General features: G+C 43.7%; 4 protein-coding genes across 4 annotated transcripts in view; 2 read left to right on the plus strand and 2 right to left on the minus strand.

Annotated features, from left to right (window-relative positions):
• NCAPH2 (non-SMC condensin II complex subunit H2) overlaps positions 1-10,562 on the plus strand; it is a 30,056-nt gene extending 19,494 nt beyond the window's left edge. Inside the window, exons 15-21 of the mRNA XM_066592214.1 lie at positions 863-933; positions 1,411-1,513; positions 2,115-2,189; positions 3,356-3,411; positions 3,788-3,889; positions 6,837-6,986; positions 8,014-10,562. Coding sequence (XP_066448311.1) covers positions 863-933; positions 1,411-1,513; positions 2,115-2,189; positions 3,356-3,411; positions 3,788-3,889; positions 6,837-6,986; positions 8,014-8,160 — 704 coding nt within the window. The 3' untranslated portion in view covers positions 8,161-10,562. The remainder of the gene's footprint in view (positions 1-862; positions 934-1,410; positions 1,514-2,114; positions 2,190-3,355; positions 3,412-3,787; positions 3,890-6,836; positions 6,987-8,013) is intronic.
• Positions 10,563-19,839: 9,277 nt separating this feature from the next.
• Positions 19,840-22,025, minus strand: SCO2 (synthesis of cytochrome C oxidase 2). Its single transcript, XM_066592215.1, has 2 exons — positions 21,909-22,025; positions 19,840-20,918 (listed from the first exon to the last, which is right to left on the minus strand). The coding sequence occupies exon 2, from the start codon at positions 20,915-20,917 to the stop codon at positions 20,090-20,092; it is 828 nt and encodes a 275-aa protein (XP_066448312.1). The 5' UTR covers position 20,918; positions 21,909-22,025; the 3' UTR covers positions 19,840-20,089.
• Positions 22,026-49,775: 27,750 nt separating this feature from the next.
• LOC136610057 (protein tyrosine phosphatase domain-containing protein 1-like) lies at positions 49,776-81,331 on the plus strand. Its single transcript, XM_066589324.1, has 12 exons — positions 49,776-49,847; positions 52,696-52,895; positions 56,291-56,371; positions 57,497-57,615; positions 59,094-59,231; positions 63,897-64,444; positions 64,781-64,900; positions 67,632-67,754; positions 75,264-75,362; positions 77,777-77,854; positions 80,714-80,824; positions 81,164-81,331. The coding sequence occupies exons 1-12, from the start codon at positions 49,776-49,778 to the stop codon at positions 81,329-81,331; spliced, it is 1,857 nt and encodes a 618-aa protein (XP_066445421.1).
• Positions 77,973-106,052, minus strand: TYMP (thymidine phosphorylase). The gene is made up of 11 exons (XM_066592216.1): positions 105,484-106,052; positions 103,516-103,546; positions 100,778-100,903; positions 98,700-98,902; positions 96,054-96,152; positions 94,860-94,989; positions 91,696-91,814; positions 91,450-91,612; positions 90,191-90,403; positions 83,506-83,646; positions 77,973-82,760 (listed from the first exon to the last, which is right to left on the minus strand). Exons 2-11 carry the CDS (start codon positions 103,544-103,546, stop codon positions 82,606-82,608), a joined length of 1,380 nt encoding a protein of 459 aa, XP_066448313.1. The 5' UTR covers positions 105,484-106,052; the 3' UTR covers positions 77,973-82,605.
• Positions 106,053-144,179: the final 38,127 nt, after the last annotated feature.

Genomic DNA, 144,179 nt, shown 5'->3' on the forward strand with positions numbered 1-144,179 from the left:
GGAGATAAGCCGCTACTAGAGCTACTGCCTACCACCCCTCTTAATGAGAACACATTCAAGCTTGGCCAAACCAAGGGTGCATGTACAGTGGTGATGGGAAGAAATAGCTGTCGGATAAAATAATTTTGTTTTTGTGTTCCTATAATCTGAAACTCAGAAGGGTGTTAGGGTGTTGAAGCCTCATGGTTCGTTAACGGGTAAAGGGGTGCAAGTTCCACCCATCACGACAATCAATGTACAGATGAGACTTGGAACAGCACACCAGAGTATAATGCTGAAGTGTATTTATTGAATCCACACAAAAAAGCACCCCTCAGTGAGTTGTTCTTTTTTCTAAAGTTGCGTAGCATTTTTGTTGTTCAACCTTTTGCCAGGCATGAAGCAATCGGGGAGTAGTAGGCTTGGCCGAAGCTCTAATATGCAAGTAGAAATACCAGTAAAGAATTGTGCTAAGCTGTCATAGGTGGGAAATATAATTGGAAACCCATCAATTTTATATATTTTCGTCAAGCAAAGCTGTAGAACAGCTTTTTTTTTTTTCTTTCTTTGTTTTTCTTTGTATTTTTGGGGATATACAGCTCTGTGATCACCGTGTGTGATAGATAATGCACTAGTTTTATATTACAGGACTTTACAGATACAGTCCCAATTTATGTTTTTTTAATGGGGAAGGGGTGTGTTTTTTGCTAACTACAGTGCTATGCTGAATATTGCAGCTAGAGCTTGCATTGTGATATGACTTTGGGCTTTAATATGAAGCCTAGATCTGAGTCTGGGGTTGGCATTTAAGTTCATCGTGTCTTTGACAGTGAGTGACATGATTAATACTCTTGTAACCCAAGCCTATTGTGTTATCTTGCAGATATGGAAGTGTTGTACTGGAAGCATGCTAAGGAACGTCTTGCTGCACAGAGACAACTCCAGAAAAGAATGGTAACTGTTCTGAATACTGGCTGAAAAGTTACAGTGCAGTGGTTATATATTTTCTTTGATTTTCTTATCAGAGTGTGTGTTGTCTTTGACTACATTCACCCTTGTGAACCAGCCGCTCTCTGCTTTCCGTTGTTCGGCTCCGTCTTTGGAGCCAAATAGCTAAAATACTGAATCTCAGAGGCATAGGACAGACCCCATAAGGGTCGAAATAGTGCAGCTGGTTTTGCTGTTGCGTCTGAGTTCTTATGCTGGAGGCTTCAAACTAAGATTTCAAGGCAGATGTGAATGTAGCCTTGATCAGTTTAGCAGTGAAAATATCCCTGATTTTATTAGTGGGTTAAACAGAAAAGGGATTACACTGACAAGAAATAATGCACCCCTTTTAAATACAAACCCTACCACTATATACCATATAATATATCCTAGTGTAGGGTTTTATTTACATGTGATTTTCTAATAACCTCACATTTTTCTTAGGGACCACAATTTGCAAAGGTGGCAGAATTGCTAGCTGAAGACCCAGTAAATAATGTAGAAGAAGTACTTGATGCAGACTATCTGGATCATGATGATGGTGCAGGTGTGTGTGTGTAAGATTTAATATGGTCATTGCTGGGGGCTGTTGCACAAAATGGGATACGGACTTGGGGTCAATTCATTCTGTATTCATTAGACGGCACACACCACAATATAACCTACGAGCCTATTCACATGAACAATTTTTAACACTAACCAATGATGCATGTGAAAAAAAATATATCACTGCCTGCCCTATTCTTGCCTGTTTTTACAGACAATTAGACCGTGCAGTGTTCAGTGTCCATGGAGAATGGACAGCCCAAGGATGGGTGTCTGATGCAAATTGTACCACAGTTTCTCAAGCACAACTCATGTGGCCATGTGAATCCAGCCTTGCTATACTAAGCTTGTACAGTGTATATATACTATAAATGCTGTCTAAACCCCATTAATCGGTCGCTACCCGAAACTGTGTAGACTGCTGGGTAATGATGGGGAGAATGTATAGGACTGCATGTAGAATATGCATAAGTGTGGGCTCAGAAAATATTTTACAAATGGCTTTTACTAGAATGAAGTATTAAATGGTATCATGAAAACCATGCTTATCAGATTGAGCATAAATAACCTCTCTTTGTATTGCACACTTTTCATTTCGGCAGATCTCTCAGACCATGAAGATTTAGGTCTGAATGTTCCAGCTAGTCTGCATGAAGAGCCAGCTTGTGCGAATGTCGGTAAGGCATAATCACATTGTTCGTGCTAGCTATCTTCAGTATTATGTGACGGTCTTCTATGGTATAAGTGAAGGGAGCGTGCTAATATAATTTAACCAGCAGTAATGGCAATAGTCCTAGTTTAGCACTACAGCCAAGAAGGGAGTACGGCATCAGAATTTAGACAGTATATTGTCTAAAAAGCTGCACCTTTTGCGGTCCACATGTTTATGGTATTATTTAACTCTTCAGTAGAGCTGAGCTGCAATATCAAATGCAACACATCGAGTGGAGCTGTTTTATGGAGGAATGTAGCCATGCTTTAGGGTATGTCCACACTGGTTTGCAGTATTCAAAAGTACACAGCAAGAGAATTTTTTGATATGCCTCCAATGGGTGTCACTGTATACAGTGGCACCTGTCGTCTGTAGGATCCCATTGTTTAAAAAATTGCATACTACAAAGTATACACTTCTTTTTGCTGGATGGTATATTGCATATGGACATATCTGCCTGATATGTTGGATTTTGTAGCTAGAAATCTCAGTATGCTTCCACCGGAAACTGCAGGTTTACAGGTATAAAATGGGGCTGCGCAGATTTTGTATGGGTGCTTTTCCATTTTAGCTCTGCTTTTGAGGCATTACATGGTATACATACTGAAACCTATAGGGACACTGAGATGAGGCTTGGAGACAGCATAATAACTTCTTGATTGCACCTGTCTCTAGTGCAGCAGCTGCTAATTTAGGTTGGAAATGGATTATAAAAACTTTTGCTAGGTCTTTAGACTATTTTAGTTTATATTTGTTTGTTTCTTTCTAATTTGATGAATTTTAGATTTGCTTCTCCTGGCTGTGATATACAGTAATGCTGCCTGCCCACGGGCGTAGCGATTATCCCACAGCAGAGCTGCCGCCAGGGAGCAGGAGACAGCTGACTGTTTCCGCACTGAGCCTATCTCACAGATAGGCTCACCACAGCAAATCGCAGCATGCTGCAATTTGAATCCCGCAAGCGGAGAATCTCTAGGATTCTCCGCTTGTGGACGCTGCGGCTGCTCTTTCCATAGCAACGCTATGGAAAACTTCAGACAGCGTGATTCGCCGGCGATTTATCGCTGGTGGAATCACGCCCATGGACCTGCAGCCTAAAGCTGTAAATGACAGCACTTTGTCCTTTTGCAGATCCAATGGACCTCCAGGACCAGATGACGTATGAGGATCTTGTGAGAAGAAATGTGGTAAGTGCAGTATATTATGTGAACTTCTGTATAGGGATAAATGGATTACTATAATAACCTTCTCTGAAGGTCAGGGACTTTGTTAGCTGGTATTTTAGGAGGTTTGAGAAGTTAATGAATGCATGAGGATGACCTTTTTGATAGTCTATTTTTCATTAATGGCTCAACATATTTAAGCAGCTCTATATAATGCAGCAATGCTTTTGTAAATGCTGCCTTAGATCTAATATAGGCTTTCAAGCTGCATTTTTTTAATGAGCTTAGGTGTCTTGGGTGTAAAAGAGGTTTTTGTTCATAATGGGACTTTTTTGTTAATTTTTGGGATGGTTCCATTTAAATGTTACTGAACAAAGTGATTTCTATTTCATTATTTTAGGAGTTATTTATTGCAAATTCTCAGAAATATGCACAAGAAACAGTGCTTTCCTTGCGTGTGCGAGAGTGGGAGGATAAAATGGGACCGCAACTTCAAGAACAGGTATTGCCTAAAGAATGAACTGTCTTTACCTCAAACCCAACTTCGGTGTTGTAGTTTACATTTTTAGTTTTAACAACTTAAAAGTTAAAGCGGAACACGCCTTTCTATTTGTATGTAGAAATAGGCAGTTAGAAGCCCTGGGGTTGCCTACAGTTTTGTAACCCCTTTTACTTGAGATTTCAGTGGCTCTTTTCTCTCTCAGGCTGGATTAACCATGGCCGAATTACCTTGAACAACTACTATGAGGCAGAGAGAATTAAAGAAGTAATCTTTGTCTGCTATGCATCGGTCTAACTGGGCCTCCTTGTTAATGTTTCCCCTTTGTAGCCCAGGGTCACAATCTCCTATCCATGATGGCTAAATTAGGGACTTGCTGGCTGGACTATTTCACTATTACTATGCACAGTGGTTTGCTTGTGATATGGTCCTCTATGCCCATCGGCATACCCAGCTACATGGAGAACTGCTGCTGCAACCTGTTTTGTTCTGCAGGTTTTCTTTCCTTTTAGGGCTCATGTCCACGGGCAAAATATGATTTAAGATCCGCAGCGGATCTCCCGCATGCGGATCCGCATCCCATAGGGATGCATTGACCACCCGCGGGTAGATAAATACCCGCGGATCGTCAATAAAAGGGATTTAAAAAAAAATGGAGCATGGAAAAATCCGGACCATGCTCCATTTTCGTGCGGGTCTCCCGCGGGGACGGCTCCCACGGGCTTCTATTGAAGCCTATGGAAGCCGTCCGGATCCGCGGGAGACCTAAAATAGGAATTTAAAGTATTTACCATCCGGCGCGGGCGGGGAAGGTCAGCTGTTCCTCACGGCCGCATCTTCCTTGCTTCGGCTCGGCGGATGTGCCCGGCGCATGCGCGCGGCACGTCGGCGACGTGCCGGCGACGTGCCGCCGGCGTCAGGAATTCATCCGCCGGCCGAAAATGAAGATCCGGCCGTGAGGAACAGCTGATCTTCTCCGCCCGCGCCGGATGGTAAATACTTTTAAATTCTTATTTTCAGCGCTCATGTCCGCGGGGCAGGAGGGACCCGCTGCAGATTCTACATGTAGAATCTGCAGCGGATCTGATTTTCCCCGTGGACATGAGGCCTTAGGGTTTTCCTCTCTCCTGACACCCCTTGTATAAATGTGAAGCTTGCTCTGTCACTTTCCTACATGTGCAATACAGGGTTTACTAGTGAGTCTTCCCATAACACAAGAGATCACTGGTCTATCCCTTTATGTTGCAGAGAATTTCCTTTTATCAGCTAATGGTTGAGATAATTAGTCCTTTCCTAGAATGTACTCTGGGGGACCCTGTTAAACGATGTCCTATATTTCAAGCAGTTCAACAATCATCCATTGATTCTGTGTTTGCAAGAAACTAACCTGGTAGATGAGACTTAGCATATTGTCCACAAGGCTTGGGTGGGACACGGTTACCATGCCACACACAGTATTTAAGGGCTGACAGTATATTGGTTCATAAATCTATTTTGTTCCAATGTTGTTCCAGTAAACTTGACTCAGAGGGATGTTTTGTATACTTGCATTGTAAAGTGTATTATTGTTAGCCTACTAATCTCTCTACAACCTGCGCCCTTACAATAGTGGAGTCATGAGACAGCTCCTGGACCATATGGGGTGACACCAGGCATTCCTGTCTCATTCTGTTGTAGATCCATTCGGGACAGGCTTCCTGTGGCTGATATGTAGCGGAGCACTCTTTGACTCCTCTACAGGACATACTATTTGATTTATGGCACGTTAGAAACATTGGGGTTTGGCAATACTCCTGTAATTGAGTACGTGTACCACTCGTTATCCTGCATAGACCTGGCTGGGTAATGACCTACCATACAATAGTACGACAGTGGTTGCATTGCTACCTCACTCCATCTCTGATTCCCCCCGGTTGGTAGAACTGCTGTCGCTAACCTGCGCAGTGAACTCTGGTAATCAAATGCCTTTTGGCTGAATGTGATTAGCATTGGCAGTGTTACTGTGTCTCTAGAGGAGTTTGCTATAATCCTTGTTCTACTAATGGATTGAATGGGATGTTGTGAAGGCTTATCTGAGAGGTATTCTAATCCAGAGCATTGCCAGCACTAAACGTGCACGGCGGTGGTTGGGTCGTGAAGTACAGAAAAGATTGGTAATGGAACATGCACACATACAGAATGGCACTCCTGAGCCGTCAGCACTGCAGGGAGGCCCAGGAGGCTCTAATACAGTAGGATTTGGAAACGGATGTTAATAAAAGGGGATTTATAAAGAAACACTTCTAAGCGGGGTGGGGGTGGGGGGGCATATTCCAGCTACTCTTGGCACACCTCAGATGGGCTCTACGTATATAAGAGGGCTGCAGGGTGTCTCAGGGAAATTAATATAAGTCCCGCTGCCAACAGGAAGATTTTACTACTTTTACACCTCTTTATATTCCTCCAGGATACAGACCAGTGCAGATCAAAACTGACAGCACTTAAGTAAAGGGATTACTTAGACTCACCAATAGCTTTAGAAGAACTACATGTGAAGTCTATGGCAAACAATAAGGCTTTGGGCTCACAGCCAATAGTTATGTAGGTTAGACTAGACCATAATACTGCCTGCTGTGTACAAGAATAGAACTACTATACTGCCATCTTGAGTCCTGACAGGTGAACCATGTTAAGTGTGTAGCTAATAACCACACTGCAAAACTGCAATAAAAGCATGTGATCTTGCTGTTAGGCATACGAACGCTATGACTGAACCCTACACCTCCATTGACCCACTGTTTTTCAGTGAATTGTAAATTATGACCTTTCATCTGCAATCTTGCCCTGGAGATGAAATTCTGATCACCGGGGTTCCTGGCAGTGGTGTCCTATAATCACATCCATACAACTTCTAAACTGACTTTCAAAAACTTGAGGTATACATTTCACCTTTTTATGTATGTTCTTGCAGGAAGAACAAGGTGCTTATGATATTCATGACTATGGAGATCGTCTGGTGTCACAATTCAGTAAAGTGGGAGAATGGAGATCCTTTGCAAGTCTAATGGCACACAAGCAGCCCTATGAAGTTTGCCGATACATGTTGGCATCTCTTCAGCTGGTAAGTATTCACCATGTCCTAACAGCGTAAGGGCTTCCTACACACTTGTGTTTTTCCTGTGCGTTTTTTTCACACGATATCGCTGCGTTTTTTTCACGCGATTGTCAATGGGACTTTCTAATGTTAAAAACGCATCGCACAAAAATTGCAAAGCACAAACTTGTGATGTGTTTTTAACATTAGAAAGTCCCATTGACAATCGCGTTAAAAAACCGCAGCGATATCGTGTGAAAAAAACGCGCAAGAAAAACACAAGTGTGCAGGAGCCCTTATAAAATGATGTAAAACAGGCTTTTAGTTTAAACAGTACAGCCATACTTTACAGGTGCCACAGGACTTGTAAATGGGCACTTTTAATTGGCATTGCTCTAATGATCCAATGTCTTACCATCAAACCTGTGTAATCTTAGCCCATAGATGCTCCTCATGTGCAGACTACAGATAACATTCAGCCTGCTAAATTTTTACCTCTTTTAAGACCATATATTTTTCGGTTTCTCATAGTATGATGCATATGTAGTTTGTGTGCTTTTGCATAAAATAGTTAAACTTATTTGAGTATTAATAATTTTGATTCCACACATTAGGAAATATTAGTGCCTTACAATCAATAACCCTAAGGCTGGATTCACACGAACGTATATCGCCCTCGGAGAGGGGGCGGGAGCTCAGAGCACTGCTCCTGGCTCTTCCAGCCTCCCCCTCTGCAGAGAGAGACGCCGTATATCGGCTCGGCGTGAAAACCCAGCCAATATACAGTCGTCTGAATCCACCCTTGGATACGGATTATGAGCAGATTCATAAAATGGTGTTGGCCAAATTGTCTCTGCACCATTCTCTGGCTTTTTTGTTAGCCTGTGGACAAGTTATAGACACTTAGCTATGACTTGTTGACTGGCTGAAATATGTGGGTAATGGGGATCCCCATTGGCTTCCCTGCTGTGTGTTTGTAATCGCTTGTAAGGTGCACAATTTACTTACATGCAATGCAATACTGACTGTTAAATCCCCATGTTTGTCTTTCTAGGCCAACGATTACACAGTAGAGGTGTCTCAGAAGCCAGGGCTCCATGAAGGACTGGATACAATGTCCCTACGTCTTCTCAGTCAACAGAGGGCACATGAGAGATTCAAGACGTACACAGCTCCATCTCTTGCTGGAGAGGGACAGTAAAGATGCAAAAGTCCATTACACATCATCTTACATCTGAGTCCATTCTTTTACTATTTTGTTACTTTATCATAGACTTGTTTATATAAGACAGACTGCATCTAACAAAAAAGTGATGCTGCCAGAAAACACCGAAAATGACAAAACACACAGCAAGCGGTGAACGGACGTGCGGGAGACTCGGTGGTGTATTTCTGCTTGCTGAAGCCAAGTAACTTTATGGATGACGACTCCTCTTGCCTTTCAGTAATGGGAGGTGATTTCAGTAATTTTGTAATTTGGTGCAGTGCCATGTGCATTTTACCAAAGAAGCAAATGTTTTTATTACATTTATATTCTGTACATACTTTTTAAAGTCTATTTTGTACAGTCGTCTTTACTGTCCCTTTTTAAATTTATATATAAAATGAATCTCTCTGCTACTGTTTTTGTTTTTTACATCATGAAAGTAGCTTCAGCATAACTGGACATAGATCATTTTAGGAAAAGTAAACGGTTTTACATAAGTATATAATTCTAACCTGGGACCATAAAAAATAGTCGGAAGAGGTGTAAGAAGTATAAATTGATTCTAAACACTTCTTCCTTTTTAGCCCTAGCAACAACATATACACCGTACAAAGTGACCATCTGTTTCATGGCAAAAACATATATGCTTTTTTTTTTTTTTTTTTCAGCACTGTTTTTGATGTGCAGTTGGTATTGCTATGGTGTTTTTTGATGTGTACGTTATGTTGAGAACACACCCTTAAGCGGAGGACAAAATGTGTTGACATAATTTTCATTATGTTGATCACGTTCCGTCATCAGCCGAACACTCAGGATTGTTCCATTCTGACAAACTAAGGAACTTAAAGAAAATAGAGATGCAGTCCGCTCGAGAAGTATTTGGACAAGACTGTACATCGGCTGGGTAGTTGGTCAGAGGCTAAATGAGAACGGAGTCCCATTTTGGTGGGGTCAGTAGAAATGTACCAACTCCAGCATATAAAAATATAAATTTTATTATATAATATGGTAGAATTAATTTAATGCAGAATTTGTTGCTTTTTTTTTTTAGCAATTTAGGAAAAGCCCTATAAATAATGTTCATCTAAGTCCATGTTTATCCAAAACATTGATAACTAGGATGTAGATTTATTATTTTATCATCGTGATGAAAAGCCTGATGTTGCTATTTAATAGATGTATCACATAAAATGAGTCCTATATGAAGGAGTCAGTCTAGGAAAATTTAAAGGGGTTTTCCAGGGAGAATAGTACTGGTGACCTATCCTCAGGACAAGCATCAATAGTTAATCAGCTGGCTTGCTGTCAGCGCCGCAAATACACAGAGGTCGGCGCGGAAGTCTCCACGCCGACGTCTGTTTAGTGGCCGGTGCTTGTAACTGCAGGCATGGCTCTCATTGAAATCAACTCGAACTATGCTGAGCAACAGACCCCAGCCGATCAACTATTGATGACCTGTCCTGAGAATAGGTAATCAGTAGTAGTCTCCCTGGAAAACTCCTTTAAGGAGTTGGAGGTTTGGCTTACTGAGTCCATAGCCCTGGGTTCATAACAAAGCCATTAAGATAAAGCTAAACCCTACACTTCCGTTGTATTTCAAGGGGGTTTAACAAAAATATTGTATTAACTGTTAAGGCATTCCAAACTTATTTTGAAGAGACACCTGTACGAGATGAGAGAATTAAAAAAAAAAATGCATGTTACATATTAAGGGCTTTTTAAAGTGTTTTTTCCCCCCATTTACTCAAAAGCCAGAAAATGATGACTTTGAAAATATCAAGGATCAAAATTATTTGGACAGCTGACTTACCGCATTTGAATTGCACATGTTGAATTTGCATTTGGTAGCTGCAGAACTTTTGATGCAATAGAATGAAGTCATTATGAGGGCTTATTCAGACGACCGTATATCGGCTGGGTATTCACGCCGGCCGATATATGGCGTCTCTCTCTGCCTCCTCTCCACCGCCTCTGCACTAACTGCAATGAGAGGGGGTGGGGCTAAGTGCTGGGAATTGGCTCCGCCTCCCCTCATTGCAAATAGTGGAGAGGGGGCGGGAGCTCAGAGCACTGCTCCCAGCTCTTCCAGCCTCCTCCCCCTTAAGAGAGGGAAGCCGTATATCAGCCAGCGTGAATACCCGGCTGATATACGGTTGTCTGAATAAGCCCTGAGGCTGTATTCACAAGTGTGAGTGTGATTTTTGGTCAGTGAATAACCTTTTCATACTACTTTCATGCGTGTTTTTGCTCTTTTTCCCTCTGCTCTGCACTTCCTGGTTCTTCATCTTGTCCCCAAAGTAACCTGCATTTAAAAAATTTAAAAAAAAGCATCGTGCTCACACAAAAATTGCATGGTATGTGATAGGGATGGTTTTTTTGTTTGTTTGTTTTTTTTAAATAAACCCTCCCATAAAAAAATAATTGACTATTTTTTGAACTTGGGGTATCTGAGATAGAAGTCTCTTGTAAATGTGGTCTTTTCCTGTGCGAGTTTTGTCCTATGAATCCTCTGGAACTCTCACAAGAAAGTTTTCTGTGTGAATACACCCTTGGGCTGAATAAAAAGGCTGAAATTTTCAGAGTATATTTACATGTGGCACACTTGTTAGAGAAAATCGTCTCCCCTCATCTGATAAGGGCGGCTTCAGACAATCATATATTGGCTGGGTTTTCACACCCGGCCGATATATGGTGTCACTCTCTGCAGGGGGAGGAGGCTGGAAGAGCCAGGAGCAGTGCACTGAGCTCCAGACCCCTCTCCACCCCTTTCTACTAGTTGCAATGGGAAGGGCTACATTCCAGAACTTAGCCCTGCCCTGTCCCGCCCCCTCCCATTGCAAATAGTGGAGAGGGGGTGGGAGCTTAGAGCACTGCTCCTGGCTCTTCAGCCGCCTCCCCCTGCAGAGAGGGACACCGTATATCGGCTGGGCATGAAAACCCAGCCGATATACGATTGTCTGAATAAGCCCTGAGGTTGTTTCAGTGTGAAGAACATGGACTCTGTAAACACCGCTCAAATGAATAAGACCGTTTCAGAAACAACTGCATGTGAATTTACCCTTAGGCTTGTTTCACATGCGTGGATTTAATTCATGTCTATATTACAATTTCTTCTGTATAGGACCTTTCACAGATGCAGAATACTCCTGCACAACGCACCTGAAGACTTATACATGCAGATTTTGGTGTAGAATTTTCAGCATGCGCAAAACGGAGCTGAAAACCGAAGCAGCAAATCAAGCTGTCTACGTGTATTGTGGAAATATTTTGCCCATGTGAAAAGTCTCTAGCCATATTAGTGATGGGTCGTCTTCTAGACAGGGAACTGAGCTTCATAAGACAGCCACTTTGAGAATGGTATGAAGAAAGAAAAGACAGGCGTGATCTAAAGTGTGCCTTGTCAAACAGTGGAGGCAGTGATGTGGCTTCCAGTGAAACTGGGTCAGTCACGGTTTAATGTGAGTGTGGCGGCTAGATGTAATAGGAAGAGTTATGAACTGGATAGAACTCAGATTTATTGAAATGCTAGAAAACTGATAAGATGGCGATTCACCATGTGAACGGATAACAGCCCGAAACATACTGTGGAAACAGAAGAGCTTCTTGAGGCAAAGAAATGGAATATTCTCTAAAGGCTGGGTTAGTCACCTGACCGCAGCTTGATTGAGCATCCTTTTAATTTTTTATGTCAGCAAGGGCCACAGCAACAAATTTGAAGTCTCCCTATGGAATACAATTTTTGCAGCCATAATTTGAGTGCCTTATGTTGCGAGTACATTTAGCTTTTTAGAGTAAATGTATATTTTTTTTGTTACTCCTGTAAGCCTTTGCCTGCTGCCTCTGACATGCCCTATCTGAAACAATATTTTTAAGGCCGCTTTCAGACTAGCATATTTTAGCTCTGTATTCTGTCCATGTTTTGTGGACCAGGATACAGAATTAATGTAAATCAATTTAATCACATGGAGATATTTTTGACTGCAGTTTTTTTTCTGGCTTTTGCGTCCCTCCTATCAGGGTAAATATGTATCCGTATTACTGACATGTTACAATATGCTTGTCTGAAACTGGCCTAAAACGAGACAACTTGTGTTTCCGCCTTCTATTTTACGCAATCCACATCCACTATTTTGGGGTACTATTTGACTCTGATCTTCCATTTACTCCCTATGGTCATTGACTTGCACCTTAAAAAGATGTCCAGAATCTGCCCCGTTTCTTATTAAACTAGAGACAACAAAAATGCACTTTAATTATTTTAAGAAAGGGAAAAAAATGTCAAACTACCCTAATTTGGGGTCGAGAAACATAATAATAATAATAATCTTTATTTGTATAGCGCCAACTTATTCCGCAGCGCTTTCAGGCATGGATAAATGCAAAACAATACAACAATTACAATGTGAGATACATTGGGTTAGACACAAATAGGTTGAGGGTGGTACAGGAGGTGCAGGGGTTGGGGAACATAGGCAATAGGAAATTTTATGTACAGATCATTTATCAGAAGGCAAACAGGGTGGAGCACCATAGGGAGGGGCGGGGGACTAGGTCAGGAGATTTTGTATGCTTCCCTGAAGAGGTGCGTTTTTAAGGCACGTCTGAAATTTCGTGCATCGGGAATTGTCCGGATGCCTTGGGGTAGAGCGTTCCAGAGGATGGGTGCTGCTCTGGTGAAGTCCTGTAGGCGAGCATGAGAGGTTCGTATTACAGGGGTGTTTAGTCTGAGGGTGTTAGCCGATCGGAGTGAGCGGGCTGGGTGGTGTACTGACAGGAGGGAGGCGATGTATGGTGGCGCAGCGCCATGCGGAGCTTTGTGAGTGAGGTAGAGGAGTTTAAATTTAGTTCTGCAGTGGATGGGCAGCCAATGCAGCGACTGGCATAATGCAGAGGCGTCTGAATAACGACTGAATAGAAAAATGAGCCTAGCTGCTGCATTTAGTATGGATTGGAGTGGAGCGAGTCTAGTGCGGGGGAGGCCAATGAGTAGCGAGTTGCAGTAGTCAAGCCGGGAGTGGATGAGCGCAACCACGAGCGTCTTTAGCGTGTCCGTGGTTAGGAACGGACGTATTTTAGCAATATTTCTGAGGTGCATGTGGCATGTTTGGGCCAGAGATTGGATATGGGGGGTAAAGGAGAGGTCAGAGTCCAGTGTGACCCCAAGGCATCGGGCATGCCGTCGGGGGGTTATGATGGTGCCAGACACTGGAATGGAAACATGAATGTCATTAGATTTAGTTTATTAGCTCTCTTTTATATATACTAATTTCAAATCAAAATGCAAAAAATACGCTTTGAGGTTCTTTCTTTTCTCAAAATAATTAAACTACCCTAATTTTGGGTCCTGGAAAATGAATGACTTTAAATTTTGTTTAGTAGGCCTAACTCAGTGTATCTATAAAACCAAACTTCAAATAAAAGGGCTTAATCACGTGAATGGATTCTCTTTGCTAGTTGCTTGTACTCCTTTTCTGGAGTGTATCTTGTCAATGTCACCTCACCACCCACGTAACAAAAGTTTTCTCAAGCGTTTTTACAATTACTTGACATTCTGGATTCTAACCTGAAATTGCGGGAGATAAAAACAAGTTTGAGAACACTTAACTGCATTTTTTTATTGTAGTATATACATATCACTTCTAAGATTTAAGCATAACTGTATCTGATTTACATTTTAGTTCAACTATTGTGGATCTGAATAAAGGTGCATATAATTAACTTAAATGGGCTACAGAGCAGAGCCAAAGTTTTCAATGTCATTTTTGTATCTTCCATGATGAAATGATTAAATACCTATTTTCAAGTTGGACAGATTTTCACTGTTGTCCAGTGTTATGGAAGCAGCTCAAACACTTTTTTGGCCTGATGCATTCTCTTCTTGATTACTGCAACTTACTACTGATTGCTCTTACCTTCACTAAACTCTCCTCTCTCCAATCCATCCTAAAATCAGTACCAAAACTCCTTTTTGTCCAATTGCGTCACCGATGCCTCAACCCTCTGCTGGTTGACTATCCCCTATAGCAGGGGTCCTCAACCCCAGTCCTCAGGGACCACCAACAGGTCATGTTTTCAGGATATCCTATGATGAGTACACCTGTGGCAATGTCTGAGGCACTGATAATAATTACATCACCTGTGCAACACTGAGGAAATCCTGAAAACAGGACCGGTTGGCGGTCCCTGAGGACTGGAGTTGGGGAATCCTGTACTATAGAATACAATTTAAAGGGAACCTGTCACCTCCCCTGCAGCACTATAAACTAAGGTGACAGATGCGTGATTAATTTATTTTTATTTTTATTTTTTTAAATACTCCTCTGCTCACTAGTTTCAGTGCTATCACCTGGTGAAGATGACGTGCTGCATGGCTGTGTGGCACTACTCCGATTACCCAAAACAAGGCAACATGACAGCATAAATAAGTGCAAGAAGATATAGTGAAGTTTGTTCTCCCATACCAGAAAAAAGGATAGCTAAGTTTCAACCTGATAGGTCTTTGTCAAGCTAGAGCTACAGACTACAATAAACCTAAAAAAAGAGAGGAGCCTAGCAGAAGAGCTTTCTGCATAGACAGTCCAGAAATAAATTTTAATGTAGATTATTAAAAGTTAAGTTTAAGAATCCTAGAATGGTAGAGTTGGAAGGGACCTCCAGGGTCATCTGGTCCAACCCCCTGCTCAGTGCAGGATTCACTAAATCATCCCAGACAGATATTTGTCCAGCCTTTGTTTGAACACTTCCATTGAAGCAGAACTCACCACCTCCAATGGTAACCTGTTCCACTCATTGATCACCCCCCTCTGTCAGAAAGTTTTTTTCTAATATTTAATCTAGGTCTCCTCCCTTTCAGTTTCATCCCATCGCTTCTAGTCTTTCCTTGTACAAATGAGAATAGGGCTGATCCCTCTGCACTGTGACAGCCCTTCCGATATTTGTAGACCGATATTAAGTCTCCTCTCAGCCTTTAATCGTTCCTCATAGGACATGATTTGCATACTGCTCACCATCTTGGTAACCCTTTTCTTCGGTGAATGCTGTACTAGGCCTCAGGTCCACAAATATATCTGTAAACCAATGTTTGTAATAGTGGGTCTGCCAGCAGAGAGCGCATATGCTGGCAAATGCACGGCACATGTCTGTGTATCATGCAGTGTGACTGTTTAAATTTATTTTTAATTCCCCACTGTGTTTCAGAGCAGGGTTGCGTATGGAAAAACCCAACCTATACGCAATGTATTGCATGTAGACAGTGTTTCAGACGCTGCCTATACAATGTATAGAGGCTCACACCGCATCATACGCAGAGAAATAGAGCATGCTGCGATCTGTTTCTCGTGCATATTGATACAGTGTCCGCAGAGCAATGAAAGGCCATTAACTCCTTTCACTGGGTGTCACACCCTAAGTGAATGAACCAATGATTATTTTTATATCTGCAGCAAATGGACAAAAAGCAAGTGATTTATTGTTCATTGTTTAATAAGTGGCTGCATCTACCCAAAACTATTATCGCTCATTTCCACAATAGTTGTTACGTGTAAAAGTACCTTAAATTCCTCTGTAGTCTAAGCAAACAGTCTCTTAACCCTTTGCAATCCAATTTTGAATTCAGGGTTTCCTAGGGGGCTTTCTCTTTCTGCCATTATACAATGGTGCCATCTGCTGGCTAGAGCCAGTACTGCAGTATGTAACATGCTGGAGAGGCCCCCGACAACAGAGCGGCCAGTAAGCTACAATAAGAATACCCTGCTGGACGTCTTCCGACATCGGTGCTGTACAGCCTTCAATCAGAATGTCTTTAGACATCAGACAGTGGATTGGAAAGGGTTAAGGTCCATTTACACACGATTATTGCTCAAAATTAGCTTAAACAAAGAAAGTGAGCACTAATCGTTTAGTGTGAAGGGGAAAAAAAATCGCTCACTTCTTGTTTGCGGTTGTTTAAACAGGTCAGCTTTAAAAAACTTTGTCAGCGCTTGCTGGCAGCTCTTCCTACTTAAAAGCTCCCCGCACAGCGCTTTACATGGGAAGCGAGAAGGCAGTAAGTGGCCGGCAATTCTTTGTATTGGAATGCTCCACATGAGTGCCGACTACCTGAGAGGTGACATCAGCGCTTGTGCAATCATCCAAATGACTGTTGGCCCGTGTAAAAAAGCCTTAAGACTTTGCACAGAGAACTGTGGAGCAGCTCAGATAATCAATTTCATCCTCAACATCGACAACTAAACATGTCCCATGATGACAAATGGTGTAACCAACAGAAGCATCTCTTTAGGGAGATCTATCGGAATCCTGAATCTAGCTCTTCCCCATTTATCCTGTTTCTAAACTTGATCACAGTATGGCATCATACACATAGAGAGATATTGGCTGTGATCGGCTCATATAGCTTTATGCATACCACCTAATTTATATAGGATGGCCTGACCATTGTACAGAACGATAGTTTGTGCCCTCTGTTCCCTCAGACTGTAAGCTCTTGTGGCCAGGGCCCTCACCCTTAACGGCTGGTATACACGGGCCAATGATCGCTCAAATAACAGTTTAGGACCCATCTGAGAGCTTGGTCACCTGGACGTTGGTAGATGGTATATAATTTGATCAAATTACATTGGCCCAAGAACCTTGCATTATTTAATGTGGTCAGAGTATCGTTTATAGGTATGTATACCTCTGATAGTAAATTTATTAAGCATGCCTTTGCCATTTTTGGTTTCTGCTTCTACTGTATGTTGCAGCCACAGTTTAACGTGCACCTATACATTTCTATTGGGATATATTTCCATTGGGTAGTGCTGACCTATTTTATTCTTTTTTTGTACAATGTTGTGGAGGGTCCTGTTACCCCCTTGCTGTGTGCGGACGAACATTATCCTGCTGGAAAATGTCTTGTGGAAGCCACCATGAGAGGAACACGTGTGGCTGCAGGATGTCCTGAACATACCACTACTAGGGGTGACCGACTGTCATATGTGATGGCTCCCCCAGACCATCACACCAGCAGGAGGCAGTGTGCTGCTCCACAACAAAGGCAGGATGGAGGCGCTCACCTCTAGGTCTCCAGACACAATCACAGCCCTCGTGAGTGGCCAAACTAAACCTGGATTCATCACTGAAGACAACCTGGTTCCACTCCGTAGCAGTTCAATTTTGTTGCTTACAACATCACTACAAACAGAGGCGACAGTGGGTGTTGAAGGCAGTACACGTAAAGGGCGCCGTGAGACCAAATGTCCTTCACCTAAGCACCTGGAAATGGTTCCAACAGACACAGGAGGTGCCACCTGTCTCTGGACGGCAGACAACAAAACAGTTGGAGCTGCTTGTGCTTCTCAAACAATTGTTTCTAGGTGATTCGAGGGTATCCTGGGCCCAGTCACCTTGTGTGCATGCCCTCATGCATCCACTGGTCCCAACACCTCCTAACCATCTGGTCAGAATGGCGCAGGTGACGGTAGTTCTTCGAAATGACCGTCCAGCTTCTCACATTGCAATAATGCATCCCTTTTCAAACTCTGTTAAGTGGGTGAAATCACTTTGATTACGTTGTAGAATACAGATGCTCCCCTACTTGCGAACAGGTTCCGTTCCAGGAACCTGTTCGCAAGTCCGAACAAATGTTTGTATGGAGCGGGATCACGAGTGAATCCCTCCACATACGTCGGGCCGCTGTCAGAGGGGTATTTAAAGTGTTAACAGTTCGGACAAGTGGCGCGGCTCATCGGAACTGCTGCCGCCGGGTGCCCGCTGTAAGAAACAGCCGGCACCCAGCATTCAGGGGGCCCGTACAGCGTCCCATGATAAGATCGCCGGGACACTGCGGTTGCTAGGCAGCCTGGGGCCTTTTAAAATGCCCCAGGGCTGCCTATGCAGAGTGCCCATCAAGCGCACGGCTTTATAGGCGCTCTGCATAGACAGCTCTGGGGCCTTTCAGAAGGCCCCCGGCTGCCTAGCAACCATAGTGTCCCGCGATCTGACCGGACAGGCTTCTATCAGGCTTGATAGAAGCCTGTCTGGTCCCTGCACAGTATGACGTAATGCCATAGCATTACATCATACTGTGCAGGACAGATTGTTCGCATCTTGTGAAGTTCGTAAATTGAACGTTCGCAAGACGGGGACTATCTGTAGTGTCTAAAGGCCTATTTAGACACAAAGATTTTCGCTCAAAAGCCATCTTTTGAGCGATAATCGTTGGGTGTAAATGTGTCCATCTTTCACTTTTCTGCTGAATGATGGATTTCAGTTTGGTATGAAATCCATCATTCGGCAGAACAGCTGATAAGATGGACCACACACTGTGCTCTGCCTGGCGAGCGCTGATTACATTGTCTCAGCTGTCAGCCCCGTGGCAAAACAAAGGGAATGTATTCAGAGAACACTCACTACTAATTGGTACTAATAGGCCTTAGTACCAAGTAGTAGTTTATGTACAACGATTGCTCAAAAGCCATCATCTTTTGAACGATCATCTTTGTGTCTAAATGCACCTTAATGGTCAACAAGTGGAAAAAGGTCCACTTCCCACATGTAGCATCGGAGAGGGCCTCAGGTGACAAGACTGTGCATCTAAAAGTAAAATGTGTCAGCAGCACAACATATGAGTCGATGGGAAGTGTTAAAAAATGCACGCTCAGTTGCAGGATTAGGGCTCCAAAGTCATTCAACAAAGTACCACTGAACAGCATTTAGGCCCCCTGCACACGGGCGGAAATTCTGCGGGAATTGGCCGCTGCGATAGGATTGCACTAGAAAACGCAATCCTAGGCAGACAGCTACAATTAGTCTGCGTGAAATCGCACGTGTAAAACAAATCACGGCATGTCCTATTTCTGTGCGGGTCTCGTAGTGATGGGCCAGCTCCTCTTCGCGCGTGCGCCGGCTGGGCGGCAGCCGGCACACAGCGCAGAGAGAAGATGCCGGGAGCGGGTAAGCTGCCTCTTGATTGGCTGGAATCGGCACACATGACGGGGTGGAGCTACGTGATGACGCGTAGAAGGGGGCGGAGCCAAAACGCCACTGCTGCCGAACAGACCCGAAGGCAGAAGACCCTTCTGCGCAAGCGCGTCTAATCGGGCGATTAGACGCTGAAGTTAGACGGAGCCATGGATACGGGGACGCTAGCAACGGAACAGGTAAGTGAATAACTTCTGTATGGCTCATATTTAATGCACGAGGTATATTATAAAGTGCATTAATATGGCCATACAGAAGTGCTTAACCCCACTTGCTGCCGCGAGACAACCCCTTTAATCACAAAAGTTAATGGGACTTTTTAATCCCATCGCAATGCGCGTTTGTTGCATTGCAATGCAATAAAAAGAAACCTCCACAGGAATACAAGGGAGATGAAAAACAAAATGTTGCACATTGCAGAAAGATAGAGCATGCCACGATTTTTTATCTTCTCAACACCGCATCAGTGAAAATATCGCAGGTGGGAAAGAAACATTAGTAAAATATTGGTTCCATAATCTGCTTTTTTTTACTGACTATCGGATCAGGTGACAATCGTGCGATTTTCTTGCCCGTGTGAAACCACCCTAAGAAAAATAAGTCTGACATGGTATTCCCATTTTTTTCCTTTGCTTTTTTCTTATACATGGTGGCTGTATTGCCATATAAGGTTGTGCACATGGGGCATTATACATACATGATAAATACACTGACAAACATCTTCAACCTGTCATTTTATTGCCATCTTTTAGCCACAAACAGCATAATTTATGAAATTGGGACCATCAAGGTATGTAAAAAGTGTAGTTAATTTCAACTGAAAAAGAAAATAGCAGTATTAAATGTCTGAGTAGTTTATGGGTATAGATAGACCAAAACCAAAAATCCCCTCAGGCTTTGGGCCGATGTGAATAGAACATTAGAAAGGTTTACAGTTCGGCACAAGAACTTGCCAAACACAGAGTTAGCTGAATATTGACTTGTAGTTCTTCATATGTCGTTTTACACTCTCAGCTATCTCCTGATCATTCTTACTGCGGTCGTAATAATCTGTGAAGAGTCCATCAGGATTCAGCAAATATATGAGGATAGTGTGATCAATAATGTAATCGTTGTCCTCATCCGCAGGTCCGGCACTGTAGTACACACGATAGCCTTTGGCTACGGCCTTGGTCTGCTCATCCGTGCCGGTCAGCCCCTTGAGACGTGGATGGAACTCGCTAACATACTTTGCTAGTGCTGCAACATTATCCCGCTCTGGATCCACTGAAATAAAGACCGGCAGCACAGGGGGCAAAGCGGGGTCCTTGTCCAACAGGGACACTGAAGAACTCAACTTCTGCAGTTCATCTGGACAGATATCAGGACAATGGGTAAAACCAAAGTACATCAACACCCAATTACCTCTTAAGTCTTTTTTAGAGCAAGGCTGGCCTGTATGATCCGTAAGACTGAAGTCTCCCTGACCAACTGCTATGGTGCGAAGCTCCTGCATGCGCTCCAGCTTCTTAGTCTCCTGCTTCTCCCACCGCAGGTATTGCCAGATTCCCACCGCAGCTCCACCAATAATGGCGCCAACAAGCAGCCTTGTTCGTAATGGTATTGGGGCCTGGGAGGATCCCGGTTGTTGGGATTTCTGTAATGGAGGGGATGTGGATATTTCTCTTGCAGCAACCAACCATTTTACCTTATTTGCGTAGTCCTTTGGGGTTGTACTGATTGGAGGTATGAGCCCATGATTTGGGAAGGGACATGGAGAGGATTTACAGACACGCTGTATATGCCGCAACATCCTAGAGACAAGAAGATATCAGGGTTATACTAAATATCTGAAGGGTTTTCCTACTGATGGGCTATCCTCAGGACCCCTGGCTGGGGTCCACCACGTCACTGATGGAGAGGGACCAAATTAGGAGGTCCAGTGAGGCCAGCAGAGAGTTTGAGAAGGACCTGACGTAGAAATCAGCTGTATATGGGGGGAGAATGTGGGGGTGGGGGGGAGAGAGAGAAGAGCCGCAATTGTGCTGTTAGGGCTCTCTCCACACGAGCAGGTTTTACGCATGCAATACGTGGTAACTTTACATTACCTTTAACGATGCCTTGCATACATACAGTAGCGCACTGGGGCACAAAACAAATGATGTGTCCTGTACTATCTTGGCACGTATTACGCATGCACGTCCGCCAAGAAAGTGTATAGGGATTTGTCACGCACATGGCTCACCGTCAGACATGCGCAGTACAGGTTGTTTGTTTTTAAATCCCAGCTTTTCCCGCAGCCTGTCTGCTATGTAAATGGCGGATGGGCCACGGGTCAGACGGCTTCTATTGACTTCAATGGAAGCTGTCCGTGCGGGAAACACACCGAAATGGAGCATGCTGCTATTTTTATCCGTGAGCGGAAACCGCATTTGGTTTCCGCTCATATACATGAAGAATTGTTTTAAAACAGCATGCTATGGAAAGCTATTGCTGCAGAATCCAGAGGCAGACACCCGCTCCACATTCTGCTGCAAAAATCTGCCCATGTGCATGAGGCCTTAATTGATGAATTGGCTCAGTTCTGCGCAGACAGGAGCTTTATGAATGTTTTCACACCAAATGCCCCATTTTTCAATGTCTTCTCCATTAAGAGTTGAGAAATCTTCCAGTTTGCACCCAGCATATAATCCCCAGTGCTAGGTGTGCTGATGTTACCTAGGTGAGGGGGGTCACAGAACCACACCCCTCTTCTGCTGACCAGACCCCCAGCATAGGTAACAGCTCAGCGATCAGGTACCAACCTCGTGTTCCCAAGGTAGAGGCTAAATCCTAGTGGGCTAAAGGACCCGTGATGACGTCACGCACACGTGACCAGACTCTTCCGTGAAAGAAGAGTTTCCTGGGTGCGTATATCTATATTCCACAACACTTCTGCTCGATTCACAACCTGATTGGTTGTTTGGGTTGGCTGATTCATCATTCCAGCAACCTGATTGGTTGCAGCACAGACGAGTCATAATAGATCCTGTGAGCTTAAGGACCTGTGTGATGTCACGATCATGTGATCAGTCACATGTGCTGGGCGGGGCCAGCTGTGTTGCTGTAGTAACCGGGTGTCTGTTTGTAATGACGTGGGAGAAACAGCCGCGCAGGGCAGATGTGGCGGTAGTGAGCTGTCACGTCCGCACAGGTCGTCACGAGGTGACAGCCGGGAGGGGTGCTGGTTACACCCATGGCTGATGTTGACACCACCCACACGTCAGCAGAATGTACTGTGCCAGAAATTTATAATAATGGGGACATTTTACATGTCTTGTTCTACCATTGGCGCAGCTGGATTTTATGTGTGATCCAGCGCTGTTCCCCTCTGAAGTTGGTGCGGCACGAAAATCTGACCTTTCAGAGCCCAGTTTGCCGTTGACCTGTGTAGGAGAGCAAGCACACGGGAATAGGAAAAGAGTGCATGCGGGAGACCCGCAGTGGATTTCGGCTGTGAGCCCGGCGGGTGACCCTGCGTAACTGAGTTTACTGCGATACGGATGACCGTGGCGGCTCGCTGTCGGTCATGCACAGTATAGTTTTTTTGTTTAATGTTTGTATTTCTTAACAAGGACATGGTTACCTGCAGCCCATCCGCAATGTTAATTGTGTATGGGCCACGGATCGGACAGTTTCCATTAACCCATTTAGCACCAGGCACTGTAAATATACGGCGCCTGGTCCCGAGCTTTAAGCCCAGCCATATGTAACATTATGGCAGGGATTAAAGCCTCCTGCTTCTGCAAACAATCAGAGGAAGGAGGGTTGTCAGCTGTTAATAACAGCTGATAACCCAGAGGAGAAGGCAGGAGGGGTTTTTAACCCTTTCTGTCTTCTCCTACTCAAGTACACTGCGCTCATCACTGTGTATTAAAAAGTGAAAGTGGAAGTGTTTCTTCCACTGTGGGAGCGGGGGGTTTCATGTGACCTCCTGGATTCCCTACCATAGCAGAGCTGCCCAGCTTTGCCAGTGACTAGTGTCGGTACAGGGGATGTTTTGCCCTGTAACTGGGGCTCCTATGGCTGCCCAAGCTACAGTGGGAAAAATGTCAACCAAAAATTAAAAAAAACGTTAATGTCCCCCAGAGGTCTTATATGACGTCATCAGGGTGATAGTAAAAAATATAATTACATTAAATAAAACAACATTATATACATAACAAAAGAAAATAACCCAAAGCCGAAGCCAACCAAAACCGTCACCGTATGCGCCCTGTAATCCAAAACCATACATATTATATATCAAAACGTCCGAAGCAAAATGAGGAAGCCATTCTTTATTTTAGCGTAAATATACTAGTGTAAAAAAAAAGGAATGTAAAAAAAATCTTTTTTTTTTAGCTTTTTACCCCTAATCAAACAAAAACATTGCAGAAAAAAACAGAAAAAAATATTTTTAAAAATCGCCCTATATGTCATAGAAAAAAGAACGCAGCAAAAATAATTTTGGTAGCTAAAGGAAAAAAAATAGGGCAATAAAACCACAACATGAGTAAAATCCGTAAAAAGTGTCTGGCCCTTTAGGCCTCCTTCCCACGAACGGATTTACGCCGCGTAAATCCGCGGCAAAAATCCGCTGCGTTGCACCATGCTATTAGGTTCTATTGAACCTAATAGCACAATGCTCACGATGCGTAATTCCACCGCGGAATTACGCACCGCGATTTCTCCCGTCCTCACCCGCAGCATGCTCTATTTGCTGCGGGTGAGGACGGGCTGTACGCGCTGACGGCTTCCATTGCAGTCAATGGAAGCCGTCCGTTCACGCTATCTCCCGCTGCAACCAGCGGAAGATAGCGTGAAAAAACGCTTCCCCGCCTACCGCCGCGCGTCATATGACGCGGCCGGCGCGTCACGTGACGCGGTGGGCGTGTCACATGACGCGACGGCGGTGGGCGGGGAAGCGTCTTCACGCGATCTTCCGCTGGTAAGTATGGGGTCTCTGGGGGGCGCCGTGACGGGCTTCACTGCGGAATATTACGCGGCGGAGCCCGTCACGCTCGTGGGAAGGAGGCCTAAGGTACAAGACAGCCTGGTCCTTAGGGGGTTAACTTCAATGGAGGCCGTCCACACGGAATTTAAAGCAAAATAGAGCATGCTGCAATTTTTCCTCTGTTCACAGAATACACAATTTGTAGTCATGAGTGTGAGCGAAAAAGTGAATTTACACTTTTTCAATGCCATGGATCCTCTGTGCGTACACAGATAGCGGACTCCATTATTGGAATCTGCCAGTGTGAGCCCGGCCTAAGGGCCCTTTAACACTTGCATTTGGGCTTTCCATCTGTTTGTTTTTTGAGCAAAGAAGTGGTATTAAAACAACAAAAAAAACTGGATTTTTTTTCCCCATTGATTTCAATGGGGTTTCAAAAAAAGGGAAACCTTTCAGTTTGCTGATGGTTACTATTTTTTCTTTAAGCACAAATAGGGCTGCCGACTGCGCTATTCACTATGTAAGAAAACGGAAGCCAACCAGGACAGAAGCAAACTGAAAGCTTTCTGTCTTTTTGAAACCCCATTGAAATCAGTCCTGCTTTTTTTTAAAGTTCTAATTCCATTTCTTTGCTCAAAAAACAAAGAGACAGAAAGCCCATCTTCGGGCATCTGCTCTATGAACTGATGTCCAGAACTGAACTGCAGATTCCATATTAACGTTCTATTATGCGTCTAAGGCTGCCTGTCCACGGGCGCTGCGGTATCCTACGGATCTCTGCCGCGGGAGCCGCTGCCCGGAAGCAGGAGGCGGCTGACGGATCTCCGTGGTGAGCCTATCTGACAGATAGGTTTACTGCGGAGAATGGCGGCAGTTCGCAGCATGCTGCGTTTTGCCGGCCGCGAGCGGAGAATCGCTATGATTCTCCGCTTGTGGACACGGGGCTGCGCTCTAAACCGATAGCACGGAGAAGAAGACTTCTCTTTTGGAACCTCTGGCTGTCAATGAAATGTGAGGATGGAACAAATCAAAACCCAAAACATGTCTGGTAGTTGAAGCGTTAATAAGCTGATCTCAGCTGGGTAATGTAGATAAGAATATAAGGCCAAAAGCGGATGTAAAACCTATCCATATACATAGCCCCACCGACTTCCATTAGAAGCCGCGTATACCCGTTCACTGCTTACTATAGTGGAGAAAGCAATGTGGACAGAGCTGGGGAACTGCTAGACTTAGGTTGATTGTCCACGAGTGGGACGGAACATCGCGAGCGATATTCCGCCACGGGGGAGCACTAATGTCACAGTGATTTTCTGCAATGAACCTACCTTAATGATAAGTTCATCGCGGCATGACGCAATTTTTAGACACGAGCAGAAAATCGCTTGCGATTTTCCGCTCGTGTGCATTGGGCTGCGCTTTCCATAGTTATCCTATGGAAAGCGTATCATGCGTGCTCCGCGTGCGATTTATCGCCACAAATCACGCTATGACAAATCGCCAGTGGACAATCGGCCTTATAATGTTGGACATCTTGTTTTCTAGTACAATTATATGGTACATTAAATTGTACTATTAAAAATACAATTCGCATCACAAAAAACGGGTCCTCGGACAGCTATATCAATAGAAAATTGAAAGAGTCGTGGTTTTATTTTTTTTTGAAAGTGGGGAGGAAAAAACAAAAATCGAAAAAGAAAAAAGGGCAACATCTCAAGGAGTTAACAACTCCACAGCTACTATACGGCTATATATGTCCTAGCTGCCTACGGTCAGTGCATATATAGGACATATATAGAAGTCAGCGGTATATGCGGTAATCGGGCTGTGTCTGGTACCTCTGCTCACTGACTGGAGCCATTATAAGAGCTATTATTGTGAGGTGCAATAATCAAGGAGTAAAGGCCCCTTTACACAGAATGATTATGGTTAAAAAAAAATCAGATTGTGTGAAACTGAATGATAGTTGTTCAGTGTAAACACAGCCAATGATTGAACAACGGACAATTAGTTCGTTTATCGTTCGTCGTTCACTTTATGAAGTCATAAAAATCACCATTAAGTAATTTGGAAGTTCTTACATGTAAAAAGTGATCAGGCGTTCCAATTTCCTGAGAGAGAGAGACTCCCTCCCCTTTCTCTCCTCCTCTCTGCCCCTTGCCGGCTGTTTGCAGTGGGATGGGGCTGGAGCTAATTGCTCAGTTCCCGCCCCCTTTCCTTGCTGGCTGCCGAGATGGGGCAGGAGCTTAGCACACTAGCTCCAGCCCCGTCCCGCCTCCTCCCCTTGCTGAGAGCCGGCGAGGGGTCGGAAAGGGGAAAGGCAGTTTAGCAGAGTTAAACTGTCTTCCCCTGCCCGATGGCAATCTTGGTTTGGCATATATGCGCCAGGCCCGGGCCATCTGAACGGGCGCACAAATGACAGATTTGTGCGCCCATTTGTGCGCTTTTACGGCACCGGCAGGCGCACGTTAAAACGCCTACGCCCGTATAAAAGAGCCCTTAAGATGGACATTGGTTTTTCTGCTTCTCCTAATCATACCCTAGTACTTGATATGGATCTGCCTTTTCAGTCATCCAATTGTTCAATATGGGTCTTTTATTGTCCTTGTTTTTTGAAGGAACATTTATACAGTACAAAGAAAAAAAATGAATTACTATGCAAATTCAAAGAAGAGCAATCAGAACAGAAAGCTAAAGGAGAATTTCCAGAATATCAGAAAATCAATGCAGCAGAATAAATAGTTGCACAAATTCTTCTGTAATGCAGAAACTCCTTTAATGTTTAATATAAGCAATAAAAAAGAAACCAGTGATTCCCAGCCGAGGAAACATATCTAATAACAACCAAACAAACCCCTCCCATGGTGTGACTGCCAAGCAAAATAAGCCACGATAAGGCCTCCAGCATTCCTGGACAGGATAAATTAGTCAGATGCACTTAGTACAGTACTAGGGCAATCTACCCAACGGCCCAACACCTTATCAAATTTGTCAGGACAAGCTCCAGCCATACATGTCAGTGTGTACATAGATACAACATTGTTAATCTCACATATCCAAGAAGCGTTGCTAGGTTTCTTAGGATACTTCCAATTAAGTAGTATTACTTTTTTGGCATAAAAGAACAACAATTTACATAAAGTATGAGCTACATGAGCTGGAATGTCTCCTACAAGGCCAAAGAGGCACACCTTAGGATGCAAGATGTGTGCAGAGGAATAAGACCACTGTAAGGAATAGAAATAGACATTTACAAAGTGGATACTGTATGTGCTGTCATGTACATTTCTCTTTGCAGCATATTATAATATTAATGGATGTCGATTTTTATTTATATTCTATTTTTATTGTAATTTTTAGATGGTAACATAAAGTCATAAACTAGACCAGTAAGCAAACACATCTAAATGAGACTGAAATGACAAATGCAAAAAAACATGGCATAAGTTGCAATGGTATTAGGGAAAATATAGTGAAGCCAATAAAAGGGTGAAACAGATCAATTATAAAGTACACAAGAAGAAGCATGCCATGTCAAAAATAGCAAAAACCATATAAGGAATATACTGAAGACCCGAAGGAATATGACAACTAGTGAAGTAAGGCTTGGGTACAAGATGTGGATGTAATGAATACAACAAAAGGGAAACTACCAAATGTTAGGGGGAAGAGCAGATAAAATAATTGTGTGAATGGGTATAAAGTGGCTTAAAGGGGTTGTCCCGCGAAATCAAGTGGGGTTATACACTTCTGTATGGCCATATTAATGCACTTTGTAATGTACATTGTGCATTAATTATGAGCCATACAGAAGTTATTCACTTACCTGCTCCGTTGCTGGCGTCCCCGTCTCCATGGTGCCATCTAATTTCAGCGTCTAATCTCCCGATTAGACGCGCTTGCGCAGTCCGGTCTTCTCCCTTCTGAATGGGGCCGCTCGTGCCGGAGAGCTGCTCCTCGTAGCTCCGCCCCGTCACGTGTGCCGATTCCAGCCAATCAGGAGGCTGGAATCGGCAATGGAACGCACAGAGCCCACGGTGCACCATGGGAGAAGACCTGCGGTCCACCGTGGGTGAAGATCCCGGCGGGCATCTTAGCAAGGTTAGTAAGAAGTCGCCGCAGCGCGGGGATTCGGGAAAGTACTATCCGGTTTGTTTTTTTTACCCCTGCATCGGGTTTGTCTCGCGCCGAACGGGGGGGCTATTGAAAAAAAAAAACCCCGTTTCGGCGCGGGACAACCCCTTTAAGGTCTAAAAGGGGGCATTAAACAACTGTAATAGAACACCCTTGTGCAAGGGAGGATAGCAAGTGCATGTGTGACCAAAAAACATCGTTATCAGGAAATTTTCCCTACATGCAAGTGACATTCTACTTTATATTGAGCATGTTGGTCCTTCCCTGGCCGCCTTACTTAAACATACTGCTAATTTTGACTCCCTTTCTGGTCGCAGCATTCCCCTTTATTAGGTCCCCATGCAGAGGCGTAACTTGAAGCTTCTGGGCCCCGATGCAAAATCTGTAACAGGGCCCCCAACTATAATGCTTTTTTCATAGTACTGGGCTTCCAATATGGAGAAGAGAGGCCTTAGGGTCCCCCTAAGGGTCCTGGGCCAGGGTGCAACCGCATCCCCTGCATCCTCTATAGTTACGCCCCTGTCCCATGCATCTCTAATGTCCCTTACTGTTGATTTAGGCCTCATGTCCACGGGAGGGTCGGGTTCTATGGGCGGGAGCCCCGCCGCGGGATCCCACCCTGCCCACGGCATGAGGATATTCTGGATGCATGTGGGTCGTCTGGCGTCTCCTCCGTGCATGTGTGCGGGGGCCTGCCGGCCAGCACGCCGCCCCCCGCATTTGCGCAGTGGCATTCTCCTGCTTTCCAGCGTGATATTGATATAGGAGTTTTTATATACAATGTCTGGTCCTGTCCTAAACTGTCTGGGTTCTGGTCTGAGATGGTACTCTTTAAGTATGTCCATTTGAGTTCCCAAGGATCCTATTCTGCAAGTTAGTCTTTTAGGGTTCATGTATAAAGTAATCGAGGGCTCATGTACTAGACTTTTCTTTTGCGTACTGCTCTTCTGTGTCTATAAGGTGGTAATAGTGGATTAGAAGTCAACTCATGCCCCATTGTTAACCCACAGATTGTATTTGGTTAATAGTTGGAAATGTATATGCATCTGTAGCTACATACAACTGTTCTTATTTTACATTGTATTTAACCTCTGATATTATTTGTGTTACATCAATATATGGTGTATTTGCTTCTGTCAGTGATCACACATCAGTCGCATGGCAGTTAACATAAACCCTTAAAAAATGCTGCCAATAATCCGAAATAAACATGAACAACAGAATATTGCAAGATCCAGAGTCTTCTTTGATTTTGTAACTCTCTATTTTTGATGCATTTGGAATATATTCCAGAATAAAGGTTAATTGGGATAAGACTCGCTTGTTAGCAGTTGACCCATCCAAGGCCTCTCTAGCCCTACTTGCTCCCTTGGGCTGTGTGCATAGGGTGATTTATTTTGGGATAGTTGTATGGGGATCTGTTGATCACTTTTACAAGAATTACCATGCCCTATTGGTGTGTTGGGCAGGAGAATTAGTGAACCACTGGGCTTTTCTCCCATGGATACTAGTAGGACATGTAAATCTGATAAAGATGAAGCTACTCCAAAGATTTCTATTTGTACTTCATAATTTTCCCATCCTGGTCTATAAGTGCTTTTTTACCACTCTTGGCTATTGGCTTTACCTGAACGTTTCCTAATGCCATTGCAATTTAAGACATCTAGTGGCCTAGAGTTGGGGTCCCTCCAGCACTTAAGAATCTGTATGTTTTATGTGTGTCTCATGTCACTGGTAGGGCTCCCGTACACTGGTGAGAGCGATATCGGGATGTGATTGACGCCACGATATCGCTCTCGCAATCCCTAAGAAGCCCTGGATGCGAACCGTTTCCACAGGGAAACAGCCTCCCATCCCAGCAGGGCTGAAGGAATCTCCTGCCGTGGAGGACACATAGTGATTTTCTCCCATTGATTTCAATGGGGGCAGTAGCAGCAGCGCCGGTCCCATTGAAATCAATGGGACACGATCGTTATCCTCTGCCACTGCTGTGACAGCAGTGGCAGGGGACTCTCCGCGACAAGGATTTTTGGGGGGTCTTAAAATATAAGTCCTACCCCGAAAATAATCAATAACCGTAATAAAAAAAAATGAAAAAGAACACACCACCTGGAAAGTGCTGTCATCTCTGGCGCGTCTTCTTGCAGGTCCCACCACTCTTCTGCTGCTGCTCTTCTGGCCGGGGATTGAAAATTCCTGCCTCCTGAAGCGCTGCCTCTGATTGGCTGAGCGCTGTGACCAATTAGAGGCAGCGCTTAGCTGTCATTAAATGCTGAGCGCTGCCTCTGATTGGTCATAGTGCTCAACCAATCAGAGGCACTGCTTCAGGAGGCAGGGATTTTCAATCCCCGGCCAGAAGAGCAGCAGAAGAAGAGTGGCGGGACCTGTAAGGAGCGCGCCAGAGATGACAGCACTTCCCAGGTGGTGAATTCTTTTTTTTCTATAGATATTGATTTTTTGGGGGGGTGATAGGTGGGTGGGGGGCTTATATTTCAAGCCCCCCCCTGAAATTGCTCATCGTGGAGAGTCCCCTGCTGTTCTCTTCCATTGTTTTTAATGGCGCTGGCACTGCATCGCAAGCGTTAAAACATCGCAAATGTGCATGGAGCCATTGGCTTCATTATTTTGCAATTTTTTTTTTCAGCGTTGGGAAATCATGCGATTCCCTCGCAAGTGTGAAGCCACCCTTATGAGTGTTGAATGGTACAGTATTATCTGTCTTAACAGGGCATGAATGAGTTAATGTCTGGAAAATGTATAGTTCTAAACTAGTTATGTGTATTGCGTATCTTAGGCCTCATGTCCACGGAGAAAATCAGGCGGGTCCCTCCTTTCCCACGGACATAAGGCCTAAAAATAAGAATTACTCACCTGTCCGAAAGCTGCAGATCTTCCCTCCGTCGCAGCCGGATCTTCTTTCTTCAGCCTGGTGGATGCACTTGGCACGCCAGTGGCGTGCCGCGCGAATGCGCCGTGCACTTTTTCATTTTTTAAACTCCTGCTCTCCCGCACTCCTGCGCAGAAATTCAGCTGCGGGTGTGCCGCGGATCCGGGCGACTTCCATAGGCTTCAATAGAAGCCTGCGGGAGCCGTCCACACGGGAGACCCGCACTAAAATGGAGCATGCCGCTGGTGTTTTCCCACACATGCAATCCGCGCCTCAGGGTAAAATGACATCCACAGGTATTTAATTACCTGCGGGTGTCCAATTCATCCCTATGGGGCACGGATCACGCGTGCGGGTGATCCCCTGCGGATACAAGCGCTGCGGAATAAGTTGGCGCTATACAAATAAAGATTATTATTATTATTATTATTATATGTCCCTGTGGACATGAGGCCTAATTCTTCTGTGTGCATGTCCCTTCAATAGGTCAGGTGTTAGGGGGAGGAGTTATAAAGACGTTAGTGGGGGTTGGAATGAGGAAGAGAATGAAGATGGAGAAGAGAAGGGCTGCTCCTGCTGGGGCTGAGCCTGGACAAAGTCTCCTCTCGTGGGAAATTCATCCCCTTTGGGGATAGAATTGCCAGTCATACAGAGAAGGAGTTGGCGTGAGAATGTGATACCACCCGCTCCCCTGCTGAACTGCAGTGTGAAGAGAACAGTAAGGAAATGGTCTAAAGTTGTCATTAGAAAGAACATGTATGAAAGAAATGTATTGTTTTAAGTGTGTGTGCCTCAAGAGGAGCGTGCATCAGATCTCTGAAGGCTCACACATCCTCAGCCACAGTTAAGAACTGCACTTTCATCTGAGCGGCTTAAAGGAATTGTAAATGCTCAAAAGGTTTATTATGAAGCACTAACTGCTGTATTTTGCCAAGCTTGAGTGAACTGTTTGTACTTGCAAGTTTCCATGTTAACCGTGAGTAAAAGAGAAACGTGCCCCCGGTTTCAGAAAAGTCTTTTGTTATGGATTACACTTTATTCTGGGTGAGTGCATTTGTCACTTATTCAGGGGCACTGGCATCACGATGACAAAACAAGGACACCGTTTGCATAATCGGGTAAAATCCCCTTAGTCTCCCCCAGCATGTGACTGGGCTACCCTTCGGCCATCTTGGAAATAGGGAAATGGCAGAGCAACCGTGAGCCGTCTGCTAAACTATACCCTGCCGTCCCCTCAGCTGAAGGCCTGGTCCTTGATGGCTGTATATGTCTTACTGTATTTGTCATTTCAGCCTCATTTAGATGTATTTGCTTACTGGTATAGTTTATGACTGTATGTTACCATGTGAAAATCCCAATATAAATAGAATAATAAATAAATATATAGCCATTCATATTATAATATGCTGCAAAGAGAAATTTACACAAAAGCACATACAAAATCCACTTTCTATGTATATTTCTATTCCAATGTTCCTCCTTACATGGCAGCTTCTGTTGGAAATCTGCAAGTACTAAAATGCTTTGAACTTCACAATCAATCAATGCAATCAATTTAGGAAGCATTAAGGTATTGTCACATCTGCAGGACACACCTCACTACAGCATGTATGCAAGGTGATGTTCACACAGAACACAAAAAGAATACACAACACTATGCTGGACAGTGAACACCACTCAAGGAACCATAAGATGTAAAAATCTGTCCCTTACGTAACAGGGAAGTGAGGAGCCCCTGCCTAGAAGCAGAGTAATTGTCCTGATAAGGACAGCCCCATTGTCCTCTCTTGGGCCCTGACTATCCCTTGCAGGAATCCCCGGAGAGGTGCACTGACACAGCAAAATGAAACAATAAAGGTAACAAAAAACAACAGAAATGAACATCAGTACTTATCTGAATTTGGAAGTATTTCACCCAGCATAGAGGCACCAAAGTACTCCAATTACTCTTCTAAAGAACTGAAATCAACAGCAAGGGGGAAGAGGGCATGGTAGGAATATAAAGCTCTCCACACCCGCTGATAGGAAGAGCAGCTAAATAACCACATCCCAAACCCTCTCTAAGCTATGACTGATAGCTAGTATACAAATATGCAGTAAACTGAGAGATAGCAGCCAGCAATCTCTGCACAACATGCATTAACCCTTGTCCTGCATAGTAACAGGGTGACGGGTCAGACCCTGTGTCATCGCCACCATGCCACGACGCCATCGTGACTGACAAGCCATGAAAGGTATGAGTGATAATGGTATTTTATGAAAGTATTACAATAACATTTTACTCTACATGTTAAATTTACTTTGCAGTCTTCATATTAATTGAAATCTAAATATAATGCAGTTTGCTCACTGAATCCACCTGTTTGTGTCTTTATGATTTATGAGCATCCCATATGTTTAGCTTACACAAACATTAAAAGGACATTGTCATTACCTGTAAGCCCCATAAACTATGTTATGTGGTTCAAAGGTGAGGGAATGGGGAGTCCGGGGAGCTGTGTTTCATCCTCACAGGGTGCCCTGTTCCAGCACTGTGTCACTGCAAAGTTGGCGTGTGCCAGCAGCTTGACTCTTTCTGCACACACATCTCTCATTCATGTCCATGGAAGGTGCATCCGCAGAAAGAGTCAAGCTACTGGTGTGTGTTAACTTCACGGTGACACAGCGCTGGAACGGGGCGCCTTGTGAGTATGAAACACAGTTTCCCAGACTCCCCCGTTCCCTCACCTTTGAGCCCCATAAAGTAATTTTTGGGTATAAAGTTGATGACAGTGTCCCTCTAAAGAGGTTTCCTGATATATTGTGACATTGGTGGCTGTGGGGGAAGGGGACCTAGATAGAAAAAAAAATACTTACCTCTCTGCTGCTGTACTGCTCCCTGTTGCAACCCCTGTCCTCTGATGCTTTGTTTATATTCTGCCTGCAGTGGTCACGTAGTTGTTTACCCACATAACCACTGCAGCCAATAGGAGGCCTGACAGGGACGTCATCAGTGGTATCCCATAAACTGACTGGTCCTTCTATGTTAGAAACCCACATGACAGGTTCATGGGATGTTACCAGGCTAGAAGATACTATGACATCACCTGTCAAGTGTCATAGTGACAAGGCAGCGCGCAAGTGCCTTGTCAATAAAGCATGGTTTAGGGCAGTGGGGAAAAAAATTTATAATACAAAAAGCAACTGAGAAAAGCTTTTTAACAACAATAATTGTGTTAAAAGGTAAAAATAATGTAAAAAATGCCAGGGACATCACTGCGGTTTCAAAAAAACTTGGAGGAATGAAGTCCTTTACACAAGCGATTTATTGATTTATTTTTTCCTGCATAAAATCGCAATGTGGGGTAAAAAAAGCGCAGCATGCGCTATCTTTGCATGTCCCTCGGAACACATCACCCATTGTATGGGTGGAGGTGGTAACTTCACAGAAACCTGTGGTATCCCGTATACAGGCTAACTGCAGCCTGTAAACCAGTGTTTCCCAACTCCGGTCCTCAAGGCACCCCATCAGGTCATGTTTTCAGGATTTCCTCAGTGTTGCACAGGTGATGTAATTATTGTCAGCGCCTCAGACATTGCCACAGGTGTTCTTACCATAGGCTAGCCTGAAAACATGACCTGTTGGGGTGCCTTGAGGACCGGAGTTGGGAAACACTGCTGTAAACAGTATCATAAGGGAGATTGAAGCTGTGGGGTCAAGCGAGGTAAGTATAGAATGTTTTATTATGTCTTGTGATGGGGAGCAATAATTTTTTTTAAAAAAAAGATCACTTGGTTATTTCCATCACCTGAAACTAATGGAGAGGTGGAGAGCATGCGCGACCGTCTCTCCATTTAATTTGACATCACTGAGGGGCGGTGCAGAGATCCCGCAGTGACAGGAAGGAGAAATTGGCTCCCCGTTCTCGAGATCGGTTGGGGTCCCAGCAGCCAGACCCCGCTGATCTATCAGTTTCCACCTATCCAGTAGATACTTCTTTAAATCATCTAAATAGTAAGGTATGCTTTAACTTTACATTGTAGTTCAACGGCGCAGGAGCTGCATACTCCAGCAACTGACAGTAAAGTTCCAGCAGGACACGGAGCCCAGTGCTCTATCTCATAGGCATCTGTAGCCAGCAGGGATCTCTACTTCAAAGCTTCTATGGAATATAATAAGTGCAGAATTGGAGGCCTCCTGCTGAACACAAAAGCTAGAAGAAAGAGTACAGGTATCTGCTGCTGGAGCTCTCCAGTCAGTAGCAGGAGTGTGCAGCACAGGTGTCTGTGCTGCTGGAGCTGAGAAAGGTTGCCAATCTGGCCACTGCACAATGTTACCAACGTAAAGCTTATTGTAGGGATTGCAACATATGATTGTTCATTTATATTTGAAGGTACATTTAAGCTGCACTCATTTAGAGTCAAGTAGCCAACTCTGGAGATGAGTATAAGATAAGCAATATCTTTCATGCACTGATATATTTGTTGATATGAACTGTTTCATGGTTCTTGTTTTATTTAATAAACAATTTTACAAAATCCTAAGTGTATGGACATTGTGTTATAACAAATAACGTAACCAGATACAAAATACACTACTTATGCTGTGTCTTTTTCATAACGTTTGTTGTATTTAATAATGCTATTCTTTCTACTGTAGTTCATTTATGTGATATCTGACATTGCCTCGTTAAAGTTTTTTTTTTACAGGGAAATACAATTAATGACCTTTCCTCAGTATATGTCACCAATAGTCGATTTGCTGGGGTACGCCACATGAGACCCCTGCCAATCAGCCCTTTCGGTGCCTGCTGTCATTGCTGCAACACAGAGGGATATGGAGTGGTATCTACTGCTCCAACCACGCTGTAGTGGGCAACGCTTGTAACTACAGGTGCAATTCTCTTTGATTTTACTGGGAGCTGCACCTGCGGTTACAAGTATCAGCGAATACATTGTGGTCAGAGCAACTGCTTCTGCTCCATAACCTTGTTTGCAGCAGCAATAACAGCCGGCGCCCGATCAGCTGACCAGCTGGGATCCTGAGCGGCGGACACCCACCAATTAAATTGATGACCTATCCTGGTGGCAATCATAGAGAATAAGATGAGATCACTGATTTAATTGATATATTTGTATTTATGGATTGATGACTGTAATAACATTTTTTTTGATGTGCATCATTTTGATTGTGGTTGCCCTAACTGCTATTCTTAGATAGATCTTATTTGTATGGATCTAATGAGGTTTATTACTAGATGATGATTTTTTTTCTCTACAGGTTAATTTATCATTAGATCCCCTATATATGTGTATATATATCTATATACACACACATTGTATTTTTGGGTTCGTTTCCCCTTTTGTTTTAGATGGACAGTACCCTTACATTTATTTAGGCCTTAGGAGCCCTTTATTTGAAGAATGTTGAAGGCTTAGATTGGTAACAGTACACACTACCATAGTTGTATGGTCTTTTTAGACCAATTGCTAAGGAAGCACTTTTTAGTTCCCATGAGCTTGTGTTTGATTGGTCCTGCGAGGAAGTGAACGCTGATATAGGTGTTTCCTGCATCATTGATCCCCCAATGTTGTGAATGGATGTCACACATGCATAATTGGTGGGGTAACTGGTCTCTGGTGCGATTTGTTGGCGCCATGTTTGAGCACCTCAGTGACCGCAATCTAACGGCATTGATTTCCCAAGTTTGTGCGGTTATAGAGCAGTGATGCTGCTAGGAATGGATGGCGCCATGTTTCTTATACACGTAGCGATGGTGTAAGTACACCGGGTTTCCTATTGGGAGTGGTTTGTTTGTCTAATGCTTTTGGGTTACTATGTATATGAGATGAGACACATGTACATTTGTATGCTTGACAAAAATCTTTTAGTCGAAATGTTGCTGCTATGTTCTTGGAAGAATAAAGACTTTTTAATATTTGCACCCAGAATGCTGTCACATTATCTTCTATAATTCCAGATTAAATCTATGGGTTCTGGTTCCAGGTGACTATACATGTGTTGCCTCACGACTGAAGTTTAATGGATTGTGTTGCTAGCACCTTGTTTGTTATTCTTTTCTACATCAATAGTATTTACTTGGAAAACACCTTTAATCACAGTATTAGGTAAATACAATATTCACTAATCTCACAGAGAAAGAAAACTAAGCTTCCAAGCATTCAATTTTATTCCATTTAGGAGCAACAAAATGTGTTTCTAGAGCAGCAATACCAGAGGCCATCAATATTGCAATACAACTCCAGGCCAGATGAATATTCTGTTATGATTTCCATTACAGATGTCAGCAGTTGGCAGCCTGGTAAAAAGTTAGGCTGTTCATATGAAAATAAAAAGTGCAGTAGGAAGAACTATATTTGCCAACTCATTGAAAGAGGTACTTTGTTTTTGTAAACTGTTCATTAAAAGGGTATTTTCATCTTACAACTTAATTACTGATATGTGTGGGTCCCACATCTATCCAGTGAACAGTCTGCATTGCTAGTCATTCCTTAAAAAAAAAAGGAATCCTAATGGAGCAGAAGTAATCTTACACATTTCCATTTTTTTAAGCCCATTGAAATTAATTTTGAAAAAATTGAAACGCTTAATTCCATTCTTCTGCTCCGTTATAGAGCAGAGGATGTGGCACTTACGCACTTCTTACTCCTTTCTTTCATCTAAATCTGGTGGCTGGGATCTCAGGAGTGCATGCACACTAACTCCCAGCCTGACCACCATCTACCATTGTGCTCTGCCATTTAGAGTAGCATCTGTCCCCTCAGAACCACAAAGATACCCAATTCTTCAAACCACGCCTTTCCTGGCGGGGGTGCAAGAAACCAAGCCCTTCCCGGTGAAGTCCTCCTCTGCATGAAGTGTAGTCATCTCCAGCATGTTAGGGACATTTGGTTTGCTCAGGGAGATTGCTCAGATATTCCTGGGTGCACAAGATCGTCTCTTCAGGGTACGCTATAGATTTTTGTTCTTAACCCAAAGTGTTCTTTCACCTCTTCCCCACCATACGACCCATTCCAGTACCTTCAAGCCATTCAAGATTTACTCGACCAAGGTGTCATCATCTCTGTTCTTTTTCATGAACCTTTTACCAGTTTTTATTCCAATTTTTTCGTTGTTTCCAAAAAGGATGGATCATTTCACCTGGTCCGAGATGTGAAACTGCTGAATTGCTATATCAAGGTATGTAATTTTTGGATGGAATCCATCAGAATGGTGATTGCTTCTATGGAGCCAGGCAAATGGCTATTGTCGATAGACATCAAGGACACGTACCTCGACATCCCGATTTGCTAGTCCCACCAGCGCTTTCTTCAGTTTGCAGTCCAGTCAAACCATTTCCAATTTGGCACCATGCTATTCGGCCCAGCAACAGCTCCCTGAGTGTTCACGAAGGTCGTACTAGCTGTTGTGGCTTTTCTTAATTTTTCGGGGATCATAGCAATTCATTGTCTGGATGCCATAGTGATCAAGCCTCCAGCCTCTCGCATTCCAAAAACGCGCCCCCTCTCAAAGTCTGTTAACTGGGTGAAATCTCTTCGATCGCTTTGTACAGGCATGTCTAGTGGTCAAAAAGCTATATACAAGTGGAGAAGAGGTCCACTACACACAAGTAGCCTCTGAGAGCCAATTTAAATGCCTAAGTGTTTCTAAAGGGTAGAAACACTTTTAGGACCTTTAGGACTTTAGGTAACAAGACCGTTCATCTAATTATGCCACATCTCTAATCATTTGCATATCTGCCTAAGATGTAACTGCATGCTTAGTTTTGCAGCAAAATGACAGCTCCTTCTAGGTGCTTGATTATTATTTTTGACAAAGAGTATATATTTTCCAGTAGTGGCTCATATAATGCATTGAAAAACTTGAAACAATTCTAAGAGGGCTAAAATGGAAAAAAACTGTAACTCTGCTATTTTGGGGGGGCTTTTGCTTTGGTCAGGAGGACATTTGATTAGTCAGAGCAATAGAGCCCACAGCTCTCTAATTCCACATCAGCTACTGTATGCTCACATAGCATTTGTTTTTTTGTTGCAAAATCTGCATGGATTCCATAGCAAATCCGCATCCCATAACTTTTAATGTGAATCTGCACGCTAGTCTATAGTCTTCCATACATGGATTTGAAATCCGCTAGCAGATATAAAATAAATGACATGTCACTTCTTAATGAATATTCTATATCGAATCCACGTCAGAAAATCAGTATGCGGATTTCCCATAGAAAATGGCTAAATCCATGTGTAGTACTGCAGGTATACAAGTCATATCCAACTGTGGATTTCTGCTATGGTTTTTTAAAATGGAATCTGCATGGAAAAATTCAATGCTGCTATCACTCTGTAAACATGGCCTTAGAGAGAAAGTGTGTATTTACAGAGATAATGAAAAGGAAAAACTCAAAAAGCAAACATTTCTGGCAGTACTATATCTAATACACATCTACATTTGCCTGACGAAGGAGTTGTGATTTTTTTTTTGTTATGACAAGCATCGCCTTTTAATACTATTTATTCCATTTTTTGTCCAAAATTTGTTCGTGTTTAATTATCAAAAAGCTTTATAGTGGACAGAGCTCTGTTTTATCATAAGAGTAACAAGTCCCCTACACAGAATTAAAGGGCTTGGCCACCTTGTTTGGACCTTTCACATGGGATGGAATTAGTCCGCGAGGACATTTCTACATCACAATGTTTTTCCTATGGAATTTGAATTTCTCAATTCTGTTAAATACTTGTGTTTTTACTTCAAAACCACAAGATAAAATTCCACAATAGAAAAGCTTTCTGCTGCGGAATTGAGGACGTCTTGCGGAATTATTGTTGCAGATTTATAACATACAGGAGACGTAATTCTGCAACTAAAGTCTGTGCAAAAAACACAAGAAATTCGGCAAGATGTTCTGCAGAATGCAATCTGCAGTTGAAAATGCAACAAAATCTGCTAATTAACAAATTCTGCATCTGTGCTTTGTGTTACAGACAATTCCAGCCCGTTTGAAATGTCATCTATACTGCCTCACAGAAAAAAATGTCATGCCACGAAAAAGTGCTTGAAATGAGACAAAACTCAACACACAGAGAACTACCGGTATGTTCTGAACAAATGATTTTAATTTCAAACAATTACAGTGGCCCAATAACCAGAATGACCAGTTCATAGTGGAGCCACCATGTTGGATTATACAGTCATTAATGCAATGTGACATTGGTTCAGTGAGTACTCAGATACTGTCCTGGGGTAGTATTGACCATGTGGTATCGACCACAGTTCATCTTCATTACGAGGCACTAACTTGATGTCTAACCATGTCCCTTAGATTCTCGATTGGAGAGAAATCTGGGGATCATGCTGGCCAAGGAATCACCTAAACACCTTGCAAAGAATGTCGGCTAATGTTCACTGTGTGGGGCCGCGTTATCCTGTTGATTGCTAGAGACAAATATGGAGTCACCACTATCAGCTGCATAATCAGGGCTGTAACAAGAGTCTTATGGGAATCCGACTTTTAGACTTAGGCCCCACTCCCTGAGCTTGTAGCTTGCTTGATCGAGCACCATTGGAATTGCTAGGCTATATAAAGGCACACATCACCCCAAGAAAATAATTGAAATTATATATATGTAATATATATTATTTCTAATTTTTTTCTTGGGGTGATGTGTGCCTTTATAAGACCTACCAATTCCACTGGTGCTCGAGCAAGCAACCTGCTGTGTGGGGTACTATTATCATGTGTGGCCACACCAGTTGTTTCCCAGAAAGTAATAGTGCCCCTCATAATAATAGTGTACCCGTTGTGCTCCCATATAATATTAGTGCCCCTGTACAGTAATAGTCCCTCATATAGCTGTTACAGTTTACAGTCGTGGCTGCTGATTTACCCATTCTGGTGGCCATGGCGCATGTGCAGCTCTCCTTCTTAGCAGACTTCCAACTGTGGTGTCTGCTCACTCATTGACAGCAAGTTAGAGAGTCAGTGGGCACCTAACACATCCTTCCTCTGCCAATTATTTTCTAGCCCTGGCTAAAACAAGCATCCTCTCCTATGGAAGTTACGTGAGTATTGTGATCTTTTCGGTCCTACTTCAGGTCTAACTTCAGTTTGTCTTGATTCTGTGGTTCCCATCTGTAGTGGATATATACAATATCTATATTTCTGGGACAGTGAACATACATTTCATATGTAGTGGACAGTGGACCTGTAGTAGACAGTTTTATGTATATTATGCATTCTGTATCTTCTACATACCTATGACAGTATTTTTCCATCTTTGTTTGCTTAAACACAAATATATATATATTCTTTATATATCCAATATATCCACTTCCCGATCCCTAACAGACTGTGGCTAAAATTAGTCAGACACACGGAACCGCAGTCTATAACATTACCGCTTTTAGCTAACGCACTAGTCAACACAAGCAGTTTTACGGGAAACTTATGCAAATAATAGTTTAGGTCAACATAAACAATTTACGGGGAAATCTATGCAAATAATGTTCAAGTCATAGCCACCGATCATACCGGACCATCCACACGTGGTGCCCAAGACAACCCACTCATCTCGTCCTGCCCTCTCCGGACTGATACCACGTGACAGACAATAACAGATGACCGGATGAAGGAAGACGCTCAAACAATACGTTGTATCGATGTAATCTTTGGCATGCCCATATATGTTAAACTTTATAAAAGAGGCTACGCGCCCACAAATAAAGCAGAAATGAGGACGTTTTCTTATACTGAACTTGTGTCAGTGTGATTGCTTCTGGCTGTGCTCACAGTCTCATAACATTAATTTGGAAGGATGCAAACATTCCTATTGATTACGCCGTGGACCCCCAAAGGTCATCCATGACACATCTGTGCTTCTGGCTATGGCTCATTATACTGGCTACCCTTCTGTCTGCTGCCTGCCCCGAGCTGTGGCCTGCTGTACCAAACTAAACCTGTTCTATGTGACCCGACCTTTGGCGTGTTCCTCATTCTGAACTTGTGCTGCTTGCTCTGACCTAGACTGTCTGACTATGCTGCTATTCACACCCTCAAGTACTTTGCCTTGGTCTTTAGTAGCAGCCACATTACTGGACCTCTTCCAGAGTATCAGCCTGAGGACCCCACATCAAAGCCCACATTTTGATTGGTGGGGCTATAGGGTGTAGACCAGGGTACTTCATTTGTCACCTCTGAATTTGGCTCTATGCCAAACCAGTGTGTGGTACAGTGAATCTACATCCACTGGTCCTGACAATAGCATTGCTGCCTCCACTTAGTAGTGATGGGGTACCCTAATATACCAATAGTGCCCTAATTGTTTCTCTATACAATAATAGTGTCCCCTAGTCATCCATATAGTATTGGAGCCCTTCATATAGTAATAGTACCTCAATCGTATTGAGGTCCCCTTTGTGCCATTAAAATAAAGAAAAACTATAATTCAGCTGCTCTGTTCCTATGATGAATGCAAATTTCGGCCACAGTCCTGATTCACATAAAAGTGATTCTCACCTGGGGATCCATGCGGGCCCCCTTTCCTTCTGGGCCTATTTGCTTTTGCACCCCCTGTAACTGTGATCCTGATGCCCCTGTATATAACCATGTTCTTATCCAAATGTATGCATTAAGTGCCATAATGAAAAGATTTATTGGTCTGCAGACAACAATATTTGATCATATGTAATAGGATGTGAAACTTGAATTTAGGATTTTGCACAAACAAATGACATAAAAGACTCTTGCACAATATAAACAAGCGTATATAAACATTTCCTTTTACTAAATGTGCGGCTTATTTACTTGTATATGTTTCTTTACAGCTATTATACCTGCCTCAGTACTTTCTACATGGAAACCATTCAAAACCTTAAAATATTAAACTGCACATCAGCAGTGGTGCCACTCTGATTCCCAAAAATCTGCCATCTGATTTAATTATCTCAGATCTGAAATGGTTACTGCAAGACATCTTTGGTATATTTGGAAACTTTGCACTTAGCCCAGCATCTGGAACAAATAAAGAGTATTGGAGTTCAGAGGAAATGCTGCTTCGCACTTGACAAATGATGACATAGACAATGAAAATATACTGGATTTATTAGAAGCATTTTTAAACCACAAGAAGGTTATTTTATCCGGATGGCTGATAATGGAGGACCGAAGTGACATTGAGCATGTGAAAATATGCAAAGTATTGGATATGAAGGAGGTAGAAGACTGCTTAGCCATTTTTTATGGTTCGTCTTCAGATCCAGGTTATGTGTATGTTTGAAATAGACAGAAACAAACCTGTAGTTACAAAGGCTCAGTTGTCTGTTGAGGTTTTAAAAGACAAGAGAATTTTTACTTGATTGAGGGTTGGAGAATGAAGAATGCAGAGAGACACTGTTAGCATTTAGTAGAAAAGATGGGAGAGGAAGTTGAAATCCTTCTTAGGAATGAGCATGAGCATCACTATGAGATACTTTCAGGAAGGCATCCGCTGCACAGATGGTCCCTGGAGGGACTCCTAAGCCGCCACCGAGTACGTGGCACCGCCTCCTCTTCTATCAGCCGCGTGGGCGGCCTGGACCGCCGTGGCCACCTCTCCCATTACTCAAGTCATCTGGACACCACTGCAACCCCGCTGAGTGCCTCTGACACTTGCTTCAGCAGCTAACCAGTGTCATGGATAGTGGCAGACGCACGTAGCTCCGCCAGCATTGCCTTGATGTCTGCCATAATGTTAAGACGCAATGTCCTGAATACACTGAGCTGCACTCTTCTCTCTTCTTATCCTTCCAATATGACATTCCCACTCACCAACACCCCTTTTTTTTAGCCTACACGCCCCCTGCTAACTACATCATTAAATCCTCATCTCCTACCCTAGCTAACTTAACCCTTACGGCTCCCTAACCACCCAATCATGTTGGGCTTCCCCTACAGGCCCCTACGGACCCTTCGCTCCAGCCCCCTTCTTTTTCTTCCTACAGAGCTACACAATGTGGCTGTCACTTGTGAAGTTACTATGTCTGTAGGCTTTGTCCAGTCAGCAGGTATACTATAGTGGAGAAACATAGTAGATTTACTTTAATCTTGGAAACCGAAAAGAATGCACCCCTTTATGGTGTTCCAACAGCATGACACAAGAATATTGTCCGTTTTTGGAATGAAATGTAGCACACTTGGACTTGAAGGTACTACACTATCGAACACTTTGCGGTTTGCTAGACACCAAAAGTCCTGTAGAAGTAAATTGGAAAAGACTGGGAGAATTGCTTAGGAAAGTATCTATCAGTACATTGACAGAGATTGATGAAGAGGCAGGAAACAGAGGACTGCCGCCTACCAACCTTGTACAGTAAACCCTTGAATTACATTGCTCTTAAGTAAAGCTGTTCTCAACTTAAAGGTGTTGTCTCAAGGCCACAGTGATTTTTTTTTATTGCCCAGTCCCCCTTCTTAAGCATACATTACTATGCAGCAGTGTAAACAGCTTTTAAAGCAGGTTTCTACTCACAGTTCTGGTGTTTCAGCAACTTATAAAACTTCTTCCAAAGATGGCCGCCGGTTCTTTTCCCAAGGATGCACTGCGGTTTTCTCCCATGGTGCACCGCGGGTCTTCTCCCATGGTGCACCATGGGCTCTGTGCGTTCCATTGCCGATTCCAGCCTCCTGATTGGCTGGAATCGGCACACGTTATGGGGCGGAGCTACGCGATGACGCGTAGAAGGGGCGGAGCCAGAACGCCGCTCGTGCCCGGACGAACCAGAAGAAGAAGACCCTTCTGCGCAAGCGCGTCTAAAAAAGCAAGAAGACAGCGAAATTAGACGGAGCCATGGAGACGTGGATGCTAGCAACGGAGCAGGTAAGTGAATAACTTCTGTATGGCTCATATTTAATGCATGATGTATATTACAAAGTGCATTAATATGGCCATACAGAAGTCTATAACCCCACTTGCTTTCGCGAGACAACCCCTTTAAGTCGATGTGTTAGGGCAGCGGCGGTCCCTCAAATAAAGTCGCAATCCTCCGATAAGGGTGTCGACCGCTCCATGACCCCGGGCGCCGCTCATTGAGGTGGCGCGCAGCTGATGCCGGTCCCTTTCTGCTTCTCCTGCATCAGGGCGTGCCTACTCCTCCCCCTCCCCTCTCCACAGTGCACAGTGCCGGCTGAACGTTGCTGTGTCTGCCTGCCTCCTGACACAGTACAGCAGCTGAATCCCCAAAGTGCCGGCTGAACGCTGCCTGCCTCCTGAATCCCCACTGTACTGCAAAATGTAAGGACTGTACAGATGAGTACAGTACAGTAAAGAAACGTTTGCAAATAAATACTGCAGTCCTATGTCAAAGCACAGATAACACAGTGATACATACTGCTATAATGATGTCTCTGCAGTCCTATGTTAAACCACAGATAACAGTGATATGTACTGCTATAATGATGTCCCTGCAATGTTAATTTATTCTTTACAGTTGTGTTTTATATTCATTCAGTATCGTTATTGTTTTTGGTATTAAAGACCAGAGTAAGGCCGCCTGCAGATGGGCGGGTCGGATCCGGCGGCGAGAATTCTCGCCGCGGGACCCGACCCCAGCGCCTGCAGGTCAGAATGCGTACTCACCCGCGCCTGGCGGCCCCGGCTCTTTCATGTGCCAGCTGCCGGGCAGCCGACGCATGCGCAGACCGGAGCCGGCGACTGGGTGAGTGACGTTTCTGTGCGAGGCTCTGCGAGCCCCGCATAGAAATAGGACATGCCATGGTTTGTTTGCCGCGCGACATATCGCGCGGCCAAACCGCGGCCGTCTGCATAGGAGTGCGTATTGTAATGCACTCCTATGCAGGCTTTCAGTGGCGGAAATCCCGCGGATAATCCCACCGCGGGATTTCCGCCCGTGTGCAGGCGGCCTTATTGTCTATTAAATGGGGTTTGGTGTGGTTTTTGGAACATCTAGAACCAATTAATTAATTCCTATGGAAATAATGTCCTAAACTAACATTGATTTCTACTAAAGTCCATTGCTTCCGGACGCATTAATGACGTTAGTTGAGGTTCTACTGTATTACATAAATACCCTGTTTCACTGGATTGACTAAGGTAATGCTTAAATCAACTGGAAAGAGAAGACTGTATAAGTGCAATTGATAACATGAGATGCAGTTAACCAATAAATATGTCACTAATAAATGTATAACATTGGAAATGTATCAATTACTGGGTTGTGTAGCACATTGACAATTCCTCTGATACAAAATAGCATTCAGCATGTCTTATTGGAAGAAATGCTATTGCAGTTACTACACCTATGAATATTCTTAGCAATAAAACACAGAACTAGTTCTCACCATTCTGTATGTGCACTCAGTAGTCCTCTCTATCCCTAACATGCATCGCCTGGCCCATGTAACATGCATATTTACTGCATATTTTGTGCACCCATAGACAATAAAGGTGCCTATTATGCACCCAAATAGGACAACCTAATGAGTTGCAGATGCAAATACGTCCACGTGAAGCCACCCGTAATGTGCTGTTTTGCTATCACTTACGTTGGTAACAGTAACACTGAGAAGCTGAACCTAAAGGCTAATGTATTATGCTAAGAAGATTATTCCAAGTAGGCTGAAGGTTGAGATTTAGAGTCTACGCAGAAAGTGTTTGAGATCCAAGAAAACTACTATCCATTCAAGGTATAGTAATTTACTAACTTCTCATATTGCAAATTTGTCTTTCTTATCCAGGTTCAAGCTCAGATCATGGTATTTTTGCTGTGCCTATACTTTGTTACTTGTTTGAAACAAATGCAGAATGGATACCTGAAGTAAGCAACGGCAGTATGGACTTCACTAGACATTGTATCTCCGTATTAAACTAGCAACTATTTATGACACAGGCTTTCTTGCCATAAAAAGTACATTTCTGAGAAGTTAGAGAGGTGATGTTTACTCATCATGTCACAAGCTACTCGATGTAGGTCAGTAATCGGGTTGTCTAATCCTGATTAAACAATCCACAGCAGTCTTTAATATTGTCATCGAATTTCTTGCTTTCAGCTTGTATAATGCAGGTAAGCCAGCCATGAGATTGATGGTCATTGTTATTTACATTGTATCTTTTTATTCATTATAGATTTTAACTATAAATAATTTCAAATACAACTTGCTGCGATTTATTTATTTACTCGGACTATTCGAGCCGAGTAAAAAGAAGTCTGTGTTAATATTCATATTCAAGTGAATGTGTTCTAATTTTGGACCAATCTTCTTATTCCAAAAATCGGATGGAAAAATCATTTGTGTGAAAATACCCTTTAGAAAAAAAATTCTCCAACTGTATCAGCATTGTAATCTAAGGCTGTCAGTCAAGGATGTAGAGAGGTTGGGAACCAATGCATTATAGATTGCCATGTAGGCTGTCACAGGTGACTACAGCATAGCTAATAGCTAGAGACATAGAAATATAGAGGACTGGAGGCAGAAAGTAACACACTTCATCTAGCCTGCCATCATATTATTTCCTGTTCTCTAAGGAAAAATGTATCTTTTCCCACAAATATTTTAATTGCTGTTGAATTCCGACCACATCTGCTGGAAGTCTATTCCAAGTATCTACGTATTACTTTTTCAGAAAAATATTATTTTCTGACGTTGCTTCTGACCTCCCCCCCCTTGTTCTTGTGTTTAGTTTCTTATTGAAACACTTTTCTCCTGAACCTAATTTATGCCTTTAACATATTTAACCCCTTCCTGATGAGTGTTTGTGTATGAACTGGGCTCGGCAGGTGTCAGCCATCTTTGACAGCTGTCACCTCCTGCAACCGCCACAATCACTGTTAACGCCGATCACAGCTGTTAAACCTTTAAATGCTCTATCAATTTTGACAGCGGCATTTAAATGCCCTGATCTCAGTTCAAAAGTCCCAAATGGCGCCCTTGCAATGAGATTGAAAGGTGCCATTCAGTTATCTTAGCATCCCAGCACATTTTGATATACTGCTTATCAGAATGCAGTATAATGCAATACTATGGTACTATGTTAGGGCTTATTCACACGGGCATATATCGGCTGGGTATTTTTTTCTCCGGCCGATATATGCTGCCCCTCTGATGCATTGGTTTACAATGCATCAGTGCACAGGGGCATATCTCCGCAACATAAAAGCAGCCAGCCGGGCGCTTCTACGTCATCGTCGGCAGCTGCATTAACTCCCATGGGAGCCAATGACAGCTGCAGGAGAAGGGAGGTGGGAGGGAGTTGAGCAGCATGACTGCTAAACTCCGTCCCCATTCTCTTCTCCTCTCTGCCCCTTGCCACTGTTTGCAATGGCAGGGGCAGAACGAGGGCTGAGTTAAGCTCCGCCCCATCCCGCCCCTCCCATTGCAAACAGCAGCGAGGGGTGGGAGCTCAGCACACTAGCTCCTGCCCTGTCCTGCCTCCTCCCCTTGCAGAGAGCCAGTGAGGGGGAGGGAAGGGGAAAACAGTTTAGCTAAGCTATCTCCCCAGCCCGACAGCGTATACACCGCCCCGTGCATCACACAGTAGCATATATCGTCCGTCTGTTTTCACGGCTGGCTGAAATATACGCTTGTGTGAATAAGCCCGTATACTGTATGAGTGATCAAGCGAGTGATATCGTGATCGCAAGTGTGAAGGCACCATTATAGAGGCCAAAAGATGGCGACAGAAAGCAATTTTTTTTAAAGGTATTTGATTTTTTTAGAGTTGTTGCACATTAAAAAAAAATATAAATTTGATAAAAATAAAATATATTTTTTACTGCGCTGTGAATGTTGTCAAAGGAACCCCCCCACCATCCCACCCCTCTAAATGGCTCAATTGCATTTTTTATTCCATTGATCCCCAATTACAATTTTTTAAAAGGTTGTCCAGCACATTATATGGCACATTAAATGGTACAATATAAAAATTAAATCTTTCCACAAAATAGCATGTCTTCATATAGCTACGTCGCCAGAAAACTGAATTAGCTATTATTTTTCTGAAGTGAGCATGAAAAAAATAAATAAATAGAATAAAAAAGAAAAAAACTTTCTTTATAGCTGCGCTACAACATTAACCCTTGAGTAGATAAGGGAATAAGCCTCTAAAAAACCTCAGTTCAATAGAAAGCAAATACTTTTTATTCACCACATAACAATCCAATACAGGTAAATCGTAAAAAGCAACACGTTTCTGCGTCTAGCTGACGCCTTTATCAAGCTTATAGTAATCCTCTTCTAACACACATATAAATACATAGATGGCATACCTTAATCACCAGTCCCGATAGCGTACATCTGATTTCCTCCCCTGCACCATGCTGGACGCCAGTCTCCGGCATGTATAACGAAGGCGGGGTTCCTCACTACCTTGCCTCCGTCATCTCACAGAGACCAAAGAGTATGTGCGTTCCACCGTGGGTGTCCCGCTGCTACCCACGTGATCGCTCTCACGTCGGCAGCATAGTTTCTATAGTAACAAGACGCTGTCGCATCAAGTCAGCCACCGTAGGTGTCCAGCTGCTACCCACGTGATCGCTCTCACGCCGGCATTGTTACTATAGAAACTATGCTGCCGACGTGAGAGCGATCACGTGGGTAGCAGCGGGACACCCACGGTGGAACGCACATACTCTTTGGTCTCTGTGAGATGACGGAGGCAAGGTAGTGAGGAACCCCGCCTTCATTATACATGCCGGAGACTGGCGTCCAGCATGGTGCAGGGGAGGAAATCAGATGTACGCTATCGGGACTGGTGATTAAGGTATGCCATCTATGTATTTATATGTGTGTTAGAAGAGGATTACTATAAGCTTGATAAAGGCGTCAGCTAGACGCAGAAACGCGTTGCTTTTAACGATTTACCTGTATTAGATTGTTATGTGGTGAATAAAAAGTATTTGCTTTCTATTGAACTGAGGTTTTTTAGAGGCTTATTCCCTTATCTACTCAAGGGTTAATGTTGTAGCGCAGCTATAAAGAAAGTTTTTTTCTTTTTTATTCTATTTATTACCTTTTCCCCATATGTTTTTATAAACTTTGGGGTATTTCTATAAGCTGCTGCTCTCCAGGACAGTTTGGTTGAGTACTATTAGATACGCATAGATTTACTCTTCTGGATAAAACAAGAAGACCCTTCAGCAAAGAAACCCTAGAAAAGGCGAACTTGGATTCCCGATGCAGGCGGGACACAAAAAGTTTTTTGTTGCTCCGCCTGACACCCGGTAAGTAGAATCCCATATAATTATCTTCTTCCCTCTGGCTATGGCGCTCTCCCTAATTTTTGTTTATGAAAAAAATAAAGTGAGAAAACGAAAAAGGGCTGCAGCGGGAGGGGTTAAGGATTTTATTCATGTTTCCCATTTCCATTTTTTCTTCCAGGCTATGCAATTTAAGTTTTTTAAGTCCCTAATAATTTTTGAGCTTGAGATTGTCCACCATTTTTGTAGCCCATCTTTGGAGTTGTACTATTTTATCAATGTTTTTCTCTAAATGAGGTCTCCAGAACTGAACACTGTATTCCAGATGTGGTCTCACCAGCGCTCTATAGAGCAGGACCACAATCTCCCTCTTTCTACTGGTTATAGCTCTTGCTAAATAGACAAGCAATCTACCTTTTTCCATTGCCTGGCCACACTGTTGACTCATTTTGAAGCGATCAGAAATCAGAATCCCTAAATCTTTCTCCTCCAAAGTCCTGGATAATATAGAACTTCCAATATAATATTCTGATAGAGGATTCTTTCTCTCCAAGTGCTTTAACTTACATTTAGTAACATTGATTTGCAGTTCCCATTGTTTTGACAATTTTCCGGTAAAGTTAAGTAACGTTGCAGAAACCACTAGAAATATAAACCCTTGTAACCCACTGGTTAATATTAACCCTAAAATGGCCAACCCTTTTAAGAGCACTGGGATGGATATCATCTTGACCCGTTACATTTAAACATGCAAGTTCACCTAAAACTGCTCAAATTACATCATGGATGAGGAGGACAATTTTAATTCCTGTACATCAACAAAATTACCCGTAATATCTTTGGAGTCTTTAACATACTGAGCATTTCGCGTGCATAGGAAAAAGGACAACCTGCTCTATTATACTGCATTTTGCGCAGCCAAAGGCCAATAGAAGTGTATGGGAGGTATGAAAATACACAAGGGAAGGGTGTGACACTGCAAAAAACGCAGGAAAAAGGACACATCTGGAGCTCATTAGGCTCTAAATAGCCATGAAATCCATATGAAGGGTGTGTCTAGTTATTAAATCCACGGAAAGGGTGTGTCACGCGTGGATGTGAACTAACTGTGTCTGCACAAAAAGTAGAGTATCGCACGCAGACACGCATACAACATGCAGATTATGTACCTCTTCAAACTACATTCATGCGCAAATACGCTGTGCGCGTTTTTGCGCATACCCTTGTGTGAAATCACCCTCAGAGCCTGTGCCAAAGTTTCTTATGCCATTTTCCCTTCATAAATCCCCCCATTATTCACAATTTTGCACACAAAATACTTAATCCGACAGCATCATCTGTATGATTTATTAGGATTACTGCAACTGTGTGATTCTAATATCGTGGATTACTTACATATATGCTTTTGTATTAGAGGTCATTCTCATGCTTTTGGTTGGATTTCTTTCAGTTGCTGTGGCTTGAGGTTTCATCACATGATATTGCATTCTTTTCAGTCTCTGCACATTGTGTATATTATATTCTGTATTGTGTAGATATAGGGGACTTGCAGTTGGTACTATGTATGTATGATCGCTTGTGCAGCCTGTTCATACAGGCAGAAGAATCGTTTGCAATTGTGTTTGCATATCATTCAGTCATTTATATTCAATGTAACAGTGAATGTGAATGACTAAGCGATCGCTGTTTAAACGCAACAACGTGCGGGCGAGCAAATAATTATTTTTATGCCTGCGTAAGATGAACGACAAGCGAACAAATTCTTGTTTGTCGTTCATCAGTGTTTTTTCACTGAACGATTACCATTCAGATTAGCACAGTCTTACGATTTTTTGTACGATAATTGTTCCGTGGCTCTGAGTAAAGGGGCTCTTAGTTTGACTATAACATTATATGATAAGCTTCTGTTTTTTCATCTTTCATTTAGTGTCTGAATTCTAATGTAATTCTATGAAGACCCTTATCATTGCGTCAGATGAGCTGAACAGACACATCAGAGACAGATCCCTGCTACACCTGGAACAGTTAGCAATCAATTTTTAAACTTAATGGACCCAAGTAAGTTTAGTGCATAAGAGGTGCCATTACTTCTGTTGTACAAGTGTGTTGTGAATCAACTTCAGAAATGTAGCTTGAGACGTTTGGTTGCCAGTGCAAATGTGTAGCAGGGCCCATAAATGTCATGTGCCACTGCTGTTTATATTACTGGTGTCTTATGTGACAGACAGGACTTTTTGTTCCTTCTGCCACCAAGATCCAAGTGTGCCTGCAATCTCTGCAGCTTCTATAGCTATGTCTTATAAAACACTCCTAGAAATGTTGCATTTATTATCCAAGCAGATCCCTGGTACTTTCTGAAAGCTAGATCGAAGATGGAGTTCACTTTTAGTGATTGATATGTTTTTTGTGCAGTTGGCTTCTTCTTCTCAGACCATGGACTCTCCAGGAAAAGAACCACGTCCATCCTATTCACAGACCCGTGAGCGAATCGTGCGGGCTGTTCCTCCTCATTTAATATGTACACTTACATGCGGAGGTCGTGAGTGCCGCTATGAAGGTCCTGAGGACTGGACTCTAGAACAACAAGCGATTCGAGGACTGTACTCATCTTGGTTAGAAACTTTAAAATACTAATTATATAAGTTGTACTGTTAAGCAAAATAGCAAATGTATAAGTAATTGTGTTAAGTACATATGCATTCTCAGTTAAAGGCCAGAGCTACATGAGTGCTGGCAGTTCCATGCATGGTGCTGTAAAATTGCAGGACTATAATGCCATGCCTACAATAATTGCTTATGAAAAATAAAATTCGGAAGCGCCTGGCAACAATTTCAACCGTTTTTTTTGCTATAGGAAATTGAAGTAGACCAGCAATTTGTGTTCTGCATGATTGCAAATCACCGTGTTGCTCTGGCCTAATACACGTAACGCAGTACAAAAAATGGGTATGTTTACATTGTATGTGAAAACTCCACCTGAACAACGGTTTGATTTATTCCTTTATCCAATATAAAACATTAAATATATAGTAGACAAAGTTTAGCAGCTCGTAATTCTTGGAATGTGAACATTTACTATAACACATTAATAGTGACCTTGATCAGAAATGCTTAGGCCTCATGTCCACGGGGAAAATCAGGCCCGCTACGGATTCTCCGTGGTCAATGCATCCCTATGGGGTGCGGATCCGCATGCGGGTGATCCGCTGCGGATTTAAAATCATATTTTCCGCGTGGACATGAGGCCTTAAAGTGAACCTTTCAGTGGCTTTTACGCCCCTAAAGCAGTGCTGCTGCTTTATTCTGTGGGTGGTTACCTTTTTAAATGTATCCCTATTTGCATTGCTAGATTGACTCGATGTTCGCTACACGAACGTAAAATGTTTCAAAAGTGGTGATTGTGAACTTTGAAATCTGCTTGGTTGTTGATTATTTAGAGTGTCACTTTGTATTTGGAGCATATATCTAATATAAAAAGCCTACAGGTCTATGTCTGTCTGTCTGTCTTTCTCTCTCTCTGTCTGACTGTTTTTCTCTCTGTTTATCTGTCTGCCTCTCTCTCTGTTTCTGTCTGCCTCATTGTCTATCTCTCTCTCTTTCTGTCTCGGTATTGCTCTGTCTATCTGCCCGTCTCTTTTGTTCTCATTCTGTCTATCTCTATCTGTCTATTGCTTTCTTTCTGTCTTTGTATCACTCTTTGTCTATTTCTCTCTCTCTATTTGTCTCTCTCTCACTCTGTCTATTGCTCTCTGTCTCTCTACGCTCTCTCTCTCTGTGTTTCTCGGTCTCGTTATCACTCTCTCTCTCTGTCTGTTTCTCTCTGTCTCTCTATCATTCTGTCTGTCTGTCTCTCCATTGCTCTCAGTTTCTCTATCACTCTCCCTCTGTCTGTTTCTCTATCGCTCTCTCTGTATGTCTCTCTATTGCTCTCTCTATCTGTCTCTCTACCACTCTCTATTATTTTCTCTGTCTGTCTCACTATTTATCTCTCTTTCTATCGCGCTCTCTGTTTCTCTCTATTGCTTTCTCTCTGTGTTTCTATTGCTCTCTCACTATCTCTCTCTCTCTCTCTCTATCGCTCTCTCACACTGTCTCTCTATTGTTCTCTCTGTGTCTGTCTCTCTATCGTTGTCTCTCTCTGTCGCTCTTTCTCTCACTGTCTATTGCTGTCTCTCTCTCTATCGCTCTTTCATTCTGTCTCTCTATTGCTCTCTCTCTCTCTGTCTCTTTCTCTGTCTTCCTATCGCTCTTGATTGGGAACTGTATGGTGCAGCTTAGCAGTGTATGCTGTGTTGCTTAGCAACACTTCACTCATGCCAGCGCATGCCTGAAGAACAGCAGCGCACGCCCATAGACTTAACATTGTAACTTTTAACCCACCTGATAGGTCCCTGAATGTATTAAACTCACATTTACGACAGCGGTGAGAATGTGTGTCATCTAATGATACCAACATCATACACCAAAGTTAAAGCAAAAGCATCAAAGTGTGGTGCAAGAAAAAGCATGTAGGCTTATTTATATTAGATTAGTTATTGCATTATGAGGAAGAAGAATTTTGACCACCACATGCGCTGTATGTAAATTTTCTAGTTAGAGTCTAGGAGGTGGAGCAACTTGGCTGAGGAGTCATGGTGGCCAATCCCTAAACAAGCCCATTTTGGCTTAATTGACAGCTCTGATGCCAGATACATTATCACCAGCCCATTCAAAATTGTGTGCTTGGAAGAGATACACGTGTAGTGGCCCGGAGGGTCCTCCAGAATAGACACAATCATTTGTCCTGTAACACCTAGCTATGGGCTCCTAGGAGACATAGAAGATGCTATATGTTGGAGAAACCCTAACTCTCCTTTCTTCTCAAAGCTACAGCTAACTGCTTGGCAACAGCTGACTACTTATTGGCTGCTTGCCATGCTATCACTGATTGGTAGAGGGGGATGATGTGAGCTCCCAGAGCGGGAAAATATCCGGTTGAGACAGGATGTCAGGGGGAGGAGTAGAGAAAGTGCGGGAAAGAGATGGGAAGAGAAAGGAGTTGGAATCAGTCTGCTGAGAGCGTCGAGAGGAGGTAGCCGTCAGAGGAGGACGTGCGGGAGGAGTTCTGCAGAGTGAGAAGAGACAAATCATGCTCTGAGTGTGGAAGTCAGTTTTCTCCAGCTTCCCCACCAACCAGCAGAATGGAGGAAAGAATTCAGGGTCGTTTTTCCTCTAAAACAGTGAGTTACTAGAAATACCCAGTGAAGTCAAAGCCAGGGAAAGTAAAGAGGCTCATCTTATATTCTACTTTTCTACTGCCTTATAATCATCCAGTAAGCTCAACAGATAACTAGGACTGTGAGAGTTATACTGAAGAAACTTCTAGAATTAAATAGAGAAAGCATTGAAGAGTAAATTGCATTGCATTGTTTTCAACTGTCAAGTAACCTGTCATCTCACTACCAAGTCTTAATCTCTGCCAAATTACTGCAAAACTACTGTTGTGTTTCCTTTGAATGCAAAGCTAAAGTAAATCTGTGCACTGCCAGTTTACTAAAACAAAGCTACCAGGACTTGTGTCTTTTATTCCATCCTTAAATACCAGAGTCCCAAATAAAGTGCTGGCATCACATGACAAACTACCATAAAAAATTGTAAGTTACAAAAACCCTTTGTGCCATGGTGCACTGAGCCAGGCACCTTGTTGCCATTGTTGGGAGAGGTTACAGGGCCACCCGTGGCAACCATCTTTCCTGCCCGTGGTCTCCCCCACTTTGGCACGCCCCGCTCGGACGCTGCACAAGTACACCCAGGTTTGCTGTGCTTACCTGGGGACTAAACGACAATGGCACATGCGAAGGTTTTAGAACAGGCTTGTGGTGACATTTCCTGACCATAGGGGTGTTGGTCTAGCCAGAATAGGCATCTTCAGGGAGGACCAGAAACGTGTTCATATGTTGCAGTATGCTTTTATGTAATGTAACGCAAATATAACTACAATACACTTATAATATCCCTTTCATTTCAGGGTTACAGATGAGATTCTGGCAACAAGTCGCCCATCTACACGTCTAATTGAAACTTACAATCTCACAGAGCAGTTTCACAAGTAAGAACACTATGTAAAAAGGAAGGATATTGTAATATATGAAATGTAAAAAAAAACATTTAGGGCCAATGTCCACAGACGTATTTCTGCCGCATTTCCGGCGGTGGAAATTCACACCATTATTCCGCGGCTATTAGGTTCTATTGAACCTAATAGCTTTCTGCCTTCCAATGCTCCCGCTGTGGAATTCCACAGCGTGAAAGAAATCGTGGCATATTCTATCTTGCGCGGAAATACGCACGGCCGGCTTCCACTGTAGTCAATGGAAGCCATCTGTCCCGCGTTACTTCCGCTGTGAGCACGGGGAAAGTATCGCAGTAATACGTGTCACCGTCCACCGCCGGCGTGTCAAGCACTGCACTAAGCATGTGCGCTGGGTTTGCTGTACGGGACTCTTGCGGCGGATCTGGAGAGGTGAGTATGGGGTCTTTTGCGGGCGCCGTGTCGGACTCTGCTGCGATATTCCGCTGGCGGAGTCCGACACGACCGTGGGCATGAGGCCTAATGCTTTCAGTTGCATCATACAGTAAACAGCCACTTTATTAGCGCCCCAAGCCCTTTGACGAATAGAGTTTTCTTGTACACAATGAGACACGTGAAACTAGAGTGCAGTATAAAATCAAATGGGTCAGGTGAAGATGTCCATCATTCTGATAAAGAGGCAGTGCACAGTCAAGCAAATTGCAGCTGAATACAACCCTAGTGCTTCAACTAATGTGTCCAAATGCACAACTCATCATTCCTTAGTATGGGTGGGATATAACACCAGATGATTAGTTTGGGTACTATTCATCTAACTAAAGGCTCAGGGCTCATAGTCAGAATTTGGCACAAGGAACATGAATATTTGGCAACATCAGGCATTCATTTACATTGGTCACCCATCGGGATGGGATTTTGGCACCTACCAGTATCTAAACACCTACAGGGCTCATTGCCTTACCTCTGCATTGTACCTGTCTGTAAGCACGGGAGACAACATACTATTTGCTATGACATTTAAGTATTTAATAAGATGTATATGAAATTATGCCCCTGTAAGAACATGTGTTTATAACATACAGCACTATTCTTATGTATGTACTCTTCTACGGTACTATAAAAATCTCTTTGTATTCATTCAAGGTATGGCATACGGTCCCTGATCAATGCACAGATTCCCTGGGAACATGGACACTGCGGAGATTCTCTTGATCTTCAGAGTGGTTTTTCATACAAACCGCAAGATTTTATGGACGCTGGCAGTGAGTGAATCTTAAGCCTTATTTCTGTTACAATACTAAATATTGCCATTTTAGTGATGCACCAATTCCCACTGCTATTTTTCAGCTCTCCTTACCTGGTTTACAATTTTTGGGGAGGTTTTGTGCACCTGCTGATATTTATCTTTGGGAAGTAAATTGAGGAACGCTCCAAGGAGAATATATACAGTACTCTGTGTCATGCTTAGTGCAGTGTCTATAGGTTGTCATACACATTACATAGGAGTAGTTTGATGGTTGAAATACCACTGAATGAACAGTTGCCTGATGAACAGTTGTTTTGCTGATGCAGCCATACACATTTTAGTCAGTATTGGCTATCTAGGAACTTTCTTTCAAGGAAAGACTGCTTGTGGACAGAAATATCTTTTGTAAGAATGAAAGTTCATTAGTTCAACTAACAGTCAAAAATTTCACAATTGGATGGTTTTAAATAATACCTGCACTGTCACTTCGGAGTGCTCCTGCTCTGTCAGCCGTTTTCGTCTCCTTCCGGCAGCTGAAGACGACCCCATATAGCAGTATATAAGAGCTATTCGGGGCTGTCTTCAGCTGCCAGAAGGAGACGAAAACAGCTGACGAAACAGGAGGGCTACTAAGTGAAAGAGTAGGTACTCTTCAAAGACTAATGACTTTGTGTCATCATTTAACTGAAATGATCATTTGTTGTTACATTTCACCCAATGAAATTTCTCTATGGTAGAAATTGTCCATTTTCATCAATTTATGTCTAATGCGTATGGGAACCTTGAAAGGAACCTGTCACAAACTAGAAGCACCATAAACTAAATTCGGGTGCTCATAGGACAGGGAACATGGAGTCTGGAGGTGTACTTTTTATACTCACCCGGCTGCCTTTTCCCTCACTGCAGTTTGGTACTTCATCTGTCTGTATGACTTTTTTCTTCAGTCAATGTGTGCATACATCAACTGTTCTTTATGGAAGTGAGCGCACACTGACTGAAGAGTCACACTGATAGACAACTTTCAGGGGTGACCAAAAAGGAATGGGGAGCCCAGCAAGTATAAAAGAAAATACACTCCCAGACTCCATGTTCCTGTCCTATAAGCACCATAGCTTAGCTTATAGGACGTGCCAATTTTCCTTTAATTAGGGCAATGCAGGACGAAGAATTAGAAGAACACCAAAGAGACAATCCTGTGTCATGCATCACTCCTCAAGCCCTAAACAATGTATCATATTTGCTCAGTGTTCTTTTAACATACAACTAATTTGCTGATACAATACTGTGTATGATAATACAGAACACCAATGTACAGTTACAGAACATATTCAAACACTTTGTGATTATTAATTTGTCGGCTGTCTAAGATGTCTGATGCAATCTTCAAACTACCTAATCTAAGATTGCCTCTTATCACACTGTTTGTACTTTTGCCATTGCTAGAGTTATTTCTATGCTTGATTTGTCGCCAACATGTCACTTTGTTCCTCACAGTCTCCTTCTATAATTTTGGGCTTCCTGATTTTGGGGTAGTCCCTGTGCCAAGAATACTGGATGCAGTGAAGGTTATTGCATTTGCTCTGCGAGAGGGAAGAGTAGCTGTGCATTGCCATGCGGGACTAGGCCGCACAGGTATTACTCATCAGTACTACTTTGTACAGATAATTAAATTAGCATTTTAAAAAAACACATTTTATACAGGGAGAAAAAGTGATATTAAAGTAGTTTGTAGGAAAATAAATTAATATCTTACAAGATATCTGAATAAACTTGTATTTTGTTGTTTGGTATGTCTAAGGACAGACCATAAATATAGGCTGATCTTAGATTAAGGCCCCCTACACACGGGTGGAAATTCCACGGCGGGATTTCTTGCAGAATTTCCGCCCGTGGAAGCTGCCATAGGATTGCATTAGAAAACGCAATCCTAGGCAGACGGCCGCGATTTGTCCGCGCGATATCTCGTGCAGAAAACAAATCGCGGCATGCTCTATTTCTGTGTGTGTCTCGCAGAGCCCCGCAGAGGAATGCCACTCCTCGGCTGCCGGCTCTGCTCTGCGCATGCGCCGGCTGGCCTGGCAGCTGGCACATCAAAAAGCCGGAGCCGCGGGAGAGGTGAGTGCCATGCTGGTCCCTGCAGGGGCTCGGGTCTGGTCATCCGACCCGGCCGTGTGCAGGTGGCCTTAAAGTTTTCTATTTGAGAACAAGGGTCTCATACCACACTATGTGTATCCCCGTACAGAATGTGCCACATCTATAGGGGATCTCTGGTCACATTATTCTAGACAAAGGTGATCTGTCAGATTGTTTCCTTTCAAACTTTGTTCTGAAATGTAATGTCACTCTCTGGGCTTAGTCACACAGGCATTTTGTCCTACGATTCTTTGTGCGCATAACTGATGCGCTCAAAAAATCGCGTGACCGAAGCCGGCGACATGGCGGGAAAAAAACGCTGCTAGCAGCGTTTATCCGCAAAAGAGGGCTCGGTCACACGGGCGTTTTTACGCTCAAAAAGAGCGCTGCCCGCTATCCTCTGCTACAGCTGTGCTACAGCTGTCACAGAGGAGCGCGATGTTCTCCCATTGAATACAGCCGGCTTTATTGAAAGCAATGGGCTGCCGGCAAGCGCTATAGTAATTTTCGGGGAAGGGCTTCAAATATAAGCCCTTCCCTGAAAACCATCCTAAAAAAATGTAAACAAAAAAAAATCTATACTCACCTCTCTGCAGCTGCCGGGGCTCAGCTGCATCCATGAATTCATGAATGGGTGACTGCTGCCTCTGATTGGCTGAGCGCAGGGACCAATCAGAGGCAGCTCTCAGCTGTCATTCAATAGCTGAGAGCTGCCTCTGATTGGTTACAGTGCTCAGCCAATCAGAGGCAGCCCATTCAGCAGGCGGGGATTTTAAATTCCCGCCTGCTGAATACTACTGAGAGCAATTCAGGAGAAGAGCCAGCTAGACGCGGCTGAGCCCTGGCAGCTGCAGAGAGGCGAGTATAGATTTCTATTTGAAGCCCTTCCCCAAAGGTTACTACAGCGCTTGCCGGCAGCCCATTGCTTTCAATGGAGCTGGCTGTATTGCCAGCTCCATTGAATTCAATGGGAGAACATCACGCTCCTCTGTGACAGCTGTGACAGCTGTTGCAGAGGATCACAATCTTCAGTATATGTTCTTAATAGAGTCGGCACTGCTGCCGTCGGCCCCATTGAGCGCACATACACAGAACACCAATTTGCTGCAGAACACAGTTACATGCGTTCTGCGAATTGTCGTGTCCTATAATTTTCACCGCATGCGTTTGTGTGCATGAAAGATTTGCACATCACAAACGCAGCTGTCCGACGCGCGTACAAATGCCTGTGTGACTGAGCCCTCAATATGAGAGTCGTTTACTGCTGCAGACACCAAAATTGTGCTTCAGCAGTAATAAAACAGACTTGTATTTACTTTGGTAGCTGTATGTGTTTGAATGTCAAATGTATGTTCTGGCTCCGTTATCAAGGTTGAAGACTATCTCTCCCTTTTCCACAAATGTTTCCAAAACTTAGAAGGTACACATTCAACTTTTCTCAAACATCACAGATCTAATAATAATGTGGTTAAACAGGAAACACAATGTGAATTAAAGGATAAATGCACCTTGGGTAGACTACAAATGCTGTTAATTACTTATAGTAACAGCATAGCATTTCATCGTACAGTGAAGTTTAAGTTTATATAAACATGTCTGATGATTGATATTGCTATGGGGGTATTGGTTGAATGTACTTTGTTTATAACCAGCAGAAGTATATGTATGACACATTCAAATCTTTGTATCATCTGTGTACTTTATATAAAAAACAAATTAATGTTACATAATCAGGAATAGTCACCAATAATAGTGAATTTTCAAATGTCTTTTCTTGGTGGATCATATATAGTCCATAAATGTGCAATCCATCGAGATTGAACGCAGATAAGGAAGATGGAATAATACCTCTGCAGCGCCCCCTATTGGATGGCAGCATTGCTGCAAATTAATGTCCGACCCTTTATACAGATCTTTAGAACAATGATTGGGAATTGAAAACCAAGCCAGAATCCATACACAGACAGCTGTTTCAGGTTTTTTTGCCCCTCATCAGTGTGCAGTAGGATCCTGGCTTGGCTAGTGAGAGGCCTGTGACGTGGGTTTGGAGGGGTATCATCTCTCCTTAATCACTTAAGGACCAGGCGCGGTAAATATATGGCCCTTGTTACTGGGCTTTAATCCCATCCAATAGTAAAAATAGGGCATGGGATTAAGGCCCCTGCTTCTGCAATTAAGACACAGCTGAGAACCCAAAGAGAAGGGAGAAACATTTTTTAACCACTCCTACCTTCTCCTTTCCCTGGTACATAGCGCTCAATGAACGCTACATGCTAAAAAGTGAAGGTGGAAGTGTTTCTTCCACAGCAGAGCTGCAGTGTCCTATGGACCCTGATCATCTCTGCCAGTTAATATTGTCACTACAGGGGATCCTATTGATGCTTCAGCTACAGTGAAAAAGTGTGTAATAAAAAAAAAACGTGAATGTCCCCCAGAGGTCTTATATAATGTCATAGGGACATATTTATGTAATTTTTTTTTACCATATAAGTAAAACAAAATTACAGAATAAAGTAAAAATCTATACATAAAAAAGAAAATAACCCAAAGCCGATGTCAACCAAAACCATTGCTGTAAGCACCTTGTAATCCAAAACCATATATATAATGTATCAAAAAGTCCAAAACAAAATGAGGAACCCATTCCCATACTTTATTTTAGCATAAGTATACTAATGTAAAAAACAAACAATAAATGTTAAAAAAAAAATTTTTTACATTTTTTACCTGAAAAGTCAGTGAAAAACATATTTAAAAAATAGCCTTATATTTCACAGAAACAAAATGCAGCAAAAATTATTTTGGTAGCTAAAGGAAAAAAATAGGGCAGTTAAACCACCACATGAGTAAAATCCCTAAAAAGTGTCTGGTCCTTGAGGTACAAAACAGCCTGGTCCTAAAGGGGTTAAGAAAAGCACCTAGAAGGTGTGTGAGGAGACACCTAGGAGGTGAGTGAGAAAATTTATAATGCCATGCATGCTCCTCTGGGAAATATATGTGTCATGTCTCCTTCATACTTGAACTAGTGAACTGCGAACAGGAGTCACGAGCAGACATGACACAACGACTGAAAAACTCCCAAAACACTTACCCAACATACTTGTACACATAAACAGATGGAATTGCAACAGTAGGATGTATTGGTATGTGTTTTGGCCAATATACTTAAGCACACAACAGGGGTCCTCATTGTCTTGTAGGTCCCTACTCTAACAAGACAACTGCCCCATGAGCCCTGCCTTCAAGCGGGGCGATCGCCCCAATAGGGTCAGCCCCATGCTGGAACCTAAGGACCTGGCTCACACTAGATTGAAAACGATCCAAGCAGAACAGGACACTATTCACACCAACACACAAGGGATTGTATACTACACAGAATAGGACTGTTCACTCCACATGCCCAGCCACCTGCACAGACACACAGAATAACATACATGAATGCAAACACAAAGGTACTGGGAGGGAGTTGAGGAAACCAGCACCTTCTAGCCTGAGGGGCTGGTATTTATATGCAACAGACCTATGGTGATTAGCGGGCTGGAGACCTTTACCCCCCCCCCCCCCCCCCAGCCAGCTCAAACATCCCACACCTGTGGCAGTGTGCTCCCATAGAACTATAGGTTCCAGGAGCACAACCTAACAATATGCAAATAAGGAAGATGGAACAATACCTCTGCAGTTTACCACTAATGTAGCCTGCTTTGTTTACACACTCAATCCACTTCCTGCAGGGATTACCACCTATGGACTACAGTATATGTAATTAATCCAGAAAATACTTTTGAACATTCACTGTTATTGGTGATTATTCCAATTATTATTATTTGTTTATATATAAAGTACATGGATGATACAAATATGTCATGCGTACTCGGATTGCTTGTTTGCTGATTGTTACTTTGTTTATAAACAAACGATAAACATTAATTAGACTATAAAAGATCCATTTACACAGGACAACTGTTGGCCACATAAACGCCCGACAGCCGTCCCACGGACTGCCGACCAACTATAGTCGTTACCAAGCACTATAACATTGTAGTATTGGTTTACTCTATGAATATCTAGTAACAGGTTCTATTTTAATTGCATATTGATATTTTCTGTGGTTTCTGTTCTTTATGATATACCTTAATGACACTATTTATTCTTCCTTTCTCTCAGGCGTGCTCATTGCATGTTACTTGATCTATGCATGTCGTGTTAGTGCTGCAGATGCTATCCGTTTTTTACGTCTTCGCCGCCCTGGGTCAATACAGACAGGATCCCAAGTTTCTCTTGTTTGTGATTTTGCACTGTTTCTAAGTTCCCAATGGACAGTGTTCCCAAATGCATCTCCTGCCTATCCTGCCTTTACCTTACCTCAGTATCTGGCCCGCCAACGTCACCTTCTTCATGGACTGGAAGCTCGGAGTTTGCGTCATCTTCCAAAGCCTGTGGTAGTCATATGTCGCAGATTGGCCCAGCTGGCAGGTGGCAGAAGAGCAAGAGGCCCATGGGTGGAATTAGAAAGAGAGACTGCACATAAACTTCTACGGCAGGTCATTATCAAAGTAGCAAGTGAGCGTCAATGTAAGAAGGTTCACTCACCAATCTGTGAAAGTGAAGACACTGAACAGGAATGGAAAGGAAAAAAGAGACGAGGGCTGTTGCAAAGTCAGATCAGCTGCGACACAGGAATCCTGCAAATGCTGCTGACAAGTGACACATCAGTAAGTAACAAGACTAAGGCCTTACGTACGCGGTAGACCTTGTCCATGGAACCTGTATAGGGATAATCCCTATAGCTCTGTAGTGTGGAGTGCTGCTTTATGGTGCCTCTGCACTGCACCTCTTTATTGGCATATACTTCCATAGAATTAATGTTTCTAAGGGATAATACCATCATATGGCATACAATTAAGCATGTCACAATTGCCATATAAGGGTGGAGCCATGTGGAAGCCCAGTATGTCCTTATAGTCTTCTATGGATGCTGTTTTACATTCGGTACTACTGGGAAGTGGTCATTGTGTTTTGTGTGTAACATTAACTTATTATTTATTCAGGTAGTTACTGTAAGCAACGGCGTCTGTGAGCTTCAGCTTGGAAAAATGTCAGACTCTGAAGCATCAAAGCCAAAAATTCCAGAGACTGTACAGAAAAAAGTGGAAACCAATGGCCCGGAGGTGAGTACTCCCAATCATGCATCCTTAAATGTCCTTGCAAATAATAAAAGTTACATGTACTCATGGATTTTGTGGTGAAGTGGTTGTGAATGATGGGGAGTTTATTGCACACTAACTGACAAACTTAGAGGAGGCAGGAGAAGGTATACAATAAATATTAGCCAGATGTGCTGGTGGGGCAAGTAAGAAGTTCAAGTTAGTAGAAATGGAAGGTGGATCGGAGTTAGGAGAGATGTCACCTGCAGTTAGAAACAGGAGGATGGAGAGAGAAAAGATGGTTGAGTGACTTTTGTGTTTCATAGTGGAATCAGATGGTTTAAGGTTGTTTAACCCCTTAAGGACATGGCCTATTTTGGGCTTAAGGACACAACGATTTTTGGCGGATTTTCATCTCCATTTTCAAAAGCCATAACTTTTTATCTTTTCTGTCGACGCGGCCGTATAAGGGTTTGTTTTTTTGCGTGGCGAACTGTAGTTTTTATTGGTGCCATTTTTGGGTACATAGACTATATTGTAAAACTTTTATTATTTTTTTAATGCTAACGGGAAGAAAACGCATCAATTCTGCCATAGATTTCTGTGTTTTTTTTTCCAGCTTTAATCATGCAGCACAAATGACACAATACATTTTTTCTGCAGCCCGGTACGATTAAAACAATACCAAAAATTCCTATATTTTTTTTACGTTTTCCACTTTTCTGCAATAAAAACCCTTTTTTGGAAATCTTTTTTTTCCTAAATCGCTGCATTCAAAGTCCTATAACTTTTTTATTTTTCTATGTACAGAGCTCTATGAGGGCTTATTTTTTCCAAGACGAGTTGTAGTTTTTATTGGTACCATTTTGGCGTACATACAGCTTTTTTTATCACTTTTATTGCGTTTTAAGAAAGGCAAAATGGTAAAAATTAGCATTTCGACTCATTTTTAAAGTGTTTTTTTTTTTAAAGCTTTTTTCCGGGCAGAATAGCATGTGGAACTTATTGTAAACGTTGTTACGGACGCAATGATACAAAATATGTGGGATTTTAATTTTTTTTAACTTTTTTAATGCTAATATGAGAAAAGAACAAAAAAAGGGTTTTATTTTTACATTTTTTTTACATTTTTCTTTTTTGTACTTTTTTATTGTCTTTTTTTTTACACTATTTGTGTCCGTCTGGGAGACTTACAGCACAGCACTGATGATCGCTGTGATAAGGCATTGCAGAACCCCTGTCAGCACATTTGAGCAGGATAACATACATTTTTTGCATTTTTCTGCGACTTTGATAGAAATGACACTTTAACAGAAATAACCCGTGCCAATCTCAGACACATGGTGTGAACTGCCTTAAATCAGTTTTATATCTGACTGTAAACAGAATTTTAATCCCGAAGACTGTTACTGCAGTTAGGGACATGGATGACAATATGTATTATCAAACACACCTTTCTTTCTTCAGCCATAGTGTGACTTGGGTAATATCACATTTGGTCTGTAGATTAATATCATAAAAACATTTCACAAGTAATCCATAAACTCCATATTGTATATTGGAATTCCATTGTCCTTCTATAAGCCAATCCCCATAGTTCTATATTACAACCAAAGAAAAGAAGTCCCATAAGTAGTTGCCTCTAATTTTAAATCAAATTTACACTTTTCTGATATATTCTTTTTTGATAACCCTTTAAATGTCGTGATCAGAGTTCGGGGGTCCCAAACTCCACACCCAGAGAGTACAATTTGATTGCAGCCAGGGGCCTTCTGAAGTCCCCAGAACTGCCCTTGCAGATTGCCCATCAAGCCATTACTTGGTAGATTGCCTTTCAGATCACAGTATAATGTAATACAATGGCATTACATCATACTGCAGGAGGGATCCAATGATCGCAAGTTCAAGTCTGCTACAGGGACAAAAATATGTAAACATGAATTTTAAAAAGTTTTATTAATTATTTAAAAAAATAAAACGCCTTTTTTCCATATTTAGAATAAAAATCAAAATAAAAACACATTTTGTATCGAACTTTCCGTAAAATTCTGATTTTATCAAAGTAACTTATTATTTAGCCCACACCGTGTCAGAATTGTTCTTTTTTGGTTACACAGTCTCCAAGGAAAAATGTAATAAAAAGAAATAAAAAAGTTGTATCTACTCCACAATTTTACCAATAGAGGACATTATGCAAAAAATGAGTCCTCACACAACTATCGTATGCCGACAGTAAAATAAAAAAGTTATGGTTGTTAGAAGATGATGGCAGAAAATAATTCATTTTTGTTCAAAGATATTTTATTCTTTTAAAGTAGTACAGCAAAAAATATATATATAACATGTGTATTTTTATAGAATAAAGTTGCATGCCATTTTTGCTGCAGTATGTAGGCTGTAGAAACAAGCCACCCCCCACCAAGATGGCAGAATTGAGTTTTATTCCATTTCGCTCCACATAGAATTTTTAAAAAAGTTTTTTAGTACATTATATGGTACATTAACTAGTACCATTAAAAATACAACTTGGCCTGCAAAAAATAAGCCCTCAGACATCTACGATGATGGATAAGTAAAATAGTTATGATTTATCGAAAGTTAGTAGATAAAACCCAAATTTTGAAAAAAATAAAAAGTCCACGTCTTTATGGGGTTTAAGTAAAATTAGAGCTTTGTTTGAATTGTGCTGATCAAATTGATTTGCTGTTTCAGTATCTGTAATGTATAATGATTGACTGTTTCTGGCTGTTAACAGAAAGACAGTGTTGAAGAGCCATGTCAGCATATTACTCCACCCCATGTTTTGTGCATTGCAGAAGCCATGGCTGAGTTGGAGGTCCCCGAATCAATGGTAAATCAGAGAGTGAATCATCTGCAGGTCAGCGTGCTCATATATTTACACCTATCTACTTTAAAAGGGTTGTTGGCTTATCTGTCACCAAGAGAGGAGAGTCCGGAACAGGGAACTCCACTGTATTAAAGGGGTTTTCCAGGGAGAATACTGTTGATGATCTATCCTTAGGATAGGTCATCAATAGTTGATTGGCTGGGGTTTGTCGCTCGGGACCCTGACCAATCAGCTGAGCGCGCGCATGCTGTCAGCACCGCAAATTCAATTCTGCAGTATGTAAATTGTATCGCCATCTTCGCTGCGGAATTCACCACCTCTCAGTGTGGCATATTTTTCATCAGTATGTTGTGAGCCAAAACCAGGAGTGGGGCCAAAATACGGAAGAAATGCAAATCTTTCCATTCTACTTTCTCTCTGTATGTTCCACTTCTGGTTTTGGCTCACAAAATACTGATGAAAAATACTGCCGTGTGAATCAGCCCTAAGGGCTATTTCACACGAACGTATTTCTGTCCCCTTACAGGGCCATTACAAGCACAGCCGTATAACGAGACAAAATGAAACCACTGACTTCTATGGGATTTCATTGGTTTCGTTTTCACTAGCTCTTGGCCCGGCCATGATTTTTACGACCGGGGAAACACAGGACTCTGCCGTAGTGAACAACACGTGCGGGAGAGATTGGCAGCCACTAGCTTCCCGCTTTTTTTTCAAATTCCTGCGCTATGCCGCAGAGTTTGAACTGCTGGCGAGAGAGAGAGAAAATCTTCCTGATTCAGACACAACTACACTCCCTATTCCCGAACGTAATTACGCCTGCGGCAGTGTGAATAAGCCCTAAAGCTTATTTCAGCTACAGCCCCTACTCTGGTCAGATCACTGAAGTGCAGGTCCACAAGTAACAAAGTATAATGAGATGCAAGAGAGAAGATTGGCGCTGCTGTAGAGGAATCCTACAGACGCTGGTAGATAATGATGGAAAGATTGGCTCCTTTCTCAAACAAGTTACAGAATAGGAGAAATTTCAATTCCCTGTCCAAAGTAAGAAAGATAGGCATCTGACATCACCAGCAATCCTCCCCTTGCTATCAAACCGTAACAAGATCATTATATAGAAAAAAACAAAAAAATACAATAATACAACAAGGAAAATTAAAAAATATCAGTGTCACAAATTAACAAAAAATATCCAAATCCCTTTAATCTTTGAAAATAGATATTAAAATTCACAAAACCTATATTAAAACTACTGAATAATGAATTTAGAAGGATGATGTGGATAAGAAATTACCAAAACAGATTATTTATTCATACATGCATCACATAAAAAACACCAGATGTAAGAAATATAAACAGCCAATACAGAATCATAGAATGCTAGAGTTGGAAGGGACCTCCAGGGTAATCGGATCCAACCCCCTGCTCCATGCAGGATCACTAAATCATCCCAGACAGATGTCTGTCCAGCCTTTGCTTGAACACTTCCATTGAAGGAACTCACCACGCCCCATGGTAACCTGTTCCACTCATTGATCACCCTCACTGTCAGAAAGTTTTTTCTAATATCTAATTTGTTTCTCCTCCCTTTCAGTTTTATCCCATTGCTTCTAGTCTTTCCTTGTGCAAATGAGAATAGGGCTGATCCCTCTGCACTGTGACAGCCCTTCAGATATTTGTAGACAGCTATTAAGTCTCCTCTCAGCCTTCTTTCTTGCCGGCTGCTCACAATCTTGGTAACTCTTAACTTTCTCTAGTTTGTCTATGTCTTTTTTAAAGTGGGGTGCCCAGAACTGGACACAGTATTTCAGAAGAGATCTAATTAAGGAAGAGTAGAGGGGAATAATTATCTCACATGATCTACACTCTATGATTCTCTTAATACATCCCAGAATTGTGTTTGCCTTTTTGGCTGCTGCATCACATTGTTGACTCATGTTCAGACTATGATCTATTAGTATACCCAAGTCTTTTCACATGTGCTGCTGCTTAGCCCAATTCCTTGGACATTTTTGTCCTTAAGAACATCCAGCCATTGGATTCTTCCTATCCTCTTTCTGAGTTCACTAAAAACTGCTTTTCTGAAAAATCCAACCTTGAGGTCTGAGTTCTCAGGCCTTCCTCTCCTTTTTATCCAAAATTCAAAGATAGCATGATCACTGCCTCCTAAGGTCCCTTTGTTGGATCCATTACGTTTACCTGAGAGAGATTCCCAACAAATTTCTGCATAGTTAAAATCTCCCATAATCACTATGTCATGCTTTTTTGAGAGCTTGGTCATCTGATGTAGAAAGAGTTCATCCATATCTTCTGCTTGTCCGGGTGGCCTATAGTAAATGCCTACAATGGTGTCCTTTCTGTTCTCTCCTTGTATTCTTACCCAAACAGTTTCTACAGAACTCCCATGCTCTGAAGCTTGAATCTCTGTGGAGATTAATGTTTTCCTAACATACAACGCAATACCTTCTCCCCTTTTTTTAGGTCTGTTTCTTATAAATAAGTTGTATCCTTCAAGCCTTGTCTTCCAATCATGTGCATCATTCCACCAAGTTTCTGTGATGCCTATGACATCATATTTCTCTTCCTGTGTTAGGAGTTCCAATTCTCCTTCTTTGTTTCCCAAGCTCTGTGCATTTGTGTAGAAACATTTTAGTTTGTGATCGATGTCTCTTGCTCCTCTACTTTCCTTTTGAAATTTTTGTCTTTGTTCTTTCTTTCCACTTCTAATAACAAGGTTTTTAATTGTATTAATTAGCTGCGTATTTTTACCTGGCCTTTCACTTCCCTTCCCATATTGTTCTAGTTTAAAACTCTCCTAATGAGTGAAGCAAGGCACCCACCAAATATATGCTTACCGGTTTTTTGTAAGGTGCAACCCATCTCTAGCAAGCAGTCCATCATATAAGTAATTCACTCCATGGTAGAAATCCAAATCTTTGCAGAACTTTGTGAATGAAAAGGGAGCTTAGAGTGAGGTGGCTACAAATAAAGTTAATAAATTAGTAAATAAGTAATAAATGATAAAGAGAGGGAAAAAAAAAATTAGACCTCATGTTTACGGGCATACCGGTGAAACGCTGCGGGTGCCTCTGCAGAGTTTTAGGCCTCCTTCCCAGTAACGGATTTACGCCGCGTAAATCCGCGGCAAAAGTCCGCTGCGTTGCCCCCTGCTATTAGGTTCTATTGAACCTAATAGCACAATGCACACGATGCGTAATTCCACCGCGGAATTACGCACCGTGAAATCTCCCGTTCTCACCCGCAGCATGTTCTATTTGCTGCAGGTGTATGCGCTGACGGCTTCCATTGCAGTCAATGGAAGCCGTCCGTTCACGCTATCTCCCGCTGCAACCAGCGGAAGATAGCGTGAAAAAACGCTTCCCCGCCTACCGCCGCGCGTCATATGACGCGGCCGGCGCGTCACGTGACACGGCCGGTCACGTCATGTGACGCGGTAGGCGTGTCACATGACGCGACGGCGGTGGGCGGGGAAGCGTCTTCACGCTATCTTCCGCTGGTAAGTATGGGGTCTCTGGGGGGCGCTGTGACGGGCTTCACTGCGGAATATTACGCGGCGGAGCCCGTCACGCTCGTGGGAAGGAGGCCTTACCGGTCTTTGTTATGCCATCAGAGACCACGTATGGGCAGCGAGTGTACTGCGCATGCCCATGTATCTCACACACCTGGTCAAGACAAGTGTGACTCTGTCTTTTTTTTTAAATTCTCTGCTCTGTTTCTTAGCAAGGTTGCTTATGAATCGCCACCCTACACAATGTATTGTGTATGGACTGTGTTGCATACCGTTCCAATACAAAAGTTAGGACTCACGCTGTGTTGTACAGCAAGAAATAGAGTATGCTGCAATATATTTCTCGCGTGTATCTACACGCAGTGTCTACATGCTCATTTGCATGAATCAATGAAAGTCCATTGACTTTCATTGACTCTATTCATGGCATATCACGCGGCCGCGCATCGCATGCGTAATACGCTCTGAAAAAACTCCCGTGGACATGAGGCCTTACAGATGATATTGGATAGTACTATATTTTGGATCCACTTCTGATTTTGGTGCACAAAATACTGCCGTGTTAATGGTCCTTATGAAAAAAATATACATAAAGTGTTAAGGCCCATTTACACGCAAAAACAATCGATTGAAAGATTAACAGTTTTAGCAGTAGTTTGCATAAACTGCTAATGGACACTAATGTCCATTATCAGTTTATTACCTTCATTTGCGTGTAAATGAGCCTCCAGCAGCTGTTTGCAATTCCCAGCATGTGGTCTGGACTTTGCACTTGGCTGCATGGGCTACTACGGCTGTCAGCTGAATACAATGCGGTCCCTGCTATCTCTCTCCGGCTGAATGATGGATTTTATGCTCACCTAAAAATCATCGTTCAGCCGAAGAGTGAAAGATAAAAGCACTTACACGCAATGATCATTACGCAAAAGCCATCATTTGGACCAATGTTTTTTTAAAGAAACGTTTATTGGGTATTCTCATACAATATAAAACAAATATGCAAAGGAAGAGACATCAGCAGTATTTTGTGAATTTCAATAATCAAAACTGTCAAGTTCCTTCGGTCCTTTCTAGCTACATGTACCCTTTTATTAGTTTATTCCCCCCACCCCCTTTCCCAAACAACAGAACCCTAGATTTCCAACCTGGGGAATTGTAATAACTAAAACATAAAAACAGAAGTCCATCATCACCACCATCATCACAGCAAGCAGTCAGTATCGTTGCGCATAATAAGAAGTAGGAAAGGAGAAACCTCCCAATTTTCCCCTGGCCAAGAAATCAACCAGATATGCCTGATGCCGTATTAGGGCAGTCAACCCACCGACCCCATATCCTAGCAAATTTGGCAGGGCAACCTCGGGCCATATATGTTAATTTATATAGAGGGATGACTCATTTACTGGGTGTTTCCAGTTAAGCAATATAACTTTTTTTTAGCATAAAAGAACAACAACTGACATAGAGTGCATGCTGCTGTATCAACCAGAATGTCTTCCACAAGGCCAAAGAGACAAATTTTAGGATGCAGGATGCACGGGGCCTTTAGGTGCATCTCCATAAACTTGAGGACATCCTTCCAATAGGTCTGCAAAACATGGCATTCCCAAAACATATACATAATTGTGCCCGCACTCACCAAGCATCTTGGGCAATCTGCATTGGGAATTAGGCCCATGGTACACAAGCAAGTGGGAGTATAGTAAATTCTATGCAAAAACTTGACTTGGATTAACCTGTCCCTTGCACTGATCAAGGGCGGTCCTGAGCTGGCCAAAAGGCCGCCTCGGTCATCAGAGTTTAGGTCTGTTATGTCCAAGCCCCACTTTTTAAAAGCCCCATCTCTCAGCGAAGCAAAACCCCTTGTCAGTTGTCTATAGAAACAGGAGAGAGGCTTTAGAATATTGGCCATCTGTGCCAGCTCTTCTAGTCGGGTCAGTGCGAGGGGCATACTCAGGCCTCCAAACTGGGCTCCGAGGGCATGACAGAGCTGGAGATATCTAAAGAGGGAGTTATTAGGAAGGCCCGATCGTATTTGTAGTTGTGAGAAGATACTAAGAACACAATTCTCCACCACATCCAAGAGGGTAGTTATCGCATGGCGTCTGCAGAAGATAAAGTCTGCCATTTCTTGCAAGGGTGGGAGGTTAGGGTTTCTCCACAGGGTAGTATGAGGGTACCATTTTGCTGCTTCATCCTGTATCAAGTGGAGGGTTATACTCCAAACCTTAAGGGTCACCCACTTAGCTGTAGGTGTATTTATGCATGAAGTCGAGCCCCTTAGCAATAATCCTCTCAAACTTTGTTCAGAATTTACTATTCTGCCCTCAAAGCCCCACCACTGTGTTATAGAGGATAGCCACCACCCTGTGCATACTAGCTGACTAGCCAGGTAGTAGTAGTAGAAATGGGGGATGGCCAGTCCCCCTCCCTCCATGGGCAGTCATAGAGTTTCTAGTTTAATTCTCAGGGTGGATCCTCACCACAGTATATAGAGGAGTATCTTTTGGAGAAAGATCAGAATAGGCGTATTCTGGAATATATATAGAAATTTGGGTAGTAGCTTTATTTTGATTAGGTTTATACGACCTACTAGCGTCAGTGGGAGTGAAGCCTATTGGTTTGCCATAACTCCTGCCCATTCCAAAAGTGGGGCAAGGTTGTCTGCATAGAAATGGTCAGCAGACTTTCGCATCACTATCCCAAGGTAAGCAACCCTGTCTGTCTACCACAGAGGGGCAGGGATGGCCAGAGAGGTCGCAGGTGCATCAACTGCCAGCAGCCCAGTTTTATCCCAATTGACCTTGACTCCAGTGTACATTCCAAATGTATCAAAAATAGAAAGTAGTGCTGCCAAGGAGGATTCTGGGTCTTGCAAAAATAAGAGAGTATCATCCGCGTACAGCTCCACCCGTTCTTCTTATGCTCTCAGTCGGAACCCCATGACCCCAGTTGACGCTCTAATTTGGATCGCCAGTGGTTCGATTGCAATCGCAAATAGGGCTGGGGACAGGGGACAGTGCTGACGCATTCCTCTAGCCAGGGAGAACTGCTTAGATATATAGGTATTTGTGCGTATCCAAGCCACTGGGAGATAGTACAAAGCTTGGATCCATTTAATGAAGCTCACCCCAAAACCGAACTGAGTCACCACCTCCCACAGATATCTCCACTCCACTGAATCAAAGGCCTTAGCTTGGTCAATGAAATGAAGACCAAAGTACGCTTCCCCTGGTTGGAGTGTGACAATGCAAGGTTAGTCAAAAGCCATCTAACATTCATGGTCACACTCTTGCCCGGGCTGAATTCCGATTGATCAGCGTGTATGATATGGCTAAGGGCCCTATTAATGCGTATTTCTAGTATTTTTGCTAGAATTTTTTATACTGTTGTTAAGGAGGGAGATGGGACGGTATGAGCTACAGTCACCTGGGTCCTTCTCAGGTTTGGGAATTAAAACTATCAGGACCTCATGCATGGTTGCCGGCAAGATTCCCTCCCAACGGATGTAATTGTATAACTCGAGGAGTTTCAGGGCTATGAATTCCATGTTTCTTTTGTACCACTCTATAGGGAGTCCATTTGGGCCCTGGGATTTTCTGTTTGGGAAGGATTGGATAGCCTCTATTACCTCCTCTAGCTTCAAATTCCCATCTAGCATAGTCACGCTACTCTGGGGTAACATCGGGAATACAATAGTGTTGGGGTAAACATTTAGGTCTTCCCCGGGGCAATTGAGTTTAGATGTATACAGAGGGGTGTAGAGGTTAGTAAATGTATTGTTGCTCAGGGTTAAATGTAAGCTCAGGGTCAGTGACCATTGCTCCAAATACATCCCGGACAGCCACAATTGGAGGTATGATATTATCTTCACTAGCTAGATAAGCTAATAGTCGACTGGTTTTGTCCCCCAATTGAACGAATTTTGAGCGATAATCGTTGTATGTAAATGGGGCTTAACCCATAGGTGTTAACATTCATTCATTGCTTTATTTCTTTTAAACATACAGAACCTTGTGAATGAAGAGGGAGCTTGGGCTGAGGTGGCTACAGAGAGCAATCCCAAAATCCTTAGCACCCTGCTGTGGGACTGGCTAGAACAGTTGTCGGTGAGTCACTTATTGAGTTGAGACTAAACATGGACTTTTGCCAGTAGAAGGTTACAACGGCAATGCCCCCAATATGAAAGTTTGATTTACATCTGTGCTTCTGTTGTTTTCTTAGTTGAGAGTAATATAAGTAATATGACACCAACCTAATTGTATGCTTGCAGTCAACTTTCATTATTCCTTTCCACTAACTTTTTAAAAGCTTTTTATCTGGGGGAGCCTAGGTAGAAATAATTCCCAAGCTCATTTTATATAGCAAAATTCTAAGGGAATCTTTCCAAACAGGTGGAATTGTTCAACAACACGTAGTGAAATTTGCCATTGTGCAGAAAATTCGGCATCAAAATCCATTTGACCTTTTGCACGGAACAGAATTATTCCGCAGGATGCAGCGAGATTTGCTGCTGTAGAAATGTGCACCAAAATGTGCCTGTCCAAATGTGGATTTAGATCGGGAATTCCTGGCAGAATTATGCCATTTTTAATTCCGCATCAAAATTCACAAATTTAGGCCTCATGTCCACGGGGAAAATCAGATCCGCTGCAGATTCTACATGTAGAATCTGCAGCGGGTCCCTCCTGCCCCGCGGACATGAGCGCTGAAAATAGCAATTTAAAAGCATTTACCTATCCGTAGCGGCCGGCGAAGCTCTGCTCTTCCTCACAGCCGGATCTTCATTTTCGGCCGGCGGATGAATTCCTGACGCCGGCGGCACGTCGCCGGCACGTCATCGACGTGCCGCGCGCATGCGCCGGGCACATCCGCCGAGCCGAAGCAAGGGAGATGCGGCCGTGAGGAAGAGCAGAGCTTCGCGGCCCGCTGCGGGTGAGTAAATGCTTTAAATTCCTATTTTAGGTCTCCCGCGGATCCGGACGGCTTCCATAGGCTTCAATAGAAGCCCGCGGGAGCCGTCCCCGCGGGAGACCCGCATGAAAATGGAGCATGGTCCAGATTTTTTCATGCTCCATTTTTTTTAAAATCGCTTTTATTGACGATCCGCGGGTATTTATCTACCCGCGGGTGGTCAATGCATCCCTATGGGGTGCGGATCCGCGCGCGGGAGATCCGCTGCGGATTTTAAATCTCATTTTGCCCATGGACATGAGCCCTAAACGTACAGATTTTGGTGCAGAATTTTCCACAGGACCGCAAATTCCGCGGGATGCAATTCTATACCATATGAAAGGTCCCTGAGAGCGCTGTCACATGTGCAGTTTTCTATTCAGGTTTACTGATGCGGAGTAGATTCAAAAAGAGTAGCTTCAAAAAAGAAGAGAAGTTGTATCTGTACTTTAGGCTGTTTTCACATGGCCGAGAAAAATTGCACAAAATGTGTGTGTTGCAAGACACACAAATCCCATACAATTATTAACCCCATTCTTTTGATCGTACACATGAGTTATTTTTTTCCCCGCATCGCTAGGTAAATCGCGGTACGCCCTTTCTTTGGCCTCGCATCTCCCATTGTTTTCAATGGGGCCGATGGCAGCATTACATCATGTGCTACAGTAGATGTACATGGTGCGTTGCGATGCAAGGTTTCCCTATTGAAAACAACGGAGGACACTTGGCGATCCTCCACTGGTTTTGATATAAAAACGCCTCGCATCTGCCGGGGAATGGCATTTTGGTGAGTGCAATATCAGGCCGTGAATCACGTCCCGATATCGCACTAACAGGTGTGAAGTTAGCCTCCTACTTTCTTTCATTTTATGAGCCACACCAGATTTGGCTTCAAAAACTGCAAGAAAAAAGCTAAACAGAACCTTCATGTATGACAGCAGCCTTATCGCTCAAAATTCGCTGAAACTGAGTCTTTTGAGCGATAATCGTTGCGTGTAAATGCTACCATTGTTGACTTTTCGGCCGAACGATAATTTTTAGTTGAGCTTCAGGCTGCATCCACACAGGCTACAAAATCTCGCTACAAAACATCGCTTATGTGAAAGAACCAATTAGAAACCACGGGCTTCACATAAAGCATTTTCTTCTTAGACTTACATGACAAATTATCTATATCAAGACAGGCGTTTTCTACACCAGTCTGGAGTGCTGGAGTAAAATGTACTTAATTTATTATGGGCATATCTGGCTGCCCTGTGCGATAGTCTGACAAATCTACACCAGCTTGTGGCTGGCATAGATTTGCAATACAATTAATCCCAATTTTTGCTATAAATTATAGTAAATTAAATGAGTCGCGGGAGGCTACGCCCCTCCAATAAGCCCCACCTGTTTTTCAAAAATTGGCAGAGATGGGGTAGAATTTTAAAAAGTTGCCATTTTTGGCACAAAAAGCCACATGCACCAAAATTGCAAGTTTTGACACCACAATTCTGGCGCAAGTGGGATAATAAGTATCCCCTATGCATGTATGCCATACTATTTTATTGGTTCTGCGTTTGCTTTCTAGGAACCTGTACTAAGCCAGGCTGATGTGAATGTATTTTGCGATGGGGAGTGGAGACAAAATCTGAAGAAACTCAGTAGGGTAAGACCATGTTTTACGCACCCAACGTTACATGGGGGATTGGATGACACATGTAGCTCATACAACAGCCTGAGAGACTTTTTCATGGAGTTTATTCTAAATTAAAGTGTCCATCCAGTTGTTTTTTCAAAATGTCTTTTTATTGACTTTTATTTTTTTTAAAGTAACAATGAGTGTAAAAATAACAGCGTTACATTATATAAAAGCTATGGACATCTCATAAGCATATATATATATATATATATATATATATATATAGACAGTAACAGAAAAAAATAGTAAAGCTTGTGACAAGAGAGTACTTATGCGTGTTTATTTCAATTGTTCTGAAATTTTAGTCTTCAGGATATAATATAAAGATAAAAGTATTCTTATACCAATTTTAATATCTTGGAAGGGTCATCATTAACATCTTAACATTTAACACCTAATTGTGGACTTAAAAACCTTCAACCCTCATCTAGACATGGGTATAATTGAAATTAGGGGTAATGATGTAACAAAAATCAAATGATTCAAAAGTAGAGATGAGCGAGTATACTCGCTAAGGCTAACTACTTGAGCGAGTAGTGACTTAGCCAAGTATCCTCCGGCTCGTCTGTAAAGATTCAGGCGCCGGCGGTGGGCGGGGATCGGCGGGGGAGAGCGGGCAGGAACGGAGGGGAGATCTCTCTCTCCCTCTCTCCACCCCGCTCCGCCCTGCTCACCGCGGCAACTCACCTGTCACCCGCGATCTTGTGTGTAGGCGATCTTGGTTATTGGGATGAGCAGGGATATTTAAAGCCATGTATAGCTCCATGCCTTAATTTAAGATGCGATTCTCTCCACTTTTCACTAGCAATGACTTTCCTCACCGAAGCCCACTCCTCAAGTATTTTGTCACTAATTTCAGGGTCTTCCAATTCTCGTGTCCATTTTTAAAGAGGGAGGGGTAACCTTTATCTGCATGGTTTTTCCTGATGTGGAAATATAAGGTGAAGATTGAGTATCTCTTAGGAGGGGGGTTTATGAAGAAGTCTAATGGGTCAGTAGCCTGCTCTTTGGTTACATCAGTTAACCTATTTTTCAAAAATCCCCGAAGAGAAAGTGAGATGAAGGGATAACATAGAGCATAAAGTTCTGTTAAAGAAATGTACCTAATTTCTTTGAAATGTAGTAGTTGTGACACCTTTTAAATTTTTTTTATGGCACCACAGTGCAAAGACCCTGCAGTTTTAAGACAAAATTCCTTCCCAGGACCAGAGGGAATGGGGGTATATAAATTCAAGTTGTTCTACTCTGATCTTCCCATTCAAAATGGCCTACACAATCTTTAGATGACCTAATCCCCACAGTGCAATGATAGTGTTAGATTACTGATGCACTATTACTGTTTTCTCATTGGCCAGAGCTACTCACATGATCAACAATAGGCAATAAGAGAGCGGTGCACAGAGGTAGTTAAAAAATGCAGTGGTCATCTTGGACAGTCACAAATGGAACCTGAAAGCAGCAAATCAAAGGGGCAGCAAAAAAAAAATAACTGCAGGTAGTAGAATCCCTTCCCCTATCTGTAACAGGACAGAATTTTGTCAGCAAATCAGAGGGTCACTTTACAGGACCTAGACTCATCAGCTATCATGTGGTTGTTGCAAATGTACGATCAAGTGGTCAGCCTTCGTCTCTCCACAACTATCGTAAGATGAAAAGTAAAGTGACAATTGGAAACATTTTGAATACAAAGTCTAGGGATGGATGTCTGACTGCCTTGTGGAAGCCACAAAAATAACTAGCTTCTGTGTCGGAGCCTCAAGCACAGAAGTATAGTGATACCACTGCAATAAACTTTTCAGGTATGACTCCTGTCCCACCATTATTATCCTGGTGACACCTCTCAGATCAACCCAGGTTTAATCTTATGCTAATACTGTGGTCTGGGTGCCCAGACCTTGTGATATCACTGATTTTCGTAAACTGTTCCAAATTGTAGTGACCATAGCAGACTGTAGTCTCTATACAGTAGTGTGGGGCAAATAGTAGTACCAGTGCAGTAATATCTCCTCTGTGGAATTCTCCATACTTTGGTGTTCACCTCACAGAATTGCCCATAAAATTGTGCCAGCCACATGGCCATGACCTATAAGGGATTGTGTCATCAGGTTCATATTCCCTGAACTATGGGCAGTATGAACCTGGGACAGGGATGCCTATTGTCCCCTTGGAGATTTTTTAATTCTGAAATTCTGCAGCTTTTCAGAATAAAGACACTTTTAAGACTAACTCAGAGTCAAGAGGGGGTGTGTGTGTATATGGTGAGAGATGTCCGCCTGCATACAGCAGGAGGGTAAAGGCTGACGTGGGCCCACCCCCTTTACAAAGAACTCAGCTTTGGGTCAAACTTCAAATTCTGCATTTCAGAATAAAACATAGGGACAACCAGCAGACACAATCCCTTTAAGGTAATCACATAGGAGTGTCCACAATGAGACTACTTATACAGCAATGCCCACACAAATGTACCAGACCTAGTGTTCCTATAATGGAACTAAGTTCTCTCCTCTGTGGTTCTGAACTAATCTATATATTGAGTAGCAAATACAAGGCATTTCCAGAACCATTCTGTACACTTGAGAACCAGTAATGAAGAATTATGTCTACCTGAAGCAATCTGTGTTTGATCTTTACAATTAGGGCAGATAAGTGGCATTTTGGTAAAAGTGATGATTCTAGGACTGCCTCACTGAAAGTAGGAGTGTGGTCTAGAAAGAGTCCATAGATCCTGAACTATACTGTGTCTACCTTGGATGTAATTGATGCTCTGTTATACTAGTTTTTAAAGTTACCGAAACAAATTTTTTTAAACTTGGTTATATTTTACAGTGCCAGGCGGAGACTCTCTGCTGTCTTCTGCAGTGTATTAGCAAACTACCTTCACTGCCAGTTGCTTTGGAAGAGCTGGTTATATTGAGACTCGTCAAATCACTAACAAAAGTGAGTTTCCAATGTATCTTAAGAAGGGTTCTTAAGATTTTAAAAGTTTCTCTAACAGTGCATCTGCAGTATTTTACGGTGTAAGACATATGTATTAACCCCTCAATGCCAGGGGTAATTTGGGACTTAATGACTAAGCACTGCAGTTCTCTGGTTTAGAAAAAAAATATATAAATAGTCTAACCTCGCCACTTTTCATAGGAGGAACTCATTCTTACTCCACCTGTCATTTTATATTCTTTGTTGCAAAACTGAAAAGCTGTGGATAGGTTGATTCATTTTGCACTAGTTTTCTTATATGTTTGACTATCTTACAATATGTTTGTCTGTCTTTTACAGAACCCACAAGATACATCCCATTTGTCCACTACTGTTGTAGCCCAACTGCACTTCATTGTACATGAGATAAGAGCTCATGGTGTCACTTCCCGCTTGCAGCACAGAACTGCAGACTCAACACAACGCAGGCAACTGAATGAAGAGATAAAAGAGGGAAATATCAGATAAGGAATGCATGAAAGGCTACATTCTGCTTTGAAGAGAAACTCAACATTATACATAGGGAATTACTTGAAGGGGCTTTCTCCTAAAGACAACCCATTTTCAAATGTAAGGCAGCACTGTAATTGGTTGTGTGTGTTTTCTTTTTTAAATCCCTGCAATCAGGGGAAATAAATCCTTACATGGCAACCACTCAGGCACGGCCAGGTCCGTTCAGGTTCATAGAGAGTGGTTCAGTCTTCATGAGGAAAAACTTTTAGGTTTTCCACCTTGAGGGGTAGATATGTGTACTTATTACATGAATAACAGACTGATTATGTGGACATTTTTAATAGGTAGCCTATTATATAGTCACTTTAGTTTTAAGATCTTAAATGTTACGATAAATTCATAAAACAAGTTAGAACAGAAAAGTAAAAACTTAAGGGCTATGGACACTTTAGCATTTTTTTTATAGTTTGTTTACTAAATGCAAAGTTAAGGATTGGTCTTTATTAAAAATGTCCTTCCATGTTGTTGTTCTAGAGTCTGTCCTTTACCTATGTCTCTGTATTGCCACTGCACATGGTTGTGTCAGCTCTCTCCCTTCCTGCTCTCTGTGTTGGAAATAGCAGCAGTAAGGGGTGGACTGATTGAAGGGACTGAAGCGCTCTTATGATCTGAGCATGATTGCATTCGTACTGAATTATGTATTATTTATAGTGGCAGTTCTGAGTACTACAGGCTTCTCTCATTCACTTCAAAGGGACAAGCCTGTAGTACCCAATAGCCCCTTAAATCAGCAGATCGGTGTGGATCTTGACAAGCGGACCTCCACCAATGAGATATTGATGGCATATCTTGAGGATAAGCCAACTATTTTTAAAGTCTGGTTAACCACTTTAAGGCTAAAAATAGTTAGGCAACTAAGGGGTTAAAATGGACTTAAAGTGACTGAGTTATGCACCAAATATATTTACATGAGACATAAATTCAAAATGTGCAATAAAAAAGTGCCATTTTCAGCATTGTTTCCCCAATTTTAGTGTGACTGTTAAATTGTAACAATCATTAATTATAAATTCATAGTAAAACTCTATGCAAATGTTCATAAATGGTAAAATAGAAAATAGACCAGATGAAAGAATTAGCATGTATGTTGCATGACCATAGTTGCCCGAAATTTCATTTCAATAATCTATTTCAGGTCTTAAGCTTCTGTTATAAAATGCTATATGTAAGATAGAATGGTAAGTTATTAGTTAGCTCGTCTTCCCCTCCTTGTGTACAATGTCACCATACTATTCTTTCTTGCACTGACGATTAATAACATCCCTGATAAGAGATGGAGGGGTAAATGCAGGTTGTTCTGAAATACAAAGAGCATTCTGAAGGGTCTGTCGTTGTGTGTCTTGAAGAAGTGGTTTCTCATAATAGACCCTTATCCAGGGGGTTCCTGTCATGAGGAAGAGTTATGACAATGTAAGACTTCCATTCACTTTACCATAAAAAGAATAGAAATGTGCAGAATTACAATACTTGCAGTAAAACCCGTTGTGCGAGAAAATATAACGGTCTCTAGAAAAATGTTGTTGATCATTTCTTTAATTTTTCACAAAACATTGAAATACACAATGCAGAAGCATTTGCAAGATGCTAGAGACATTGACCCAGTTTCTAAAGTTTTTTTTTATCTATGGTTTTAGAATTTTTTTCTATGGTTTTATATATTTTGGCTTTTAGGCTATATTTACACATAGCAAAAACTGTGCTATAGATTTTGCCGTGGATCTTAAAATCTGCACCAAAATTCACATCAAAATGTGCATGTAACACATAGATTTTGACATGTATTTTGATACAGATTTCTGCCTTAGATTTTCAATCTGGATTTCACCTCTTCAAACGAGGGTGTGAAATCCGCATCAAAATCTGCACTGAAATTCCCCCCAAAAAATCATATCAAAAATCTTACATGTGGATTGGTACATGGGTTTTTTTCAGAAGTGATTTTAACCAATAAGCCCTTCACTTTTATATATAATAAGAATGATAGAAAATGCAGATTTACTGAAGATATAAGAGGTGCTCTTTAGATGATTTCCTTTTCCGAGTACCAATGTTTTATTCTTGGGATTATAAGTGGTGCTGACACTTAAAATATCTAAGAATTAGGTACAGTTGTTTCAACTATGTTTTACCTTTCTCTACATGCTGTCCCACTCTCACAAGCAGTTCGGCCCCAACACGGTGGTTGATTACATCAGTGGCTTTCTTTCTCCCAGCCCCAAGGTCATTGAGGATTTCAGCAATAGGTCTAGCTCGGATTAACTCCACCGTACCTAGAGATATATATGTAATCAAACCAGTAAATTTGTCATATCCTATCAAATTAGTCTACAATCTAAATAATGTCTACTGTACTGTTCTCCTAGAGAAAATAAAGCGAAAAATATAGAAAATGAGATTTGTGTTGTTGCAGTGTTTATCTCAGAAGATTACCTAAACTAATACAATGTAACAAATTCTCAAGTGTAGGAAGAGGACCGGGTCTGGAACATTGAAGAATCTGTATGTAAACAATGTTTTGGGTTACTGGCAGCTAGCAAAGATCTTGAAAGTAGTGAGGAATTAAAATAGAAATGAAAATAGCAGAGCAGCAAAGGACTAAAACAGAATTGGGTGAGCCTATTAAGTTTTGTTCACCTCAGCAGGGAGGCCAGTGATTGGCTGCAGTGTTCACGTTTGTGCGGTCTGGTGATGTCACCCGGCCAGAAGGCCAGATGACATTCAGTGAACCTGTCACGTGGGTTTCCAATGTAGAAGCCCCAGGAAGCTTTACGGAACGTTTCTGATGATGTTCCTGATGGGGCTGCTATTGGCTGCAGCGGTCATGTGGGTAAACTACCCACATGACAGTGGTGTGACAGAATAAACAAAGGATCGGAGCTCATGGCAGGGAAGCAGCGGGGAGGTGATTTTTATTTTTTTTTAATAATATACTACATGCAGAACTGAGCTTTAACCCCTTAACGACTGCCCCATCGGGAAACTACGTCCTGCCTAAAGTGGGCTTTAATCCTAGAGGACGTAGTTTTATGCATCCTCTTTGGATTAAAGCCCTGCAGGCTCTGGACGTGACAGCTCCATGCTGTCGGTGGCGCAGGTAGCCGACAGCATGGAGCTGTCATCCCGGGCTGCAGGCAGTCCCCCCCGGCATTGCGATCTGCGCTATCCAATGGAGTAAATAAAAGTGCGTAAAATGTCAGATAGTCAGTTGCCCTGATGGATCGGATCCAACAGGGCAGCTGAAAATACTCACCCGGCTTGTCCGCGGTGTCCCCCGGAGATCTGGTCCTCCCGGACCCGCTGCCGGCCTTCTGCGCATGCGCGCCAGACGATGACATCACGCGCACGCGCAGAAGCCCGAGAGCCCCCGGCAAATTTAAAATCTCCTGGCTCCTGAAGGTAGCCGGGAACCAGGAGGTGTTAGCGGGGACTGCTGTGAGTGGTCTCCGTGCCCGCGATCGCCACTATCCATTGGATAGCGGCGATTGCGAAAAAGTTAAAAAAAAGTTTAAAAATAGTAAAGTTTCACCTCCCCTCATGGATCCGATCCATGAGGGGAGGTGAAAATACTCACCCCCCCGGTCCTGAGCGGTGTCCCAATGTCCCGGGACCTGAAGTTCCCATCTGCGCATGCGCGCCCGATGATTGCGCGTGCACAGAGCGGCTCGAGCCCTGGGAAATTTTAAATCCCTCTGCTCCAGGCTGCCATGTGTAGCCAGGAGCAGAGGGATGTCACTGGGGACATGATCACTGTTATCCAATGGATGAAAGTGATCATGTAAAGTAAGAAAAAAGTGTAAAAAGTAAAAAAAAAAAAGTTTAAAAAAGTTTTAAAAAAGTTAAAAAAGCTTGCGTTTCATCTCCCCCCCACGGATCATATCCATGAGGGAGGATGAAATGACGTACCTGAGGCCCGCGGATTTATCCGTGGACCTTACCCCAGCTTCTGCACACGTGCCTGTCGCCAAAATGGCAGGCGCATGCGCAAAAGCTGTGGTAATTTAAAGTCTCCCTGCTCCTGGCTACAAAACTTAGCTGAGAGCCTGGAGATTTCACAGAGAGCCGCGGTGAGCAGTTCCTGATCACGTGTTCGCCGTTATCCAATGGGTAATGGCGATCACGTAAAAGTAAAAGAAAGGTGAAGGTTCATCTCCCCTCACCGATGCGAACGGTGAGATGAGATGAAACTTTTTACCGGAGGCCTCCGTATTTGCACACGACGCGATCCTCCTCCGTGAACTTTCCCGGATTCTGCACATGCGACCGCCGGCAAAACACCGGACACATGCGCAGGAGTCGGGGAGCCCAGGAAACTTAAAATCTCCTTACTCCCAGCGAGCAATAGTCGCCGAGAGCCTGGAGCAGTGACGGGTGACCTCGTTGAGCGGTCCCCGGTCACGTGATAAAAAGGTAACGATCTACCTTTGGCCGGTCTCACATGACCGGATAGGAATTACGGATTCCGCATCCGTCTGATCCACGGTAATACGCAGATCAATCGCATTGGATTACACAATTCCGCTCACATTAGTGGGTCGGTATTGTGTAATCCACTCGCAGAAAAGAGAATGCAGCAGGTTCTATTTTACCGCGGATATCCGCAACATAGAGCCCATTGTGCTCCATGGTCGTGGATTTACTTGCTGCCCATACGCGACTACATTGTGTACGGGCTGCGGTTACCTGTGTCATTGCTAAGCGACGGTGCGGGAAATACAAACAACAAAAAAAATGTACTGCGCATGACCGCCTGTGTGAGTACGCAGTTATGCGCAGTACATTATGTGGGCGTACGCAGGGTCACGGCCGGCTCATAGCTGGGATCCGCTGCGTGCCTCCGCAAGCGGATTCCGCCTACGGCTGCGTGAGCCCGGCGTTATTCAGACCGCTACCTGTAATCCGTAATTTACAAGAAGCCCCGGGAACGTTCGCCTTCATGCAGTTCCAGGAGCAGCTTGTTGAGCACCTTCTGTGTGAGACCGCTGCACCTCAGCAAGCTTACGGAGACTCACAGTGCGCCACTTTTTACACCCCATACCGGCCACTGAGGTCACGAAATACCCCCAAAAAGCATGAGAGGAGGGGGGAGGATACCTGGTTTTATTGCCCCATGTACCCATCCCAACCAGCCTCCGTAATTACCCCTGTCTTCGGAAATACCACACAGTTCACATTATTACTTTTATCTAAGATTTGGGGAATGCCGAAAAGGGCGCGGGGGGGAGGGAGGGAAATTTTTTTAAGGTGTCAATTTTTATTCCGTACAAGTGGGCAATGGGGCCTGGAATTTATTCAGTTGTGCCCTGCAATCCAACGGGTGTTCCCTCCATTATAGGCCTTGTCATGGGACCTGTAAGTAGATTAGGGCCACAATAGGTATGTTTCTGAACACGGGACAAACAGGGGTATCCATTTTGGGGTGAACGTCTTCATTCCCATGTACACTGTACAAAAAAAACAGTTTTTAAATTGACAAAATTGCCAAAAAAAATGAAAATCGCAATTTTTTCCTTCTGCTTTGCTTAGATTTATTCAAATACTGTGAGGTCAAAATACGCAGTACACCCCTAGATGAATTAGTTAAGGGGTCTAGTTTTCAAAATGGGGTCATTTGTGGGGGTTCTTTATCGTTTTGGACGCTCAATGGCTCTATAAGTGGGCGATGGGGCCTGGAATTTTTTCCGTTGTACCCTGAAATCCAACGGCTGCTCCTTCCATTATAGGCCTAGCCATGTGTTTTTTAAGTAGATTAGGGCCACTAGGGGTATGGTTATGAACACGGGACAAACAGGGGTATCCATTTTGGGGTGAAAGTCTTCATCCCTATGTGTGCTGTACAAAAAAAGCAGTTTTTAAAATGACAGAATTGCCAAAAAAACGAAAATCACATTTTTTTTCTTTTGCTTTGCTTGAATTCATTCAAAAATTGTGGGGTCAAAATATGCAGTACACCCCTAGATACATTCGTTAAGGGGTCTAGTTTTCAAAATGGGGTCACTTGTGGGGGTTTCTTTTTGGTTTTGGCCACTCAAGAGCTCTACAAAAGTGTTATGGGGCCTAAAACGCCTTCAAGGAAAATTTATGTTCTAAAAACCACGGACTACTCCTTTCGTTTTGGGCCCCGTTGTGCATCCAGACATAAGATTAGGGCCACAAAGGGTATGTTTCTGAACACGGGAGAAACCGGGGTATCCATTTTAGGGTGCAAGGCTTCATTCATGTGCGTGCTGTACAAAAAAAGCTGTTTTTAAAATGACAGAATTGACAAAAAAAACGAAAATCACAATTTTTTCATTTTGCTTTGCTTGAATTCATTCAAAAACTGTGGGGTCAAAATGGGCAGTACACCCCTAGATAAATTCGTTAAGGGGTGTAGTTTTCAAAATGGGGTCACTTGTGGGGGTTCTCTTTGGTTTTGGCCGCTCAAGAGCTCTACAAAAGTGCTATGCGGCCTAAAACGCCTTCAAGGAAAATTTATGTTCTGAAAACCACCGACTACTCCTTTCATTTTGAGTCCCGTTGTGCATCCAGACATAAGAGTAGGGCCACAATGGGTATGTTTCAGAACACGGGAGAAACCGGGGTATCCATTTGTGGGGTGTAAATCCTCATTTTCATGGGCACTATAGGAAAAAATATGTCTTTAAAATGACATATTTGCAAAAATATGAAATTTTATTTTTTCTCCTCTAAATTGAATTAATTCCTGAAAAAAACTGGTGGGGTCAAAATACTCATGACACCCCTCAGTGAATACATTAAGGGGTGTAGTTTTTAAAATGGGGTCATTTGTGGGGGTATCTATTATTCTGACACTCATGAGCTTTTGCAAAATTGGCTTGGTGCAGGAAAACAAAGTGCTCCTCAAAATGCTGAAAAGTAATGTTAAATTTGTACGTCCTCTAAATGGTTAAAAAAAAAACAAAAAAAAAACAACTATTTTTTTAAGTGTGCATTCAGAATAAAGTAAACAGATGGAAATATATATCTTATCAAAAATTTGTACAGTATGTTTGGACATATTTGAGATATTACGGTTGAAAATGTGAAAAAATGACAATTTGTTCAACATTTTTCCAATATTGGTACTTTTAATAAATATACACAAATTATATCGGTCTCTTTTTACCATGGATGAATAGATAGATGGTATATAGATAGCAGATAGATAGATAGTATATAGATAGATATGAGATACATAGTGTATAGCTAAATAGTGTAAAGATATAGTATATAGATAGATAGTGTATAGATAGTATATAGATAGATAGTGTATAGATAGTAGATAGATAGTATGTAAATAGATAGTGTATAGATAGTGTATAAATAGTAGGTATATAGATAGATAGATAGATAGATAGATAGATAGATGGAGTATAGATAGTATACAGATAGATAGATGGATGAATAGATAGATAGTATATAGATAGATATGGGATACATAGATAGTATATAGATAGATATGGGATACATAGATAGTATATAGATAGATAGTATATAGATAGATAGGGGATACATAGATAGTATATAGATAGATAGGGGATACATAGATAGTATATAGATAGATAGGGGATACATAGATAGTATATAGATAGATATGGGATACATAGATAGTATATAGATAGATATGGGATACATAGATAGTACCCTGTTTCCCTGAAAATAAGACATAGCATGATTTTCCAGAATTATTGAGGATGCAAAATGATTTTTCAGGCTTTTTGAGGATGCTTAAAATATAAGCCCTACTCCAAAATTAAGCCCTGCTAACAGTTAATTAAAAAAGTCAATTTAAATAGTGTCCAGGCAGCTATACATGTAAAAATGTTAAACCTTTTTGAACAAAAATTATTATAAGACACTGTCTTATTTTTGGGAAAACACGGTATATAGATAGATATGGGATAGATAGATAGATAGTATATAGATAGCAGATAGATAGTATATAGATAAATATGGGATAGATAGTATATAGATAGATATGGGATAGATAGATAGTATATAGATAGCAGATAGATAGTATATAGATAGATAGATAGTATATAGATAGATATGGGATAGATAGTATATAGATAGATATAGGATATATGGATAGTATATAGATAGATAAGAGATAGATAGAAAGTATATAGATAGATAGATAGACACATGTTCAGAAAACGCAGCTTGAAATCGTGGCATTTTTACCAGGATTTCGAGCAGTGTTTTTGAACACAGGTTACAGCGTCTGACGGCGCTTTTTAATGCACCCCATTGTTGTGAGGAGGTGTGTTAAAATCCACGACAACGCAAAAATAGAACAGACAGCTCTCGAAAATCACAGCGTTAGAAACACCGTGTTCGAGCGCATGTTTAAGTAAGCTCATTAAAATCTCTGGGAGTGTTGTACTGCGGTTACTACGGCGCTCGGCACACCGCGCTAATAGCGGTAAAAAGCAGTGTGTGAGAGTGGCCTGCGGGGCAACAAACAAATTTTCATGTGCAGGAAATGCGTCATGTTTGGAAAGGTTACGCCAAGGAGCAGATCATGTATGCAGCACGATCTAGGTATGGGTATGGGGGAGTGTGGGGTGGAGGCCCAAGGGGGGGCCCGAGCTGAACCTTTGCACCCAGGCCCCTGAGCCCTTAGGTACGCCCCTGGCTGGAGTGAGCACCAAACTGTATCATGGAGGAGCTTGAATTGTATTTCAAGCTGTAGAAGGCAAATGGTACAAGTTTTTAATAAAAGCCTATTGTAAGTATGTTGTGCTTTATAAAATACATACAATGCAATAAAAAGCTATCTGCTAAATTTCCCATCACCTTTTACATGCTAACCTGCTTTGGAAACTGTAAGTTCTTCTCTAAGAGTTGTTTTTCCCAGGTTGCTGCTGGAGCTCAATGTTCTTGCTATCTCAGCTTTCACCCCCTGTGCTTCCAGCATCTTTCGGAAACATTGCAGAGCAGATCCGTCACGCAAAACATTAGCAATTTTCTCTGCTCCTTGAGCCTCTGAATCAACCTGTCCACTAAGCCAGAGGAGATAGCCACCTGCAGATAAAGACAGACAGGAGAATGTACTGAGACATTGCTGGAGCTTTTAGGTTTTTTTTTCTACATAAGAAATACATATTTAATGAAAAAAGTGATAATCTCACTGTTTCGATCAAGGAGAACATGCAACTTCTCCTGACATGTCTGCTTTATTTCTCATGAAACAACAATATCTCTTTTTGTAGTTTTGTTCTACCTCCATTATTCCTCCTGGAAGTTTATGAATAAATGAATAAGGCTCTAATCATATCTGAATGGAGCCTCCAATGCAGATCTGTTCATCCAGGGGATTCCGTATTCCTGCTACCATAATGGAGTAGGAGAACAGAATTCCTAGCGCAGATGTGAATAGAACCTTAAGGCTGGGTTCACACAGGGTGGATTTGCCGTGGAATATTCCTGTGGCAAAATCTGCCTTTGGCTGCTAATCCCACGGTTAGCCAGTCATGTGGACGGGATATGTCAAAAATCTTGTCCCAGTGGACAAGCCATCGCGGCAAAGCCGGCGCTGCGGCGTGGATTCCCAGGAATTCTTTTTTTTCCGTTGCGGCCCCGCCCCTTTCTATAGAAGAGCGGGACTCAACAGAAGAGTATGCGGCAGAGCCGCTCCAAAACCCACGGATAAGTCCCGCAGGTTTTGAAGCTGTGCTTATTCTGTGGAAATCTCACAATTTTTTGCTGCAGCAAAACCGCAAGATTTCTGCGGTGAAGCCGTCCCGTGGGAACCCAGCATAATAGTATGACCATAAACAATTTGACAGTGCCAGTACTGATTGGACATTGACAAGTGGTGTCGATTTATTCATATTTTTTCCAGCAGGAATAGCACAGGGTTCAATGGCATCATCCAAAGTTCTAATAAAAGGTTCTCCAGAATTATTGTTTTAATGGGAAATGTAAGAATTTGTCCTGTTAGGACAGGTCCTCCCTAATATTAATCACATGCATTACTATCTATCATGTTCTTTTAAGATGTGTAGAAAACTATCTGCAGATATAGCAATGTACTGCAAACTTAACATAAGTGGAAAATATTATGTAACCTGTATGCAACACAAGCTCTCTGAGGTCTTCAGGTCCTCGTCCCTCCAAACACTCCAGGGCTTCTAGGATTTCAATGCTGTTCCCAATACAGCGACCAATCGGAGTATCCATGTTAGTAATAAGAGCAATTGTAGGAATTCCCAGAGAAATGCCAACATCGACCTGTTAAAAGATTGGTCCTACATAAAATCCTAATTGATGTAATAAGAAATACCTGAGACTCTTATTTGCACACACACACTTACAAGACTATTTGCAAGTTGCTTTGCCTCTTCTATGGTTGGACTCTGAGCTGCCGCACCAAACTTTACATCCAGTATTAATGCAGAAATACCCTCGGCCACCTTTTTACTTATGATAGAAGCTGCATAAAAGCAAATCAACATCAAAGGCAAGTATATAACGATTAACAACATTTTCATACACAGAAGTTAATTATTTGTGGTTCAACAGTTATTGGGGAGAACAGAGATTTAAAGTCAAAATCGGAATAATAACAATTTTTTTTACCAAGTCTATAATATGTCTTGAGAGGAATGCAAGGTTGTAGCCCTGTATGATTGGAAGGTTGGATCTGCCCTCGTTTTTGAATGCGACCAACTTAGTCATCTCTATCCGAGGACTCTTGCTTTTCCAGAGAAAATGAGACATTGATTTGTTGTGTTTCAATATATTTACGTGTTCATCATGTCTGTTTTATTCTCCATGAATAACAATTTTGAAGTATCTTTTCTTAGAACTCTGCATTGTACTGATCGACTGATATTCCTCCTAGACAATTATTAATACACGGACAACTGAAGTGTAACATTCCTTGTCAGTACTGTCTTGCACTGTCACCACTGCTTGAACAGTATCAAACTGTAGGTACAACCCCCAACTGATAACACCCAGTTGTCAATTTATTCATATATTTCTAGGAGTGATAACAGTGGATTGGTGCAACATAGAATTATGGGAAAAGATGCTTCAAGATTACCATTTCATGGAGAATACAAGTATTTGCTAAAACAGACATGTTTGGAAAAGTGACAGGTCCTCTGAAAAATCCACTTGTGTGCATTCTAAAAAAAAATTTATAGCATTTTTGTTCCAGTTTTTATACTAGTTATATTTTATAAGATAAAATTATGTGATGTATAAAACAAGATTTTATGTTAAACATATTTTTTAAAGAATTCTTTTAAATTATTTTCAATATCACAATCTATATTTTTAAAAAAAAACTGAATTCCAGCATTTTTCACAAGCCTAATAACAGTTTGACACTTCTTGATCCATAGAGAAAACTTTTCAGCAGTCATCACATTATCATTACAGATGGAGTTACAATGAAAGATAACACATATATATAGATAACACATGATCTATCAATCCCAATAGGTGATTCGAGAGGTCACAGCTCTCCTCCTCCCTACACAATGACTCTGCACATGTCACAAGACATGTTTAGAACATGACTGTTCCATAAACGTCAATGAATCAGCTCTTGACCATTATTTAAATACCCTATGATAACTGATGTAAAATCATCTCTAAATGTTAACTGCAGCTCAGGCAAGTTGGCAGCCCCCATAGTCATATACAGACCAATAGAAAATCTACAGTTAGAAAATAAAAGAGTAGAAAAAGGTAAAATACTTCACTATCTGGTTTTAATTATATATGTGATACATTTCCTTTAAGGTCAGGCTCACATGAGCTTAATTTTGGGCAAGAAAGATAGCGTTTTCTCTTTTAGGCTTTATTCACATGAGCGTGTATTGGCAGCACTTTCACACCCGGCCAATATATATGCTGCCCATCTGATGCACTGGTTTACAATGCATCAGTTCAGATGGGCATATTCCTGCTGTGTAAAAGCGCCCGGCCAGCCAAGATAGTGCATAGAAGCACATTTCGGCTGGGTGCTTTTATGTCTGCCAGGAAAGATAGTTCAGGAATTATCTTCCTGGCCAGAATACAGCGGCAGCTCCCATAGACTCCTATGGGAGCCTATAGAAGCTGCCGAAGACTGGAGGTGGGAGGGAGTTTAGCAGTGTGTCTGCTAAACTCCCACCCCCTTCCATCCTTCTCTCCACCCCTTGCTGGCTGTTTGCAATGGGAGGGGGCGGGACCTAGTTGCTTAGCACACTAGCTCCTGCCCTGTCCCACCCACTTCCCTTGCCAAGAGCCGGCATGGGGGCGGAAAGGGGGAGGCAGTTTAGCAGAGCTAAACTGTCTCCCCCTGCCTGATGGCGATCCGGGCTCATCGTATATGCTCGGGACCTGGGCTATGTGAACAGGTGCACAAACGGCAAATTTGTGCGCCTGTTCACGTGATTTTTGGTCGCGCTGTAGCCATGACAGAGCCAACCGAAAATCGCTACACTCGTGTGTATGAGCCCTTAGACCGTTTTAATAAATGAGGCCCAATGAGTCATCTCTAGACTTCAGATCCCATGTCCATGTGACTGCTGTAAAGCAATTCTTTGATATGCCGTTGAGAGTAGAGCAGCACCCTGGGAAGATGGCTGCCCACATAATCGTATACAGGAAACAGAATATATCATCAGAAAGTAAAAGAAGATTGAAAAAGGGCCACTTCAGTGAAATGTTTTTTCATTCAATACATAACTAGCCCTCCTGTATATATGAATAGAGATGAGCGAGCGTACTTGTTTAGGCAAATTACTCGAGCAAGTATGGGCATTTTCGAGTACATGCTTGCTCGTCTGAAAAGATTCGGGGGCCGGCGGGGGTGAGCCGCCCCTAAATCTTTTCGGGCAAGCAGGCATGTACTCGAAAATGCCCATACTCGCTTGAGTAATTTCATCTCATTGTGATCACCTGAGAATTACTTGGCTTTATATTTTCTCAAGAAGTTAGTTTTTCAGTCAGCATAATTCCTGTGTGATGATATTACATGGACTGTACCACACAAGCTTTTCATGCAGGAAACAGAAACTCCTATTACAGTTACTGATGATGAATAGAAGCTCCTGTCACACAGTTAGAATGAAGGAGATCACAGTTCATCCTCCTGAATGTACAATTATTGTCTGTAGTATATTTAGGCATATATAGAAGGTAATTTAAGTTCTCTCAGCAGGCAGAGATGGTACTAGCTCTAGCTCGTCATCTGATGCTATGCTGATGCATCATTGGAGTGTTAAGAGAGCATAGAGAAAATGAGTCTGGAGAAATCTCAACATCAAGATGGTGCTTGATAAGCATCAGACAGGAGACAGCACTGCACGGAAGTGACATACAGGGATGTCCAGAGTGTGACAGGAATCAGGTGAGGGGGACCAATGAAAAAATGTGTTTTTGCCGCAATGGCCATTGGTAGTGGTTTTGAAAAAAAAAGTAGAATGAAACACAATGTCTAGTTAAGTAGAAGTAGAGTGGCAGGTATAAGATATGGTACCTGTTATAAGAGGCAGACTGTCAACTGTTGCTGTCACATCTCGGATCTCATAAAAGATCTTATCAGCTGGTACAAGGTTCTTAGATTGTCCGACAATACAGCAACCAACAGACGTTAGGATTTGCAGCATCTGCAAACAAAATACAAAGGGTCTATGTAGACATAATCATGGAATCGTAGTCAGTTGGGTCTCAATGTCTGCACATTATATTGACCTACACCTGTAGTAAACACCTAGTAAAACTGTTAGGAGGAGGCTCACCGCTGGGGACATGGGTTCCCGGCATAGGCGTGCTGGCCTTTCCGGTCCGCGCCGGCCGGACTCGGGGTTTCCCTGTTAGGAGGCCTGGTTGGAGGGAGGCCGGGTTTATTGCATCACCGGCCGGCGCATCATCACGCCCTGCCCTGCTCTAGGCAGGGACTCCTGTATTTAGTTCGGCTGACACTGGAGCCCAGTGCCAGTGTTTGCTTTGGTCCTGTCCTACTAACACCCGCTATAGCAGTCTTGTCTCCAGTTGTCTGACTCGGCTATCCCATGACTCTGAGCTTGCCTTTACCCTTGGTCTGACATTCCTGTTTAGTTTAACCCTTTGTTTCTTACTCTCTGTTTTGTGTTTTGTCAGTTGGTTTTGGTTATTTGGTCTTCTCTGTCCCATCTGTCACGGGGTCTTCCTTAGTGCAGAGTAGGGACCGCCACCCAGCTGTCGCCCTGGGGTTTAGCCCAGCGGGGCAAGTAGGCAGGGACAGGGGAGAGGGCTGGTGTAGGGACTTCCATGCCCCCTGGTTCCTAACCAGTCCTGACAAAAACACACTCATGCAAATACGCAATGCCCATTGTACAAACACACAGCACAAATGCCACTTGCCTAAATCTTTGGATATTTGCCACAGATTTCTTACTGGTTTCCTAATATTTTTGAAGAGTTTGAGAAGCGTAGTATGTGGCTGTGGTTTCTTTTGACTCTTTTTTCATGTTAAGACCCAACACACAGCAGTATTTTGTTCAGCATTTTGCATTAGCATTTGTAAGCCAAACCCAAGGATGAAGCATACAGAGAACAACTATAATGGAAAGTTTTTTATGGTTATCATGTATCGGACCGTGCTTTTTGCTTACAAATACTCATGTAAAATATTAATGAAAATTTTATCACACTGTGAAAATGCCTGAAATCAGACTTCATTTCCACTTACCTGTTCAGGGCTCTGCTGTGAGCTGTAACCTGGAATTGACTCCAACTTATCCAAAGTTCCTCCAGTGTGTCCTAGTCCTCTCCCGCTGATCATTGGAACCTTACACAAAGACAAGAAGACATTGCAGTACCAAGAAAGGTCAAAAACTCATCTTCGGGTCTCTTGTCTGTACATATGCCATGTCTAAGTGAGGCAACAAAAGACATAACACCGTGCCCCAAAATGTTTTTGACTGAATTCCCATATGTTGCTATCCTGCACCAATCACCTCTACATTATGAGATTTCATAGTCGTTGAATAAAAATTTGTGAACAGAAGTCAGACAATGCTACCATCCCACAACACCCACATACACGAACTTTGCTGCTTATTCTCAGCTAGCAATAGGTGCAGTAAGCAAATGATGAAGGACATGACTGCCAACCTGATTCCTGTAAATAGGCTTATTTCTTTGTCATATAAGAATTTTAACCCCTTCCTGCTGCCGATATCGCGCCTACCAACATGTGATTTCCCCATGGATGCGAGGTGTTTTTATATCAAAACTGCCTTGCATGACTTGGGGGGAGTAGGATCATAGAGTGTCTCCCATTGTTTTCAATGGGGAGACCTAGCATCGCATTGGAAGTCACGTGTACCTGGCACGTGGTGCGATGCCGCCGCCAGCCCCATTGAAAACATTGGACGATGTGATGTAAGGGCATGCAGGGAAAAAAATAAAAAAAATAAAAATCACTCGTGCATGACCCCATTGATATTCATGCAAGATTTGTGCATCTCGCAATGCACAAATCTCATGAGATTTTCTTGGCCATGTAAAAACAGCCTAATTGCCAATGCCCGCAGTTGTGGGGGTGCGCTAAAAACACATCTTTTCAGAGAGGCCTACCATATTTCCTGATCCATTTATTCCACTTCTACACTTGGAAACCTGACCCCCTTCTTCTGGCTTTATCCCCCACTCACCCTCTTGTATTTATCACCTATATGTACACATTCAGCATTATGTACATATGTGCAGTACTATATATACATATATATATATATATATATATATATATATAAACTTTTGCTTAATTGCATTTAAGAAACTCGTCTACCTCTTATGTCACCCCTCTTTTCTCATGGCCTGTAAGCTCTTGTGAGCAGGGACCTCACCCCTGTGGTTCCCTTTTTTATATTCTGCATGTTATGTCTTTTTTTGTGAATATTCCTTCTGACTTAGGCCTCGGTCAGATGGGCGTTTTTTGCCGCGATTTGCGGATCACATGGCGGATGAGCATCCGCAAATCGCGTGACCGGGGACGAAAAATCGCCGGAAAAATCTGCTCCTAGCCACGTTTCCTTTAAAACGGGCCCGAGCACAGGAGCGCTGTCCAGCACATTGAATTCAATGGAGCCGGCAATACAGCCGGCTCCATTGAAAGCAATGGGCTGCAGGCGAGCGCGGGATGAATTTTCGGGAATGGCTTAAAAATCTCAATTTTTTTTTTCATTTTTGGATGATTTTCAGGGAAGGGCTTATATTTTTAAGCCCTTCCCGAAAATTCATCCTGCGCTCGCCGGCAGCCCATTGCTTTCAATGGAGCCGGCTGTATTGCATTGTATTGCATTGGGGCACATACTACTTTTTAATTGCGTTTTATTAATTTTTTTAATGAAGACAAGATTATCTAATAAGCACAATTCTAGCATTACGTTTTGTTTTTGCTTTTTTCAGACAGTACTCATGGAATTAATAATGTGATATTTTAATAATGTGGACATTTATGGATGCAGTTATATCAATTTTAAACCTTTTGGGTGCTTTCAGTTTTATGTGTTTTTTTTCTAATTTTTAAAAATATATTTTCCTTGTTTTTCCTTTTTTCTTTTGTTTCCACATGGACTAATAGCATTATACTGTATACTGACCGTCAAGAGGAGATAATTCATGGCAGCCCTTGGGGCCTTAAGGAGACCACAGCCTGCCATGACACCCAGACGGCCATGACACCCGCAATCTCCGTTACTTAATGTAGAAGATAGATAGATAGATAGATAGATAGATAGATAGATAGATAGATAGTGTTATAAGAGCTCTTCTCCACCTGATGTAAACCCAGCTAAGAGTTTGACCATTCATAAAAGTTACAATAAGGACTCCTGCACATTGCACTGACGTGTAAGGAGCTTGCATGGTGACACAGAATCCCTTGGAAATTATTTACTTTCTAAGCCTGCTAAAGATCACTGGATTATACCAGTACAAGGAAAAGTGAAAGATAAGTAATATATTTACAAAGTCACTTTTCATGTAGATTATATTATAATGTCAACCACAACATTACATTGAATAGTAAATGGCTATGCACTTGAAGGAACAATAAACCTAGAAATGAATGATAAGACTGATTAGAAGATAACCTTGCCTCAACTATCAGTCTGCAGGATTTACAGCAATTTTTTGTATTGAAACTTAGATAATTTGTCTGGAAATAGTGTTTTTAATAATTGGAGAAATCCTTTAAAAGTTGATGTTAGCAGAATGTCATTTGTTTTTAGGCAGCAGTTCTTAATGTCTATTGATTTGCCTTTTGCTAATTAGATTGCTAATGATCTCCAGCTAAACAACAGAGGATGATCCACAGTGGACTAATAATTACCTTGCAACCACAGGCAGCAAGTGCTGGGGCCAATGGTAGGCTTACTTTGTCCCCAACTCCTCCTGTAGAATGTTTGTCGACCAACAAACCACTCCATTCCTCTGGCCATTTAAGTACACAGCCAGAGGCCACCATTTCCTTTGTCAATGTCATGGTTTCTTCTTCGTTCATTCCTTGTAGACGGATTGCCATAAGAAGAGCACCTAGAGATACAAACATATAGTGTGCCATGTGTTCTACACGATGGATGAATTGTCAGCATTGGGTGACATTATAGAACTACAGAAGAGTGAGCTTTTTACTTTTCTTCTCTACAGTAAGTATATTTTATTCAACGTTATTCATTTCTAGTTTAAGGAATAACTAAACTATTTTTGTCCATAATTCAATAGTACAAGAAAAGAAACTTGGATATATATTTTATTACAGAAAAATATCTTTCCTTACTTATCAGCTACTTTTCCACTCTCCTCTACCTGCACTGATCATTCTCTCTGAATTTGCTGTTAAAATCCATACATTGAAGTCTGTACACCGAGAGCTCAGGTTAGAGTTGCAGTCTATAGACGTCTATGGAGAGGAACAGGGAGTGTGTAGAAGACAGCTTCTAAAAAGTCTGTTCTACATACCTCCTATTACCATACACTGTAAATGTACGGCAGTTGGGTATTCTTGTAACTTGTCACCACTGGAAGTGTGTGTGGTGACAAGATACAGGCTGCTTGACAGGCCGGCCATGCCCCCTCTCAGGTCCTGGCAGTCACTAAGAGCGGCTTACCCTGCACTCCAGCGGTTTCGCGGCAGCACGGTGCCTTATTATCTGTCGGGCAGCGGCGGCGGACAGGGAGGGAGCGGCAGCAGCAGAGCGGCTTCCCGACAGCCTAACTGCACTGGGCAGCGGCGGTGGACACTGAGGAAGTGGCGGCGGCAGCAGAGCGCTGGGTGACAGTGAGTGAGGAAGGGAAGGGGACAGAGAGGTTGTGTGAAAGGCTGCAGGGGAGCGGGGACACAGCATGAGCAGTGGAGTGGTGGCAGCAGCACAGCGCTGGGTGACAGTGAGTGAGGGAGGGAGGGGAACGGAGGACAGCGGAGACAGTGCAAGAAAACTCCAGGGACACCACTGGGTGACAGTGTGTCTAGCATGGAGGGTTTGGGTGAGGGTTCATTTCAGGGCGCCCACCCACTGGCGTTTGCGTTTTCCGCGGGAAAAAAACGCAGCGTTTTCCGCACGTTTTTCCGCGCGTTTTTCGCGGCGTTTTCGTTAATTTCCATTGACATTCATGGGTGCATTAGGAGAAAAATAAGGACACATATGCAAATGACAGTTCCTATGTTAAAAACGCAAACGCAACGCAAAAAAAACGCCAGTGGACAGGAACACATGTTATCTCTATGCCTGTGCAGGAAAAACGCAAAACGCAAAACGCAGGTAAAAAAACGCCAGTGGGTGGGCGCCCTTAGTGTTGGGGTTGTATTATTAGCTGTAAATGCTTCCATGTTCACAAAGCCGGCTCTGACATGGAAGGATTAGCAGCTACTAATGTAATCAACCCCTAACCCTAAGCTGCCATCCCAGCATGAAGTAAATCCCCATGCTGCTAGGGCCTGGCTGCACACAGCCAATCAGCAGCGTGTGGGCGCGTGCACTGGGCGGATTCAGCCCATCACTAGCTCTCCACCCATTCTGCTGGTGGTGACAAGATGCAAGAATACCTGGCAGTTGGTCATTAACAAGTTAATATGCTTGTACTAAAATAAAATAAATGGGAAATGTGTGAGGATAATCAAATAAAATATTATAGTTTACACTTTTGTTTTAATATTTATATTTAAAAAGTAGTGGAGGCCCATCTATGTTTTGGGGCCCATTGAGTTCTAGTTATAGCCTTATGCAGAGCAAAGAAATTTGCTGTAAAAACAAACGAAAGCCTAGAGATATGTTTGCAGGTTAATAATTTGTTCTATGTGAATGCCCCAAATTTAAAGGTAATTTTGTAGGTTTATAATGTCTTATATTATAAATTATAATTTTATTCTACAGCTATATTTCCATTAGAATTTTGTACTAGTCTGGTTACCCAGCTGACTGTCTTGAGCTTGGCCAATCATTGCTGCTTTTATCACATGTCTGATCTCTTCCGGTGACAGTGCTCCACCATCACGCTTCTTTGCAATGACATCAGCAATTCGAAACTTGGAAATATCTTGAAAAGAAAAAGAAATAGAACAGAAAATAATGATAGCAGATAACTAAATTGCCAAGTGGTAGAATGTACTGTAGCATTAAGGGCTCTTTCACACAAAAGTAAATACATAGCATATTACATATTTTTTACACACGTAATATGCAGTGAATAGAGCCCATTGATTTCAATGGGTTCATTCACACTTGCATATTTTTCATGCGACGTTTGGACGCATGAAAAAAATGTAGCATGTCCTATCTTAGTGCGTACTATGCACCGATATCAACCATATCTGCGTAGAAAAGCTGCCGATATGCTGCGTATTCATGGACTGAAATAGGCATACACCTGTGTGAAAGAGCTCTAATACACTGGCTCCCTCTCAACTGAAAACTTCCTTGCATAAAAATATCTTACAAATGCTGAATTAAACCATTATAGTGGAATCCTCATTAGTTTGGATGATTAAGGGTACACTCACATGCCGCAGATTTATTTCAGATGTTTCTGTGACTGTTCCATTCATTTGAATCAATACACATGCTGTAGAAACAGCCCAAATCTATGCTGATACATTAACTCTCCTATCCTGTAGTCCATCCCAATTATAGATTACAGGCTGCTATAAACAGCAATTTATTTCAGAGGACCTCAGGGCAGCTAATGAGAATGGGAACATTAAGGAATTGCTGAAAATGTATCTGTCAAATATTTAATACAGAGTCTTTGAAATGCAATGCAGGTCTAATGATATAACGCAGAAAAGCAGTGGGAAAAGTATTAACTTTTCCAGGAGTGTAACTAAAGTCTCATGGGCCCGGGTGCAATAGTTTAGCTAGGACCCCTCCCCCAGATACTCTGCAAGGCTACCAGCCATGGTCCAACCCAAAAAATACATAACACAATGGCTCAGATGCAGTGGCTCAACTCTAGTACACTCTGTTTAATGCAGTCACCGTATACTGGTCAGATACCAGTGCTATACAGTGATAGTGATTATAGTACAGTTACCTCCAGTGATCACGAGTGATGTCTCTTCTGACTGGTGGAGTTCACTTTCTCTTTTGTTCGCCATCTGGCTCAGACCGCCATGAAGATTTCTTAAAGCTATGACTCATTTCTGCACATTCTCCCCATCCTGACGCTATCCCTAATGCTTCTCACAGTGTCTCGCACAATAAAAGTGCCTTACAAAGTAATAGTGCTCGCACACAGTAATAAGTCCTCTGTAGTGACCACCACAAGAAATAGTGCACGCTTTGTGCCTCTGCAATATGTTTTTATACCCCACATAGTAATAATTCCCCTTTGTGCTCCTCCCCCACAATGCTCACTTTGTGCCACAAAAAGGTCATAATACAAAGCAATAGCGGTCTCTTGGTGCACCTTAAAGGGGCTGTCCAAGTTTATTATTTTTATACATAAGGACCAAAAAAAGAAGATATATCGCATTCTTTCTTCTCCAGACTCCCTGCAGCTTCAGCGCTGAAGCTGTTCTCAGCGGCGGATGTGTGTTGACAGGCTGCAGTCAGCCTGTTTATGGGATGTCACAGGCTGCTTCAGTCAATGATAGACGTCAGCTTGAATATTGAGGGCTCTGATTGGCTGCAGCAGCCTGTAACATCCAGTAAACAGAGTGACAACAGGCTGTCAACACAGTGTCATAACAGAGACCTTAGGATGCGCCTATTATTTTTATACACAAGGAGCAAGTTTTTTTTATGTATTTTAATTTAATTTGGACAACCTTTTTAAAATAATAGTGCCCCACTTAACCCCCCTGTGACCTTCCAAAAAAAAGGCTACCTGTCCTCCCCATAATCCCCATGCCACCCACATCTACTGAGCAGTGAGAACAGATCCTTTCAAATTCAGCAAACAGCAGCGCTGTAGTCACACTGCCAATTGTCAGTTTAGGTTGTTCACACTATGCTCGCTGAAGTTTCAGGGGCAAGGGGGGCCCAGTAACTAGTCTTGCATACTATTGTGGTGAGAGGCACCCTTGGGCCCCCCTGGCTTAGGGGCTGGGTCACAATTGCGACCCCTATAGCTACACCACTGGACTTTTTTAGTAAAGTGAATCCCTACTCCTTCCAGATGAACTATATACTTGCATTAACTTATTTTGACTATTTCAATATTACATATTTTATCAGGGCTTAAGTCAGATATTGGGTATACTTGTATGCTAGCTATAGTTATTGTGTTATACCTAAATATCAAAACTAAATTCAGAGCATAAGAGTGTTACTTTTTGAAGTCTAAGGAGATGCTGGCTTGGGTGCCTCAATAACACCAATAGACTTCTATGGAGAAGATTAAGCACATGCATGTGTACCTCTCCTTTACATAGCTGGAATCAGGGATGTAAGTATAATTAGTGAACAGGATGCGGTTGCACCTGGGCCCTGGATTGTTAGGGGCCCATAAGGTCTCGGTTTCTATATAAGGAAACCAATGCTATAAATGAAGCATTATAGTTACGACTCCGGCTGCACTAGAGGGTCAGGTGGATTCCCAGGTTCCAATCTTAATGAACATATAATGTAGAACACCTTTACTCCCTCTGGGCTCCTTGGCAGTGGAACACACTTCCTCTATACCCAGTAACACTGTAAATTAAATCATACCTTCACTTCCAGGAGCTGTCAAAGATGACATCTGAAAAACAATAGGAAGTGAATGACAGTTAATATAACAATTTCCTCACTTCATAAGTTATTTCCATAGGCCGCCTGCAGACGGACAAGTCGGATCCCCTGCGAGAATTCTCGCAGCGGGACCCGACCTACGCCCCTGCGGGGACCAGCGCGAGTCTCACCTGCTCCCACGGCCCCGGCTCTGTTATGTGCCGGCTGCCGGCACATGTGCAGAGCGGAGCCTGCCCGGCACTACTGACATTTCTGTGTGGGCCTCTGCAAGATCCGCACAGAAATAGAACATGACGCGATTTGTTTTCCGCGAGTGATTTCACGCGGACAAATCACGGCCGTCTGCCTAGGATTGCGTTTTCTAATGCAATCCTATGGCAGCTTCCACGGATGGAGATTCTGCGGGAAATCTCGCCGCGGAGTTTCTGTCCATGTGCAGGGGGCCTTACTCATTTATGTTGTGGTTTGTAATAATGGAAGGTTTGAAGGAGATCTGGGTAACAAGGGGATTTATTTAGGAGCTCTGATTTATATAGGGGCTCTAGTCTGACTCTAACTTAGGGGTCTGATCTGAGGTCTGATTTATTTACTGCATTGCCTACAAAGTTTAATTTATTTAGGAAGTCTGTAAATTTGTGGTCTGTATTATTATTATCTTTAGGTGTTTGATCTGAGGTCCAAATTAATTTTTGGGTCTAGTCTGAATATACTTTGGGTGTGATGTTTCTCCTGCAGCCAGCTTACACGTGGCTGGCACCATTGTTCAGGGACATAACTAAAGGGGATGCGGTTGCACCCGGGCCCAGGAGCCTTAGGGGGCCCATAAGGCCTCTCTTCTCCATATAAAGAGCCTAGTACTATTAATAAAGCATTATAGTTGGGGGCCCTGTTACAGATTTTGCATTGGGGCCCAGAAGCTTCAAGATACGCCTCTGCAATTTTTTTTTTTCTACCCAGGATTTTACTTCTGGATGCAGCACATTACTGCAGAGAGGCCAATCAGCAGATTCTGAAGAAGAGAAGAGCAGGTGAGCTAAGATTGAAGAACAGAGAAAGATTCTGACAACCAATAGACCAAAATCCTGGAGCTTGTAGACCCCAAATTGTCAAAGAGATTCTAACAAAGGTGAGTATGGCAGACTTTGGTGCTCTGCTTCTCAGCTGCATTGTATTAGGAGATAATGAAGAGGAGGATGGACCATAACTACACATGCTGGTTGCCAAGTTGGCTTTAGAGGGGCTGGAATGCTCCTGGTTGTTGGAGGAAGGCAGCAGCAACAGGCAGCTCAGGGACGACTAGTAAGATTTCTGGATGCATCCATGCCATTTACATGGGAAAATCTAGGCCCACTCAGGATCCCTGTGGTTAACCACCGCCACACAATCTTCTCTATTCACCGCCTGTGCGCATTTCTATGATCTGTACAAGTAAGGATTCTTCTACATAGAGAAATTTGCTTCAGTAGAAGATCACATATTATAAATGAGTCAAATCAGCCAATAAATGAGCGTTAGCTCGTTCGGCGACTGATCAATGGCACTTCTACGTTGCCCAGTAACTGGGTTATAAAAATATTTGGGCGAACGTGGTGCATAAGAGGCCCTCAAGGACAAGGAAGTTGAATATAATCAGCACTCAGCCCACTTGTCAAAGGACAATGCTTGTGCCCCTCTCTCAATATATAGATCTCTCTATACATCGAATACAGCTGCAACATAACATTCAGGTCAACGGCAGTCAATGCAAGGTGAATGAATAATTATGCATTTACCTGTAACATAAGTGTATAATAAGGGTAACATAAGGGTACAGGAATAAGAGACTGACACTTCTGGCTGCTGCCGTATGTGTATCTCTAAATTTTCTCTAATGCTGTGTTGTTTTATATCACTCTTACCACATTACATACAACATATGATTATTCTGGATCACATAAATGAACTCACCTTGGTCCTCCAGGTAGACTATGTGTGAGTATATTAAGTCTCTCAGTCTGCTGTGCCAGGATATTCCCGTTGCTGTTTTTCTTTTTTTTTTCTTTTGCAAACCTCTGATCAAAAACCTGTCTGTGGTTTTGTTTGCCGTGCAGAGATCTTTGCTAGTAGATAGCTCACTACAGCTTTCTTGCAGTAATAGCTACTCCTGTGTTGTGCTGTCCGGCCCACTTGTTTTTGCCAGATTTTAATTTTTCTTTATAAAAGTGAAACTTCTGGAGAAATGAGGAAGTAATAAAGTGTTCAGTCGGATTAGTTTTTATACTGCTTTTTCCTCGCAGTATGATCATACTTTGGTGACTGTCCAATCAGGATTTAGAGGATGAGGGGCGGACATCAGTGCCCACGGCACTTACTTGTAATAGCTACTCCTGTGTTGTGCTGTCCGGCCCACTTGTTTTTGCCAGATTTTAATTTTTCTTTATAAAAGTGAAACTTCTGAAGAAATGAGGAAGTAATAAAGTGTTCAGTCGGATTAGTTTTTATACTGCTTTTTCCTCGCAGTATGATCATACTTTGGTGACTGTCCAATCAGGATTTAGAGGATGAGGGGCGGACATCAGTGCCCACGGCACTTACTTGTACTGCTCTCTTGTGCATTAAAGGAGCTGTGAATAATTTAAAGTGAACCTGTCGCATTGAAAAAGCATTCTGCAGACAGCATGTTATAGAGCAGGAGGAGCGGAGTATTGTGGGAAAAGATTCAGTAGAACTTGTTTTTTTTATTTATTTATATCCCTGCTCATTCTGAACTGAACAGTCCGATGAGCAGACCTATTAGTGAGTGACAGCTACTCCTCTATGTACAGTTATACACAGATAGCTTTTATTTAAAAAAAAATGTTTGCTCTTCTGTCACCACATTCAAAGACCTATAACAGTGGTGGCGAACCTATGGCACGCATGCCAGAGGCGGCACGCAGAGCCCTCCCTGCTGGCAAGCACTGCCGTCCGTCGGCCCCTCAACAAGTTAGTGAATACCGGCAGGGGCTGCGGCTCCCCTGCCGGTATTCATTCAGCTGCGCTGCTAGCAGCGCTGGTCCCAGCGCAAAGTGTGATGTCAGTGTGCAGCCGGGATCCTCCTACCCCCACCCTCCTCCCCTGGCGTCTCCTCTTGGGTTCCACAAGAGCAGGGGAGGAGGCGTCCGACAGTACACTGATGTCACAGTGTGCACCTAGGATCAGTGCTGCTAGCAACACCGAGCAGAGGAGCAGCGATGCTTCCACCAAGTGAAGGGGGTAAGTATATGGGTCTCAGGGGGCACTACTACTACAGGGGCCACTGTGGGCTGTCACTATTACTACTGGGGCCGCTGTGGGATGTCACTATTACTACTGGGGCCGTTGTGGGGGGACACTATTACTGCTGGGGCCACTGTGGGGGTCACAATTACCACTGGGGCCGCTGTGAGGGGGGGGGGTCACTATTACTGCTGGAGCCTCCATGCTCTCCCATATCATATCTTGTATCCAAGCTACAGGCGGTACAGCAGTGTACGAGAGCCTCTATGCCTGCCTGTAGCACATCTTGTATCCAAGCTGGAGGCGGTACAACACGGTATTAGAACCTCCATGCCCACCTATATCACATCCTGTATCCAAGCTAGAGGCGGTACAGCAGTGTACTAGAGCCTCCATGCCCTCCTGTATCACATCTTGTATCCAAGCTAGAGGTGGTACAGCAGTGTACTAGAGCCTCCATGCCCTCCTGTATCACATCTTGTATCCAAGCTAGAGGTGGTACAGCAGTGTACAAGAGCCTCCATGCCCACCTGTATCACATCTTGTATCCAAGCTAGTGGTGTTACAACAGGGTACGAGAGCCTCCATGCCCACCTGTATCACATCTTGTATTATTTTTTTTATGATCGCAGGGAGAGAAAATTCTGCCATAGATTTTTGAGTTTTTTTTTATAGCGTTAATTATGCAGCATAAATGATACAACACATTTTTTCTGCGGGCCGTTGCGGTTACAACGATACCAAAATTCTTATATTTTTTTTAGGTTTTTCCACTTTTCCACAATAAAAAGCCTTTTTTGGAAATTATTATTTTTTTCTAAACTCACTGCATTCAAAGTGCTATAACTTTTTTATTTTTCCATGGACGGAGCTCTCTGAGGACTTACTTTTTGCGAGACGAGCTGTAATTTTTATTGATACCATTTTGGGGTACATATGGTTTTTTAATCACTTTTATTGCGTTTTTTTGTGAGGCATTTTGCGTCAGTTTTTTAGCGTTTTTTTAACGCTTTTTGCCATGCAGGATACAAAGCATGTTTGGTTCATTGTATGGGTCTTTATAGACGTGTCAATACCAAATATGTGGGATTTTTTTTATGCTAATATGAGAAAAAGCATAAGCATAGGGTTTTTTAAATTTTTTGTACATTCTTCTTTTTTTTTTTGTTTTACACTATTTGTGTCCCTCTGAGGGACTTTCACCATAGCACTGCAGATCGCTACGATAAGGCATGGCAGGACTTCTCTCCTGCCATGCCTTATCGCTTACTATAGCGATCTTAGGCGCTGGCAATACAGGACGCCGGTATCTGGCGTCCTGTTGCCATAACAACCAGCCGGGCTCTGCGATAACATTGCGAGAGCCGGCTGAAGTCTCAGAGGGAGCGCGCTCCCTCTGTGAACCCTTTCCCTACTGCGATCTACATAGATCGGGGCAGGGAAGGTGTTTACAGCGGGGGGGGGGGGGGGGGGGGTGTACTAGTGACAGTCGACTTCCGCTGTGGGATAGCGCAAGATCTGCTATGATCTCGCAATATCCCTATGACGTACGTCATTTTGTGGGAAGTACCCCATTTCCATGACGTACCCTTACGTCATGGGGCGGGAAGGGGTTAAATAAACAACTTTTCACACAAAAACAAGTCCTCAAAACAAACATGTCAACAAGAAAAAAAAAAGTTCTGACCCCAGGAATGCACAAAAATAAAGACTGAAAAACTGGTTGCTCATTAGTGCTTAAACCAGGCCAGTCATGAAGCAGTTAATTGCAGGCATTCACTGCTGGTCATTGAGGTTAGAGATAGAGGGTTGTTGGGTGAACTGCATGTAAATCTGCTCACCTCAGTAACTCCACTAGTTTGGGGGACTCCCAGCAGACAGAGGGGTTCTCCTCCAGGGAGCCGGGTGGGTGCTGTCTGTCAAGGACCTCTAATGTGACACTCATGTGGCCAGTCATGTGACCAGCCTGTGGGAGGAGCCAATCGGGACTTTACTTCAAGAAAGAATGCTAAGTCTGGGTTCACACAGGGCGGATTCCCGCCGGAAATCCCGCGGTTTGGCCGCAGCAAAAACCGTGAGATGTCCGCCAGGAGAACCGCCGCAGAAAAACCCGCGGCGGCTTTGAAGCGGCCTGGCCGCTCGCTCTTCCGCTGCGGCCGGCGCTCCCATAGGGGAAAGCGCGGCCGCAGCGGAAAGAAAAAAATAAATAGACATGCTGCATATTGTAAAGCCGCGGCTGCGGTCCCTGCCTGACTTACCGCAGCGGATTGGCCGTCCTGTGTGTCCACATGGCTGGCTAATCCCGAGATTAGCGGCCGCTGTGTGAACCCAGCCTTACAGAACCAGAGAGAAGCTTGTTTGTTCCCTGGACGTCTCACTGGGGGCTGCCGACACGCTGCGGAAGGAGTAACCTGAGAGGAGCCACGGCTGCAGTGTTCTCTGCGTGGGTAAGTCAGCCTAGTCTCGCCTCCCCTCCTCTCCCCGCCAGCAGCCACACACCCCAGCCGCACCAATCACGTGGCTGCTAGTGTAATGCCAGTCGCCCTGCTCCGCCTTCTATAGAATGCACAAGTGTGCATTTTGAATATGGCGGGGCTTCTGGGCCCTGTGCAGAGCAAGGGCCGGTTCGCAACAGCGACCCCTGCTCCCCCTCACGATACGCCTATGCGGTCAATATCACCGCTGGGGTCACTGTGGGGGGGTCACTATTACCACTCGGGTATGTTTACATGTGGCAGAAATGCTGCAGAATGTCCTTAGCGGAAATTTCAGTGGCACAATCTGCAGCATTTCCGCATCTATTCTGAAGTGGCTCTGTCCTTTTGATAACAACGGAGGTAAAAATCATACGTCGTGATAAGCCCTGTTTCCTGACATGTTGGCACTTTGAGATAAATAAGTGGATTTTGGGTTGCGGTTTGGGCACTCAGTCACTAAAAGGTTCGCCATCACTGACCTATAACAATTTTATTCGCCAATGACTGAGCTTGTTTTTTGTGGGAGAAGCTGTCATTTTCATAAGTATCATTTGGGTATACGTACAGCTTTTTTAATATCACTTTTTCTTCTGTTTTGTGAAGGGGAGAAGGCACAAAAAGACTGCAATTCTGCCATTTTTTTTCTTCTTCTTTTACAGTGTTTGCCATGCAGTATAAAAACCATGATAAATGAATACTCTGGGTTATTAATACAATTTTGGCAATACCAAATTTATAGAGTGTGTTATGTTTTACTAATATTGCACAATATTTAAAATAAATTATTGTTTTTGTGTCATGTTCAAAGGCTAATTACATTTTTACTTTCTCTTTGACAGAGCTCTATGATAACTCTTTTTTTTTTTTTGCTGATGAGTTGTACCTTTAGCGGGTACAATTTTGGGATAGATTCAACTTTTTGATCATTTTTTTTTTCTTTTTTGGGAGGCGCATGAATAAAAAGCTGGAATTTTGGCATTATTTTGTTTTTCAGTTTTCTTATAGTGCAGGATAAATAACATAATAATTTTATAGTCCTGACATAGGACACTTCGGATCTATTCCATTAAACATGAAGAAGAACCCAAAGTAGGTTTGAAAGCTCGCTATAACATCATGTATATATACTTAAATACATATATATATATATATATATATATACATACATACATACATACACACATACACACATATATGTGAACCGAGAGCAAGGCAAGTGGCTTGGTCTCCGCAACCAGAAAGGACGCACACGGGGTGGTCAAGTTAAGAAAAATGTATTTACTACAGGTTAATAAAGGCAAGTTAATGGTAAAAGAACAGGAATAAGGACAAGCAAAATTCACAGTACAGTTTGAACAATTCAAGTTAGATTTCACAATATATTCCACGTTTACTATGTCCACCTCCACAGCACGGACACTGAAAGAACAATAGTCCCAAAACTATCCCTAACTGACCCTAACTTCACATTTGGGTGCGCACCTTTCTTACCAGTGGTCCGGGTGGACTGCTTACAGTGTGTAGAAGCGCGCGTTGGGGCCCAATGTCGTCCCTTTCTTGTATAGCGAAGTGTCCTCTCCTCACGGTTATCACAACATCCGAGGCAATAAAATCTTTCTCAGCAGGCAGGAAAACAAAATGGATGAAATGGGATCCAACAGCAAGTAGCTCAGCACACTGACAGTCCTGCAGAATCCATACACCGCGGTGTGATATAAGCCAGGGGTTGTGCAGTTACCGTCCGGTACTCAACAGCACTGCCAGTCTATAACTTTGGCGGCAATGTCCACTGCCACAATGTCAGTATTACTGGTTAGCCACTGGGCACAGTCCTTTCAGCATGGCTCCACTGAACATACTGTCTCTTTATACTCTGTCTGCCTCTGGACTGAATTACACACAGGTTAGCTGCACAGGACAGTCCTATAAGATCTCCACACACTCTCAATACAGCACAGACACTTGGTTTTCTCTCTGCAAAGATGGCTGCTGCTCTCTCTGTGTCGTCACATCCTGCTTCCTTCTCATACTGTGTCTGCAGACAGGCAGGCTGACCTCATAGGGGTGTGTCCCTCCAGCATCACATTCCCATTGCAGGGGCTGCTGACCAGAATCACAGAAACACATGACTAGGTACAACGGAGTCGTCGCTGTGACCACTTACCCCCCCATTACCCCTTTTAACCTAGCTTATCTAAAATAAACACCGACAACTTCTTTTTGGATTAAATTTGGCCACAGCAGCCAATTTTATTATAACATACAACAATAAATCCTGAATAACACTTTTTTAACCCTGATCCTAACTACTATGGAGAGATCCTTGGAGTTCCCCACAAAATTATCTGTCGCCTCACCCAAAAAACAAGGAAGATAGGTGTAACTGTCTCCCGTCTCCTAAAAATCCTGACTCGGGAAACCCTATCTTCCAAACTACGCCTCCCGTCTCCAATCACCTGACTCAGGAGACTCGCCATTTACCTCGAGTCACCAACCTCCCGACCCCGAGGCTATCTAGCCATACCCCGGCTATTAACAACCACAACTTTAGCAGGTAACCCCCTGCCAAACAAGAGGCGACAGACCCACCTACAATTTAAAACTAACCAGAGGGGGGAGGAGGTAACTCTACTAACCCCTGCCTCCCCCCTTACCCCCTCTTATATTGACTCCAAGGACCCCTCCCTAACCGCTGCTATGACGATTTACCTAACCCCCTCCTACCCCTAACTCTAAGGGCGGGTGGGTGGGACTCTTCTCCCCGTCCAGGTTCCAGGTCCTTCTTCTTCCTCTGCTGCTCCCGGAATGACTCCTCCCCCTTTTCTTCCCGCTCTTTCTATCCCATAAACCTTTGCTCCCCCTCATTACACCCCCTCCCTTTTAACCTCCACCTCACCTTATTTTCATTTAAAATATTAACCCTTTCCTCCCCGTTAACCCCGTCATGATCGCCTTCACCTACGGCCCTGCGGGCCCCGGTTCCGGCCTCCCTTGACTAGGTACAACGGAGTCGTCGCTGTGACCACTTACCCCCCCATTACCCCTTTTAACCTAGCTTATCTAAAATAAACACCGACAACTTCTTTTTGGATTAAATTTGGCCACAGCAGCCAATTTTATTATAACATACAACAATAAATCCTGAATAACACTTTTTTAACCCTGATCCTAACTACTATGGAGAGATCCTTGGAGTTCCCCACAAAATTATCTGTCGCCTCACCCAAAAAACAAGGAAGATAGGTGTAACTGTCTCCCGTCTCCTAAAAATCCTGACTCGGGAAACCCTATCTTCCAAACTACGCCTCCCGTCTCCAATCACCTGACTCAGGAGACTCGCCATTTACCTCGAGTCACCAACCTCCCGACCCCGAGGCTATCTAGCCATACCTCGGCTATTAACAACCACAACTTTAGCAGGTAACCCCCTGCCAAACAAGAGGCGACAGACCCACCTACAATTTAAAACTAACCAGAGGGGGGAGGAGGTAACTCTACTAACCCCTGCCTCCCCCCTTACCCCCTCTTATATTGACTCCAAGGACCCCTCCCTAACCGCCACAGCCAGCACGGCTTGAAACCTCAAGCCTGCGCCGCCCTCCACAACAACAAGGCGCGCTCCACTCCCTCCTGAACTGCCTCTAACCACAAGTCCAAACCTATCTCATTTAAATGCACCCCATCTTGTCTCCAATAATTCCCCCTGCCAGACTCTAGGTCTATGTGTCGCACCGCGACCCCCCCATTCCTTCCCACAAAGCGAGATACTTCCCTATTAAGCTTTATTCTCGCTTTGTCTAATCCTCTTGCAGTCCGCACAAACTTCCATACCTGCCTAGGCACGATCTCTGACCAGACCACCACCATCTTCTTATGCGCCGCTAACAATCTCAGGATATCATACCTGATATCCCTCGATAGATCCCTGAAGGGCCTTTTCCCCAAATCATTCCCCCCTGCATGTATAACAACTATGTCCGGGGCCCTGTCTAAACCCACCATCCTCTCAAACTCCTCCAACACTTTGCACCACGACATCCCTCTAACTCCCATCCATCTCAGGACCGCCTCTGACCTAGGAAACCTCAACTGTCTCCCGTCCTGCCTCACACTAGCCCTCTCCGCCCCCCAATAAACATATGAGTGGCCCATAATCCACACAAGCGCCGATTGTGGACCTGAAACAAAAAGGAGAAAACAAAATTGACCAACACCCCTTGATTATCATTATACCCCCTACCCCCCTAACACTGTTACAGCAACTGGGGACGAACATACAATTTATATCTCCCAGATTGCCACCTACCGATTTTTCTAATCGACTCGCCCGACAAACCTTGCACCTGTGCCTCTGTAGCCGCCCCCACCCTAAACGAGTGTGTCCCAAATTGCGACTCATCTAAACCGAGCTCCCTCAGCGCCTTCCTAAAGATCGCTGTAAACTGGAAGCGTGACAAAAACTGGCCCCCCTCATGCTGCAATAAAGGGCCTAATCTCTTACCCGCTACCTCAGTATAGCTAACCCATGCCGACACGGGGCACATTATTGACCCGTGAACCCTACCCAATCTAATCAAATGTCCCCGCCCAGCCTGATCTGTTTTTGATCGGCGTATGACCAACTCTAAATGGTCATCAACTTTTCTAACATCCCCCCCCTGTAAACCTCCCCCAACTGATTTACTAGGGGACACCAACTCCCCAACCCTAAATGCCCCAAAAAATGCCAGTGAAAACGCTAACCTGAATAACGATCTTTCGAACAACGTATCGCAGAGGCCTTCCAGTACCCCCCCTAACTTTTCTAACAACTCAAACGAAACTGGTCTACGTAAGTCCACACTGCCTTTACCTTTTCTAAAACCCTTCAACGCTTGTCTCACTAGGAAATTCTTCGTTATATCCCCCACCCCCCTTAACTTACACCCAAATGCTACCCCTGCCATGAACCTGTTCGCTCGTGACACCGAAACATTATCCTGCTCTGCCTTACCCAACCAACTTAACAGCGCCCCCACTCTATCTTCCTCCGCCTCTCCTATCCCAAGCTGACCTACCCAGCCTTCCCACTCCTGCCACGCTGCTATATACGCAGCTCTAGTACCCTGAGCCAGTGACCTCTCGATTAGATGCCCCACTGCTCTCTTACCACACTCCAAAGATGAGACGGGCACGTCCTCCCTCGGTCCTCCGCCTGAGGGGCCAGGGTCCTGAATCGCTCCCACTGAAACCGAGAAAGAGCATCCGCGATTGAATTCTCAATCCCCGGCACGTGCACCGCCACTATCCAAATATTCATCTTCAATGTTTCCAATACCAGGTGGCGCAACAAATTCACCACCGGGGGTGATGAGGCGGTCAAAGCATTGATCACCTGCACCACCCCCATATTGTCGCAATGGAACCTCACCTTCTTGTTCTGAAGGCGATCGCCCCAAAGCGCCACGGCCACCACTATTGGAAACAGTTCCAACAATACCAGATTCTTCGTCAAACCTTCCTCCCGCCATCTGACCGGCCATTCCCCAACACACCATTGCCCCTGGCAAAATGCCCCAAATCCCGCACTCCCTGCCGCGTCTGTAAACAACTCGTAGTCCACATTCTCACTCACTTCCGAGATTATCATGGACCTCCCATTGTATTTGTTTAAAAAGGAAGCCCAGACTGCTAGGTCCCCTTTTAAACTCCTCCCCACTCTGATGTAGTGATGCGGTGCTCGAATTCCCGCCGTGGCCAACGCCATTCTTCGACAAAATATTCGCCCCATAGGCATTATTCTGCAAGCGAAATTCAACTTGCCCAATAATGACTGAAGCCCCTTCAGCGTGACTTTCTTGACTTTCCGTGTCTTTTCTACCTCGCATTTTAAATCCCGCAACTTATCTTCCGGCAATTGACATACCATCGCCTCCGTATCAATCCAGATGCCCAAAAACTGAAGAGAAGTTGCAGGGCCCTCTGTCTTGTCGGGAGCCAAAGGCACCCCGAACCGATCCGCCACCCACTGTAACGTTCCCAGCAGAGTCGCACACATCGGCGATTCCGCTGGGCCAATACACAAAAAATCGTCAAGGTAGTGAATTACTGACTGCTGCTTTGCAGTGTCTTTCACTACCCATTCCAAGAAAGTGCTGAAGGCTTCGAAGTATGCACATGAGATTGAACATCCCATGGGCAGACACCGATCGGCGAAATACTTACCTCCCCAAAAACAACCAAGTAAGCGAATACTATCTGGAGAAACCGGCAAAAGGCGGAACGCCGACTCAATGTCGGCTTTCGCTAACAGCGCCCCCCTCCCATACCTTCTTACCCATTTTAGTGCCGCATCAAAAGATGTATAAACCACCGAACAGAGCTCAGGGTCTATACCATCGTTCACTGATGCCCCTTTCGGATAAGAAAGATGGTGTATTAACCGAAACTTATTCGGTTCCCTCTTAGGTACTACTCCCAGGGGAGACACTACGAAGTTCCGGAGGGGAGGCTCCTGAAAGGGGCCTGCCATCCGCCCTAAGCTAATTTCTTTTGCCAGTTTCTCCGAAACCACTTCCGGATTCCTCATGGCCGAGAGTAGGTTTTTTGTTGATAACGGAATCTCATGTTTTGGGGGAGGGATGTGAAACCCCCCCCGAAAACCTTCTTCCAACAATTTCGCCTTTTCCCTGTCAGGATACCTATTTAGAAACCTGACCATCTCTTCCAGCCTCACCGGCGTCCTCCCTTTTTCCACCCCCTCCTGCGGCCTTTCCTTTTCCTTTCTTAAAGCATTTTGATGCTCCATGTGACCCGCCATTGCAGTGTGAGCAGACATGCTTAAATCTGCAGCCTGCTCCGAATTTGCATTGGCCCTCATTAAATTGCCAACACAAACCGACTCTATTACCCCCTGACTGACCCCCCTGGTTTCCCCCCTGTGAGGTTGAAGCCAGGCCTGATGGCCCGGCTCCCCCGTGAAAAGGCTGCCCAAATCGACTAGGTGCCATGACCCGAAGCCACAGACCAATATCTTTTTGGTCCCAACGGATTGACGGCCTCACCGCCTTACGTTGCCTAAACTGTTCGTCGTACCTTAACCAGGTTTGACCCCCGTAAACCCGATACGCCTCGCCTATCGAATCTAGATAACAGAAGAGGCCGGAACAGTTCTCCGGCGCCTTCTCCCCAATTACGCTGGCCAATATAGCGAACGCCTGCAACCAATTATTAAATGTTTGAGGAATTAAACGCCATCTGCGTTTTTCTTCCTCCTCCTTCTTGTATTCGGTCCTTTTGCCTTTGTCCAAATTAAATTTCTCCAAAGGCAAGAGGGAGAATATCTCTACAAATTCGTCCCGCCATATCTTCTCCCTCGTTTCCTTCTTAAGATGTGCTCCTAACGGGCCCTCGAAACACACGTATACCTCCCCTTTTGCCCTATCGTCCAACCGCACTGCTTCCCCGTCCCTTTCCGTTTGTACGGCAACCGTCACCCCTGACGCCGTTTCATCTGCCCCCCCCCGAGCTGACCCCTAGAGTACTTACCCTACTGGAAGGGGTTGCCATTGAAGTACTCCATGCAGCCACCGGCGATGGCCCCACGTCCGGCCCTCCCGTTCCCCCTGCCTGGACTCCCCCAGTCGCCCCAGCGGGGAAGCCCTCCCCGCCAGACGACACACTACCCGGCGTGTTAAACGCCGTTCCAGGCAAACCGACCGACCCCATTTCCTGCCTCCGCAGGAATTCCCACATACAACCCATAAGTGCCCTCAAATCGTTATCCCCCCCATGCGCACCAGCAAAACTGACCGCACCACTACCTATACCCCCCCCTACAGGCACAGATCTAGCAATAACATTTACAGTGTTTTGTGTGGTAGACTCACCGGGCTGCGCAGGTGCTGTGGGCCCACCAGCCGCCGCTCCGTCTTCCTGGCGTCTCATCCTGGGATCCGTCCATGTCCCGCCCGATCCGTCTGATTCCTCCGCCGACTGCCGCCTCTCCGCTGCGCGCGCAGCCGCCCCGCTGGAACTCAAAAAACCGGCATTAATAAAATCCTCCGGACCAGCCTGCTGCTGTCCCCTTCTTCCGCCGAACACCTGCTCCAGCTCCCCTCCCCTGGTCCCCCGGCTAACCCTCCCGCTGGGTCCACACTGCTCCCCTCCAGCAGCTCTGGACCCTCTGCTCTGTCCTGACACGGATCCTCTCGCCGAACTGGGACAAGGGCGCTCCTCTCTGCTACCCTCACCGCTGGAGCGCCCCCCCCCCTCTAACTGCTCCTGGAGCCGACTGTGCAGTCGCAGGTCCCGGCCCCCTCACAGCCCGGGTACCTGCGCTGCACGCAGCACCACACCGCCGATTAGGATTCCTCCCAGCCCTGGCCCCCCCCCCTGCCGCTGCGGGGGCTGGCCCGGCTGGAGGTTCCACAGATGGGCTCCCTGTGCGGCGCCGGCGCACAGGCGCGTGCTCGGGGCTAAGCCTCTCCGGCGCACGCGCCCGACGCGGCCTCCTCTCCCTCTCTGGAACTGCCGCCGCTCCCCCCTCTCCCTCACTTGCCAGTCTTTCGAGCCACCCGATTCCTCGCTCAGCTGCCGCTGCCCGGATCCTCTCCATCAGCGCTTCCATCTCTTCAGGCTCTTCTTGAACTGCAGTACCTCCGATCTCCACCGGGGGCAATCTTCCTGCTCAGGTCCTGTCACCAACGGTGTTTTGTGCTCCGGTCTTCTGAACAGCGATCTTCCTGCTCCGGTCTTCTCACTAACTGTCTTCTTGCTCCGATCTCCTCACCAGCGGTCTTCCTGCTCTGGTCTTCTCACCAGCGGTCTTCTTGCTCCGATCTTCTCACCAGCGGTCTTCCTGCTCCGGTCTTCAGGTAGGTCTTCTAATTTCTTCTGTCTTCACCCGATCGTCCTCTGCTTCAGGTCCTCCCGATCCTCCTCAGCTGCCACGCTTAAATTCTTATCCTGCTGTCTTTTTTTCTTCGGTCTTCACTCTTCTCCCCGTCCAGGTTCCAGGTCCTTCTTCTTCCTCTGCTGCTCCCGGAATGACTCCTCCCCCTTTTCTTCCCGCTCTTTCTATCCCATAAACCTTTGCTCCCCCTCATTACACCCCCTCCCTTTTAACCTCCACCTCACCTTATTTTCATTTAAAATATTAACCCTTTCCTCCCCGTTAACCCCGTCATGATCGCCTTCACCTACGGCCCTGCGGGCCCCGGTTCCGGCCTCCCTTATACACTCAACTTTAACACAGTTTAAACAAATGAAACTTGGCACATCATTGGGCTGCATATTAGGACAAGTATATGCACAGAAGCAGCACTCCTATTGTCATAAGGCTGGGACACAGTCTGTATATTACACATACATATATATATATATATATATATATATATATATATATATACACACACACATATGACAAGGCACAGGCATGGTGTAATTAATTTGCACTTGAAACAATGCCAGAACAAGATGCATAGAGGTGTAAATCCTTAATTACTCCACTGATGTGAGAGTTTAATGGCGTTAGGGGGTCACCAGGCCTGTGTGTTATCTGTGCTATTCTCCACTGATACATGAAGCCACTTCTGATGTTCATTCCGGTCTTGAGAGTGTCAAAGATGGTTGAGATTTAAAGTTGCCTTGCAGCAACTTTCAGATGTTCTATGTTGTGTCCGTGACTAGAAAAATGCTTGGCCGCAGGTAATTTTGTCTTTTTTTGTGTAATTGTGTGGCAATGAAATCTCATCCTCACCTTCAGTTTTTGTCCTGTTTCTCGAACATAAAGGACCCCAACAGGACATTTACTACACAGGATCAGGTAGACAACATGAAACGTGGAACATGTGAATGTCTCCGGGATCTTATAGTCCAGCTGTGTGTGGGGGATTTGTATCCTGTCTGCAGTCAGTACATGTGAGCAGGTCTTACAGCTCCTTATATTACAGGGATAAGTTCCTTTTTGTGTGTCAGAGGGCAATGTACTCCTGATTATAAAGTTCCTCAAATTAGGAGGTTTCTTGTAACATAGAAGGGGAGGGTCTGGGAATATGATGTTCAGATGGACATCCTTGTGTAGGGTATGATGGAGTTTCTTTATGGTTTTTCTTAATACCTCTAGCTGTGGATTGTAAGTCACTACTAGAGGTACACAATCATTCTTTTACTTCTCTGTGTAATGGAGTAGTTGATTTCTTGGTATCCTGGTGGCTCTGGTGATTTGGTCATCAGCTGAGATGAGATGATAGCCCTGATTTAAAATGTCCTTTTAAGATGGTATAGATGTTCCTCTGTCTGTTGGGTTGGAGCAGATCCTGTTGTATCTGATGGCCTGGCTGTAGACAATGGACTTTTTGATGTGTTTGGGTTGGAAACTGTCCAACCTGAGGTATGAGGGACGATCAATAGGTTTTCGGTATAGGGAAGTCTGTATTGAGTTGTTTGAAATGCTTGTGGTGGTGTCCAAAATGTTTATTTCTCACCAGTAATTTTAGGACATCTTCTACCAATCCTAAGATTCTTTCAGTGAGGGTTCCCACACCTGAGATAATTGACCACCCTGGGTTTCCAGCTTTGTTCTTTTGGAGGCATGCAGAATGTTCGAATAAGCGGTGCGATGTGATTTGTTTCCCGCATAGCATCGCATTGTGGGGCCATTGCTTAATTGTATGACTCCATTGAAAAATGGAGTCTCGCAATGCACAAATCTTGCACGATTTTGACACCCGTATGAAGCTGGCCTTATTTTCTATGGGAGAAAAATAAAAATCATGTAGATGTGATTTTCATACGAGTGTGATGCAATTTTTAAAATTTTTCCTACTGAAATAGCATGGGATTTTTTTATGCGTGTAAGGCCGCCTGCACACGAGCGTTACGGATTCCGCTAGCGGATTTTCACGCGCGTATGGTACCTAAATGTGCTTGCGGATAGGTGCGGATGCGTGAAAAATCACGCGCGGATATACGCGGATGTGTTGTGAAAAAAACCGCGCAGAAAAACCAGCAGACACCCCTATTGTAAACCCAACCCCTAGAGAACTGCCCATTCCTTGGAAAACAGCTTAAAAACCAACACCTAGACTCCGTTTTGTTCCTCTTGCTTGTGCGAGCACCGTTAAATTATTCTGGCAACATGCTTTCACCCGGTGAGCAGATGTCTTTGTGGGCATGGTTGATCCATGTAACTTTTTTCAGGCGCTTCTCCAGCGTGACTTTATTTCAGTCACTGCAAAAAATTCACAAGAGGAAGGCCGCCTGCACACGGGCGGAAATCCCGCGGCAGTATTTCCCGCGGGATTTCCGCCGCTGAAAGTCTGCATAGGAGTGCATTACAATACGCACTCCTATGTAGACGGCCGCGGTTTGGCCACGCGGGATCTCGCGCGGCAAACAAACCGCGGCATGTCCTATTTTTGTGCAGGGCTCGCACTCACCCGGCCGCCGGCTGCTCGGCAGGCGGCACATGAAAGAGACGGGGCCGCCAGGCGCGGGTGAGTATGCGCTCGTCACTGCACGCTCTCGGGTCTGGTCCCGCGGCGAGAATTCTCGCCGCCAGATCCGACCCGCTCGTCTGCAGGCGGCCGAATTCATTACTACAGATTTTGCATTCTTAGATCCTGCATTGGCAAGAAATACTACCTATCTCCCTCTACAAATTTGCCTGTGAAGCTCTGCTGTGTGTTGGGACGCCTCCTACCATGCCTACTTCCTGTAGTCATAGCAACCAGTGACTCCATCCGCAGCTGCACTGCGGATGTACTGCGTGAAAAAACGCACCCATTCACTTGTATTGGAGGCTTCATGCGCAGAATCCGACCCAAATTAGAACAGGTCGCAGATTTTTTCACGCGCGTGAAAAAACACGATACAAATCTGTCCGTCTGGGGACAACTGCGGATCCTCATAGGAGTATATTGGCTGCGGTCTGGGGCAGATAATGTGCCTAAAATAACGCGCTGGAAATTCCGTTTGTCTGCAGGCACCCTAAGAGACACATGAAAAACGCATGTAAAGTGCTGCAATCCATTTCTCTTGCAAAACGCTTTGCATTTTATAATGAGATGACAAATTGCATGTTTAAGAGTGCGATATTGGTCCGATATTGCACCCGCCCATGTAAATCCAGCCTTAACATAACATTAATATCACTTCCTTTATACACATAATCATTTGCATTACTCTCTTCACTCATTGTTAGCATTTACATTACTTTTCTAGCTAAACTATTATACTATGTCATCTCTTCGCGTACACTCTAGCAAGAACCACATTTAACTATCTACTCTAGAATAATTTTCTTATCTCCCTTACAAACACTTACATTTCCTATGAAATGGCAATACTGGTCATGTTTTTTTGAAAATCTGCATTATGCAATTTCTATTATTCTTCCTAGAACACTATGAATAAATTGACAACAGGGTGTTATTATTCCTGTTGTAAAAGGGGTGTGTTCTTATAGTTTGACACTGCTAACACTGATTGGACTATCAAACTATGTAAAGACATGCCTCCAACTAGTAACACCCAGTTGTCAATTTGCTCATAAACCTCTAGGAAGAATAAACAGAAAAAAGCAGAATGCAGAGATCTAAGAAAAGATGTTCCAGAATTGTTAAATTAAGGGGAATATAAGTAGTTACAAAAATACAGGACAGCTGATAGGTCATTTTTAATCCTCTCCCACTCCAGGACGTACATTCGAGGTATGTATGAAGAGAGGTCACGGAATGAAGGAATTTCTTTGTTGTAGAAGATTCTGTGTAGCTGAAGTCATTGTTTAACTAGCTTCTGGATGGGAGTGGAAGGGGGCTAGGTAAACACTCAGTATTGGACACAGATCTACACATAACACTATGGCCCTTTAACTCTTAGAAACTGGTTGAGCAACTTCTATGTACTTAGAGCAAATACATCACCCATCCATTGGCTAGCAAATACCATGATTAGATTGTGTGTGTCCTTTAGACTCCACAGAGCTTAGAGTCATTACAACAGCAAAATACATTTGGGTTATACAAATCGATAGACATTTTATAAATAATCATCATGTCTATCACAATCCCCCCTTAAAATGTCTATCCTCTAATTCTCTATCTAATTTTCACAGTTTTCTGCGCATGAGCCTATAACTGGAGCGCGTTGAAGGTTCGTTTTAGAGTCTTCAAGGGGGTGTAGGACTTGTCCACTCCTTCTGGGGATGCATTCAGCAAACTCATGGTGGGGGCGGCTTTTCCAGCATCAGTTTCACAGGTCTCTCTGACACAGGGGATAACACAGCAGACTAGAACAGAAAAGGTAACCATCAGTTCACATACAACAGCGACGCCCGTCTGTGCCAGGATCCTTTACCACCCGCTCATCCATGGCGAGTGCTGGTCCCAAAAGTTAGCTCTTTTTAGTTAGTGCGGTCAGCTTCTTAATGACAACTGCGTCTTTACCCGCGGGTCACGTGTCGTCTAGGATGTAGGTACAACAAGTCTCCCCTATCATCTTACAGACACTCCCCTTTTTAGCTAAAGTCATATCTGAGGTCATTCTATTTTGAAAAAAGTCATAGTCGAGGTAGGTCCTATTGGTCGACTAGTCCCTATAAGGCGTCTCTAGTATAATTTATAAACCACTGCTAATTATAATAAACATAATTAATCCAGTCAACGTTTATTTACCATAATGATCAGGAAAATGGACTCGAATCTAGTTTTAACTTGGTCTCTAATTTTTAAAACTCGTCAGGTACCCCCCCTTGGCTATCCTATGACGTCAATGTACACGTGTAGATCAAAACTATCCCTTGGCAAATGGGAATTCCACTGACAATCCATCTTAGGAGATCGGGGCAGGCGCAGTACTAGTACATTTCTCCTTTTCTTTGGTAGCGTATGTGTTTGGCATTATCGGAACTGGCTCTTCATTTTTTTTAACAAGGGAAATATTGGTGAGTTCCCCAAAAATCTCCCTCTATCCTGCCTAATTGCCTGGCAGGTGTAGTTTCCAGGGTAGTCAGTAATACTCTCTCCGGTGCAAAACACTTAGGTAGTTATAGAGTATTCCTTCTTCCATTTCTCACGGACAGTGTAATTAGCGGAAATGTTCGTGAAGAGACTAATAAACCACTCTTCAGCATCTACAGGGAGATTTAGGGGGACCATCCCCGAGTGTAGTCGGGCACTACCGCACACGCAACAGTTAGACTTGGTGCTCCTGTTAGCATTGTACCTCATCAACTCCAACCAGAGATTCTGGTCAGAGTAGCCAGTCGCTACTGTCAAGGTGTCCTCAAAAGGTAGGGTCGGCTATGATCATCATGTTCGTCAAGGTCTTTATCTTACGGCGGAGGGGGTTAATTATGGGCACGGGACTAAGTGAAGGCTTCCATTCGGCTGCATCTACCATATCCCTTATTTTAAACTTCCCTAAGGGACCTGTCCTCCCGTACCGGTATGTCCCCAGACTATAAGTCTCCCCATCCCCCGGGCTTGGATCTCCCATGGTTAATGTAAAAACCGCATTAAAACCAAGCAACATACTAAGTTCAGCCTTCCAATACCTGCTGTCCTTATTATTCTCAAGGAGGGTTATACGACTAATTAGGGATTTCCCGCTCTTATCTTTCTTATTTAAGGCACTTCGCGGTTTATAGGACTAGTCTGTTCCTGCGTTCCATCCCACTAATCCCCAATAACGGCAGTCTTCTCCCCAGACGTTATCACTGGCGCAAACATATTGTATTCCCCGGGTATATAAGTCATATAACCAGCTGGACTGAGCTAAATCTGGCCTGCGGTGGGATCTTGCGCCTAGACACGGGACCACAGTACAATAGTCGAAGGAATATGCGGCTACTTGAGCATTGGACGAGTTATACTAGAAGGTAACCATACCCCCATATTCTTCCGACTAAGGATTCCAGTTGCCACCCTCCTCTCTCACTAGCCCTAACCAGAGTAACGTCTTTGGCACAACTAAGACTGGTCTCCCGGATCTGAAGCTTTCTTACAGTATAAGGCATGGATCCATGTAAGTCTTTCGGCTAGTTTCACAGCTGTGGCAGTAGTCAGAAGCACCTGGTAGGGGCCATCAAATCGGGGCTCAGGAGGGTGCTTCCTGGGGAACTTCTTGATGCACACCCAATCCCCAGGCTGCAAGATATGTGTCCCAGTGTCTGCCTCTGAGTCTGGAAGAGAACACCTGTGCATAGGCTTTGGTTAGTCCTTTAACAACAAAAATCACATACTTAGTCAAAACATCAGATTGTAATTGTAACTACTGAGGATAGTAACGACCTAGCCTTGGGGCTAGCCCAAACAATCTCGTAGGGAGATAATGTATAATCCCCCCTGGGTTCATATCAAACACTGTATAAGGCTATTGGACAGTCTTTCCAAAGTGGCGTCATTTTTAAGTATCTTACTTTCAGCGTGCCACTACGTCTCTCCACCTTTCCACTACTCTAAAGATGGTAGAGTATGTAAAAGGCCTGGGATACACCCAGAGCAGACATGACATGTTACATTCACCTGTGAAGTTTATACCTCTGTCTGACTCTGAATCACTTCTGGTACCCCATATTCACAGTTTACCTCGTTCATGAGCTTCTTTGCGGTTACCTACTTGTTTGCCTTGGTAACAGGGTCAGCCTCCAACCTGCAAAGACATCAACAACAACAAGCACGTATTCATACTTCCCAACAAGTGGGAGCTGAACGTAGTCAATTTGCAATCCCTGAAATGGGTAGAGTGGTCCCGGCAAGTGTGGTGTGGCAAATTTACTTCTGCCCTGACTTACCCATGGCATAGATCATGCTAAACCGGACAAATGATGCAGCAGCTACAGAGAACCTAGAAGTCGCCCAACTTCTTTCAAGCGTCGTCGTCAGTGCTGCTTTACTAGGTGGGTCTTTCCGTCCATCAGCTGGGCCATCATGGGATACAGGAACTGTGGTGGGCAAGTGCTGTTGACTGTTCACCACACGCTGTCCTGTTTCTGCTGCTCCCATATTAGTCCATTTATTCTTTCCTTCCTTGCTGGCTTGTAACTGTAAAAGTCTTTAGCATATCAAAGTCCAAATTTTTATCAATGTCCAAAGTTTTTTACCCCTGAAATATGCTGTCAGTATCTTTTCTTCTTTCTTCCACGGCTTGAGGGCCGCTGCCTTTGCTGCGCTGTCAGCGAGGGTGTCGTCTCTCGCCTCTCCAGTGTAGGAATCGGTGCGAACTCTCAACTTTGTCAGGTAGAAGTAGGGCCTCCATGCGACTCTGTACCGCTGCACCATTCTCAATTGGTTGTCCTGCTAAGGTAAAAAAAACTGTCTGGCCTTCCATATTGGGCCGTAATCATGAGCTATGCCAAATGCATACCAGGAGTCAGTGTAAAGGGTTGCCGTCTTACCTCTCACCACTCTACTCGCCTCAGTGAGGGCCTTCAATTCCGCTTCTTGTACTGAGACATGCGGAGGCAGAGCTTCTGCTTCTAGGACATCTTGTTGTGTGACCACTGCATATCCGATGTGGAGTCATCAATCCTCACCCTGGTACCATCTGCAAAAAGCTCAACATATGCATTATCAACAGGGGTTCTGGTAACTGTTTGCATACCTGCAGTTTCTTACCGAATTAGTACTAAATAATCGTGCTGATGTTCTATTTCACATGGCTCGGAATCTTGTTATCTTATTCCACTTATTTATTTTTTTTTTTCAAACCCAATAGCTGATCTACAACACCTAGATCATCTATGGCCCAGATCACCTCTGCCTCCCCCCTTTTGAACAGGAATACTCAATGGAAAAAGAGTCATTGCGTTCAAACTAGTAAACCAAGAGGCACAAAAACAAGCACTTTGTAGGTCAAGGTGACATTGTATGCAGCGAAGTCTGAGCGAAAATCTCCTTACAAAAAAAATGTTTTTTTTATTTCAGGTCGCAGTTAGCATTTTTTAACACAAGGGGGCGCCACACAATTCAAATTTTACGTCACCCAGTGTAATAGTATTTCAGGGTATGGCCAGCGTTTAGCTTTCACTCTCCTGTCGGAATATAATTATAGCTTCAGTGTAAACTGACACTAGAATATACCAAAGACTTAAAGAAAAACTAAAGAATACGGATGACTTAACATCCTACTCTGGGCAATTCAATCCCTCTTTCTTCACATAAAAAGTTAAATTACTTCACCAAATTGCATGAAAAAGTTTGCTGGGTGACTATAGGGAAATTATTCCATCTGTAGGAGCCTTCCATAACATCATCGGTCTGAGTATCCATTGGAGAAGCGGGCAGTGGAAAACAGAGCCCCTGGGAACATGAGAGAGCGTCCCCTGTCATGTATTCCTGGTCTCTGCCCCCCATGCATCAACTCCAATCTTCCATGCACTATAAACCAGCTTAGTCATCTACTATGTCCCAAGCTGCATCTCCACAAAGGTTTGCTTCCCTAAACTTATCACACATCCAAAGTGGCCACATCTTGGAGCGTAACAAAGTCTGGTCAAACAAAACCTTACTTCAGACAATCATGATGTTAGCACTGGATACAGTGGCATTGGGAAATATAGGCCTCCCAAGTGCAGCAAAATGGCCGCCAGAGGCAGAAAGGGGCGGGGCTACAGATCTCCCAGGCGAGGCAAAATGGCTGCCGGAGGACCGGGCGGGGCCAGGGGCAGCAGCACTCCCAGGTGAGGCAAGATGGCCGCTGGAGGAATGGGCGGGGCCAGGGGTAGCAGCACTTCCAGGTGAGGCAAGATGGCCGCTGGAGGAGGAAGGGGCGGGGCCAGGTCCTGTCCCGGGTGGGGAGGGACCGGAAGTAACATCACACACCCTGAAAGTGAGCACATGGGGGGAAGTAACTTCAGGGTGGGGGCAGGCCTCACTACATTTACTGCAGAGTCACACTATGTTGGATTGTAAACATTGCAAGCACGGCCGCCATTACAGGGAGGGGCTGTAGTCAACACAAAGACATTACATTGTTCATAAGCAATACACATACCCCACTACATGCTTTCCCCTCTTCAATCTCTTAACTACGTTATACCTCCTCCTAGCAATCTAAAAACACCTTTCTTTCTGCTGGGCTTCCTGCTCATCTTCTGAAAACTTTCTACAGTCTATCTTACCTGTCCATGACCTGACATTTCTTTCTGCAACTTTCCCTGATCCTTTCCCATCAGCAACCAAATCACAAGCTCTATGACCTTTGTCCTTGCTCACTTTGCTCAACTCTATTCTATTCGAAGTTTCTATTCATTCTATTCGAAGACACAGTAGTGTTTCTCTTGTAAAATCTGCTTTCTTCAAATCCTTCCCATATAACCTCTCTTTCCCACTCAGAATTATAATGCACATTAATTCTACAAAACACAGGGAACGACAAAGTAAACAGAAAGGGTTAATTGGAAAAAGCTTTCAGTTCACTCTTATCAGCAGCCCTCCCCCCAACAATAAACACTGCACATTCTTTCTATAGTACCAGACAGACGGGATTACTGAAGAATTCCCACAACGGCTCAGGGTATATATATATATCTCATCTACCTTTATAACAGCCCACCGTATACTAGTAATCCCCAAGAGCACTCCTTGTACACGATCTAGACAGGACATTTAGCTATACACAGAGACTGACGATTATTTTCAATGACCAAAACTTCAACAATATTCTGGAGACACCACGGCTATATTCCCGCGTATATACCTTTCCACATATGAGAACATAACACGCTCAATCATAAAGGTAAGTATACGTATCATAAATCTTCCTAACCTCACACTAGTTTACCTAGGAGCACGTGTCACTGGCGTGTTCCCTCAGACTTAAACAGCCGAGTCCGCCCTCCCGACACATTAACCCTCACAGAATTTATCTCTTGTTCTTGTATACACAATTTTTAACCGTCTCAGACATAATATACACAGCATACAAAATACCTATTGAGCAGGTTAAAACGGTGGTCTTTTTTCCGAGTAAGAAAGAACTATATTACCTGCCTTTCATTGATTTATCACTCTGGATCAGGAACAGGCAGAAAAGCAGTCAGAACCCAGATCACATCGGTAGATTTACATAAAGCAATCTTACCGTGTTCTGTAGATTTTCGGGCCCCTGAGTTCTGCGTGCCGTCTGCCGATCTCTGTATTTTTCCAGAATGAAAGAAATCAAAATCTCTTAACTCGGTCCACCCAGGAGACGCCAATTGTGCTGGATTACGGTTTTCTCCAGCAGGCTTTGGGGTATTTTGTCGCTTCCAAATTGAGTATTGTGTGCACACATCGTCGACCAGAATCAGACACAAATGCTGGTCTAAAACCGGGAGAGTCTCTACAATGTATAGAGGCTCAAGCCTTTTATTATAACACATGACAACCGCCCTTTATGGGCGTGCAACAGATTACATCAGTAACATATAAGATTCTCATTTGTCGGATCATACAGAATCTTCCACCTCTCTACCCACCCTCTCCAAGTGTTGATGCAGCATGGACTTCGTCCTCTATGCAGGCAACCTTAAGCAGGTTCTGTATATGTGGCAACTCTTATCAACATGTGCTTAGGCTGAAGGAATTTCTTTGTTGTAGAAGATTCTGTGTAGCTGAAGTCATTGTTTAACTAGCTTCTGGATGGGAGTGGAAGGGGGCTAGGTAAACACTCAGTATTGGACACAGATCTACACATAACACTATGGCCCTTTAACTCTTAGAAACTGGTTGAGCAACTTCTATGTACTTAGAGCAAATACATCACCCATCCATTGGCTAGCAAATACCATGATTAGATTGTGTGTGTCCTTTAGACTCCACAGAGCTTAGAGTCATTACAACAGCAAAATACATTTGGGTTATACAAATCGATCCAAATAATCATCATGTCTATCACACCTGAGTGGGCACAAACACTCCTATGCCACATGAAGGTGCAGCAATATTAGAAGAGAATAGGATAGAACTGCAACTGTATATGCAATAATGTAATAACTATATGAATGGGCGCTTCATATGCTGGTATATTAGGTGGATGGTTATTTACATAGAAGCTCTGAACTCCATAATACAATTTTATAGAATAGTGTAAAGTTGCACATTCCTGGGCTGCTGCTGTATTTAGTTTTCTTATACTGCTGTATTTTGCTTTCTTTTAGCATAAACTGTATACTTTGGTCTTGCACATTTCCTCTTGATGTTAGCACATAAACCACAGAAAGTTACATCAAATGTGCTTTTATTAGAAAGACTTCTCGGAATTAACTGTGATTACACATCCTTTATAAAGGCGACTGAGTTACCGTAAATTCTAAATGAAATGTGATTTGCCAACGTTTTAGTAAATACATTGTATTACCCAAAATCTAACAATTCTGGAGCATCTTTTCTTACAGCTCTGCCTTGTGCTGTTCAGTGCTGGCAGTCTCAGACTGTGTAGGGATGCAGCATCCGAGAGGGGTGCGCCAATGTGGGGGTAGACCACAGATAAAGAAGATGGATGTCATGGGTGGCTCTGTGATCTCTACTCGCAATGGCGGCAGAGTGCCTGGGCAGGTTGCGTATAGTGGCAAGGTGGTTACTACGGTTAGCAATTATCAATGTTGATTGTCACGTGACGCCAGTTGTTGTTCCAAGTTCCAGTTTAGTACAATACAACTTAAACTTGAACGCTCTCTCTTTTCTTCTAAAGATTACTCAGTAAGAATTCCCACAGTCCTAGTTATCTGAGGGTTGATTCCTTGGAGATTACTATGTAGTTGGTGAAGTTATTTTTAGAGTTGAGCCTCTTTCACTTTTCCTGTTTTTTCTTTTAACAGGGGCTTGTGCAACTCACTGTTGTGTAGATGGGTCCCAATCTTTCTCCCCCACAATGCGCTTGATTTGGGAAGCTTGTAACTGCTTGCTTCCGACTCTGGACAATGTTAATCCTCTCCACACTGCGGTGTACCTACTCTTATGTCCTACTCTGACGACATCCTCCTCACTACTCCCCCTAACTCCTAGACTTTCTGTCTTCTCTCCCGCATTTTCTCTTCCAACACCACCCAACATCCTGCCTTGCCTTGCTCCTTTTCCCGCTCTTGGCTCTCACCCTTCCCTCTCTACCAATCAGGGATAGAATGACAAGCAGCCAATCAGCAGCCAGCTGTTGCCAAGTAGTTAGCTTAAGCTTGTAAAGAAAGGGGAAAGATAGGGTCTTTCTGATGTACAGCACCCTCTATGTCTCCTAGGAGCACATAGCTAGGTGTTACAGGACTGATGATTGTGTGGCTACCCTGGAGGACCCCCCACCCCCCCCTCCGGGCCACTATAGGGACTCACACATTCCTGTGACAAGGGAATGATAACCAGGGCACTACTGGAATTTAACAGCAGCCCTGCCACACAAATCCAACCAGACCACATAAAATATCACCAACATCCCCCACATATATAAAAAAAATAGTGAAGATTACTTTGTAGCCGGGTTTACAAGCAACAGCAGTATGCCATGTGGGCAATTATTGCATGGCAAAGCTACATGCCTTTTACTGTAAGTTGCTATGGTTTTATAATGTGGTTATTGGCCACTTGGTTTTCACTGGTGAAATATGTTTAAAAAATGAAACACATTGCACTTGTAAATTTGTGTTGTAAAACTACAGCAAACAGCAAAATGCATGAGGTTTTGCCACACAGTAATTGGCAAGCAGCATGCTATGGTACATATGAACCAGAGGCATAACTAGAAAAGGCTCGGTCCCATAAAATTCTAAATGCTCCCAAGTATGAACATTTACCGGCCCCATGCAAAAGCTCAGGTAAGTACTCACTATCCTGCCATGTGGAGCTTCCCCCATCCCCCCCCCCCCCCCAAAAAAAAAAGAAAAGCTAAGTGTGCCTTTACCAGCTTAGGAAAAGTATTATAAACAGTAAGGACTGATATCTTATCCCAGGCCAGACCCTAAAATAATACCATATATACATATATATTATCACCACTACCTCCATATTGTCACCAAATCAAACCACTATACTAAGGCCTCATGTCCACGGGGAAAATCAGATCCGCTGCAGATTCTCCATGAAGAATCTGCAGCGGGTCCCTCCTGCCCCGCGGACATGAGCGCCGAAAATAACAATAAATCAGAATTAACTCACCTCCCATCCGCTCCGTTTCTTCTCTTCACCGCGTCGTCATCTTCTCTGCCTCGCGGCCGGATCTTCTTTCTTCGGCTCGGCGGAAGCGCATGATGACGTCGGTGACGTACCCCGCGCATGCGCCGTCCCGAAGCAAAATGATCCGGCCGCGGCTGAGAGAAGATGGCGCCGCGGAGAAGAGAAGAAACGGAGCGGGTGAGTAAATCCCGATTTTTGTCTCCCGCGGATCCGGACGGCTTCCATAGGCTTCAATAGAAGCCCGCGGGACCCGTCCCCGCGGGAGACCCGCATGAAAATAGAGCATGGTCCAGATTTTTTCATGCTCCATTTTTTTTAAAATCACTTTTATTGACGATCCGCGGGTATTTATCTACCCGCGGGTGGTCAATGCATCCCTATGGGGTGCGGATCCGCGGGCAGAAGAAGAGTTAAAATCCGCTGCGGATTTTAATTCTTATTTTGCCCGTGGACATGAGCCCTAAAGGTACCTTAAAATGTGGCGATAATCACCTGAATTATGGCTGGAAACAGCAATATAAAAAATTATACAATTTTTCATTCTCTTCACAGTTTTCAGGATCTATGAAAGAGTCAATCAATAGGACGCAAATAACAAAAAGCTGATCTCTAGCAAATTAGCTAAAGCAGTGGCAGATTTTACAAAACAGGTCCAGGACATCGGCTCTCATGTTTGTGACTTTGCTAATGCAATTGGCAGATGGTCTGATGCCTCTAAGACACCAAATATTGAAAGGTAGCATTTCTACAAGTCAACTTCTGACCTTTTAACAGGCCTTGTAACATGACTGGGAACATAAGTCAAAGCCAGAGTCTTCTACTGAAGGAAAAGATAACTGTGTACAGACAGACTGTTTCAGGGTTTTTGCTGCTTATAAGTGTACAGGTTGCTGGCTGGCTGGGTGAGAGGACTATGATGTAGGTTGGGAGGCGTATAGTTTCTTCTTCTGGAGTGCACCTAGTAGGTGTGAGTAGATTTATAAGGCCATGCATGCTCCTCTGGGAAATTTAGTATGAAAATGAGAGACAGTACAATGCCTCTAGGGTAAATTCCATCTAGATGGCCACTCCGACAAATTTGGAATGTTACAGCTTAAGTTGGAAGGCACTGGGAACAAGGCCTGCGGGAGTTAAATGCAAATCAAGGTCATACTTGAAACAATAACAGCTCTAATGGTCACTATGCTCAACCTCTTCTAAGCACTGTGTTATCTGGAGTTCAGCCCACTTCCCAAAAGCTCTGAGCTCAACGGGAGCTGGCTGTTATTGATAGCAGGCATCCTGCTGCAGCTCCAAGCTAAGTGGGAGCTGGCTGCTACTGATAGCCGGTCTCCCACTATATCAGCGGGTAAAGGCTTCACAGAGGGAGGGAGCTTCCTCTGTTTTGTTCATCGGACCACCGGAATGTAATCACGGAGGGCCGACGAGTTGTCATGGCAACAGGACGCCAGATATAGGCGTACTGCTTTGCCATCAGCCCCAAGATTCACGAGTTCCGGCAGCAGGAGCCAGCTGTTACTGATAGCCGACATCCCGCTGCATCAGTGCGGGGTGCATTGGAGCAGCGACCAAGCTGTTAACCCCTTACATGCCACAATCTTTGTAGATTGCAGTATGTAAACGTTTCACAGAGGGAGGTAGCCATGGAATTGCGTAGGGCCGACGGGTTATCTTGGCACCAGGACGCCAGATACAGGCATCCTACTTTGCCATTGCCTATGATGCAGCGGGAAGCCGGCTATCAGTAACAGCTTACGCCTGCTGAGCTTGGAGCTTTTGGGAAATGGAATCCGCTTCAGGTAATGCCCAGGTCATGCCTTGGGCGTTACCTGCAGCTGAGCCCACTTCCGGGGGAGACATACTGCACTACTACTGATTGCCCTATAGTTTTACAGGGAAAGATTCAGAAGAACTTATATTTTATTCACTTATATCTCTGCTTATTTTGAACTTAGTGGTCCAGTGGGCGGAGCAATTAGTGACTGATAGCCATTTATGGATGCACAGTCATAGGACCGCCCAATGGAGCTCTTAGCTCAGATTGAGCAGAATTTTCATCTCCAGTTTGCAAAAGCCATAACGTTTTTACTTTTTCATTGACATGGCTATATGAGGGCTTGTTTTTTTGTGTAGCAACTTGTAGGTTTTATTGGTACCATATTGTGGATGCATATAATTAGAGATGAGCGAACGTACTCGGTAAGGGCGATTTCGCAATCGAGCACCGCGATTTTCAAGTACTTCACTACTCGGGTGAAAAGTACTCGGGTGCGCTGTGGGGCGGGGGGTTGCAGAGGGGAGTGGGGGGTAGCAGCGGGGAACAGGGGGGAGCCCTCTCTCTCTCCCTCTCCCCCCCACTCCCTGCTGCAACCCCCCCGCTCACCCACAGCGCACCTGAGTACTTTTCACCTTAAATTTTTTTTAAACAAAGGGTGAAAAGTGCATAAAAAGGTATTTTTTACTGCTTTTTGTTAGGCATTTTTTCTTTACTATTTTTATTTATTCTTGTTACATTTTTTTTGTCTCTGTAGGGTACATGAACCTGTAATGCTATGATCGCACTGATAATACATTGCAGTACTTCTGTACTGCAATGTATTATCACTTCTCATAGCGATCACATGCCATGGCAGACCCCAACACCATTGTTTGGCGTCTGGCTGCCATGGCAACCTATTGGCCCTCCGCAACTAGCTGGTAGAGGGCAGATTAATTTGAAGTAGTTGTTCTTTAAGTGGAAAATTCAAAAGCTCTTATTGATAGAAGTGTTACATAAAAGGTCAGATTACTATACAGGACGCGTTTCGAAAACCAAGAATCTTGTTCACCTGTTTGATGAATTACATCCCTTCCTTATATATCTGAACAGATTAAAACTAATTAAAAACAATTCATAGCAGCTGACAATTTAACTCTTGCAGGGTTATTGTCCAGAGGCAAAACCGTTACATCTAATAACTTTACTGAAATGCAATTGATTGCTCAATAAGTTACATTAAGATACAATCACAATAAGTTTAGATATTAATTTTCCAGGGTATCAAATAATTCTACAAATGCGTATAATTTAACTGAATAAATTTAAATAAAGAGCGATCAAAAATCATGCTAAATCGCAAAATAAATCAAATTCTGAAAGAAATGAATAGAGATGAGCGAACCTACTCGTTTCGAGTAATTACTCGATCGAGCACCGCGATTTTCGAGTACTTCAGTACTCGGGTGAAAAGATTCGGGGGGGCGGGGGGAGGCGTGGCGGCGCAGGGGGTAGCAGCGGGGAACAGGGGGGAGCCCTCTCTCTCTCCCTCTCCCCCCCACTCCCCGCTGCAACCCCCCACTCACCCACGGCGCCCCCCGAATCTTTTCGCCCGAGTACGGAAGTACTCGAAAATCGCGGTACTCGGACGAAAAAGGGGCGTGGCCGAGTAGGCTCGCTCATCTCTAGAAATGAACAATTTTATAAATAAATTATATTATATTGATTAGCAAAAAAAACCCACTAAACTAAATGCCAATGATCAATAAATATATAAAGGATCAGATTTGAAATTTAACCCGTCCGGGTATCTCGTATCTAGCCTCATCATCCAATATGCTTCCCTTTAAAGCAATGACTTATGGTCCACCTTAAATCTTCTACCTTTTCTAACAATTTCAATGCCATAAGATATAAATGTATCTATGTTCTTATTGTGTACCTTAACCCCTTAAGGACCAAGCTGTTTTGTACCTTAAAGGAGATGTCTCCAGGAAGCAGTGAATTTTTTTTTTTGCCCAGTCCCCCCCATTAAGCAAACATTACTAAGCCCCCCTGTAAATGACTTTTCTAGCTGGTTTGTACTTACCGTTCCAGCGTTTCAGCAACTTATAAAAGTTTCCCCAAGATGGCGGCCGGCTCTTTTCCCGTCGCTTTCTGCAGCCCGACGTGCGCGCTCCCGAGACGCTACCAGCTGTGTCTCCATGGCAACCAGACGCCCCGCAGCCGCCAACCAGACGCCCCGCAGCCGCCGACCGGACCCACCGCAGCCGCCGACCAGTCACCCACCGCCAGGCAGCAGGTAACCGGCGCTAGCCCCCGGCTCCCCAGCGCTATGCTCCCGGCTCCCCAGCGCTAGACCCTCAGCCCAGGTGAAGGCCCCGGAGCCCAGCGCTAGGCCCCGGAGCCCAGGTGAATGCCCCGGAGCCCAGCGCTAGGTTCCGGAGCCCAGGTGAAGGCCCCGGAGCCCAGCGCTAGGTTCCGGAGCCCAGGTGAAGGCCCCGGAGCCCAGCGCTAGGTTCCAGAGCCCAGCGCTGGGCTCCGGGGCCTTCACCTGTCAGTGAACATCACCCCCGACCCATCACTTACCTGGGCGGCTTCTCGGGACAGCTGGACACCTGGGCGGCTTCTCGGGACGGCAGCTCCAGTTTCTGCACCTTCCTCTAACAGAGGATGGTACAGAATGGCCGCTCCAGCGCGCTCCCGAGCAGTGACAGCTCGTCTGCGCATGCGCAGAAGAGCTGTAGCGGGGAGCACACTGAAGTGGCTCGTGCTGAAAGGAGAAGACCGGACTGCGCAAGCGCGTCTAAAAAAGCAAGCTGCCAGCGAATTTAGACGGAACCATGGAGACGAGGACGCTAGCAACGGAGCAGGTAAGTGGAATAACTTCTGTATGGCTCATATTTAATGCACAATGTACATTACAAAGTGCATTAATATGGCCATACGGAAGTGTATACCCCCACTTGGTTTTGCGAGACAACCCCTTTAAGGACCAGACACTTTTTAGGGATTTTATCCATGTGGCGGTTTTGCTGTCCTATTTTGTTTCCTTTAGCTACCAAAATTATTTTTACTACATTTTTTTTTCCCCGTGACATATAGGGCGATTTTTTTAATATCTTTTTCACTGACTTTTTTTTCCTGTTTTTTAGTTTTATTGGGGGTAAAATGCTAAAAAAAAATCTTTTTTTCTAACATTTGTAGTTTTTTTTATTTAGTATATTTATGCTAAAATAAAGTATGGGAACGGGTTCCTCTATTTATTCCATGGTAGGCTTCGGGTGTGCACTTGAGGCATGTAGAATCTTATTACCTGCAATAGGTTTCCTGTACATGCTAATTTCGATCCTACCCGTGTCAACATTACCCTTAAGAGTTAAATCTAAAAAGGGTGCAGTAAATTTATCTGTGGTGATGGTAAAACTTAGATTACATCCCTTTTTATTAATGTATCTTTCAAGTGATCTTAATACTGCCTCAGCAGAATCTGAATCAACATCCCTCCAAACTACAATGATATCATCTATATACCTATTATAACGCACCAGGTGGCCATGGAATGGATTATGTGCAGAAAAAATAAAGAATTCCTCCCACCAACTCATAACCAAGTTTGAGATGGTGGGGGAGAACCTGGAGCCCATAGGCGCTCCGATTATCTGCAAATAAACTCTACCATCAAAAGAAAAAAGTTGTGTTTTAATAAAAAGAATGTACAATCCAAAATAAATGAAATTGAATTGGAATCATATTTACTGTACTTACATAAATTGTATCTAACAGTCTCCGTGGCCATATTTATGGGTGAGCTATTTCTTTTTCTTCTTTGCTAGAGGGCTGATGATATCAAAGAAGGAATGCCCACCCTCTATGAACATGCCACAATCTGCATTGATTGCGGCATATAAGGGGTTAATAGGAGGAATCTGTGTTCTTACCGATCCTGCTGTTACAATAGGTGGCCGACTGTCAGACATAGCCGTCTCCTGTTGCGGATGATGTGGACTCCGCTGCTGAGCCCGGGCCAACTATAGAACATAAGTTTATGTCCTCTGTGCGAACACCTTCCCAGCCAGGAGGTACATTTACATCCTGCAGTGGGAAGAGGTTAAACAATGGAAATGTCTTTTGGTGTTTTAGTGCTATACAGCAAATAATCATGATCATGAATTCAAAGGGAGGATAGTGATATTCTATTAATGAATATAAGCACACAGAATAACACTCCTGTAAATGTCATTCCATGAACCCAAGCTTCATATAAAAAGTAAATAAGTAATTCTCATGTTGTTTTATTACATTGTGTATTAACCCTTTCCTATCCAATAACATTTTCAGACCTGCCCATTCAATTCGTAATGTTTTTGAGAAAAGAAGTAAAAAATGTATGTTTTTTAATATAAAGATTAAAGAACAAATACGATAAGAAAAAATTGTATATTTTATTGTGTAATCAAAAATGTAGAAAAAGGCATTGGAATGAAATTATTAAAATGTCAAGTACCAGGGACATAGGATAGTAAAAGGTTAATATTTAGCCAATTGCAGATGGAGCAGGGAACAAAGATTAAAGAAGGGTGTGCACATGAGGTGTTGTGAAATGACTAAAAGAAAAGTAGAAGAACATCTTGAGTCGGGTGTCAGCACTAGTGCAACTTAGATTTTAGCCACATTTTGATTCTTTTCAACTTGGATCACTTATCATACACTCATCCTGAACCATGATGTAAATATTTGGTCTTACAAGCTTGGGTATCATATAAAGGAAGGGTCATTTACACAGTCGTATTTTTCACTGTACATGCAACATATATCTGTATTTTCTGCATATGTTAAATCTCCATTGCTTATATTCATGCATATTATGCACCTATTACGCACCAAAATAGGGCATGCTGCGGCCTTTTTTCACACGCGCAATAGTCCTATTTTTGGATGCATATGGTCTGAAGAGGTAGATTTGCGTGCGTGTCTGCGCAGAGTACTGTAGTTTTGACAGAACAATAATGCAGTGTAACTACATATATATATATATACACATACACATACACACACACACACACACCGTCATTGGTGTCAGTGTATCCAAAAGAACTGACCCAGTTGGCACTTGAAAGAGCCCAGGCCCTAAATCAAACATGATGCCAATGGAGATCAGAAAAAAGACCATAGGAGGAGCAACCCAGTGTGGCCTTTCTGACCCCTCACAACGTGTATATATATATATAACAAGAGGATCCTAACTAGAGATGAGCGAACGTGCTCGGCCACGCCCCTTTTTCGCCCGAATACCGCGATTTCCGAGTACTTCCGTACTCGGGCGAAAAAATTCGGGGGGCGCCGTGGCGGCACGGGGGGTAGCAGTGGGGAGTGGGGGGGGAGAGGGAGAGAGAGAGGGCTCCCCCCTGTTCCCCGCTGCTACCCCCCGCACCGCCACGCCTCTCCCCGCCCCCCGGCGCCCCCCGAATCTTTTCACCCGAGTACTGAAGTACTCGAAAATGGCGGTACTCGGGTGCGTAAGTACTCGAAATGAGTACGTTCGCTCATCTCTAATCCTAACTAAACATTGGGATATCCTCCCAAGGGACCTGCTTTTAAAGGAAAAAATCCTGAACCAATCCTTACTATTTTTGGTAAGGCAGAGGAGGGACAGCAGGTAGGCGAACATAGACACTTGTCTCTAAGATTTTATTCCAGTTGCTAGCGCCAGGCTGCACACTGAAAAAGTTGATCCGTGGGGACAGAGCAAGATAAGAAGTAAAATCAGACTGCGCTGCTGTACACTAGTGTGATACTGTGGTGACCGAGACACAAAGCCCACTCTGAGGAGCTGGTCGGTCGTGACAGCATCGTGGCATAGTGGCCTCGACGCAGGCTCAGACCTGTTGCCTTTTTTATTCAGGAAAAGGGTTAATACACATTGTGCAGAGACTGCTGGTTGCTGTCTCTATGGTTGACTATTATTCATTCCTGGGAGAAGGTTGGGGGTGTGGTTTTCTAATTGCTCTTCCAATCTACAGGTGTGGAGAGCTTTATATTTTACCCCTCCCTTTACTCCCTGCTGCTTATTCAGTTTCATAAAGAAGAGGTTGGAGACTGGTGTTTCTCTATGCTGGGTGATCCTTATCCAGATAAGTGCTGCGGTATTTGTATAGTGCCAATTTATTCCGCAGCGCTTTCAGGTAATTATTACTTATTACCCTCCAACAAGCTGGGTTTTCATTTTACCGACCTCGGAAGGATGGAAGACTGAGTCAACCTTGAGCTGGCTACCTGAATCGTGCGGGGATTGAACTTGCAACCTTCAGGTCGTAGGCTTACACTCTGCGCCACACGAGGCTCATGTATTTTTGTTATCTGTATTGTTTTGCTTTGCGGTGTCAGTTCATCTCTCCAGGGATATCAATAGGGATAGTCAGGCCCCAGGAAGAAGACAGTGGGGCTGTTCTTATCAGGACAATTACTCTGCTTTCAGGCAGGGACCCCTCACCTCCCTAGTAGGTTGGGGACAGGCTTCTATCTTCCTGGAGTGCTGCTTACTGACCAGCATATCGTGGTGTACTACTATTACCATCAGTGTGTATGTTATCCTGTGCCGCATGGACGAGACATTCAGGCTTCCATCTTCCTGGAGTGGTGCTCGCTGTCCTATAGTGCATGGTGTACTATAACTGCATTAAGTATTAAGGTCACCCTGCACTCATGTTAGCGTGGTGCTCTTGTGCCGCATGGACATGACAGTCACGGTGGCTCTACCAGACTCTTCCCCAGAGGGACACATGCAACCTCGGCCTAGGTACTACTAGGCCTCTTCCAGGCAACGCTGGGACAGTGGTTACCTGTACAGATGTGTAGTGGACTGAAGAAGTTGTCACTCGTGACGCCACTGTTCCTTCACACAGTTGGTTGTCCGGCAGAGAAGTAATAGAGTCCAGACATGGTTATAATGAATACCTCAATCACTGGGAACTGGCAGTGACTGGAACTTTACTTCTTTAAATATAACTTTCACACACCAGTGCAGGAATAACAGTTGAACAAGGTCAGGGAGGAGAACTCAGGATGATACTGGGCCTATATTCCTAGTTATCTATATGACGCCCCTCCTGGACAGATGCTCACACTCTGGAACACAGGATGATACCAGGCCTACAGGCTTGGTTAACTGTAAGGCTCCGCTTCTGGACAGACACTCCAGAGCTGGAAAGAACACTCCACTGGCACTCACTTGTAGATAGAACTCTGCACGGTGGGCTCCTTTCTTCCACTCACTCAAGGGAGGGGTCCTGAGATGAAGAAGTCAGGATACCTCTCCTTAGCTTCCATCTCTTCACTACATGAGGGTTGAAGGCACCCCCATGTGGCCGGCACGCTCACTCCACTCTCAACCATTGAAGAAGATAGACACCAACATCCCTCACTCACTCACATTTATAGCATTCAACCATCACGTGACTAGACAAACTTGTTAAATTTTCCAGACATATCCCAGGCATTCATAGACATTAACCTCTTACATCCTGCAGCTGTGCAATACACATAACTAGAGACAGGACAATTTGCACAGTGCATCTACACTGAAGACATGACATGTATGACAGTTATGGGGGGGCCAGATATATAGACTTCGGGCCACTATAATACCAGCAAGGACTGAACACAAGAGGATACTGCTGGAGCTCCAGGATCGTAGGTGCAAACTCCTGACCACTGAAGTGATGGCAGCTGCTGCCTCTTTTCAGCTTACTGAGTACAGAGGAGGAGAAGCTGTAGGACAGCAGCTCAAAATAGCCACTGGACCCTTCTATAATATGTATATTGTGACTGCTGCAGGCAGAGTGACCCTCTACCCCCACAGATCATTGCTTATATTCCTACTCTCCTTTTCCCTTATGGCACCCAGCTATATGGTTCAGGATCTGCCCCTCCATCTTACTTCCTGTAGACAATGACAGTGTAAGGTCGAATGCCCATGGCTGGGTCGGATTTCGACTGCGAAATCTCGTAGCAGAATCAGAACCAGTGCCCAGCCAAAAACACATACTCACCTGTCCGGATCCGCTGTAAGTGTCTTGTCCAGCAAGCCGTTACGCATGCGCAGAGCAGGGCATGGCACGCCGTTGCACTGACGATGACGCGGATCCACGGATATTTCAAAACTGACATTTTGGAATCACCACAGATCAGACGGCTTCCATTGACTGTAATGGAAGCCGTCCGTGCGATTTCTTGCACCAAATAGGGCATGCTGTGATTTTCCCACGTAAGCGGAAAATCGCAGTTGATTTCCGCTCGTGGGCATGGAAGAATCTTTTAACATAGCATGCTATGGACAGACATTGCTACAGAATTTGCGGCGGGCATCTGGCCGCAAATTTCATGGTGAAAATCCGTCCGTCGGCATTGGTCCTAAATGTTGGTTTGATTGTAATATATTTGGTGTCTATGTTTGGAAAGTAACATACAGGTGTGTATGCAATGTGTATACAGGTGTGCATAGTCCATGTGTTTGCAGAGTGTATGCACGTGTGTAGTGTATGTATTAGGGGCAAAAACACTGCCATAGGCGCAACTATGCTCTCCGGTACGGCGCTGTACCTAAATGAGGTAAATTTCTTCCCCGTCGCCAGCTTTTCAAACACTTTGTACATAAATTCAATGTGGTGCCTCTCACTGACACTGAGGAACACTAGCTGGGATTACTAGCAGTTTTTACGCAACTCCATCTGCTGGACAGAACTGGTGCTGCATGATGTACATTGTACTAAAGAGGACGAGACCTCATAGAAGTCTGAATATGAGCAGTCATATAGGACAGGAAGGCATTAACCCTCTCATCCCTGCACACAGCAAAACGGGAAAAGCTTTATTAAACTACTTTAAACTATCTAGAAGTGTCGTGCTCAGTTATAGTTGCTTTTACTGTTAATGACTCCAGATCCTAAAATGCCCAAGAATATTAGACCATATATAGTATGAAGTGCTTCCACCACGCAGCATTCATTTCCACAGTGTCAAAGTGTATTGTGGTATACTTCATGGTGTTCCCATTGAAGTGATTGGGACGAGCCTGTAGTACTCAGATTGGCCACTATGAGTAATATGACATTCTGAGTACGAAGGTGATCGTACTCAGATATAAACATTGATGAGGGGGTCGATACCTGTACAAGTGCCCCAGCCCCTTCAATCCACTGGTCAGTGAAGATCCTGAGAGCAGACATCCACAATCAGATATTGATGGCTGCACAATACGCAGTGAATAGAATCCATTGATTTCAATGTGGTTTGTTTTCATGAGCATTTCTCTCATGCAATTCCTGTGTGCGAGAGAAGATAGGACGTGCCCTATCTTTCTGCATGTTACACAGAAAGCCGCCATAGAAGTATATGGCAGGTAAAAAACAAAACAAAGGGAAGGGTGTGACTCTGGGGGCAACGCAGGGAAAAGAAGACAGTTGGCCCTTATGAGGCTTTAAATATCCATTCTATTCCACGGGAATGGGGTATCATGCCTGCATGTGAACTAGCCCTGCCAGTGCAAATTTTACAGCGCTATGCGCTGGCACGATTATTGACCTGAGTATTGCCATCTCCAAACCTTGTTCATGAGCAAGTATGCGGCGTTGCGCCAAGCGTATTTGCGCATACCTTCGTAAGTCGAAGCCCTAAGAGTGTAACTTGCATATCTATTCCAGTTGCGCATGCTGTCCACATGAAAGAGACATACGATAACCTAAAGCAGTGGTCCCCAACCTTTTTAGCACCAGGGACCGGCTTCAAGCAAGACCATTTTTACAAGGCCCGGCAGGGTGGGGCGGGACATGGGCGGGGCTTTGGTTATATGGGGCGGGGTTATGAAGGGAGTTGGAATTTAGTGCATTCTTATTTAATTATGACATTTAGAATGTCATGGCAGTACACACATAGGGCAGTATATAATCTATCCCCCCCCCCAGCACACACATAGGGCAGCATATAATTTATCTCCCCCACCCCTCAGTAATAGACAGCCCCCACCTCTCAGTAATAAGTAGCCCCCTCCCCCAGTAATAAGTACCCCCCCCTAGTAATAGGCAGCCCCCACCAGTAATAAGCAGGTTCCCCCCCCCCGTAATAAGCAGGTCTCCCCCCCCCATAATAGGCAGGTCCCTCCCCCCGTAATAGGCAGACCCCCCCAGTAATAGGCAGCCCCTTCCCCTGTAATAAGCAGCCCCTCTCCCTGTAATAAGCAGCCCCTCCCGCTGTAATAACCAGCCCCTCCCGCTGTAATAAGCAACCCCTTCCCCTGTAATAAGCAGGTCCCCTCCCAGTAATAAGCAGCCCCCCCCTGTAATAAGCAGCCCCTTCCGCTGTAATAAGCAGCCCCCCCCAGTAATAAGCAGCCCCCCCCAGTAATAAGCAGCCCCCCCCCCGTAATAGACAGCCCCCCCAGTAATAAGCAGCCCCCCCCCCAGTAATAACCAGCCACCCCAGTAATAAGCAGGTCCCCCCCAGTAATAGGCAGCCTATTCCCCTGTAATATGCAGCCCCCCCAGTAATAGGCAGCCCCCCAACCCATATACTTACCTCCTCCCTGCTGTCGCTCTCTGTCTGCTTGCCCTGACGTGTGCAGCCTGGAACGCTTCCTCCCCGAGTCCTCTCCTGCGGAACTAATGAGCAGGGGACTTGGGGAAGAGAATCCTGGCTGCACAGACGTCAGTGTGTGCGCCGGGATCAGCGCGATTACCAGCCAGTAATAGGCAGCCCCTTCCCCTGTAATAAGCAGCCCCTCTCCCTGTAATAAGCAGCCCCCCCCAGTAATAGGCAGCCCCCCCTGTAATAAGCAACCCCTTCCGCTGTAATAACCAGCCCCCCCCCCCCGTAATAGGCAGCACCCCCCCAGTAATAAGCAGGTCCCCCCCAGTAATAAGCAGGTCCCCCCCAGTAATAGGCAGCCCCTTCCCCTGTAATAAGTAGCCCCCCCCCCCAGTAATAACCAGCCCCCCCAGTAATAGACAGCCCCCCCAGTAATAGACAGCCCCTTCCCCTATAATAAGTAGCCCC

This window comes from Eleutherodactylus coqui, chromosome 2, assembly GCF_035609145.1.
Source record: "Eleutherodactylus coqui strain aEleCoq1 chromosome 2, aEleCoq1.hap1, whole genome shotgun sequence".
NCBI classification, from domain to species: Eukaryota; Metazoa; Chordata; class Amphibia; order Anura; family Eleutherodactylidae; genus Eleutherodactylus; species Eleutherodactylus coqui.

What these genes read in the sequence shown, in the direction of transcription:
- TYMP (XM_066592216.1), bottom strand. Translation starts at nt 103,546, where the DNA reads ATGTCATCTTTGACAGCTCCTGGAAGTGAAG. An exon ending in GACAGCTCCTGGAAGTGAAG is followed by an intron (nt 100,904 to 103,515) that starts GTATGATTTAAT and finishes TTTCTTTTCAAG; the next exon opens with ATATTTCCAAGTTTCGAATT. An exon ending in CAGTCTGCCTCTTATAACAG is followed by an intron (nt 91,815 to 94,859) that starts GTACCATATCTT and finishes GCTTTTATGCAG; the next exon opens with CTTCTATCATAAGTAAAAAG.
- SCO2 (XM_066592215.1), bottom strand. Translation starts at nt 20,917, where the DNA reads ATGTTGCGGCATATACAGCGTGTCTGTAAATCCTCTCCATGTCCCTTC.
- LOC136610057 (XM_066589324.1), top strand. Translation starts at nt 49,776, where the DNA reads ATGCCGGAGACTGGCGTCCAGCATGGTGCAGGGGAGGAAATCAGATGT. An exon ending in AGATTTTATGGACGCTGGCA is followed by an intron (nt 57,616 to 59,093) that starts GTGAGTGAATCT and finishes TGTTCCTCACAG; the next exon opens with TCTCCTTCTATAATTTTGGG. An exon ending in TCGTCAAATCACTAACAAAA is followed by an intron (nt 80,825 to 81,163) that starts GTGAGTTTCCAA and finishes TGTCTTTTACAG; the next exon opens with AACCCACAAGATACATCCCA.